The sequence below is a fragment of the Protomyctophum parallelum genome, assembly GCF_964188405.1.
Source record: "Protomyctophum parallelum genome assembly, chromosome: 6".
NCBI classification, from domain to species: domain Eukaryota; kingdom Metazoa; phylum Chordata; class Actinopteri; order Myctophiformes; family Myctophidae; genus Protomyctophum; species Protomyctophum parallelum.
Genome location: NC_139701.1, coordinates 44,021,084 through 44,146,349, shown reverse-complemented (window position 1 = coordinate 44,146,349; position 125,266 = coordinate 44,021,084). Strand labels below are relative to the sequence as shown.

The 125,266-nt window shown below is 43.0% G+C and overlaps 4 protein-coding genes across 4 annotated transcripts; all 4 read left to right on the top strand.

Annotated features, from left to right (window-relative positions):
• Positions 1–10,281: 10,281 nt before the first annotated feature.
• map1sa (microtubule-associated protein 1Sa) lies at positions 10,282–70,086 on the top strand (the record flags this gene model as incomplete). Its single annotated transcript, XM_083766773.1, has 22 exons — positions 10,282–10,438; positions 12,877–12,978; positions 15,890–15,972; positions 26,169–26,309; positions 28,105–28,215; positions 33,291–33,422; positions 34,232–34,433; positions 34,754–34,952; positions 36,610–36,875; positions 37,712–37,818; positions 38,140–38,285; positions 38,603–38,715; positions 47,453–47,677; positions 48,270–48,737; positions 50,230–50,499; positions 52,666–52,715; positions 55,010–55,408; positions 58,180–58,425; positions 60,858–61,125; positions 61,606–61,770; positions 64,709–64,929; positions 69,732–70,086. The coding sequence occupies 22 exons, from the start codon at positions 10,282–10,284 to the stop codon at positions 69,885–69,887; spliced, it is 4,227 nt and encodes a 1,408-aa protein (XP_083622899.1). The 3' UTR covers positions 69,888–70,086.
• A 6,546-nt stretch (positions 70,087–76,632) lies between these two features.
• LOC310860258 (uncharacterized protein) lies at positions 76,633–84,420 on the top strand. The gene is made up of 3 exons (XM_083767069.1): positions 76,633–76,769; positions 80,552–80,817; positions 82,257–84,420. Exons 2-3 carry the CDS (start codon positions 80,619–80,621, stop codon positions 83,579–83,581), a joined length of 1,524 nt encoding a protein of 507 aa, XP_083623195.1. The 5' UTR covers positions 76,633–76,769; positions 80,552–80,618; the 3' UTR covers positions 83,582–84,420.
• A 5,011-nt stretch (positions 84,421–89,431) lies between these two features.
• Positions 89,432–102,303, top strand: LOC310860009 (uncharacterized protein; the record flags this gene model as incomplete). The annotated part of the gene is made up of 5 exons (XM_083766772.1): positions 89,432–89,562; positions 97,714–97,739; positions 97,799–98,033; positions 99,283–100,518; positions 102,233–102,303. Exons 3-5 carry the CDS (start codon positions 97,805–97,807, stop codon positions 102,301–102,303), a joined length of 1,536 nt encoding a protein of 511 aa, XP_083622898.1. The 5' UTR covers positions 89,432–89,562; positions 97,714–97,739; positions 97,799–97,804.
• Positions 102,304–108,310: 6,007 nt separating this feature from the next.
• LOC310860402 (uncharacterized protein) lies at positions 108,311–115,383 on the top strand. Its single transcript, XM_083767283.1, has 3 exons — positions 108,311–108,431; positions 113,152–113,336; positions 114,299–115,383. Exons 2-3 carry the CDS (start codon positions 113,219–113,221, stop codon positions 115,162–115,164), a joined length of 984 nt encoding a protein of 327 aa, XP_083623409.1. The 5' UTR covers positions 108,311–108,431; positions 113,152–113,218; the 3' UTR covers positions 115,165–115,383.
• Positions 115,384–125,266: the final 9,883 nt, after the last annotated feature.

The following is a 125,266-nucleotide window of genomic DNA, read 5'->3' as shown; positions in this document are numbered from 1 at the left end:
AGCAGCGCATGTTCGAGCGCTAGTCCGGCCGTTGTTCCCACATGTCGGACTAATGCTACATCGGAATTACGTTCGGATCCCTCATTAAGAATTAAAGAAAGAAAATTCCTGGGGACTTGTTTCCATTGTGGTTCTATTTATTCAATTCATCAACATGGCATAAAAATAATCTGATGTTTTAAACATTAACCTCCCCTTGTTTTTCTTTTTCTTGTTTGTTTTTTCCACGCCAGTTTAGAAAAAAACTGTTATTCCCATTTTAGATTAATGCTGTCGGGACATTCTACATAAAATGAGAATTTATCCATGTTTTTTTCTAACTAATTGAGGCTATTCATTCAGTCTTCCGCCAGTGTTTTTGGCCCGCAATGTGTCCACGATTGCAGTGGCGGGCAGTTCAACGGTTCTTTACTCATTGGGCCGTCGGAAAAAAAGCTTGCTTTGACCAAAAACGTAATCCGGGAAAATAATCTGAGGTATTTTCTTCTATATCTGATAACGTGGAGGTGGACGGCAGGCTAAATGTTCACTTCCGGTTCATTCCCGGTTGTATCGCCCGGTCTCCTAGCAACCGAGTCATCCATACGTCGGCGAAGAGCGGCATCTATCGTTAACCACTGAAAAGACCACATGATGTGATATGATCATGCTTGGCAGTCAATGAGTTTTATTGAAATAAATAGCAGATTGCAGCTTTAATATTACGTCACAGTGATGAGGGGACCAACGTGACCGGAAGTCACGTGACCACAGACACGATCATGTGACCTGAAGTCACGTGACCACAGACACGATCATGTGACCTGAAGTCACGTGACCACAGACACGATCATGTGACATACATACAGTCGCTATTGAACATAGAAATTAATTAATGTTGTTTAATGTCATTATTATTATTACTGATTCTCCAAGTGTCCCTGGCGCTACACCAAATTCCTGTGTTGCGTTACATTGAAATCGGTGATCTATGAATGCAGTTTTGACGGAAGTAACAACTGTGCGTATTTAAAATATAGACTCGCACAGGGCCCTGCAAGCTGTGGGCCCCTGTGGTTCCATTGTTAATTAGATCCGGGGACCTCCAGGGGGGGCTGGGTCTTGGACCCTCCAGGGGTCCCTGGGGGAGGTTTCAGGGGGTCCCTGGGGGAGGTTTCAGGGGGTCCCTGGCAAAATGAGGAACATAATCCCTGTTTTATGTTTTGGCTACTCGAAAATAGCCAAGCTACAAACTATTTAAAATGACCTGATCTATACAAGCTTGTAGTTCAACAATTTCTGAAACATATTGACATGTCAAATCTCTTTTGGACAAACTCTGTTCTGATGCATATCCATTTGGAGAAAATGTAAACCGAACGCAAATTTGAGCCTTTTTATGACCGATCTGTGCATTTTATCTTACACAGCACTCTGAAGCCTTTTAAATCTATCCCATAATTAGCACTGTTGGGGGGGTTTGTCGCTAGGTTAAGTATGTCAGCTATTTTGTTTGTTTTTGTTTAGGATTTTGTTTGATCTGGTTTCTGTTTTCTTGTTTGGTTTTTAGAAGAATATAGTATATATATGAAACAAATATAAACAGACAGTGCTGTAGCATTTTTGTATTATAACTTTTTGGGGGTCAGTTTTAGTTCGGTGAGAGAATGTACTTTATGTTTGTATTTGATGGGAGTGGCTCCTTTTTTAGGTGAAAATAATAAAGTTGTGTTTGGATGTATTTAATGGGCGTGGCTCATTTTTGGTGAAAATAATAGTTTTAAACAATAAGAGGCAAAAGGCTGAAGCAGTGTTTCCTCTTTGCATTCTGTTGATCAGTGTTTTGGCGACACCTCTTCTGTTCTTAGAACTGCTTAGTGTGGTTGCCCTAACGGCAACCAGCCCGCTTTGGCAGTGCGCACTTGAGCCATATTTATGACAAATCGACCGGCTTCACCGGGAATCGTGCTTGCTTTTTTCCTAAGAGATATGTTTAATAATTGATATTAATTTATTCATGCTTGAAATTTCCCCTTTGACTTGAATTATGGAGACCGTAAGTGCTTTAGTTACAACCCATAATTATAAAAAAAATCGGAATCAATATTGTTACATTACAAGTAACATACAGTAGGTGGAATTCTTGGTTGTGCAGGCGCATCATTGCAGTTAAAAGATAGAGGGGACTAGAAAAAGTGCCCCTCGGGGCACAGGTCTCCACCAGGGCAGGTCAGGTTGTGGCCTCCTGGTGGCGCTATAATAGGACAATGTGAAAAGGGTGACATTTCTTCTTAAGCCTTGGATGGCAATTGGATGATTTGAGGCATTTTTTCCCAAAAATGTGTTTTGCAAAAATCCACCTGTTGGTGGCGCTATAACAGGCCAATGTGAAAAGGGTGGGATATATTCCTCAGCCTAGTAGGAAAGTCTGTGAAAGATTTCACGTAAATTGCACGCTCCGTTCATGATTTGAGGCTTTTTGTTCAAAACGGGCCAATCCTGTAAACTTTGAAAGCCAATGTTAGCCAAATAGGATGGAATCTGAAATATCGGACAGATCCGTCTTGAACACATGACTATAGAGATAGTGTATAAAGTTTTGCGGGGTTTTTGGACGGAATCTGGAGGAGTAATATAAAAAAAAATGTTTTTCAAAGGTCGGCCTCCTGGTGGCGCTATAACAGGCATTTCTGGAACATGTGGAGCAGAGGTTCATCGTTGGCATCCAAGGAGTGTGTTTGCAAAATTTGGCATCGACTGAGTTAATGGTGCCGGAGATTAGCTGTTCACAGACGGACACACGGACGGACGGACACACGGACGGATGGACGGAGTGCAAAACATACTCTCTCCCCATGCCTTCGGCCTGGTGGAGACAAAAAACAAAGTGCATAGTAGGCTACATGACTAATCTACATGATATAATGTGTATGCATTTAAAATAAATAGAAGTTGATGTAGCCTATGTGTGTAGTCTACTAAAACAAGTGTGCAGTGTCACCAGACCTATAGTCCGTCAGCCGGGGTTGTGGTGTGGGAAATTTTGTATAGTTTTATTTTTATTTTTTATTTTGTTTGCCTAAAATATTTTTATAGGGGTTTATAACTAAGTGTCCATAGTACCATACCATTGACAGGCAAAAATGTCAACATTTCATTATGCTTTACGTAGCATGTGACATGTCAAACTAGGGATTTTTCATGATTCTGAATCAAGTCCAAGCAGTGTTTTGCACAAAAAACACTCCTTGTTCTAAAAACAGCCATTGCAATCATCACTAATGAGATGGCATTTTGGGGAATTTGGGCACATTTGGGAAAGTGGCTCAAGTGTGCTTTGAAATGGATTCAGAATGTAGTTTGACACGTCACATGCTACATAAAGCATAATGAAAAATGTAAAATCGTATAGGCCAATAGGATGTTAATGGTATGGTCACTTATAAACCCCTATTAAAGTCAGCTGCTGGACTACTAGTTCTTAACTCATCGATTGCGCAAAACGCTCTAAAGCGTTTTATTAATCTCGAGCGCCGTCTGCGCATCACGCTCTAAAGCGTTTTATTGGTGTTTTTACTGTATACTGTACATCAACTTCTCTGACGCCCGGACAACACATAATGTAACACTGATCATCTCCAGAAAGATCCGCTGTGAGATCCGGGAGTTTAAAGCCCCCCACCTCCTGAAAAGAGGCCTGGTCTAACCACATTCCAGGCATGCCGTATCCATTACGACGTACTGGGGAGGCGGCATCGCCGTCCTGCACACGGCATAGACCAACGCAGATCAGGGGATCTAAAATGGAGCTACCCATTTTCTAGTGTGTGTGAAATTTGTGAATACACTCGATTACCCTTCCCCTCCTGTTTCTACATGGTTTCTCCCGAGGCATCTCTCCATCGCATTACAGTTTCTTCCCCCCCCCCCCCACTCATTCACACAGATCCACTCGACACAGCCCTCTCTAATTCTTTCCAACGACAACTCACCGGTCTGCCGCCTCATTCTCGGAAATATAAACCCGTATATAAACCAAGAATAATCTCCAACGGTCGATCGCCATTTCACGCACAGGTATACGCGAAACGAATGACGTATTCTCGAAGGACCGCCATAGGAGAAGCAGTATACATCTGACCAACTGTCTTTTTTTCGCCGTCGCGTCAGCCATGTTTGGACAAAGAAGCAGTATACTAGGCTAGCAGATATCACACCGTGGAACCCCCCCCACACTGCGAGTTGCGATCGATCGTTTTGCAGTTTGCAATGCTACTCTCATTCTCGGAAAAAAGATTCTCGGCAGTTGATCACCATAATCGCCATAGCGCCTTCGCCAGCCAATTGCAGTGATAAGGCGTCTGGGACGTAATCGACCCGTTTGTAATGGATAACTAATACAATCCTAAGCTGCGGAAGCCATCGTGTTGTCTGTCATTTTGTCGAAATCACAGCCAGCCGGGCTACGCTTATCGCTCCTGTGGTTCATGTCCAGACATGTCGTGGAACCCCCCCCCCCACTGCGAGTTGAGTCGCTCCTGTGGTTCATGTCCAGACATGTCAACCTCTCAAGTCACTGTTATGCTATCAAACGATCTGTTGATTTTGTTTACTGAGACAATGATCACATATGTGCATAGAATCATCATCATCATGACGTTATCATGACAGGCAGATATAAACATAAATAAATTATCATATACATACTACACACTGAATGAAAGCCCTAAATGTCTAATTTTAGGAGGAAAACAAATAAAATACACATATCCCATATACTGTTTGTCAATACTAGACTATTGAATCCATTTCATTTATAAAATTCTCTTTTTCAGAGAGAACTTTAGCCCATTCTGACCTGAGATCAGATTCATACGAGGTTTCCACTGGACACACACTGGTCTGATTAGAGAAAGCATGGACCTATAGAACTATTATTCACAAAATAAGGCATATAGCGACATGTACATACTATATACCGTATGAAACAGAAGACTCTCTGCTTTCATAAGAAAAAAACTAATACTGTAATAATAATAAAAATCACACCCATGTGAAGTGAGCAGTGCAATGTTGTGAAGTGAGCAGTGCAACATTGCACTGCTCACTTCACAGGGGTGTGATTTTCATTATTATTACAGTAGAAGTATTTTTCTTATGAAAGCAGAGAGTCTTCTGTTTCATACGGTATATAGTATGTATAGGCCTTATTTTGTGAATATTTAGTTGTCAGTTCCTTGTCTTGTCTAAAATACTCTGAGGATTTCAGAAAATGCATGGACCTGAAGAACCATTATTCACAAAATAAGGCCTATAGCGACATGTACATACTATATACCGTATGAAACAGAAGACTCTCTGCTTTCATAAAAAGAAATAAAAATCACACCCATGTGAAGTGAGCAGTGCAATGTTGTGCAACATTGCACTGCTCACTTCACAGGGGTGTGATTTGTATTATTATTACAGTAGAAGTATTTTTCTTATGAAAGCAGAGAGTCTTCTGTTTCATACGGTATATAGTATGTACATGTCGCTATAGGCCTTATTTTGTGAATAATGGTTCTTCAGGTCCATGCATTTTCTGAAATCCTCTCTGGTGGGCGCAAGCTGCATTCAACAGCCAATTACTGACAAACTATACATTGGACCATGTGTATTTGTTTTCCTCCTAAAAGTAGACATTCAGGGCTTTCATTCAGTGTGTAGTATGTATATGATATTATTTGTGTTCATTTTTATATCTGTCTGTCAATGTCTGTCAACTTCAACCTTCCATATCTCTGCTGTTTTTTCAAAAGAGCAGCGTGCAGTGAAAAGCAGGTTTTAGAAAAAGGTCAATATCTCCAGAATGGAAGATGGTAGAATCATATTTTTTTTTTAAATTGAAGTGGACTAGTTTGGCTTCCTTTTGATTTATGCAATGTGCGATGTGCTATAAGAGGCCCCTCGCTGTGGGCCCCTAAAAAGTTAAAAAGTCCAATGTTAATCGCTTAGCAGAAGCAATCCTGAGTAGAATTTCAAAAGTTAGCAATCAATGTGTTAAGTTGTCAGCAGTCTAATTGTTGACAAGTAAAAACTGTTCAAGAGACTGGTGGTGCTGCTCTTGATGCTCGTGTAACGTTTGCCCGGCCATGGGCGCAGCAGTGACTTGAACAGGCTATGGCTGGGGTGATGGATGTCCCTGATGATGTTTTCAGCCTTAGCCACACACATGTGTCTCGTGTATTTCTTGGAGCGGGGGAAGATCCCCTCCCACGATGCACTGTGCTGTTCACAGTTCACACCACTCTCTGGGGTGCTTTCCATTCTGCGGCGGTCATGGGCGGAGCTTGAGGGGGTTCAGGGGGTGCACTCACCCCCTGGCAAAAAAAATAAAAAGAATATATATATATATATATATATATATATATTATTTTTTTTAACTTAACTTCTGGCTTCTGACTGTAGTTTAGTTTGTAATCATCTCTCTTATCATGATATGATGACTCGCTGTATGGCTGTAGTGCATGTGTGTATGTGTGTGAGCTGCTGTACTACCTAAATAACTCATTTTTAGGGGTTAGGGCATTGTAAAAACGCTAAAATAATAAAATAAAAAAATCGGGTGTCGTTGGCCAAGCAGTCGCACCCCCAGGCGTTTTGATTGATTGATTGAAATATTTATTAACAGTTTGTAGAATTTACAGTACATTTTAAGCACAAACTCAATACAAAGACTGTCAACTGTGAGTGGACGACCCAATTAAGCATTACACTTGTTTACAACAGGGTCCACATTGTTCAATTCATCAAAACATTTAAAGACATACAGACATTTAGAGACATACAAATAGACATTTCTATGTAGCTAAAGTACAGAACAGGAATTCATCATATGGGAAGCAAAAAAGGGAAAAGATACAATATACAGTGAGGGAAAATGGGGGGGGGGGGGGGGGGGGATTCAGATTTTCAAGTTCAAGCTCCGCCTATGGCGCCACACGTCGCAAATGGGAAGAAGGCAATAGCGGAAGGGTGATACTCAATAATGTTGTTTGTACTGTACTCCACTGTACTGTACTGTACTGTACTGAATTGGACTGGACTGGACTGTATTCCATTGTACTGTACTGTACTCCACTGTACTGTACTGTAGTCCACTGTGCTGTACTCCGCTGTACTGCAATGTACTGTGCTGTACTGTACTCCACTGTACTGTTACTGTACTGACTGTATTGCACGGTACTGTACTGTACTGTATTCCACTGTACTGTAGTGTACTGTACTGTACTCCACTGTACTGTACTGTATTGTACTCCACTGTACTGTACTGTACTCTACCGTACTGTATTCCGCTGTACTGTATTCCGCTGTACTGTACTGTACTGTACTCTACTGTGCTGTGCTGTGCTGTACTGTATTCCACTGTGCTGTACTGTACTGTACTGTACTGTACTGTACTGTACTGTACTGTACTGTACTGTACTGTACTGTACTGTACTGTACTGTACTGTACTGTGCTGTGCTGTACTCCACTGTGCTGTACTCCTCTGTTCTGCTCTCTTCTCTTCTGTACTGTACTGTACCGTACTGTATACAGTACGTTACTGTACTGTTCCATACTGTACTGTGCTGTGCCTTACCATACTGTACTGTACCGTGCTGCTGTGCCCTGTGTATGTGTGTGCGCACATATGTGTGTGTGTGCAGTGAAAAGGGGAGGTGCCAAGGAAAGAAAAAGTTGTGATGTAATTTGCGTCACAGCGAAAGGTTGCGCAATAGCAGTGTGTTTGACAAAAGTAATATTTGTACAGTAAATATGACAGTTGCGTGGATGCAATGTAGTGCAGCTGGATTCTGGGATCGTGCAGATTTTATTTTGCATGGAGAGATGTGTGCTAACAGTGTGGTTTGGTAGGAGAAGGACCACGGATAAACAGCCATGTGCTCGTGTACCCCCTGTCTATTAGGGTAGAAGGATATTATTCTCTGGTATCTGGTATCTAAGACAGAAATTGTGGTATCGGGATCGGATCGTAAACGAAAAAAGTGTATCGGGACATCCCTAGTAGGTACCCTCACAAAAAACATGCAGTAATCCTGGTCTCTAAACAAACTGCCTCCCCTTGGCCAGCCTGATGGAGGGGAAAGGAACTGGTTGGAATAACGTGTTCCTTCCACGCGCTACGTCCAACCAGGGAAACTCCCCCCTGTCAGGTGTAAAGGGGTGACTTGGACACTCATGCATGAAGGAAGCATGGGTTCAAGTCCGTTGCTCTCCCCATGTTGGCGGAGGGTGTGTAGAGCCCAGGATCACATTAGATTAGATAATTGACACAGGGTGATGAATGGGTTACAACATTGTGGGATAAAAAATATTTAAAAATATATATATTTATTTTAATGTTGAGTTGTTGGAGCGAAACCAAATGGAGTGTTTTGTATTGATTCATCTTGTCCACGTGAGGTCGACAAAGACTGTTGAATACAAACAGATGAATGGAGTCAGGTGTTTGTAAAGTGATGTAAATAATTTAGCCTACTTATATGTTACTTATTTGATATGTTATTGTATGTTTTACTCATAACGACGTTACTAAATGCATGACATAGTGTTACGTCATCTTTGATGAATCAAATTAAAATTTCCAGATTGCATTGTAGTTTGCACCAACACACATACACACACGGGTCACGTGCACACACGGTTGTGAGTGTGGACTTCATTGACATTAAGGAAATATTTAGACAGGTACATGGGTATCTTGGTGGTGTAACAAATCTTGTAGACGGGACCCATTGCAAGATGCTCTGTCGTCAACCCTAAGCCGTTCCAGCCTATGAAAATGGGCAGGGGTGAGGTGGGTTCTGGGAGTGAGGCCAAGTAGTAGCCTGACCAGTTTGTTTTGGGAAGTCTGGAGCCTTGTTTTAAGGGCCTTTGAGGTGCTGTGGTATCATGAGGTGCATGCAAAGACACCTTGTACGAGGGCTCCTGTTATGTCAAACTCAAGGCCCGGGGGCCAAATCAGGCCCGTGAATGAATTATCTTTGGCCCGCGGGATGATATTTAATTAGTATTAGAACTGGCCCTCTGGTATATTGCACGGACCACCATAATACTACAAGTCCCACAATGCACTGCGAGTGCATTGTCACACGTGTATCGAGGGCCCGCAAGCGCAAGCATGCGTCTTCTCTTCACTATTGATCAGCAGTGAAAGTATATCACTTGAGGTCAACTTTCAGCTATCCCCCTCCCCGTGTGTTGAAACACAGTCCGGCCCTCGACTTGTACCAATTTCTTTATTTTGGCCCACTGTGTATTTGAGTTTGACATCCCTGGGGTCTTCAAGGTGTTTTTGTTGACCAGTGAGGAGATCATGACGTGCAGTAATGTCATTTGCATATATTAAGAACCGTAAAGGACCTAGGCCTCACTCACACGTAAGACACACGCGAGACACACTTTTGTGGGGGTGGGTGTGTGTGTGTGTGTGTGTGTGTGGGGGGGGTGTGTGTGTCTTCCAACCATGTGACTCCCATTGGAAATGCATTGAGGCAGCTATAACACACAGAAGACACAGGACACAAGTGTGTCTTGCGTACGTGTCTTACATGTGAGTGAGGCCCTAGTATGCTTCCTTGTGGAACGCCGCAGCTCACAGCGAGGGGGGGAGACAGTGTTCCGTTCACCTCCACCATCTGTTCTCTCCACTTCAGGCATGATTGCGTCCTCACTGATGTACTATCAAAACCAATTGCTTTTAGCTTATTAATCAGTATGGGGTGGTTTACGGGTTCAAAAGCCTTTTGGAGGTCCAGCTTGACCGTGAAATAGAGTAAAGTAAAAGTAGGCCTACCTCAAAGTTGTACTTGAGTACATAGCCTACATGAGTAAATGTACTTAGCTTCTTTCCACAATTGCCTGGTTCAGTGCAAATCTACAAGAAAGAAAGAAAAGGAATCTCTGGGAAAGTGAAAGAGTGAAAATAAATTCCATCATAATTAAGAAACAGAGAATATGAATTAATTAATTTCTTAAACATATGCGGCTCACACTGCGAGCTGTTATAGTGAAAGATGCAGTTCACTGGGGGTTGCTATTATAGAAGAAGAAGTGTGCGTGCGTGAGTTTTACTCACGCACGCACGCACACACACACACGCACGCACGCACGCACGCACGCACACACACACACACACACACACACACACACACACACACACACACTTTCCCTTACGTCATAAACCGTCGCCTCCCCAACCCTTTTTCTCGTCTCCGGTTGATGACGTCATCATTTATAGTGTGTGTGAGACCAACATGGCGGCGGCGGCGGCGGAGCAGCAGCATAATAATAACTTTAATAACTTTAAAAACTTTGACGAAAATAAGTTCAGCCTGTTGGTGCTGGTGGGTCAGTTCGACCACCTGACGACTCCAGGGCTGCTGGAACTTGTAGTCCAACAGGTCGACGCGGGTCAGTTTGTTTTTACCGACTTTTTTCATTTGTATTCATTGAGGTTGAACTTGAAGAAAGCCACGGTGAAAAAAAAAAACATAAGAACTACAAGCTCACAACGCGTCGCTGTGAGCTTGTACGTCTGATGTTTTGACGTTTTGTATCTTAAGCTCTAACTGTGTGTGTGTGTGCGCGCGCGCGTGTGTGTGCGTGCGACTCTTATTAGGGTCTGGGACATTTTGTTTCCCTGTCAAAATGTGTTTCCTCTCCAGCGTGTGTGTGACTGTGTGTGTGTGTGTGTGCGCGCGCACACTGTGCTTTGGATATAAAGATGCTCTTTCTCGAATGTATCTAAATCTGTAAATAACTTATTCATGGGGGGGGGGGGGGGGGGGGGGGTGGTGTTGTGTTGTGGCGAGGACATGTTTCCCTGTCTGAATTATGCTTCCTCTCCACTGTAAATGCATGGTGGGTGATAGACCTAGAATGCCTGTGATCATTTAATTATACTTCGTACATTTTTATGGTTAGAGACAGGGTTAGTAATTTCGGAACAATTGGCACATCATGTTTCTCTGTCAAAATGTGTTTCCTCTCCACTGCAAATGCATGATGATGGGTGGTGGTATTTGGTTCCCCTGTCAGAATATGTTCCCCCTCCGGTATAATGAAGCAATATTACACAAGAGGTCTGAGCATTGTCTCTGAGCAGAGAGACAGTGTTTAGCTTCAAAGTGTTCAGTGTTATAAATAAAACAAATGTGGGCAGATTTCAGTGCAGAACCTCAGATTGCATTGTCCATCATTATACAGCCATTAGATGGTCTTTTTTCTCCAGGCCAGGAACCCCTTATCAGAGAGAGAGAGGAAACAGGAACCTCCTTAGCTGGTAGATGAAGCAGGGACCCCTTAGCTGAGAGAGATGAAGCAGGGACCCCCTTAGCTGAGAGAGATTAAGCAGGGACCCCCTTAGCTGAGAGGGAGATAGATGAAGCAGGGACCCCTTAGCTTAGAGCACGGACCCCCTTAGCTGAGAGAGAGAGATGAAGCAGGGACCCCTTAGCTTAGAGAGAGGTATGAAGCAGGGACCCCCTTAGCTGAGAGAGAGAGATGAAGCAGGGACCCCCTGTGCTGAGAGAGAGATGAAGCAGGGACCCCCTTAGCTGAGAGAGAGAGATGAAGCAGGGACCCCCTTAGCTGAGAGAGAGATGAAGCAGGGACCCCCTTAGCTGAGAAAGATTAAGCAGGGACCCCCTTAGCTGAGAGAGAGAGATGAAGCAGGGACCCCTTAGCTTAGAGAGATGTATGAAGCAGGGACCCCCTTAGCTGAGAGAGAGATGAAGCAGGGACCCCCTGTGCTGAGAGAGAGATGAAGCAGGTACCCCCTTAGCTGAGAGAGAGAGATGAAGCAGGGACCCCCTTAGCTGAGAGAGAGATGAAGCAGGGACCCCCTTAGCTGAGAGAGATTAAGCAGGGACCCCCTTAGCTGAGAGAGAGAGATGAAGCAGGGACCCCTTAGCTTAGAGAGAGGTATGAAGCAGGGACCCCCTTAGCTGAGAGAGAGATGAAGCAGGGACCCCCTGTGCTGAGAGAGAGATGAAGCAGGTACCCCCTTAGCTGAGAGAGAGAGATGAAGCAGGGACCCCCTTAGCTGAGAGAGAGATGAAGCAGGGACCCCCTTAGCTGAGAGAGGTATGAAGCAGGTTATTGATTTGATTAATAAAACCCTTTAAACATGTACATTACACTAAATATGTAACACAAGTCGTTATTCGCCAAATGGGAGCATGATTGTAGCCTAATGTGTGACAAAAATAACAGATCTACAAGCTCACAACGTGTTGCAGCGTGCCCTAGGATAGGTGGTGTAGCAAAACATTTGGCGCAAAATGTGTTCTATAATTATAGCATTCTATATTATGTGCTGTATTGTTGCCACACTGTCTGTCTTTGTCTCTTTGAGGCTTTGCACAGTATGAAATTAATTATTGCACTGAAAGATTGTTATATAGGCCTGGAAATCGTGTTCAATAATCTGGAAAAGTTTGAAATGTTGGAGAGAGAGAGAGAGAGAGTTCCCATATCACTGAACAAAATGTGTTCCTTTGAGTTTATATAATACTGTGTGCGTGCCCATATCACTTGGCACTAGCCTCGACGACCATACAGGCGTATGTATGCAAAGGCTTATGTAATTTAGATACTGCATTTTATGTAGACATAGCAGACTCTACAGTGTTTACTCATAGCTTCACTGTCTGTACAGATATTTTACTGTTAGACGGATGTTAGGCTCTTAACTTGCGTACATGATCCTTGATGACTATTTCTATGTATTTGATGTATTACCATGTGGTGTTCTTGCTTACTGTAAATCGCTCTGGATTAAGACTGTGCTAAATGCCTACATTGTAATGTGTGTGTGTGTGTGTGTGTGTGTGCGTGCGTGCGTGCAGGTATAAGGTCGTGGGACATTGACCTCAGTGTGTGTAACTTGGACCACCAGCTCAAACAGTTTGTGTCCAGACACTCTGCTTTCTACTCTGACGAAATACAAGGTATGTTTATTATTATTATTATTATTGTCTTCACCAGGCCGAAGGTATGTTTTGTCCGTGTGTGTGTGCATCCGTCCGTCCGTCTGTGTACAGCTAATCTCCGGCACCGTTAACCCGGTCGATGCCAACCTTTGCACACACACTCCCTGGATGCCAACAACGAACCGATCTGCCCCGAATTTTCCAGAACGGCCTGTTATAGCGCCACCATGCTGCAGCTTTTCACATTTTTGTTTCCACCAGGCATGGGGAGAGAGTATGTTTTGCACTCCGTCTGTGTATGTGTGTGTGTCCGTGTGTGTGTCCGTGTGTGTGTGTCCGTCCGTCTGTGTACAGCTAATCTAATCTCCGGCAAATTTTGCGTGCACACTGTCAATTATCACCCAACGATGAACCTCTTCCCCACATTTTCCAGAATGTCCTGTTATAGCGCCACCAGGAGGCTGACTTTTGAAAAACATTTTTATTTTTATTACTCCTCCAGATTCTGTCCAAAAATCCCACAAATCGTTACACAGTATCTCTATAATCATGTGTTCATGTGTTCATGCAATAGCCTATCTAAAAATCCAAATGGAGTTTTAGATAGGCTATTGCATTATAGATTTTAGTTTTATATCTGTGATCGGCAAAATAATTCAGTGTTTTTAATGGCACCTCTGTCTTTTAAAACTGTGATCATGCTGAAAGTTGAATAAACAAACATAAACAAAAGCCTCAAATCATGAACGCAGCATGCAATTTACGTGAAATATTTCACAGACGTTCCTACTAGGCTGAGGAATATATCCCACCCTCTTGATATTGGCCTGTTATGGCGCCACCAACAGGTGGATTTTTGCTAAACACATTTTTGGAACAAAATGCCTCAAACCATTCAATTGCCATCCAAGGCGTAAGAAGAAATGGCCCGTTTTCACATTGGCCATTTATAGCGCCACCAGGAGGCCACAACCTGACCTGGCCTGGTGGACACCTGTGCCCCGAGGGGCACTTTTTCTAGTTATTATTAGAAAATAGCAGATCTACTGTAGGAGCTCAATGTGCTCGTTAATCGGAAATAGCAGATGAGCGTTGTGAACTTGTAGATCTGCTATTTTCAAAAGTAAAAGCCCAGACCACAGCAGTTGCAACTCCTTGCGACAACACCGTTTTAACCCATTCAGGACGGGACCCCCTTTTGGTGTTTTAAGCATTATGTTATACTTCAGCTGTTGAAAAATAGCAGATCTACAAGCTCTAGCTCTGCTAGATGGCTATTTTAGAAAAATCGTGAACGTGTGAGTGTGACACAAATCTTTGAATATAAATATATTCTTTCAGAGCAGACATTTTGGCTCTAATCTTTGCTTCTGGGGTGTGCCTGGAACAACATATTTTCAGATGGGGGTCCGCAGCAAAATACAGCTAATTCTGGGGGTCCTTGACATGAAAAAGGTTGAGCACCATAAATAGAATTGTCCTCAGGTCTAAATGGGTTTAAAGATGTGTGCCACAATTTTTGTATTTTTCCAGTTTGTCTGGTGTCTTATGAGGTGACGGTACTTCATTAGACACCCTGGAGTCGTTTTTATGTGCAATGATGTCTTCCCTTTGTATTTAGGTTTTCTTCCTGGAGAGTGAACCCTTGACAGTCAAACGTGCCAATGAAAAACACAGTACTATATCACATTATCAGCCCCTCCCCGCTTATCATACAACTACAACTCAGTGGCCTACCAAAGACTGTAAAAATGGGACCCAGTGCCTCCCTGCTTGACACTCAGCATCAAGGGATGGATTGGGGGTAAGTCCCTGCGACATACTAGTGTCATGTCCAGGGGGTGTACTTGTACATCAAGCTGCCTCACGCTACAGGGCCTCATGGCTCGGCAAGGCTACTTACTTACTTACAGCTGTGGGTGTGGCTTAAGTTCAGGTGGATCACCACCCATCACCACCCACCAAGCAAACCAGGCATACTTAATGAATTGGTGGGGGCGCCCACATAAAAACGACATTTTATCAAATACTGTAACCTAGGTACAGTACCCTAGGTACAGTATTTGACAATACGACCTGATGATCATGTTTTAGGGTTTTATGTTTTAGGGCTCAAAATCATGGCACTCCATCTTTAACTCCTTGAGTTGCAAGGAGTTGCATTGGTGTGGTTTGTGCTAAACCCAGTATGTGGTGTGAGTGAAGTAATGGAGCTTTTATTAACACTGTCTTCAGGGTGATGATGTCACTGTCATCTGACTGAGGGAGAGTGCACACACACACACACGCACGCACACAGCCCTGCAGTGCACACTGTACTTTTAAATCAGCAGCTGATCAGGCTCCAGGCTCTTAGTATTTTATTATTGTTGTTATTGTTAAATCGTTACATGATGCTGTAATGCTGCGTTTCCATAGCAACACACTTGACAGGGCCGTCTATTTTCAGCTATTTTTCCAGTTATTATACTGTATAGGCCTATATATTTTTAACTCATTTTTATCCCACAATTTTGTAACCCCATCTATATCGTTTACCTTTTTTAGTTGTATGTCATATACACTAAACACATGCCAACAGACTAGTGCTTTCAGAATGATCAATAGAAGTGCAAATTTGCATAATTATGCAGAGAACCGTTGTTGTTATTGTTAGCATTGCTAACACACACACACACACACACACGCACACGCACACAGGACAGAGGGCTCTTCAGTACAGTGGAGATGTTTTGTATATATGTGTATATATTTTTCAGGAAAGAGGACTCTTCAGTACAGCGGAGACGTTTTGTATATATGTGTATATATTTATCTTAGTATATCTTTGTATATATGTTTCAGGAAAGAGGACTCTTCAGTACAGCGGAGACGTTTTGTATATATGTGTATATATTTATCTTAGTATATCTTTGTATATATATTTTAGGACAGAGGACTCTTCAGTACAGCGGAGATGTTTTGGACACTCATGTGGTGGTGAACCCCACCCCCACCTACGTATGTTCTGAGGTAAGACATTTACTCCCACCCCCTGACCCCACCCTCTTTTTGGGGGGGGGGGGGGGGTACGCGGGAGGCAGTCAAAGTGTTAACAGATGGCACATCCTCTGAGAGGGTTAAAGGTCCAGCCTCCCCCCATGTGGTTAGATCTCACAGACCACTGGGCCGATCTGAACCACTTGCGGCATTTCGTTTTTTTTTTAATCAAATCAGTTTGTGTTCTGATAATGAGGAGGACACATCTGGTGGGGGACCGCCGCTGGCCCGGGGTGGTGTACAGGTTGGCTCAAATGCCGACTACATAATGGACCTTGATATGAACAAGGTTGAAAACCTTTATAGACCGACAGTATTGTTTTGGAATCAATCCTTTGACACAAAGGGAGCCAGCGTAAGCTTGGTTTAAAACCAGTCTCTGCTTCAGGTGACTGATATTGTCCTAATGAATGTTAGACTCATTGAAAACACCCGTCTCTGCTTCTGGCGACTGATGTTGTCCTTCTAATGAATGTTAGACTCATTGAAAACACCCGTCTCTGCTTCTGGCGACTGATGTTGTCCTTCTAATGAATGTTAGACTCATTGAAAACACCCGTCTCTGCTTCTGGCGACTGATGTTGTCCTTCTAATGAATGCTAGACTCATTGAAAACACCCGTGTCTGCTTCTGGCAACTGATGTTGTCCTAATGAATGTTAGACTCGTTGAATACGCATGTCTCTGCTCCTGGAGACTGACATTGTCCTTCTAATGAATATTAAGGCCTATTCATACTTCAGTTTTAGCTGACCACCGAAAACTCCCAACACGATGTCACTGACCGCGGTGATAAGAGACTCACCACTCACCCCAACACATCTATCTGTTTTTACTAAAACTACAACACAATGTCACTGACCGCGGTGATAAGAGACTCACCGCTCACCCCAACACATCTATCTGTTTTTACTAAAACTACAACACAACGTCACTGAGCCGCGGCGATAAGAGACTCACCGCTCAACCCAACACGTGTGTCTGTTTTTACTAACCAAACGGTGGTCACCTTATCACCTAAACCTGGAGTATGCATAGGCCTTCACCACTCACCCCAACACATCTCTCTGTTTTTACTAGCCACCTTATCACCTAGAACTGGAGTACGAACATAGTTAAGCTTTTAACTAGACAAGCCTAGATACAGCGTTTTGTTCCAACTAGTGTCAATTGAATGTTTTGGTACTCAGGTCAGAGTATCGGGGGCCGGTTCCGAGTACCGAGTACTTGAGGGTGGTATCGGCCCGAGTAACCGATACCACTTTCGGTATTGGGACAATTCTAATTTTAACCACTAAAGGCTCATTCATAGTCTGGATTATCGGTGGTGAGGTGACCACCGAACTACAACATGACGTTACGGAGCCGCGATGAAGAGCAAACCACCGCCCCAGCCCTTCTCTCTCTTTTTTACTCGCCACCTCTCAACGTTATTTCAGTGGTAACCTCACAACCGAAAATCCAGACTATGAATGAGCCTTAAAGGGACACCCTTTTTGCAAAAACATATATCACTCATCATTCTTGAGATGAGGGACAAAAGTGGAAAAAACATGTCCCACACATAAGAGCCTTATTTATGTTAAAAATAATTTAATTCATAAAAATAAAAGCACTTGCAAAGTTAAATGTAATACAGTTGTGTATTATTATGCCATTAATTTCATTATAATTGTTTTCATATGCCATCTGAATTAGTTTAGTACCCAAAAAGGCCTGTATTTAGCCTGTCCCCAGCAAATGGTCACAATTTCAAACTGCCAAAAAAGTGTCACAATCACATAAATATACATACTAAATGAAAGTAGATTGTCAACAACATAGCAAACAATATACACAGTTAGTCAGGTCGACAGATTTAGCCTGAAGACTCCTTTTCCAAGTCCTGTTTATTTGTTGCAACAGTGGAGCACCTGGTCTGACAAGCATTCAATTGTTTGATATTTTAAACAAACAATGTTGATATCAATGTGGTCACAGCTTTTACATGTCAACTCCGTCAGGACTAGGGGTGGGTCCCGAACCTTGGGATCAATCCGGTACCGAACCGAACATGCTCGAGTACCGGGTACCCATTACAATAATTCAATTTCGGTTCTCTCTATCGGTTCCTGGGTGACACCCTGCACGCACGCACGCACGCACATAAAACAGCTGATTATAATCAGATCATGCTACTCGGAGAGCCAGCAACAGAATGGACCGTGGTAATCGCTCTTGTCGCTCAAAAGTATGGCTTCACTATAGTAGACAATCAAAGCAGTTAGCGTCCACTGTCCAGATGCCGTGGCCGCGGTGCTCGGCTCGCACACAATACAACAACAAAGTTAACTTCCTGGAGAGAGCCCCCACAGATCTGCCCTTCATGCAACGAACGTTGGTTCTATAAACGGCAGATCGATGAGCGCATGGGGGGTTTTGCAGCCTGGCGCACTGGCACAGCTCCATGCGCGTTGTGGATCTCTCATTTTATGGAACGAACGTACCACCGGTATGCTGTTAGCTTGTTGCTAACGGGACCCTGTTAGCAACAAGTCTCTCTCTCTCTCTCTCAGACGTTCTCTCTAACACGTCTTTCTTTTTCTCTCTCTCTCTCTCTCTCTCTCTCTCTCTCTCTCTCTCTCTCTCTCCCCCTCCCGTTGAAGCACTGCAGTGTTGCACTGTTCTGATTTGATATTACCGGTATATGAAATAGCCTATCATACATTTTATTTATGTTATTATTTGCATCTGAACTTGTCAGTAGCCTAACTGTAGGCCTTTACCACAGTACTGTGGTAGTCTACTGTGGAAGAGGATGTTACACTATTTATTCATTACATGTCTTAAATTGACATTGAGCTTTTTTGTTAAACATTTGACCTCTTTTATATCATTTTGGAACCGAAATAGGGAACCGTTAAGAACCGGAATCGATAAGCAGAACCGGAATCGGTACCGGACTCGAAAAAATCCTAACAATAGGCCTACCCATCCCTAGTCAGGACATTATTATGATCTTTGTTAAGAATTCCAAAGGTTTTGTGTCTGACGGAGTTGACATGTATCTGACGGAGTTGACAAAAGTGTTCCTAAAACAATAAAATGATAAATTGATTAATGGGACGTATTCTAATTTGGCACACAGTTAGAGCATGCCTTAAGGAACATTTTTGGCTATAGGGCCATCACAGATTTGTATCGTGGTGACCATGGCAGCCATTTTCCAAATTTGCCGCCACCTGATGTTATTTTACAATAACTCAAGTTCTACACCACCTAGGATCTTGATTCTGGTGACTAAGGCCTCTTTTAGACGGGGACCATCTCCATATAACACGTCAAAGTCCCGTTGCGTTCTCATTTTTTCTTACCCTTTACACGAGAACGCACACGTTATGATATGATGTGCTATTTTGCTATACTGTCGCTAGGTGGCGATAACGGGCTGCCAAATAGACAGGTCACCCACGTACAAGAAGAAGAAACCTTCACCCAAGCCTGCGCAACACGGCTCTGGGCGCGCCACGGGATGGTATATATTGTATAATACATTAGGCTACATAAACGCTGCTGCCGCGGCTGCCGTCTATCACAAGGCTTTTTATTTACATCATGGTTTTACATTCAACATCGCTGATGAGCATCACTTTGTAGGCGAGGAGGGAGGCTTGTTCAGGAACTCCATTATATCATAATGATATGGCTCTGCATCAATGTAATAAACATATGCGCTGTGAGCCAACGTGAGCCATGATGTCATAAGTTTTGCGGATTCACCGTTTTGCCTGTTTATATGGAGACCATAGGAAACGGTGTTCTGAAAGATTTCCACTCTGGGAGGCAGTTTCACTTCGATGCGTTTTCACCTCCTGAGAACACCGTTCTCGTCTAAATGACAGCGCTAAACGGTACTTTATTTTGCCGTTTTTTATGAACACCATCCTCGTGTAAATAGCACCTAAGACTACATTTTCAAGGATGAGGGATACAGTGGTACATTTTAGATTTTCCCTGTGACCATGGCAGCCATTTTTCAAAATGGCCGCCACCTGCTGTTATTTTACAATAACTCAAGTTCTACACCACCTAGGATCTTGATTCTGGTGACTAATCATACATTTTCAAGGATGTGGGATACATTGGTACTATTTAGATTTGTCCTGTGACCATGGCAGCCATTGTTTTTCAAAATGGCCGCCACCTGCTGTTATTTACAATAACTTAAGTTTTAGACCACCTAGGATCTTGATTCTGGCGACTAATACATTTTAAAAGATGAGGAATACAGTGGTACTATTTAGATTTGTCCTGTGACCATGGCAGCCATTGTTTTTCAAAATGACCACCAACCTGCTGTTATTTTACCAATAACTCAAGTTTTAGACCACCAAGGATCTTGATTCTGGCGACTAATCATTACATTTTCAAGGATGAACTTTCTCTGGGAGGGGTCAGGGCTTATTTCAGGTGCAGGTTGAGTTGCTACTGACAGAACATTAAAAGGACGTGGTTGACTTGTCCCTTTCAGGTACAGACGCACAGTTTGACTTCACTGGCCACTGCAGTGTTTCTCCATCCTTCTCATGAGCTCTGTGTTCTGGGGCTCTGTTATAGTCAACTTACATTGTCTTGGCTGGAGATTGCTTTCCTGCAGGGCCCACCTGGAGGCCCCAACCTCACTTGTTCGGTTGGTGTGATTAGGTGGGGTGGTCTTCCCCAATCAGGATGAAGGGTTTGACCCTTTCAAACGGCAGTCTGTCCAAGTGTCTGTATTTAGTTGTGAGGCTAGATACAGGATCGCTCACCCAGCCCCAGGTGACTTGAGGTGAAGGCTCCTTTGATTTGGTAACATTGCTTTGGTTGACATGATGGGGACACAGAACGACACTGATGCCTTCAGTGTCTGCACATCCTGCCTGATAGTCCTGAAGGCAGATCTTCTGTCTTCAGTCTTTCGATCACTGTTCCAGTGATGTAAATAGGTTTTCAATGTAATGGGTCCCGGGATGCACAGGTGGTCATTCAAATGAGTCCCAAAAAATTCTTATGAGTCCCAAAAGAAATCAGTGGTGCAACTCTGTGTGGGGGTTCGCGGGGTGGGGGGGAGCCACTTGGCCTTTAGTGTGGTCAGCTTTTTGAGGGCACAAGGCCAATTGCCAGGGCATGAAGGCCATCGATTAAAACAATGATTTTAAGATCCCTTAGCTTAAAGGTTAAGGATAATTACATTTTTTTTTTTAATTTAAAGGCGAACATTGGTTCAGAATAGTGCTTCTTAAATAAATAATCACAGCTTTAAATAACAAAATATAAGTAGCTACTGTTGTAAAATATTGTAAACATGTCTGTAACATGGGGTCCCAGTGCAGAGATGAAAATCATAATGAAATGGCCTCTAGGACCCTGTCACCCTAGGCTAATTCATATACATTTAAATTGGGGGTCCTTGAAATTAAAATGGCTGAGGATCACTGGATTAAACTGTGAGTTCATTCACAGAAAATACAATGACAGACAGCCTACATTCATTTTTATATCCCTATGTTTCTGTTCTGCCTTGTTTGTTTTTGTTCTGATATTGTCACAACTGTGATATGTTCCTTGTTTTAAAATTTCTTCTTTTGTTTATACTGTGCAAATTGTTCAGCACCTTCTAACTTTGTTTTGAAAGGTGCTTTATAAATAACATTTATTTTTACTCACTTACATAACTTTTGAATGAGGGCTTGGTTTAGAAAAGCCTATATTTTGTGCTAAAGTAATATATTGAATAACATATAAATGTAGATGTTAAGGCTAGACTGGCATAGCCTATGGCATGGTGGGGCTGCAGTACTGAGGACTATAGAGATAAGTCAAGTGTAAAAAGCATTTTGTACAATTGTGTGCTTATGAACATTTACCACGTTATGTCCGCATTGATACAGAAATTAATGATTATTAAGCAAGCGACGCGTGGTGTGCTCTGGTGCTTGGCTACTATAGCATTTGCCTAGCGACGCTGGCCACGGCTAATACGGACAATTCACTCTGTCAACTAATGTAGCAGACGATAGCGTGGTAAATGGTGGAGGAGTCCTGCAGTCTATGCTGTTGCGTGGTGTTGTTTTGTGAGTTTATATCCATGAAGACGAGTCACGTTGGTCTTAACACACGGGCTCTGTGTGATAATAATCCTGAATCACCGCGCCAGCCGGGCCGAGTGTCAGTGAGTGAGAGCTGTCAGTGCGTGCATGGAGCGGAGGAGGAGGGAGGAGGCAAAATAATCAAACCATGGCAAATGGCAACACAACTACAATACAGACAATACAAGTCTGAGCGAGACGTTTGGGGAAGGTTACCGTAATGACTGGAAAATTGTGCAGAGGAAAAACGGTAAAATGAACTGCTGTGGGCCGCGCTGGTCAGAGTACAGTAGTGCATCCCATGGATGCCGAGGTTGATGGTGTAATGCGTCCCAAAACTGTAAAGTGCGTTTTGGGACGCAAAACGCACCCTAGTTACATCACTGCTGTTCACTGCTCACTCTTTACCTCAAGCAGGTCTTCAAGGTGTTTGCCTTTGCACAGGCTATATGGCCAAGACTCGTGCTTCAACCACTCAGAGAACTCCAACATGGTGTTTGTTGCTCCTGGCCCGCAGAGCATTGTGTGGCGGAATTCAGCTCTCATCTCTGGTGGCAGCTTGTTGAGGAGTCGTGCAACATGTGAGCCGCATCAAAGTTCTGTGTCTCCCTCTGGGCCTAGGGTAGACACTTGCTATTTTCCGTAACACTAATTGGTGGGGCTGTCCAAACTTGTTGTTTAGGTGTCAATCGGGTCTCTGTTGGTGAAGTCGGGTCTAGGTGGTCTAGTAGAAGATGAGTTATTTAGTCAGGGGATATTAATACAATCTGGTAATAAATTCCTTATCAAGAATTTTCTTCACCAATGTGTTAGGAAGGGTGTCTACTAACATATCCCACATTGCTTTCTATTCAACCACCCTAGGGGAACTTTTGACAGCTGCTGAAAGTTGGGGTACCTTCAACAACCTATATAAGGCAAAATGTTCATTATGCTTTAAGTAGCATGTGACATGTCAAACTAGGGAGTTTTCATGATTCTGAATGCATTCCAAGCATTAGCTATGCACGAAGAACACTCCTTGGGCTGAAAACGGCCATAGCCGTCATCACAAAATGAGGTCAGCACATTTGGGCACATTTGGGCAAGTGGATATATGGCTGAATTTAGCCCAAGGGGTTTGACCCCTAGTTTGGCCATAGACTCCCTAGTTTGACCATAGCCACTTGGTATGGTACCCAACTTTTCAGCAAAAATGCCCCTAGGGTGGTTCAATAGAAACCAATGTGGGATATGTTAGTAGACACCTTTATAAACACATTGAAGAATATTCTTGGTAAGAAATGTATTCACAGATTTTACATTATTCTGATAATATTCCCTGACTAAATTGGTAAAATAATAGCAGGTCCACCATTTTTTTAAATGGCTGCCAATGTCACAGGATAAATCTAAATAGTACAACTGTATTCCTCCTCCTTGAAAATGTAGGATTAGTCACCAGAATCAAGATCATAGGTGGTGTAGAACTTGAGTTATTGGGAAATAACAGAAAGTTGGCGGACATTTTGAAAAATGTCTACCATGGTCACAGGACAAATCTAAATAGTACCAATGTATCCCACATCCTTGAAAATGTATGATTAGTCACCAGAATCAAGATCCTAGGTGGTGTAGAACTTGAGTTATTGTAAAATAACAGCAGGTGGCGGCCATTTTGGAAATGGCTGCCATGGTCATAGGGCCAATATAAATAGTACCACTGTATTCCTCATCCTTGAAAATGTGGGATTAGTCACCAGAATCAAGATCCTAGGTGGTCTAGAACCTAAATCAGTTCAACTTGTCAACTCCGTCAGATATTCGTCAACTCCGTCAGACGTTGGTCCCGTGATGTTTTTGTTAATTTCCAAAGAAATAGACGATTCGATTTCAAATCCTTTGTGCTTATGTATTGAAACACCAACTGAAATGATACGTAATGATGATTGTGTTTAACGGTGCCGGAGATTAGCTGCTCACGGACACACACACGGCCAGACGGACACACGGACGGACGGACGGAGTGCAAAACATACTCTCCCCCCATGCCTTCGGCCTGGTGGAGACAATAAAGGTTGAAATGACGGATTTGAGAAATTGGATATTTCATAATAGTGTGATATTGGAACAAAACAATATTAAAATAATTGTATTACTTAACTTGATTACTGAAAGCCATTATAAGATAACTGAGGACTTTATATTATTGTTGAAATTATCAAATTAAAATAAAAGGGATTTTAGTGTGTCTGACGGAGTTGACATGAATCAGTTATGAAGTGCATAAATGTCCCATTTTAGAAAGAAATGTTATGCGAAAAACCTGTTCCTTCTCAAGATTGGTAGTTGAGACCTGTGTCTACAAATACATCTGTCTTAAAAATAAAAAAATCTGATTTGAAAAAAGTTTTGTTCCTTATCTCAAGAATGGGTGATATGTTAATGACGTTTAGAAGATCTAAAACACTTTCCTGGGGGTCTTTATGTGTGTAATTTGTGGTTTTAGATATTTTAGATTTTAGCAGTGAGCCCAGTGTCTGTGATGTTATGGATACTGGGCTCACTTACTTCCTGGACTACATCCCCCTATACACTGACACGAAAACGCGTATTCTGGGCGGAGTCACCACCCCCAGGGTAAGTTGTGATTTGCTCTCGTTCACTGCAATGCAATTTGCGGCATTTCCAAAACAATATTGCGCAGAGTAGCGATTATCAAACGTATTTGCAATGCCATACGTTGAAAGATCTGTGTACAAGGCACGTTAACTCCGCAAGTTAGATATTATCGGCATAGATGTTTGTCCGTATGTGATTAAGGATTGGAAAAAGTTGCATTGGCAGCCATAGAAAATTCTGCCCAGGGTAAAAAACCGGATGTGACGTTTTTGGGCGTTCCTGTCTTGTTTCGTGTCAGTGTATCCACAAGGAGGAGCAGTGCTCAAAGCTGTATGGGAATTGTAGTCCAGTGGAAGTGAGCCCAGTGTCCATGGCATCAGAGACACTGGGCTCACTGCTAAAATCTAAAATATCTAAAACCACATATTACACACATAAAGACCCCCAGGAAAGTGTTCTAAATCTTCTAAACGTCATTAACATATATATTTTTGCAAGAAGGGTGAAGTGGCCCTTTAACACAACACATGTCGTGTTTTTACTGGTGGTCGTCGCCTTATCACCTGAAAAGTGGTTCATGAATAGGCCTTTTTAGTCAGGGCGATGGGTTCCAACGAACACACTGACCTCTCTCAGTCCGTCGGTGAGCTGAGTTGAATCAAAGCTCTTTTCACCAGAGGTTAATTCGTCGCATCGCCCTGCTCATTCCTGACCTCCCACAATGCACTGCTTTTTGGTTCTGTGAGGATTCAGGAACCCTCCCGACCGCTTCGAAAACAGCAGCTCGACGGTGCGACGTGTTGTGGGGCTTGTAGAGCTGCTGTTTACGGAGTTGCGTGCGACACGTTAAAGCTGGATCTATTTCAGGCATTTAAGCGTGGTTTGTACTTGGGTGAGCTTTATTGGTGTGCGTGTGTGTGTCCGTGTGTGTGCCTGTGTGAGTTTGTCTGTGTGTGTGCGAGTTTGTCCGTGTGTGTGTTTTATTCCTTGGCATTAACGTGCTTATGTCGAGCTTATGTCTCCGGCGTGACCCCCTGGGAACCCCCACACGGTAATTATCATTTCTCAACCATTTCGGATGCGGGGTGGCTCACCGGAACTGGGCCGACACCCTGGCTGCGTTCCTGGGGTTCTGGATGTTCCGGGGACCCGCCAGGGACCCACTCGGGGACCCCTACACGGTAACTCTGTCATTTCTCGTGCGTTTCGGACATGGGACGGCTCGCCGGAACCGGGCTGGCACCCATGCCGCGTTCCTATGGGTCTGGAACGTCCGGGGACCCCCACACAGAGTTGCACCACTCACTTCACTTCACTTCTGCCCTTAATTGACGCCCACAGTAGAGCGGGAGAGAGAGAGAAAGATGCAGCAAAGGATTTGCTCAGACATCAGAGCCTTAATATAAACAATTTATTCCATGATGTGGACATTAAACGGTCGACGCCTCCTCTTCCCCCATAGGTCCATCGTCTCATCGCCGGCGCGTCTCGTCACAAACTCTTGCTGCTGGTTGGTCAGTGTGTGGAAGGTGGCGGGGACATCGTGCTGCAGAATGGCAGCTTTTCGCTCTGCGATTTCGTCCAGATCTTCGCCGACGCCGAGGTGAGTCGAGAGGACGTGCTGTAACATCATCATGTTGCTCATCAGATATCTCCATATATGGTCATATGAGACAGACAGACAGACAGACCTATTTTCTGGTTCTGGAAAACCACAATTTACAATTTGGGCATTTAGCAGAACAAGCAAGAACAAAAAGCTTTTTTTTTAAATCCGAAGAACGACTGACATAGAAACATAGCTTTTTCAGAAAACTGTCAGGATGTAGAAGACATTTTTAGAAAAAGCACCTAAAAAGCATTTATCATGAAACATGCGTAAGCCAAGAAAGTAATAGTGGAATATCTATATAATGAAACTATACATATAAACTATACATATACATATGTACATGCAATGCAATTCTAGTGCTGTCTACATAACATGCTATAAGTCTGTATCAAATGCTATGTAAGTATACAGAAATGCTATCTAAGGGGTTGGGGTAAGTGGCTAAGTGCTATGGGCCATGATGGAGTCTGACGTTTTGGAGCCAGAAGGGAGAAGAGTTTGGGACGTGTGGAGCGTTGTCCTGGCGTTTTTAGTGAGGGTACTTCCAGCTTCCCTGCGTTGACTGATCTGAGTGTGGGGGTTTGTAGGGTTCAATCATACTTGCAAGATATGGGGGAGCCATACCTTTGGTTGCTTTGAATGCCAGCATCAGAGTTTTGTATTCTGTGCGGCACTTGCCCTAGCCTCGACGACCTCATGCAAAGGCTCAACTTATATCATTTAGATAGCATTTTATGTAGACGACACTGTACCATGTATACTCGTATCAATGAATCAATCAATAGTCAAAGATATTCATTCCACTGTTGCTTACAACTCTTGGTGACTATTGCTTATGTATTTGATGTATTACCATGTGTTGTTCTTGCTTACTGTAACTCTGGATTAAAGGACCACTTCACCACTTTTCAACCTATCTTCATATGATAGGTCCTCACTAATAATCATGAAAAAAATGGCGCAATTTGTTTTCTACTCGGTCTGTAGGAGGGCTGTGGGCAGTTTAGAAACCGTCCTCCAGTGACATCATCAATGGGGAATACAAGCCAATAGAAACTGCAGGCTTTCTAGTCCTGAAAAGTTGCAATGCGAAAATGGAAGCCATCGTTCTCACGATAATAAAAATCTAAACATTTTTGTAAAAAAAAAATCTTGTTTAAACATAAATCTGCCTAATGATAATTTCACTGGAGGACGGTTTCTAAACTACCCACAGCTCTCCTATGAGACACAGACTGAGTAGCAAAAAAATAAATAAAAAGAATATCATGATTATTAGTGAGGACCTATTATATGAAGATAGGTTGAAAAGTGGTGAAGTGGTCCTTTAAGAGTGTCTCAGTCTGCTAAATGCTTACATTGTAAATTGTAATTAAATGTTAAATCAACACTGACATTGGCTTCCTACACACCAAGACATTTGTGACCAGATTTGACTGAGAGCTTTCCATCGTGCAGCCTCCAGCTTTTCACCAGAGAAAAACTGACTTTATTTATTTTTTATCCAAAATGAGTTAATTGCACAGCAGGCAGACTCTTCACATATTAAATTAGAGCATGTCTGAAATAAATGTCAGAGCTAAAATCGTAAATTGAAATGTAAATATGACATAAATGCTTAAACGTGTAGCTAGGTGTAATGTTAGAGTCCACAAAAGTGAACCTTTCAAGCCTATTTACTCTTTACTTTTTTTCAAAGAATATGTCACATATGTTGGTAAAACCCAATCCAAGCCAGGAACGTCAGGTTACGTTTTAAGCACTATAACCCCCCTGTGCCACCCAGATTGGAAATCTGCTGGGGTCATGTGACCCGTCGTTAAAAGGCATCCTGACGGTCAGCTGTCCCGACGCTGGTCTGTGGAGGAACTCTGAGCTGGCCAAACACAACCTGCAGGTAAGACTACAAATACCACAATACCACTTGCAGAACTACAAACATGGCCTTCATGTAAAGCGACTTTGGGTACCCAGAAAAGTGCTATATAAATCATATATTTTATTATTATTATTATTAATGTAGGACTACAAATCCAACCTGTAGGACTACAAACATGGCTTACAAGTAGGACTACAAATACAACCTGTATAACTACAAACATGGCCTACAGGTAGGACAACAAACCGAGGGCCCAGCAACCTCATGGGCATCCTCCCCAGTGGAGATATAATCCATCTGGTGCTTGGTCTGCCCCGGGGTCTCCTCCCAGTGGAGATATAATCCATCTGGTGCTTGGTCTGTCCCGGGGTCTCCTCCCAGTGGAGATATAATCCATCTGGTGCTTGGTCTGCCCCGGGGTCTCCTCCCAGTGGAGATATAATCCATCTGGTGCTTGGTCTGCCCCGGGGTCTCCTCCCAGTGGAGATATAATCCATCTGGTCCTTGGTCTGCCCCGGGGTCTTCTCCTAGTTGAGATATAATCCATCTGGTCCTTGGTCTGCCCCGGGGTCTCCTCCCCAGTGGAGATATAATCCATCTGGTGCTTGGTCTGCCCCGGGGTCTCCTCCCAGTGGAGATATAATCCATCTGGTCCTTGGTCTGCCCCGGGGTCTTCTCCTAGTTGAGATATAATCCATCTGGTCCTTGGTCTGCCCCGGGGTCTCCTCCCCAGTGGAGATATAATCCATCTGGTCCTTGGTCTCCTCCCAGTGGGACGTGCCTCGAGGACTCGCCTGGCTTGTCCAGCCTCATAGCATGGGGTCAATCAGGCCAATCAGTGACTGCGTTTCAACGGCTCTCCGTACAACTGTGAAAAGCAGCCTCTTGTTCATGTGTATGGCAACGTAACATTCATGCTTGCAGTACTTTCAAAACAACAATGGCTGCCTTCGGCGCAACAAGTTTAAAAGTTTCCACAGAAGCGATAAGTACAGCAGTTATTTCAGATCTAGACTCTGACATAAATCCCACATATCTCGCTCACGTAGAAAGTAGAAACTAAACGGACCTTGTTGTTTTTAGCGTGGCATCTTTCATGCATGAGTTGCAGACTAGCGCACTGTGCGGTGACGTCAGCTTTTTGTTACGCTGATTGGCTAGATGGGTGGCAGGCATCCTTTGGTTAGACATAGCATTGTTTAGAGATAAGGTTGGTGTAGGGGGGTGCATTAAGTCGACCGGAATAAGGTTGGTGAGGGGTGCGTTAACACGACCGGATTAAGGTTGGTGAGGGGTGCGTTAACACGACCGGATTAAGGTTGGTGAGGGGTTGTGTTAAAGGCCTATTCATAGTCTGGATTTTCGGTGGTGAGGTGACCACCGCTCCGGTGGTGAGCTGACCACCGGAGCTGAAATAACGTTGAGCGGTGGTGAGTAAAAACAGAGAGAAGGGCTGGAGCGGTGGCTTGCTCTTCACCGCAGCTCGTGACGTCATGTTGTAGTTCGGTGGTCACCCCACCACCGAAAATCCATACTATGTATGTATGAGCCTTTAGACGACCGGATTAAGATTGGTGAGGGGTGCGTTAACACGACCGGATTAAGGTTGGTGAGGGGTGCCTTAAAACGACCGGATTAAGGTTGGTGAGGAGTGCCTTAAAACAACCGGATTAAGGTTGGTGAGGGGTGCGTAAAAACAAATGGATTAAGGTTGGTGAGGGGTGCCTTAAAACAACCGGATTAAGGTTGGTGAGGGGTGCGTAAAAACAAATGGATTAAGGTTGGTGAGGGGTGCGTAAAAACAAATGGATTAAGGTTGGTGAGGGGTGCGTTAAGACGACCGGTTTAAGGTTGGTGAGAGGTGCAATAAGACGACCGGATTAAGGTTGGTGAGGGGATGTTAAAACGACCGGATTAAGGTTAGTGAGGGGTGCATTAAAACGACCGGATTAAGGTTAGTGAGAGGTGCATTAAAACGACCGGATTAAGGTTAGTGAGGGGTGCGTTAAAACGACCGGATTAAGGTTAGTGAGGGGTGCATTAAAACGACCAGATTAAGGTTAGTGAGGGGTGCATTAAAACGACCAGATTAAGGTTAGTGAGGGGTGCATTAAAACGACCAGATTAAGGTTAGTGAGGGGTGCATTAAAACGACCAGATTAAGGTTAGTGAGGGGTGCATTAAAACGACCAGATTAAGGTTAGTGAGGGGTGCATTAAAACGACCAGATTAAGGTTAGTGAGGGGTGCATTGAAACGACCGGATTAAGGTTAGTGAGAGGTGCATTAAAACGACCGGATTTCGTTCCTACCATGGATCCTATATGTGATCGTTGCAATCAAGATCAGGCTACCCTTGCGCATGCTTTTTGGTTTTGTCCAAAGTTACATACATTTTGGCAATCAATATTTAAAACATTTTCAGATGTATTAGAAGTGCCCATAGAACCCTCTGCCACTGTTGCAGTGTTTGGAGTTATTTCCCAAGATCTACATCTTAGCCGGCAAAACAAGAATATGATAGCCTTTGCATCTCTTTTGGCTAGGCGGCAAATACTATTTAAATGGAAGGAGAAAATACCACCAACCTTTAAATCTTGGGTTAATGATGTTTTACATCATCTGACATTGGAGAAGATTCGCTACTCCACAAGAGGGTACGCCGGTGCTTTAAAATTTTACACCATTTGGCAACCTTTTTTGACACACATTGAGAGGATGAACGCGGCTGACATCAACAATCCTTAACTTATTATACTGACCCTACTGTAATTAATTTTTATTTTTATTATTATTGTCTTTATTTATTTTTATTTTTATACATAATTTTTTTTTTTTTTTAAGATATTTTTTTGCGGCTTACGCCTTTATTGATTTTTTTAAGGGACAGACAGTAGGCTGACAGGAAACGGGAGAGAGATGGGGGGATGACATGCGGTAAAGGCCGTGTCGGGTCCGGGAGTCGAACCCGCGGCACACCGCGACTGGATCACCAGTCCGGTGCCCAGACCGTTACGCTACGGCCTGGGCCTATTTTTATACATAATTTGTTTGCATACTTCTATTAGTCTTCTATTATGTCTATGTATATTTGTATGTGCCTTTTATTTCATATGGTGCAAGCACTCTGGGGGAGGGGAGGGAAAAAAGGGGGAAAAAATGTTCGAAAAATGTTGTATAATATTTTCGTGTGAACATTAATAAAAAAACTTTGATCAAAAAAAAAAACGACCGGATTAAGGTTAGTGAGGGGTGCATTAAAACGACCGGATTAAGGTTGGTGAGGGGTGCATTAAAACGACCGGATTAAGGTTAGTGAGGGGTGCATTAAAACGACCGGATTAAGGTTGGTGAGGGGTGCGTTAAAACGACCGGATTAAGGTTGGTGAGGGGTGCGTTAAAACGACCGGATTAAGGTTGGTGAGGGGTGCGTTAAAACGACCGGATTAAGGTTAGTGAGGGGTGCGTTAACACGACCGGATTAAGGTTGGTGAGGGGTGCGATAAAACGACTGGATTAAGGTTGTTGAGGGGTGAGTTAAAACGACCGGATTAAGGTTGGTGAGGGGTGCATTAAGACGACCGGATTAAGGTTGGTGAGGGGTGCATTAAAACGACCGGATTAAGGTTAGTGAGGGGTGCGTTAACACGACCGGATTAAGGTTGGTGAGGGGTGCGATAAAACGACTGGATTAAGGTTGTTGAGGGGTGAGTTAAAACGACCGGATTAAGGTTGGTGAGGGGTGCGTTAAGACGACCGGTTTAAGCTTGGTGAGGGGTGCATTAAGACGACCGGATTAAGGTTGGTGAGGGGATGTTAAAACGACCGGATTAAGGTTGGTGAGGGGTGCGATAAAACGGCCGGATTAAGGTTGGTGAGGGGATGTTAAAACGACCGGATTAAGGTTGGTGAGGGGTGCGATAAAACGACCGGATTAAGGTTGGTGAGGGGTGCGATAAAACGACCGGATTAAGGTTGGTGAGGGGTGCGATAAAACGACCGGATTAAGGTTGGTGAGGGGTGCGATAAAACGACCAGATTAACGCACCCCTTAGGTGAGGGGTGTGTTAAGGGTTGGGAGAGGGTTAAGGTTAGGTTTAGGTGTGCTGCCCCGTGGGAGGTTAGACATAGGTTGTAGGACTAATGACTGGTCCAACCAACGACTATTCTGAACTAAGTACTGATGGGTCTGTCTGTCAAGGCCCACGAACTCTAGACTCGTATGCGGGGAGAAAGCTTCAGTGACTCCACGCTATGAGGCTGACCAAACCAGGCTACTCGAGGGCCTCCCCTAGGGAGACGCTCGAGAGGCATCCTAACCAGATGGCCCCACCAACATAAACTGGATCCTTTCCAGGAGAAGGAGCAGCGACTCTACTCCGATTCTCTCTCAAGGGAGATGCCAGCCACTCACTCTTTCTTTCTTGTCTTTCATGACTATCCGAGATGTATGATCTAAATATTTTTTAATAGAGATCATAGACATCCGTATCAACCCCCCTGCAGTGCTGCCAGATATCGAGGGTTAAAATAATACGATATACATCATCTCATTCCGGCCAATCACAATTTGCGTCCTCAGTTTTGTCTTCAATGTTTGTGTTTACACATTTTTGTCTTCAATGTTTGTGTTTACACGGACCCTCAAAGCTGGACATAGGAGGGGATAGCGGCCCTCAATAATATTTATATTTAACCCATTCTGGGCGGGAACCCCTTTTGGTGTTTTAAGCATTACTTTATACTTTAGCTATTTTTGAAAGAAAATTGTGAAAATGTGGCGCAAAACTTTCATGGCGAACGTCTTGAACTCAAAGCCTTGCCTCTGTGCGGTCCCTGGAACAACATATTTTCAGATGGGGGTCGGCGGCCAGTTACATATATTTTTGGGGGTCCTTGACATGAACATGTTTGAGAACGACCGACATCGAAATATGGGTTTTTCAGAAAACTTTGTAGAATCGTCCTCGGGGTCTAAATGGGTTAAACTTCCACAGGATTTCATACAGATCTGTAAAAAAAGAAAAAGTAAAAAAAACATACAGTGTATATAGTATAGATAATGTTATAATATTGTATTTTAACTTCCCACAGGGCTTCATAGACATCCGCGTCAACCCCCCCGCGGCGCTCGGGGAGATGGAGGGCCTCCGGGAGTTCACGGAGTACCTCAGCGAGTCCCTGGAGCCCGAGTCTCCCTTCTCGCTGCTGGCCCCGCCCTCCCAGGTGGGCTTCCTTTATTTTTTATTTTTTTTATTTTTACTAATATCTTTTATCCCACGATTTTGTAACTCATTTTTCACCCCTGTGTCAATCATCTAATGTGATCCTGGGCTCTACACACCAGTGGTGTGCACAGATAGACACTAGGGGGTGTTCTTTTCTTACTTTTTAGTGTGTGGACCATGGTGACATTGATCACATCTTGATAAAAAACGCTTCTACTATATTATTTAGGCCCCCACAATCTAAAGCTATGTTTCTATGTCAGTGGTTCTTCGATAAAAAAAAAAAATAGCAGACCTACAAGCTCGTAGCGCGCCACTCGGTGGCGCGATATGAGCTTGTAGACCTGCTATTTTTCAATAGCTAAAGCACCAAAATGGGTTCCCGCCCCAAAATGCGCAGCACAAGGTGCTCTTTTTTTCACTTGAGCACCTGCCCCTCTAAATGTCTGTGCACGCCACTGCTACACACCCTCCACCAACCTAGTCCCCGTATATGGGGGACAAGGGGAGAGCAACGGACTTGAACTCAAGCTTCCTTCATGCCTGAGTGTCCAAGTTGCTCCTTTACACCTGACAGGGGGGAGTTTCCCTGGTTGGACGTAGCGCGTGGAAGGAACACGTTATTCCAACCAGTTCCTTTCCCCTCCAGCAGGGGGGAGTTTCCCTGGTTGGACGTAGCGCGTGGAAGGAACACGTTATTCCAACCAGTTCCTTTCCCCTCCAGCAGGGGGGAGTTTCCCTGGTTGGACGTAGCGCGTGGAAGGAACACGTTATTCCAACCAGTTCCTTTTCCCCCTCCATCACCAGGTGGGCTTCCTGAAGATGCTGCGCCCGTGCTGCTACGTGTTCCCCGGCGGCCGCGGCGACTCGGCCTTCTTCGCCGTGAGCGGCTTCAACGTGCTGGTGAACGGCGGCTCGGAGCCGCGCGCGGCCTTCTGGAAGCTGGTGCGCCACCTGGACCGCGTCGACGCCCTCCTGGTCACGCACCTGGGGACCGACAACCTGCCAGGTATATATAGGTCGCTGTGACCCCCGATAGACCTAGTGTTGTTTTTTTTGGGCAGCACATTTTAGTCAGTCTACAGTTGATTTAGTCGACTAAAATGTATTTTGGCGGGCCTTGATGCCGTCGTGATGACTGATTTTACAATTGCTGAAAATAGCCGATCTACAAGCTCACAACGCGTTGCAGCGCGTCGCAAAGCATTTTCGGGGATCCCCAGCCAAAGACGTTGAGAAGTGAACCCCTGTATTATAAGTCGTTCTGGTTTCAGAGCGTCTGATAAAATGCCTACACTGTAAAAAATTAAGTTAATTGCCGACCAATAGGAGTCAACAGCCTCCTGGTGAGGAAGGCGGCCGAACAGGAAGAGGAGGAGTTTCAGTCGGCGGGACGGGGCGTGTCTTCTCAGAGCAATTTGGCTGAAGCTGATTGGCTGAAGAACCTCATCTCTCCGGACCTGGGCGTGGTCTTCCTCAACGCTCCCGATAGGCTGAAGAGCCTCGCTCCGGACCCCGCCCACATGAGGTCAGTGCACTTGACTCCTCCCCCCCTCCTCTAGATCGTGGGCCGGTCAATCTAAGGTTTGACCCAAAGGAAATTGCTATAGTAATCGTTCAAGGTTTTTGCAAAATAGCAGATCTACAAGCTCATACGCGCTACAAGCTTGTAGATCTGCTTTTTTTTTTTTTATCGTGAAAATGTGGTGCAAATCTTTGAATATATATTCTTTCACAGCTAACGTCGTTTTTAACTCAAATCTTTGCTTCTGGGGGGAAAGGGGGGTGGGGGATCCCTGGAACTAAATGTTTTCAGATGGGGGTCGGCGGCCAAATACAGATAATTCTGGGGGTCCTTGACATGAAATAGTTTGAAAACCACTTCTATAGAAAAGCAGGTTTTTCAGGAAACTGTCAGGATTTATTGTCAGCTGTCAGCATTTGTAGAATCGTTCTCGTGTCTAAATGGGTTAAAATAGAGTGTTAAATCAATAGTGGATCGTGGTAAATTCATGGGGTGAACGTCGGGGTACCATTAAAAACCTATATAAGGCAAATAATAATAATTTAATTATGCTTTAAGTAGCATGTGATGTGTCAAACTAGGGGTTTTTCATGACTCTGAATCACTCGCAAGCATTCGTTTTGCAGGAAAAACACTCGCCTAAAAATGTCCATAGCTCAAGTCGAGGTTCAAATATGATTTTTTTAGGGTGTCATGGCCTGAAACTACTACTGAGACGCTGTCTCTCTGGATTCTATGATCCTATAGTTTACTGAGACGCTACACTGTCTCTCTGCATTCTATGATCCTATAGTTTACTGAGACGCTACACTGTCTCTCTGCATTCTATGATCCTATAGTTTACTGAGACGCTACACTGTCTCTCTGCATTCTATGATCCTATAGTTTACTGTCTCTCTGCATTCTATGATCCTATAGTTTACTGAGACGCTACACTGTCTCTCTGCATTCTATGATCCTATAGTTTACTGAGACGCTACACTGTCTCTCTGGATTCTATGATCCTATAGTTTACTGAGACGCTACACTGTCTCTCTGCATTCTATGATCCTATAGTTTACTGAGACGCTACACTGTCTCTCTGCATTCTATGATCCTATAGTTTACTGAGACCCTACACTGTCTCTCTGCATTCTATGATCCTATAGTTTACTGAGACGCTACACTGTCTCTCTGCATTCTATGATCCTATAGTTTACTGAGACGCTACACTGTCTCTCTGCATTCTATGATCCTATAGTTTACTGTCTCTCTGCATTCTATGATCCTATAGTTTACTGTCTCTCTGCATTCTATGATCCTATAGTTTACTGAGACGCTACACTGTCTCTCTGCATTCTATGATCCTATAGTTTACTGAGACGCTACACTGTCTCTCTGCATTTTATGATCCTATAGTTTACTGAGACGCTACACTGTCTCTCTGCATTTAATGTGATCCTATAGTTTACTGAGACACTACACTGTCTCTTTATTTTATGATCCTATAGTTTACTGAGACACTACACTGTCTCTCTGCATTCTTTACTGAGACCCTACACTGTCTCTGCATTCTATGATCCTATAGTTTACTGAGACGCTAAACACTGTCTCTCTGCATTGTGTGCGTGTGTGTTTGTGCCCGTGTGTGCGCATGCGTGCGCGCGTGTGTAACTCTTAGGAGTTGGGACCAGGCCGCCCTCACCCTCAGACACCTGGAGAGGCTCAACATGCGCGCCGAGGCCCTGTGTCGGCCCGGCGGACCGGGCGGCATCGAACCGCTCATCCTCTTCCAGAAGATGGGCGTGGGCCGGCTGGAGATGTACACGCTGAACCCCGTGAGAGGGAGCAAAGACCTGGACGCTCTGATGACCTCCTGGCCCGAGATGTCACTATTACAATCTCATAGTAGTAATAATAACAGCAGCAGCAAAGTATCACAGCAAGGTTAGTAGCGTTTCTTTATTTAATTTCACTTTTTCAGTTTTAGTTTTTTTCTTTTAAGATTTGTTTTAGGCTTTTCTGCCTTCACTGATAGTTTCAAGTGAAGACTGACAGGAAAGAAGGAGAGACCGGAGACACCGAGGAGACAGCTGTCATACACCTATTTTACCTCTGTACTGCCGAAATTAAATAAAATAGGAGTATGAATCGTGCCTTGGGGCACCTGGGGCAGAAGACAGCCACGGAGCAAGCTTGTCTCGTCAAAACCACGTGACCTCCCATTGAAAATGAGTTGCGAGCTGCTCTGGCCCCCCCTCTCCCCCTGGGACAGCGATAGAGCACCCTGTCTTTTATGTGTGAGCGACGCCTTAGCTAACATCCCAAATACACCTGACTGATGTTTTTGTTGACACCAGTCACAACTAAGGTCCTGATTCTGGAGGTGGGCTGTATCTTTGATTTATACGTGGGCAAGGCATTCCGAGAAAAACATTTCTAAGTATCAACCATTACTTGGAATCATAGCAAACCCCAGGTATCGAACAGGGCTGGACTGAGACGAAGAATCTGGACCGGACATTTTAGAGGAATTTGGCCCAGACTGGCCCACCACAATCAGCGCGCAGATACTCTACTGTACTTTCGGGCCGAGGCCCATACAAATTCTTGAAATACAAGATGGAACCAGGGCGAAACAAGACAGAAAGAAAGAGCCTGCTGGTTAGTCAGTCAGGGACCAATCAGAAGGCTGACAAATTGTGAATTGTAATTTGTGGCATTCAAATAAAGAACTTGTGTGTGCGTGCGCGCGTGCGTGCGTGTGTGTGTGTCTCTCTCAGAGCTCTCTCTCCCCTGCATGGCGTCCGTCTGTGCGTTGCTGGTGTGGCATCCGTCCAACCCTCAGGAGAGGATTGTCAGGGTGCTGTTCCCTGGATGCTGTCCACAGGTAGGGAGGGGTTAACGATTCATCTATTAACTTATCTGTTTCATTTAAAATAATTTAAACTGTTCCCCGGATGCCGTCGTAATGTAGATCAGCTATTTTCAGCATGCAAACCAAGTGTAAAATACTGGATCTCTTGTCCACTCTAGCCTCTTCCTAACATTTTAGTCTAGTTATTATTTGTTGGCAATTGTCAATATATTTAGTCTTGGCTTCAGTCATCATATAGCTTCGTTTTCATTTAGTTTCCATCGGTGAGGTAGTCGACGAACATGTTTCTGTCACGGTATTAGTCGACATAAATCAACACTGGCTGTCCCACAGGCCAAGATCCTGGAGGGTCTGGAGAAGGTGAAACATCTGGAGTTCCTCAAGCAGCCCGTGGTTTGTCTGAAGGACCTGGAGGAAGCCTCGTCCAGCAGCAGCAGCAGACTGGCCGGCAGACGGGCAGAGAGCCAGGAGAGTCTCAGGTCTGGGATGGATGTTAACAATGCATCTATGATCGATCAATTGGCGCACGTGTGTGTGTGTGTGTGTGTGCGTGCGACTGTGCGTGTGTGTGTGTTTGTGTCCAGCTGCTGCTGTCATAACTAATCCAACCGATAGATCCAGTGGACATGTACACACGTCATAGCGGGTTTTTTTATCGATATCAAACAAAAAAATAAAATTAGTTTTTTTTCTTTCAGAGTAAAAGCTGCCATATCTGCCCGGCACCCCGAGCTCCTATTTTTTTTTTTTAAGAAATCCCAGCGCTCATTGTGATAATTTGCATGTCCTGTCTCAGGTCCTTGCCTAAAGAGCCCAAGAGTCAGGAGAGCGTCAGGCCCAAAGACGTGCCGTCCAGACCAGGAAGCTCCCTGACCAAAGACAAGCTGCTCGCTGCGCGTGGCACAACGGGTAGGCCGCTGTAATGGAATCTGTGGACATATGCTCAAAACCAAATCACAATAATGAATAATGAGGCAACACAAGAATCCGGAGCTATAGAGTATAGAGATTTTACTCGAGCAAGGAGACAAGACTTACATGAATGAACCTGTAACATGTATGGAAACCCAGTCTGACTCCCGGAGTGACAACAACCGACAGCCTTTTATAGCTCCCACACAGACAACCCCCAACCTACAGCCACAAGGCATTCACCACATGGGACAGTAACGTCATAAAGCAACAGGCCACACCAAACCGTAACATGGAGTATTATTACAATGTTTATCCCTAAATTTCCACGACATTACCCCACTTTTAAACATTTAAAAACTCATAAACACCATTAATCAGTACATTGCAGATGCAGGCAAAAAACCTGGAACACAAAATCTCAATCATCCAGGGAAATTCCTACATGGCCCCCATTTTTCACAGAGCGACCGCTTATAGCCTACAATATACAGTGACACAATGGTTTTATAACAACAAACAAATAAGGCAACGCCAAATTAAACATACAATAACCATTGTCGACATTGGATCCAAGAAAACATCTCAGCACCATAGAGTCCATTCAGAATTGTCCACCAGCACACTTTGAGGAGCAAGCCAAGTCTTTTTAGTTCTTTCACAATGTGCAGGGCCCAGACATGTTGCGAATTTGCAGATTGGCCATTTTCAACAGAACAGCACACGTCCCGGCTTCCCAAAAGACCAGAAATTGTCACCCCACAGGTGACATTCCTGGGGCACATGACCGCACATGATCTCCGGATTCAGAGTTCAGAGTGCTAACAGCACTCTCATTTAGGACCCTCAGTGTCATAGTAGCAGACATGATCGCACATCATCATCCTCATCATCATCATCATCATCATCATCATTCATGTTGTCGTCTTCATAGGATCATATGGAGCTGATCATATGGAGCTGGAAAAAAACATACTACAAACCAATTTTTTAAAAACCCCTACTCTATCTAGTCTATCTAGAGTGTTTGTCACTTTGTAATATGACGGGAATATGATAATACTTTTAACATGAACACATATATATACCAGTCAGCTGTTACTTTATAGACTGTTGGTTCCTTACTTACAGATGGTGTAAGTAACACCTTTACTTATTCAGCCTGTGGAAACGGTGGGGGTGCAATTAAACCCTAGGGGGTCTCACAGCTGACTACCAGCTGACACTATAACCATCTCATTTACTGTCAGTCCACCACCTTCCAACGTCTCTACACGCATTTGTATAACTACTGCCTAAAAATACATTCTCATGTCTCACTAGTATGGCATAATTCAAACAATACCGCTGTTCAACACTATAAATTGTATAACTACAGTAAAACATTCTGAACATCAATATGTTGCATTTTACTCACGTAATACTCACAGATTTGATTTCCAAAATCCAATGATACTTCTCCTCTGTAAACACAGCGAGATAACCATTTTCGGCGCACATGCACACACATGCAAAGATTAGTCATTTCATTAGTAAATCACTCCATAAACATATGAATCTGGACCGCCTCCACCTTGAACCTAAAAAGAAACCTGGATCAGAACATTCATACATTTATACAGGAAACACATTGTATTTTAATACTTTGTCTTTATTTCCGGGGCGTCCCCCGGAACAATGACTTGCCAGACATCAGAATCTTACTCCATCACGACCGTGATCCACCATTATCCCCTGTTTTTATTATTTTCCCGGATATTTCCCTATGATGACACAAAACAGCTTACAGAGCATCAACCATTACTTAAAAAATGTTCACACCGGCCACATGTGGTCAGACCAATATGTAATGCTAAAACACTTTCCTAACTTAGGTCTATCTAATCTGTGGTATACAGCCCCTTATCGGACTTCTTGAATAATCGAACAATGTATAACTCATCAATATAAGCCTAGCCTATCTTTAATAAGGCTAGCTTATTCCGGCTTGATCATATTCTGACCATGTAAACAGGTTATCCTAGTACAGTATGTTTTTAAATTTAACTCACACAATAGTAGTCATTTAATCACTATTATTTTCCTGCCCTGATGTCAGTGTCTTTCTTGGCCTGATGTCAGCTCATTGCTCTTACTAATGAGCATTTGCGCCTGTCATAGACATGCACAGAGCAAGTTCAGTCAGGGAACCTCAGTCAGCGCTCTGGCCGTTAATCGGACCACTGCAGCATCAGGCTCTCATCCACATGATTCACTCAGCCAATCACAACTCACCCAATCTCTCATACCGGCTACTTTAACCGAAGGTTTTGCATTCATAGGGTTGGGCTAGTGTAGTGAATCTAGTAGTGCCTCTTGTTCAGTCAGATATGACCGTGTCCTCCTTACTAATATGCCAACACTATTGGTGAGATGTGAAAAATACTTTCCGCTTCTGTGACACACGTTACACTAATACTATTCAAATCACTTGTTATTTAACAAAACTATGCCTCTATATACTGTACTACAATACAATGTAGAGATTTGACTGATTTTACACTGTTGCATGACCTATACGACTGCAGTATTCTTATTTGAATGAGTATATTACTACATAATGATCTATAATTTTATCTAATACTGTACTATTAAACTCCACTAATTTACATTAGTATTTTCGGTATCCGAACCTCTGAGCACCTGATCATATTATGTCCTTACATTCAGCCCATGGAAATAACCTGCAGTAAATTCTGTGTACAGAAGTACATGGGGTTTGTTGCCCTGACCGTCGTTATGTCATAAACATTCTAAATAGCACTAGGCCAGCTGTTCTTCCTATCCTTGACCAAGTCACAATAAGGTCAAAATAATGTCAGATCTTGAGCACAACCATTTTAAAGTTTACCAGACCAACCACCCATTTCCTTTCATAGCAGCCATAATTGACAACCCCTCCTTACTATTTTATCAATATGCATCTGTCATTCTTCCCACACCTCTCACCATCACCACAGAGAGAGTAAACACAGTTCCTGCTAGCCACAAAATCAGCAGATGACGTGGAGAGAGAACACAGCCATAGTTCCCAAGGTCTCACAAAATCAGATGTCGAAAACATATCCTCCATTGTTGTCGCAGAAGTCAGCTCTGCCTTGCATTTGAACCCATCCTTTGCCAGTTGCATAGGGTGCCCAAACCCTTCACACAGTGTGTTTCAGTACAGTTCAGTGTCAATCAGTGTCTCAAGTTCAGTGCAACGATCACACCTCCCACAGTGTGATCTGAAAAATCAAGTAAGCGGCAGTGTCTCAAAGTTCAGTGCAACGATCACACCTCCCACAGTGTGATCTGAGAAATCAAGTAAGCGGCAGTGTCCTGTATCTCTCCCTCTCCATGGTAACAGGTCCAGAGCAGGCTTACTCTGACAGATGCATACCTTTTGCCTAACTGCAAATTACTATATTTTAAATGATCACAATTACAGCTGCTATATCCCTAATAATCATATTCCATGTATGTGATCTAATTGCCATATTCTTTGTTCTTACCTAATGTAAATCGCTCTGGATTTAAGACTTTAGCTCTCTGAATTTCCAAAAAGATGTCACCAAATCAATCATCGTCACAACATTCTTATTTGCCAATCAGTGACTAGTTGTTAGCCTTGTTATCCTTGATAAATGCAATCTCCTGTATCAGCCAGATGTATACACAGTGTTCGGGCAACTTCTTCATTTTTCTCTTTTACGTGCACATACGTACATGATCAGGTCTCTGGCTCAAATACCACAAAACTAACTTTTTCCCTTACTTGCGGACTCTATCGGTGGGGCCTTGATTCCGAATTGAATTTTAATTCACACATTAATCATGTTACCAAGATTGCCTTTTTTCACCTTAGAAATATTGCACGAATCAGAGCCTATGTGTCCTTGGACGATGCAAAAAACGCTCATCCACGCCTTTGTTTTCTCTCGGCTTAATTACTGCAATGCACTTTTCCAGGACTGCCTAAGAAAACAACTGACAGATTACAACTTGTCCAAAATGCGGCAACCAGAGTTTTAACTAGAACTAAGATGTGAGAACATATTACTCCAGTTTTGGCATCACTGCACTGGCTCCCGGTTGTTTTTAGGATTGATTTTAAAATTCTTTTACTTGTCTAAAAAGTCCTCAATGGTCTCGCACCTTCCTACCTACATGACTGCTTGCCTAAATATGTTCCAAACCGCCCGCTAAGGTCTTCCACTGCTGGCCTGCTCGCTTTGCCTGTCAGGCAGCCTCTGTAGACATTTTTAAAGCTCAGCTCAAAACCCACTTCTACAACATTGCCTTTAAGTGATCTTATATTTTTTTTATTCATGTCCTCACTGTATTGCATTACTGCTTGCTTTTTTAATGTCGTTGCCTTGCTTTCCTTTTACGCTTTGCTTTTATTTTATTCTTCATTGTTCTGTAAAGCACTTTGAGCTGCATTTGATGTCATGAAAGGTGCTATACAAATAAAGTTTTGCTATTATTACTTTATTATTATGACACACTAGCGTCATGACCAGGGGCGTAGGGGTTAGGCTCCTGCCCTGTGACCCTCATGGCTTCAGCAAGGCTACTTACATACTCCCTATAATCTCACTGTAAACCCTTGTTCTTGACTACGGTAATTGCTTCCGGCATATTTTAACATTCCTAATAACAAATGACAGTTTACAAAAGTAACTATCCTGGGAAGCAATCCTTTACACTCATAATAGGGAACCACCTAGCTTTGGTCAATTTCTATAAATGACATCTATGACAAATGGCTTCATATAACATGAGCCGTCACACAGAGCCTGAGGAGCCTCGGAAGAGCAAATAAACAATAAACTAATTACAGGGGGTAATTATCTCACAGCATGACCCCAGGCTAGCATCAACACTACTTCTCACCTTTTCATTACTACTCTGACTACATTTCAAACAACATGCTTGTAGAACCGCTATCTTTATACTCTTTCCAGCATGCACTATCAAATGTATCATCTTAGAATCGTACTTCACTATTCACTGTCCTAACAAGTTCCTTAAAATATAGGCTATGTGCTATTTTACTCAAACCACATCAGGAAGAATGCTCCATTTTTACTGCTTGGGGACATGCAACTTTACCAATTAACAAGAATGTTAGACCATGAGCTGATCAGAATGAGGCAATACACTATTCTAACAATAGTGATTATAACTACCATTTTCATAAGGTTTAACCCCACACTATGATTTACATAGTGAAGTTAATAGACGAGGCTATCGTGATTACCATTTTACCTAATTACTTTTAGCTCCACATTCTGACACAGACATTATCTACAATGCATTTAACGATTAAGAACAATGGCCACTTCATGCTTAAGGGGATCTGTAGACTTAAGCTCCTCCAACAGCTATCTGTCTAACATGTCGCACCATGGTGTCTCAAAACATTCCACTGAGCAGCACCTTAACTTATTTCTAGATAACAGGCAACATGGCTCCAAAGAAACACAAATACCTATAGTAGTATTCTTTTCGATCACTCCTCAGACATATAGTATGTGTTTTAGCACAACTTCCTACCCTCAAAATATCCTTGCATGAAACTGAATATTTCTCTTGGACAATGTCCACTGGGATTATCCCTGTGTCCATCATATCCACTAATAGTAAATAATTAGACACTAAACTTTCACACAGTCACACTGTGACACACTCATGCTGTGTCTCCTCTCAGTCACAGACATGCATACTCATTTGCATACTGTCCCCACAGAATGAGTATAAACTCACTTCAAGGACAACATTCAATACTGTCTCTCTCACACCATCCACACAGGAAAGTGTAAAATAAAGAAATTAGAAAACTATTGACAGTATCAAGCTGTAACTCAAAAAACAAACAAACATAATAAATGCCTCTATTTTATTTTTTAGACTAGCAAGTTTAGACTAGCACGTCAAGTCACTGACTTCCTGCATACACTCCACAGGTGTCAAATGTACTCAATCACTCCCTAATTTACATTTAAGCAACTGTTTTGTCACAAAATCAAATTACCCATGCAGCTATATTGTTTTTGACTAAGATAAACCCTGTAGGCTTAACAATTCCAAATTAACCTATACCTTATTTACAAAGGATATGAAATGTTCTAAATGTGATCATTTACAATGAGAAATATATCTCATTTAGCTTGGACCTTCTAATTTTACCTTGGTCCCCAAATAAAAGCCAATTCAATTTTAAACCTCCCCTGAGGCTCTACCACATATGCTCTCCGGAGCGATTTACAAGAATATCCATGGCATACTCATAGAACACGTCACGTATTTTCTCTTAAACTAACTTACAATATTACTCAGGGCATGGCCTGCCTGGGGAATTTGGATTACATTCTGTTTTTCTACATAAAACAATCCTAAACTTTGTGACAACTTGCCATTATGCCATGTTAAGGAGGAAGAAAAATAAGTAGTCCTACTTCAGACATTCCACTGCTTCATATGAGGTATTTCCGTAGTTCTATTTCCATCAAAAATACTTTGACCCCACATATAAAATGTAGTTGATAGATCGAACTACCATAGGCTCACTTTTTCATTCCGATGTACTTAACTCCACAAATTACACAGTAACAATATCTAAAATAGAATATCTTATAATTTCAACACACCAAATACAATATACCAGGATGAAAAGTGAAACCATACCACTCTCACACTCTCCTTAGTTTCACATCCTTACTTTCATCCATATTATGGAACTATTTCCGTTTTCTCGACTCGAGAATTATGTATCTCCATTTTAGATCATTCCACATATTCTCTCCCTGCCATCCTGACACCTTGCCTCACTCACTCACACACACACAGGCAGATAGGCAAACACACTCAAACATCGTAGGCCTACATTCACACGCTGGCTAGCCAATTTTCGTTGTTTCTTAAACCAACAGGATACCCTAGGCAGGATCTCTTGTCCCCCTATTAGACAGCAGGCAACTTAATGAATGATTTATTGAATAGACTATTTTTTAGCCATTCAACCAACCAAACACTATTCCTCCGTCTCTCATATGCACATATGAAAGGCAAAACTTCACAGTTTCCCTCTTTAATATAGGCCAACCAAAAAAACAATTTGTGATCACAACCAAATTCATCACTATACTTTAAAACCCAGAATAAAAGTAATACCTCATTTTCTGAACATCCAAACAGATCCATTATACTCACTTGCGCGACGTCGGCCCAGCCGAAAGACAGAACTTTACCCCACCAGGCCGACATCGCCAAGCCCAGCACATCTCGGTAGGACCTCCAAATATGTAATGGAATCTGTGGACATATGCTCAAAACCAAATCACAATAATGAATAATGAGGCAACACAAGAATCCGGAGCTATAGAGTATAGAGATTTTACTCGAGCAAGGAGACAAGACTTACATGAATGAACCTGTAACATGTATGGAAACCCAGTCTGACTCCCGGAGTGACAACAACCGACAGCCTTTTATAGCTCCCACACAGACAACCCCCAACCTACAGCCACAAGGCATTCACCACATGGGACAGTAACGTCATAAAGCAACAGGCCACACCAAACCGTAACATGGAGTATTATTACAATGTTTATCCCTAAATTTCCACGACACCGCTCACAATCATTACATCATCGCCCTAATCGCCATAATTACATGATCGCATTAAAAATAAATAAGAAAATGCACAAGGGTCAATCGTTTCCGTGTTAACCCATTCAGGGCGGGAACCCCTTTTGGTGTTTTAAGCATTCTGTTACACTTTAGCTATTGAGAAATAGCAGATCTACAAGCTTGTAGATCTGCTATTTCTCAATAGCTAAAGTGTTTAGCTAAAGTGTTTTTGAAAAATCGTGAAAATGTGGCCCAAATCTTTGAATAATTATACATTCTTTCAGAGTGAATGTTTTTTGCTTCTGGGGGGGGGTCCCTGGAACAACATATTTTCAGATGGGTGTCGGCGGCCAATATTACATATATTTTTTGGGGGTAATTTACATGAAAATGTTTGAACGACTGACAGAGAAACATGGGTTTTACAGAAAACTGTCATACATTTTCAAACAGAAATAGCAGATCTACAAGCTTACAACACGTCACTTTGTGACGTGTTGTCAGTGATTTCTTTGTATATTTCAGTTATTTGTCATATCATGCCCTGTGCAATGTGCCCTAAAAGGCAAACAGAAATGCAAATCGTCTCTATACTGCCTCCCCCTGGCCAGCCTGATGGAGGGGAAATTAACTGGTCGGAATAACGTTTCCCTTCCACGCGCTACGTCCGGCCGGGGAAATTCCCCTCTGTCAGGTGAAAAGAAGCAGCTTGGACTCCTCATGCATAAAAGGAGGCATGATGTCAGTTAGGTCTGCTGTTTTTGAAAGATCTTGAAAATGTGGCGCAAATCTTTGAATATATTATATTCTTTCAGAGCGAATGTTTTTAACTCAAATCTTTGCTTCTGGGGGGGGGGGTCCCTGGAACAACATATTTTCAGACGGGGGTCGGTGGCCAATTACATATTATCTTGGGGGTCCTTGACATGAAAATGTTTGAGCACCACTGACATAGAAACATAGGGTTTTTCCCGAAAACTGTCAGGATTTAGAAGACATTTGTAGAATCGTCCTTGTAGAATCATCTAAATGGGTTAAATCGCAATTAATCGTCAACTTCAATTTGTAACGGCGACAGGCCCAGTGGCGGGAGGAGACGCCAGGAAACAGGTGGACGGCAACAAGGCCAAGTCCAAGACGCAGGTGGCGGCGGCGGCGGCGACGACGGGGGCCGACGCGGCCGCCAGAGAGGGGAAAACCGCCGACGCCAAGGCCAAGGACGGTGGGGACGCCAAGCCGAGACCCTCGAAGGCCGCCGAAAAACAACAACCGAAGAAAGAACCAACCAGGGGTGGGCGCTATGGTGCTGAATATCGTGATACATATCGTATTGTGATAGGATATTCAGAGATATATATTTATATTGTGATACAGTGAATGATGATTTGCAGTTCTATACCTATAATTTATGCTTTTGTATAACGACTGTTTATAATATATATTTTAATATATTAACATAAATTAGTGTTTTGGTCTGAAAGTTCTGTTACGGTACTCCTTTTTCTGCTGTTGAGCAACTTGAAAAATATCCCTAAAAACTGCCTGAAAGAATATCGTAATAATATCATGTATCGTGATACAGCTTGAATAAATATTGTGATAATCAGTCAGTCCGTAAACAGCTGCTACCTTTAATCTGAGCTTTTTTTTATACTATTTAAATAGTCTTTTATTTGTCTAAAATGCTGCTATTTGGTTCAAAAAAGCTTTGTAACATGTATATAACGATGCAATGTGACATAGCTCTGTTTACCTAATGCTGTACCCTCCTCCAAATGTATATACTTTCCCCATTTTCAACTTTTTTGAATTGTATTTTGACACTTGCTTTGGCAATGTAAACATGTTTTCTCATGCCAATAAAGCTGAATTTTTCCCATATCGCCCACCGCTAGAACCGACATCGAAGGAGGAGATGAAGGAGGCGAGAAAAAAGGAGGACAAGCCGCTGCAGGTCGCCACATCCGCCGCTACCGCTGCAGCGGGAGACCGAAAGCGAGACGCGACCAAGAGGGAACCTCCGGGGAGCGCCGCCAAACCGAAGAGAGACGCCGTCAAACCCGCCGACCCGCCGAAAAAGCCGTCGGACGCGAGCAAGAAGGACGCGAAGGCGGACGAGAAGAAAGGCACGACGCCGGCGAAAAGCGCCGGGCTCGTTGGTAAGAGAGCGGTTCGGAGTGCTATGCCCGCTGCGTCGTCGTCTACGGCAAACGCTGCGGAAAACGCCCAAAAAGCTTTGGCGAAGAACGCAGCGGCGAATAAAGACGCCGCGGGCAACAGAGGGACCAAACGGAAGGGCGGACCGAAGGACGGCGGAAAACCTCCCAACGACACGACGGAGCGGCTAGACAACCACAGCGCTGGTACGTTTGCTAGGAGGTGTAACATTTAAAAAAATATGTAGTGCTGTGATTTTTTTTATTTTCTTCCAGTTTTGCATGCGTTTATGAGGTGACAGTACTTCATTAGAGCCCTTGGTGTGGTTGTTATGTCATGTGTTTATGAGGTGACAGTACTTCATTAGAGCCCTTGGTGTGGTTATGTCATGTGTTTATGAGGTGACAGTACTTCATTAGACCCCTTGGTGTGGTTGTTATGTCATGTGTTTATGAGGTGACAGTACTTCATTAGAGCCCTTGGTGGGGTTGTTATGTCATGTGTTTATGAGGTGACAGTACTTCATTAGAGCCCTTGGTGTGGTTGTTATGTCATGTGTTTGAGGTGACAGTACTTCATTAGACCCCTTGGTGTGGTTGTTATGTCATGTGTTTATGAGGTGACAGTACTTCATTAGAGCCCTTGGTGGGGTTGTCATGTCATGTGTTTATGAGGTGACAGTACTTCATTAGAGCCCTTGGTGTGGTTGTTATGTCATGTGTTTATGAGGTGACATTACTTCATTAGAGCCCTTGGTGTGGTTGTTATGTCATGTGTTTATGAGGTGACAGTACTTCATTAGAGCCCTTGGTGTGGTTATGTCATGTGTTTATGAGGTGACAGTACTTCATTGTTATGTCATGTGTTTATGAGGTGACAGTACTTCATTAGACCCCTTGGTGTGGTTGTTATGTCATGTGTTTATGAGGTGACAGTACTTAATTAGAGCCCTTGGTGTGGTTGTTATGTCATGTGTTTATGAGGTGACAGTACTTCATTGTTATGTCATGTGTTTATGAGGTGACAGTACTTCATTAGACCCCTTGGTGTGGTTGTTATGTCATGTGTTTATGAGGTGACAGTACTTCATTGTTATTTCATGTGTTTATGAGGTGACAGTACTTCATTAGAGCCCTTGGTGTGGTTGTTATGTCATGTGTTTATGAGGTGACAGTACTTCATTAGAGCCCTTGGTGTGGTTGTTATGAATATTGATAGGCGATTAAAATGTGATTAATCGAGATTTAATAGAGTCCCAGCTCTAATGAGACATTTATTATTATGGATATCAAGTATAAACAGTGATTAAACAAATAAATATACAGTGATTCTCTGGCAAATGGTGGACAATTGGACATTACCGTATATTTGAACACATCCAGACAAACCCGTACCTTGATGTGAACACAGATTACACACATTTATCCATAGACAAAGTGTAGCGATATGGAATGGAAAAGTAATTAAACCACTCTTCTAATTAACCCATTCTGACCTGAGATCAGATTCTAAAAATGTTTTCTACATCGTGACAGTTTTCTGAAAAAGCTATGTTTCTATGTCAGTCGTTCTTAGATTTTTCAAAAATAGCAGACCTACAAGCTTGTATTTTTTAATAGCTAAAGCATAACATAATGCTAACACCAAAAGGGGTTCCCGCCCAAAATGTGTTAATACGTTATGATCATGTGATTACAGCCCTGAACGGCGTCCAGAACTCCAAAATGGCCGCCGTAGACGCCAACCACAACAACGACGCCATCGCCGACGACCAACCCATCGCCACGGAGACGACGATGCCTCCTCCTCCTCCCGCCAGAACGCCAAAAAAGGGCGAGCGCAAGCGCAGCGTGAACTTTGACCTCACGCCCACGGAGTTCCACCTCCTGGACGGAGCGTTGTTGCGGAACGGACGGGAAGAGGAAGAGGAGGCGGGTCCCCCTGCTAGCTCCACCCACAACGGCGCAGGTAAACACTGATGATGCGTACAGATGGAGATGTCCTATATATTTTTTTGTTGCCGATATCCGATGTTGTACAACTCCTAATTTCCGATACCGATATCTACCGATACTTTATTTACTAAACTTACTAACTAAACTAGTGATTAGTGACTAGTGATACCGATACTGGTAAAGGGTACTCAGTCGATACTAGCCTAAAGTACTCTTACTCGGTATCGGAACCGGGCCCCGATACTTTGAGACGAGTACTACAACATTCAATTGACACTGGCTGAACGCTCAATGCAACGGGAGTAAGTCTGACCCAACAAGGCAGCAAAATGAGCAAAGCGCCCAAAACAGCTGCTCTACAAGCATAAATGTGTTGAAGTGTAGAACGGAGATCCATCGGCATCTATGTTTATATTCGGCGGGCGACACTATCAGATGAATGAATTAACATTTTAATAGTTATCCTTTCTACTTGTAGCAGGAGCACATTAAAAGTATTTATTTCATTTATATCAGACCATGAAGTGTAGATTTGTGTCTGTGTATATTCAGCGGGCAGCATCATTAGATTAATAAATGAGCATTAATTAACCTACGTTGTGACTCAGTGACTCTGCACTTGTCTCGATGCAGCCGCAGGTCATTAAAAGTTATTTCCATCAGACGAGTTCCAACAAAGTAATCCATGACTGTATAGGCTACAGATAGGGAATCTTCTTGTAGTTATAAGCACTACGTCCTTAAAATCCTTATAAAGATATAAAATCCGCAGCAAGTTTATTTTGCCATAAAGAAAACTGGCATGTGTTTTTCTTTGCGACAGCACCCCCACCCCTCCCCCGCACATGTGCAGGGAGTCGCAAGTTATCTATATAACTATGGTTCTATGAATACCGGATGACCGCCAGAGGGGCGGTGTTTTCAACACCTGGATATACATCGCGCGAGCGCGTGATGTATATCCAGGTGTTGAAAACACCGCCCCTCTGGCGGTCAGTAGGTATGAAATAGAACAGGGACCATAGGTGATTTTTTTTGCCTCGAGCATAATGAAAGAAACACACCTTTACAAGATCAAAATTTTTCTTTCAAAACGATGATAATAGTGTGTTTGAATAGAACAAAATGTTTCATTGCTAATGAAAAATAAATAACATTTTGGATTTTTTTTCTAAATCATTTCAGGCTATTATTATTGTGGTAATTCAACATTATAGTATCATTAGAAGTACAAGGCATGACAATGAAATTAAATAGGAGAAAAAAGGGGGTAAAATTAGTGGTTTCTCAACTAAAATAAAAAGTACTCGTATCGGTACTCGGTATCGGCGAGTACTCGTAAGAAAGTACTCGTACTCTGTCTGAAAAAAATGGTATCGGGACATCTCTTAACTAAACTACCTTTTTTAATATATATATATATATATATATATATATATATATATATATATAAAAAATAGTTTTTTTTTTTTACTGACATTTTCCGATATTACTTTTTCAGTTGTCCCTCACAGAGCTGTGGGTGGCTGGGTGGGTGGGTGGGTGCGTCTGATCACAAAAACAGCATGGTTGTTTTTTCACCACCTGTGCACAACCTAACGCACACATTAACTGTATATATGGTGATTTTGGGTGTACCAGTACAGTGACAGTACAGTACAGGAGTAGAGGGTACAGTAGAGGGACCCCCACACGTTAACTGTCATTTCTCAACCGTTTCGGAGGCGGCTCGCTGGAATCGGGCCGGCACCCTGGGTGCGTTCCTGTGGGTCTGGAACAACATGCAACGATTTGAGTTTAAAAAGTTTGCTCTGAAAGAATATATATTCAAAGATTTGCGCCACATTTTCACGATTTTTAAAAAATAGCAAGTGCCGCGCTACGATCTTGTAGGTCTGCTATTTTTCAATAGCTTAAACACCAACATGGGTTCCCGCCCAGAATGATCAATGATCTGACTTTCTAGTATAGTCAGTTCAGTGTAGTGGCCCTACGGCCAATGGGACACTAAGCCCCATGGCCAATGGGACACTATGCCCGCTCTCCCCTCCCCCAGCCAAACCGTACCATGACTAGAGACTGCAAAAATGTGACTATAGAAAGCGAAAGCCCCACTAAGATACATTATCTCTGCTGTCGGGAGGAAACCTCATAACTCAACAAAATGTTCATTTTTCAGGAAATGAAAAATGCGGACACAGTCTCCCCGTGACATCCGTGCCTGCCGAGGTGAGGTTTTCTTTAAAGATGGAGTGTCGTGATTATAATTTTTTTTCTGTTTTGTATGTGTCAATGGAGTTAACATTACTCTAATAGACCCCCAGGTGTGTTGTATGTGTCAATGGAGTTAACATTACTCTAATAGACCCCCAGGTGTGTTGTATGTGTCTATGGAATTAACATTACTCTAATAGACCCCCAGGTGTGTTGTATGTGTCTATGGAATTAACATTACCCTAATAGACCCCCAGGTGTGTTGTATGTGTCAATGGAGTTAACATTACTCTAATAGACCCCCAGGTGTTTTGTATGTGTCAATGGAGTTAACATTACTCTAATAGACCCCCAGGTGTGTTGTATGTGTCTATGGAATTAACATTACCCTAATAGACCCCCAGGTGTTTTGTAGGTGTCAATGGAGTTAACATTACTCTAATAGACCCCCAGGTGTGTTGTATGTGTCAATGGAGTTAACATTACTCTAATAGACCCCCAGGTGTGTTGTATGTGTCAATGGAGTTAACATTACTCTAATAGACCCCCAGGTGTGTTGTATGTGTCTATGGAGTTAACATTACTCTAATAGACCCCCAGGTGTGTTGTATGTGTCAATGGAGTTAACATTACTCTAATAGACCCCCAGGTGTGTTGTATGTGTCAATGGAGTTAACATTACTCTAATAGACCCCCAGGTGTGTTGTATGTGTCTATGGAATTAACATTACCCTAATAGACCCCCAGGTGTGTTGTATGTGTCTATGGAATTAACATTACTCTAATAGACCCCCAGGTGTGTTGTATGTGTCTATGGAATTAACATTACCCTAATAGACCCCCAGGTGTGTTGTATGTGTCAATGGAGTTAACATTACTCTAATAGACCCCCAGGTGTTTTGTATGTGTCAATGGAGTTAACATTACTCTAATAGACCCCCAGGTGTGTTGTATGTGTCTATGGAATTAACATTACCCTAATAGACCCCCAGGTGTTTTGTATGTGTCAATGGAGTTAACATTACTCTAATAGACCCCCAGGTGTTTTGTATGTGTCAATGGAGTTAACATTACTCTAATAGACCCCCAGGTGTGTTGTATGTGTCTATGGAATTAACATTACTCTAATAGACCCCCAGGTGTGTTGTATGTGTCTATGGAGTTAACATTACTCTAATAGACCCCCAGGTATTTTTAATATGTCTACAGAGTTAGTGCAGCCGCGCCCGGCAGCCGGCGAAAACTAGAGCTCTCAACAGGCCCGAAAATTAAGGCCCACCCCATATCAAACCCTGTACACTCAAGAATGTCCCCGCTACCACCACTAGATCTCCATATATGGAGCCGACCTGTTCTGACATTCCATGTTGATCTGACCCCCAACCCCTGGCTGTGTAGAGTCTGGACCCTGCTGATGCATGGCTGGCTGTGTGGAGTCTGGACCCTGCTGATGCATGGTTGGCTGTGTGGAGTCTGGACCCTGCTAATGCATGGTTGGCTGTGTGGAGTCTGGACCCTGCTAATATTAGCATGGTTGGCTGTGTGGAGTCTGGACCCTGCTGATGCATGGTTGGCTGTGTGGAGTCTGGACCCTGCTAATATTAGCATGGTTGGCTGTGTGGAGTATGGACCCTGCTGATGCATGGTTGGCTGTGTGGAGTCTGGACCCTGCTAATATTAGCATGGTTGGCTGTGTGGAGTCTGGACCCTGCTGATGCATGGTTGGCTGTGTGGAGTCTGGACCCTGCTAATATTAGCATGGTTGGCTGTGTGGAGTCTGGACCCTGCTGATGCATGGTTGGCTGTGTGGAGTCTGGACCCTGCTAATATTAGCATGGTTGGCTGTGTGGAGTCTGGACCCTGCTAATGCATGGTTGGCTGCGGGAGTGCAGCGTTGACAGACAACCCCTTCAGTCATTCAGTGTAACAAAAAAGATGACGTCCTCTCCAGTCACCAACAAGCTGCTTGCAGCTATATTTTATACTTTTTATTATTTAGTATGTTGTTTGTTCGCTTGCTTTGCCAGTTCCCACCTTATGTTGTGTGGGAGTTCATACTGCCGAGACCTTACTGGATAACTGCTAGCTTACATAATGTCTTGATGCTAGGACTGAAGTCTAGCACTTATTAGCCTGCGGACACCCATTTGAAGATATATGCCAGGGACCCCTCCCATAAAAGAAGATTCGTATGGCTCTAGCGGTGATTCTCAACCCGTTTAATGTCAAGGACTCCCAGTTTGACCTGCATTCGTCTACAGACCCGTATGTAACTACAAGCGGTGTTCTTAATCGTCATGTCTGTTCAGGTGGGTTCTCCTCTCTCCACGGAGGTCGAAGATTCGCAGTCGGCGGTGTCCTTCGAGCTGGTCCCACCTCCCGAGCAATTGCAGACCAACGGACACACCGGGGGCGACTCGACGACCACGACAGACTCCAACCTGGGAGAGAGTTTACCCTTAAACTCCGCCCCCGACAGCGTGCGTCCGCCAGGAGACGGCTCGGAGGACCAGGCGATGCTCCTTCGAGCCGGGTTGCAGGTCCTGCACCTGGACGTGCCTCACGACGTCGATTTGTGTCTGGTGTCACCCTGCGAGTTCCAGCACCCGAAGTCACCCGACGCCAATCAGCTACAAGCCCTGGAGTCATTGGGCCTAGAGTGCAATGCTAGCCTTCAAGACGTATCTGGAGATAGCGACTGCTCGCAGGTATAATTACATCATCTACAACTCTACGGCTGCATTCACACATATAAAACACAGGTATTGTGTCTGTACAATTTACAATGTAGGCTTTCATCAGACGCTCTTAATCCAGAGGGATTTACACATGGTCATGAAAAATCATACGTAAGCTAAGAACCTAACAGTGGAATACTGTATGTATACAAAACTATGCGTAATTGCGTATACACACTATAGAGTGCAATGTCTACATAAAATGCCAAGTTACATAAGTTGAGCCTTTGCATACGCCTGTGAGGTGGTCGAGGCTGGTGTCTTGTCCGTGATTAATGGATGCTTCGATTAATTTCCAATGGAAGTCACTGGACAAGCTTGTTTTGCGGCTCCCAAATTGACACTAATCAGCCCACAGGCTAAAAAGATATGCCAGTGACTCCCATAAGAGAAGATCTTTATGGCTCTAGCAGTGATTCTCAACACGTTTAATTTCAAGGATCACCAGTTTGAAAGCAATAAGGTACACCTGCACACTGTGTATCTGCTCGGCACAAGAGTAGTGTCTTATTTAATGAAGCAACGTTTCGGTCATTCCGGACCTTCCTCAGGCATAACACATCATTTTAACAGAGTTACTTATATACAAACATTTGAAAAATAATCAACCAATCACAATAGTCTAATTAGAGGAAGAGCTTACAGGTACAGCTTGTGATGATCCTCAATTTGCTGACATCATTTAAAGGCACAAGGACCCCAAATAACCCCAAGTACATACTTTCAGTTACATTCTAAAAATCACACCAGTGTGAACCAAGTGGTGCAACTCCCATCTATTGGTTCTCTGTATCGTTCCAATTTGTATCATTCCAATTTCTTCTCTGTATCATTCCAATTTCTTCTCTGTATCGTTTGCGTCCAGCAGGTGGCAGCCATGTCACATACTTCTCTCGTTCCAATTTCACGCATGCGCACACCACTCCTGCTCACACAGGTGCACACACACACAAACACGTACAGGGCATTGCATGCTGGATGTAGAAGTGGTTGCACCACTTAAAAATCATTATACGCGAAAAGAATACATTAGGAAATCAACATAGTCAACAATAAGAGACACTAGGTCCTGCTCTCATGACATACAGACAATGAGAGTGGAATAATACATAGAATATATATATATATATATATATATATATATATATATATATATATATATATACATACACAAACCAAATTCACTCAACGAGTCAAGACGTTCTGAATTAAAGTGCTTATATATTTGACGTATTAGTAAATGGCGTTGGGGGGGGGGGGGGGTTGTAGAGCCAAATAAGGCCCTTAAGGGTGATGAGACACTCAACAAACTTATAACAGGACGTTTGGTAACAGTTCATCATTGAGCCCCTTTGGGTTAAGGGTTTGAAGGGTATGGATCCAATATGTTTCACGTTGTTTGAGTAACAGGTCATGGTTACCGCATTCATTCATTTAAAATGGACAGCAATAGGGTAATCACGGTCGTTTCTCCGAATGGAGCTCTTATGTTCACTAATTTGTTGCTTGAGCTGTCTAGTGGTTTTGCCCACATAGGCCAATCCACATGAGCAACGGATCATATAGACCATGTGTGGAAATACAAGTGATTATACTCTGAATTTTGAACTTCTTGCCTGTATGTGGATGAGTGAAAAAAGCAGCCTTAAAAGTATTGCTGTTCTGAGCACAATTGCCACAGGGATAGTTTCCCTTGGTCAAGGGGACGTCAGGGGTCTGTATTTGAGTGACCCTGGGAGAATGAAAGTCTCAAGTTTTTCCCTCGCCTGGATGATAATAAGGGGGGTGTTTGAATAGAGGTGCCAATAGAGCGTCATGACAACAAACCAAAAAAATGGGCCGAACAAATAATTAGAAAGAAGAAAAAAAACGGCAGGTTACAACCCTTTTGTGTTATTTTTCTTCTTTGTAAATATTTGTTTGGTCCAAAATATTGTTTGTTGTCATGAGTTGTCACATCTCGAGTTGACTTTGTCCGCGGCGTAACCGTCTTTAAACCGCCATTGTATCTCTAACTGAGAGATTCCCATAATTTAGCGGGGACCCCCTGGAACTCCCTCAAGGACCCCTGTGGGTCCCGGGACCCCACTTTGGGAACCACTGAACTAAACGATATTATTACAAAATGTATGTTTTGGTTGAATTAAATTACATAGCGGTTATTCACTTCCTGATTCTCCGTTTTCCGAGAGAAACGCCGTTCAAAATAAGACTCAGCCGTGGCTAATCTGCGAGTAGGACAGATTCAGCCACCAGATGGCGGAGAATGAGTCTAAAGGCAAGCGGAAATGGAAATTCTTCTCAAATTATTTGCGTCAATTAACCCATTTTGGGCGGGAAACCCTTCGGTGTTTAAAACATTGTTATAAATTAGCTATTGAAGAATAGCAGATCTACAAACTCATAGCGCGCCACCGAGTGGCTCGCTACGAGCTTGTAGGTCTGCTATTTTTGAAAAAACGTGAAAATGTGCCTGAAATCTTTGAATATATATATTGTTACAGAGCGAGTTTTTAACTCAAATCTTTGCTACTGGGAGGGTCCCTGGAACAACATATCTTTAGATGGGGGTCGGCGGCCAATGTCATATATATTTGGGGGTCCTTGACATGAATATGTTTGAGAACCACTGACATAGAAACGTGGGTTTTTCAGAAAACTGTCAGGATTTAGAAGACATTTTTTTAAATTTCGACGTCGGGCCTAAATGGGTTAAAATACCACCGTCCCGACGTCCTCAGGAGCCGTCCCGACCGCACCACCTCGATCCCTGCAGCGACGATGGCGACCGCCACTCGCCCCAGGGCCAGGAGGAAACCCCGCCCACGTCGTCGGCAAGCCAATCGATGCCGAGTGCCACAGACTCTGAGGACGTCCCCGCCAATACGACGGAGGAGGAGTGTCCGTCCGTCACGCTGGGCAGCCAATCGGAGGACTCCGAGGAGGAGGAGTCCAGCGGTGGCGAGTTCCCCCTCCACCCCGACCACGTAAGCCCGTCACAATCATTACATCATCGCCTGATCGCAATATTTTCTAAATCTTCTAAATCTTTAGTTTTCTGAAATCCCTATGTTTCTATGTCCGTGGTGCTCAACCTTTTTCACAACAACGACCCCCATAATTATCTGTATTTGGCTGCGGACCCCCACCTGAAATTATGTAGACTTCCAGAAGCAAAGATTTTAGTTAAAACGTTCACTTATTTGAGATAACATCTTTCAACTAGAAAAAGTGCCCTTCTGGGCACAGGTCTCCACCAGGAGGATAGGAATGTTTAGGAGTAATATAAACATGTTTTTTGTTTGTTTGTTCCAATCTTTGCCAATCAGGATGGAATATGGGAAATGGTGCAGATCCGTGTTGATCGCACGCATGCACAATCCACCTGTTGGTGGCGCTATAACAGGCCAATGTGAAATGGGTGGGCTATATTCCTCAGCCTAGTAGGAAAGTGCGTGAAAGATTTCACGTCAAATTGCACTCTGCGTTCATGATTTGAGGCTTTTTGTTCAAAACAGGCCAATCCTGCAAAATTTGAAAGCCAATGTTAGCCAATTAGGATGGAATATGAAATATCAGACACATCCGTCTTGAGCACATGACTATGGAGATACTGTGTAACGATTTGCGGGATTTTTGGACAAAATCCGGAGGAGTAATATCCAAAAATGTGTTTTACAAAAGTCGGCCTCCTGGTGGCGCTCTAAAAGCCAGATGTGAACTAGAGAGACTGTGTACCAATTTGCGCGATGTTTGGACAAAATCTGTAGGTGTACTGTGCAAAAACTTGTTTTGCACAAAGCGGCCTCCTGGTGGCGCTATAACAGGCCGTTCTGGAAATTTTGGGGCAGAGGTTCATCGTTGGCATCCAGGGAGTGTGTGTGCAAAATTTGGCATCGACCGGGTTAACGGTGCCGGAGATTAGCTGCTCACGGACACACGGACGGACGGACGGACGGACGGACGGACGGACGGAGTGCAAAACATACTCTCCCCCCATGCCTTCGGCCTGGTGGAGACAAAAATAGCATAAATAGCAGATCTACAACACATGTGACGATTGTGACGTATTGTAAGCTTGTAGTACATTTTGTCATTTTTTTGGAAAGAGAAAAATATATAAAAAGTTATTAAATGTTACATTTCTTTGTATATTTAAGTTATTTGTCATGTCACAGAGAGAAAGAGAGAAGTGTGTGTGTGTGTGTACGGGTGTGCGTGTGTGCGTCAATTTAACAAAGGTGCAGACGATCAGAAATCAGCAGAGAGCGATCGACGTTTGCGCTACTCTATGCCAAATTGAAGTGGACTTTTTTTTCCTCCCTGGAAATAAAAACATCTGGGTTTCCGAGGCTACTCCCCCCCACCCCCCATCTCTCTCCCCATTTCCTGTCAGCCTACTGTATACCTATCCATCTATAAAATACAATTGTAACAATCGCCCTTTATATCTAATTATTAACTAAGTTATTTATATAGAGATGCAGCAAAAGTGTATTGTCAAACAAACGGTGTTCAATTAAACCAATGCACGTGGTAAAGTGCGTCTGTCCCTGTCGCTCTCCCTATAACATAAAATAAATAAACAGGCAGACAAACTTCTCTTCGGCTGCAGATACTAAGTTTAAACTTTTACTTTAATTAATTAAACTATGTCTGGCGCCCGGAGCTCCTCTCTCCTGTGTAGGCCTACAGTACCTCTAATTGCCGTTTTCCCCATAGAGTATTAAAAGGATAGAGACTGAACTGGCGCGAAGCTCCGCCCCTTCCACTATTCATGTCAGTGGAAGTTGCTCAGTGGCGTTTTGAAGCACCCGGAAGGCTCCCGGAAGGACCGTCTATTTCCGCATTATTTCGCTGATCAGCATTTGGGCACCAAATTTTGGTGCCCAAATGCGGAAGTGCAGCTGGGCTTTAACATTGAGCGCTCGGTTGCACGGGGTTTCCTCGTCAAGAATCCACGGGTCCGCCTGCAGTCCTTCCTCTTACCACTAGGGCCCAGCACTTCAACATTGGAGTGCCTAGCTGGCCCCTTGGTTTTCCCCCCTGTTCCCTGTGTGTCACTTCCTCCATATGAAACCTTGTGTGTGGGTGGTGACATCAGTCTCTGACAGCTGTCAATCACCCCTGTACGAGGCCCAAATTACCCTTCTTGTGAATAGGAGATAATACTATTTGATAAATAGTCAGCATCACATGTTACATTTCACTTCATAAAAATTATAACACGTATAGGGAAAATAAAGCACAATGAAATGTGCTTCGTCACAAAATAAATAAAGGTTAAAGCTACAAATAAATATCTTAAAAAAAAAGAAAAATACAAATTGTAATGTTCCAATGTTCAATGCAAAAAAAAAAAATGTAATCATTTGTTGTGTGACAATTAATCGTCCGCTTAAATTTGTAACGCCGACAGCCCTACCGCCACGACGCCACTCCCCACTTCTCACTCCAGGGGGCGCCATCGTCCAACATGATGGACCCGCCTCCCGCGCCCATGAAGGACCTCCCGCCGCTGCCCCCGCAGCCCGGCGCCTGTATGGCCGACCCAGAACTTAACCCCGCCCCCACGGAGGGCGTGGACTCGGGGAAGAATACCAAGATGGCCGACCCTAACCCCGCCTCAGGGAACAATACCAAGACCGGAGCCAACGCTGCTTCTGCTGCGAAGAGCAAGAAAGCAGGTATAAATGGTAAATGGTGCGCTTGCATAGCCTTTACATAGATTGTGCATTACGTTCACCCATTCACATACACATTCACACCCCAATAACGGCGGAAATTCTGCAAGGCACCAATCTGCACATCGTGAGCGATTAAGGGTTCAGCGTCGACACTAACTCTGGGGGTGCCCACGGGGATTGAACTGGTGTGATTTTGATTAGTAGTAGTATTAACTATTATTGTGTAATTGCCCTAACCACACCAAAGGGTCAAGAAAGACGGTTTTAGCGTTGTCTCTGCGGTGTGATATGTCTTGTTGCACGTTGACCCACGTTGACCCTAGTGATTCAACGCATGGAATTCAGTGGCCCAAACCACACCAAAGGTTTTAGCGTTAACTCCTTGCAACCGTTTTGGACCCAAGGAGTTTGCATGGTGACCCTTTGGTGTGGTTAGGGCTTAAGGTGTGGGTATTAACTATAGTATACTACTGTCTCTAGGTGTGGTCAGTCAGAAGGCGACTGGCACACTGACGTCCAACCAGAAGCTCCAGAAGGTCCAGAGCCGTGGCGTGAAGAGCTGCTCCAGTCTGGACACCAGGCCAGCATCCAGAACCTCTGCTTCTGCTTCCAGACCAGGGTCCTCCAAACCACCACCGAGCTCAGGTTGGGGAACTCATAGCTCCGGTCCATAGCGTCAGAAGGACTTCTCCTAACACTATGGTAGTCCCGCCCCCTCGAGAGACCCGGAAAAGAAATCCCTGTTCTTTTTCCTCATAGACTTTTCAGAAAGTATTTATTTAAAGACGTTTACGCCGCGGACAAAGCCAACTCTTGTCGTGACAAATCATGACAATAAGCACAATGTTTTTGGCCAAACAAAGAATTGGAAAGATATTATAAAGGGCGATTGTTACAGGTGGTGGCCCATACGGGGATCTAGGGTTGTGCATTTAGTTACACTTTTTTTTTTTTTTTTTCTTCTTTGTAATTATTTGTTTGGTCCAAAATATATTAGTTTGTTGTCATGATTTGTCACGACTCGAGTTGGCTTCGTACGACGCTTAAAAGGTCTATAAATAAAAACTTTTTGAAATGTCTATGGGGAAAATGCATTGGGATTCATTTCCTGGGCCTGGCGTCGTCATGAAAGGGGGCGGGACTGCGACGCTCTATAGCTCCGGTCCATAGTGTCAGAAGGGCTTCTCCTTAACTCTGGTACTTATAGGGGCCATCCAGACGAGGACGTATTTTGAGTTACGTGGGCAAGTATTTAGCTGATCTGCCCTTTTTGCCACACAGAGACGGCGTTTTGGGGGACTTGGGGCCGATTCATACTCCTATTTTAGAGCCGAATAAAAGTCGGTTCGGCGCTGTAGAGCCTACAATGTGACGTCATTTGAGGTTCGGGGGGGCAGGTACCGTGCTAAAGTCGGCTCTTCGGTGATACTGACAATTTCTGACGAGCCGAAATCATTTCGGCACTACAGCGCACACAATTTTCGGCCATTTAGTGCCGGAAGTGCATCAAAATAGAAGCTCCGGGGTGCCATAGTTGTCTGATCGCTTTTACTCTGAAAGCCATGTACCGGAAACACTTTCCTAAAAAAGTTGACTTCACAAAGTGACCTCACATCCCCGATCATCTTAATTTATTTTTTTACGCTCCAAAAAGCGTTCATATTTTGCGGGAGAGACGGATGAGGAGCAGAAATGAAGCGCCAGCATATCGATCCATTCATCACCACGGAGAGCGCCCTGGATTAAGAGATACGAGACATTCTTTCCGCCGCGCTAACATGGGAGTCAATGACAAGCTAATAGTTGCACAGAGCGTTAGTGTACGGAAAGCGAAAAGCGAAATGCCAAAAAAAAAAATAGGAAAAATTCTGAATATTCTTATCTCGCCCCGTGTCACTAGGACGTCGCTAGGACGTCCACAGATGTCGTAGGCACTCATTTTTCGGAATCCTTATGACGGCCTCATGCGTCGTATGAACCGTGTTTATAGCAAATGCCGCCTAATTTGCTGAAACGGTGATGTCATAATCCCCTCACCCCCTCCAAACTAACCAGTGTTAATGGTTTATTTCACCATAACCACTTACATATAAGTATCACAGCTATTTTATATTTGCACATAATGTCTATAAATCTCTTCTCCAAAAATAGCCGATCTGCAGCCCACATGCATGAGCTTGTAGTGCTTTAGTGCTGGTCCATAGCAATGGAAGGGCTTCTCTTAACGCTATGTTACTTATAGCCAGTGTTGTTTTTGGCAGCAAAGTTAGTTTAGTCTAAACTAAATTTAGTTTAGTCATAGTCTTTGGATTGAAATTTAATTTAGTTTGTCACATTTTAGTCACCTGGAATGTTTTAGTGCTAGTCTAGTTTTAGTCGACTAAATGTCATAAGATTTTAGTCGACTAAATATGCAGTTCATTTAGTCGACTAAAATGTATTTTGGTGGGCCTTGATGCCGTTTTGAGCTTGTAGATCTGCTATTTTCAGCATGCAACAAAGTGTAAAATAACTTATACTGGATCTCTTGTCCACTAGTCCCTTCCTAACATTTTATTCTAGTTTCTATCTGTTGACGAAATTGGCAATACATTTGGCTTAGTTTTAGTCATCATAGCTTCGCTTTCATTTAGTTTCCATTTAGTTTCCGTCAGTGGAAAAAGGTAGTCGACGGACATTTTGTTTCAGTCGACAAAAACAACACTGCTTATAGCTCTATAGCAATCGAAGGGCTTCTCCTTAACAATTACAATTTAGGCATTTAGCAGACACTCTTAATCCAGAGCGATTTACATTAAGCAAGAACAAAAAGCATGGCAATACATCACATATATAAAAAGTATTTATCATGAAACATGTGTAAGCTAAGAACGGAACAGTGGAATATCTATATAATGAAACTATAATATATATTATACTGTGCTATACATATGTACTATGAAGTGCTATGACTACATATAATGCAATTCTAGTGCCGTCTACATAACATGCTATAGTAACATAGCTAGTCTGTATAAAATGCTAAGGGCCATGATGGAGTCTGAAAAGGTGGGTTTTCAGACTAAGTGCTATGTTACTTTAGTGCTATGTACATAAGTGCTATGTTACGTTAGAAGGACTTCTAGGTTAGAAGGTTCTAACTAGGGCTGTCCCGATCCGATCACGTGATCGGAAATTGGGGCCAATCCCGTCATTTTCAAATGATGATCGGAATCGGATCCGGAGCAAAAGAAAAAACGTTATCGGGACATCCCTAGTATCAATATTATATCCATATCATGATATTAGACTGGATATCGTCTGTGATTTATGACGTGATATGGAATAAGCGTGTTCTATGAAAATATACATTTTTAATCGGTGAAAAAACTGTATCAGCAGATACTCAAAATCGAATGATTGAAATCAGATCGGGAACAAAAAAAAAACCTTGATCGTCCCGATAGCGGGGTTTTTTTGTGTGTTTGTTTTTGCTGCCGATCCGATTCCGATCATTTGAAAATGACGCAATCGGCCCCTAACAACCCTAGTTCTAACCTCTCTCTTGTTTGTCTCCTCCTCCTACTCGGCCTGGACCAATCAGGTACCACCAGGTCTTCTTCTAGCTCCTCCCCCACCACGGTGTACGTGGACCTGGCCTACCTGCCGTCTGGCCCCGCCCTCTGCACGGTGGAGGCGGAGCTCTTCAGGCGCCTGCGCTCGTCGCACTATGTGCTCAGCGGAGACGATCACCACAAGATGGCGCTGGTGAGACGTGTCCTGGACGCTCTGCTGGAGGGGAAGAGCTGCTGGCCCGACATACAGGTTACTATAATAATTATAATAATATTCCATTCAGGACGGGAACCCCTTTTAGTGTTTTAAAGGGATTGTGACATAAAAAAAAAGGTTTTGGAATTGTTCTTGTTTTTTTTAGGTTTTCTAATCTCAATTGCACCCAAAAAACATGAACTTTTAACATTCAGTAGATTTTTTGTGATCTGGGGTTTTCTGGCTCAAACAGGTGCTCTGATTTGCCGGCAGTAAGTGACATCACTTACTGCAAATCACATATATGTCAATGGGATTTGCCAGCAGATGTCACTGTTTCACTGTGTTGCCTGTTTTCATTGTAGCTCAAAAGGCCCAAAAAACCCCAAAGAAAACTTCAGACCACAGAAAATCCACTGAATGTTCAAAGTTCAGGTTTCTTGGGTGTAATTGAGGTCATAAAACCTAAAAGAAAAAAGAAAAATAAATGAAAATGAATGTCATAAAACCTTTAAGCATTATGTTATACTTTAGCTATTGAAAAATAGCTAATTTTGAAAAATCGAGAAAATGTGGTGCAAATCATTGAATATATATTCTTTCAAAGCGAAGGTTTTTAACTCAAATCTTTGCTTCTGTGTGTGTGTGTGTGTGTGTGTGTGTGGGGGGGGGGGTCTCTAGAACAACATCTTTTTAGATCGGGTTCAGTGTCCAATTATAGATATTTTTGGGGGTCCTTGACATGAAAATGTTTGAGAACCACTGGCATAGAAACATGGGGTTTTTCATAAAACTGTCAGGATTTAGAAGGCATTTGGAGAATCGTCCTCAGGTGGTCAATAATAACACCATATCTACACAAGGGGTGTGAGCGAGCGAACGATGAAATGTCATTCAAATACATGTTTTGTCAATGTGACTGTCCTGACGTACCGCGAGCGACAATGCACCGTGCTTTCACGTTGCGACGCATTGTGAGCTTGTAGATCGGCTATTTTCAGCAAGTGTAAAATCTGTCATTTCGACGGCATCAAGGCCCGCCAAAATACATTTTAGTCGACTAAATCAACTGTACTAAAATCTCATGATGTTTAGTCAACTAAAACTAGACTAACACTAGAACATTCCAGGTGACTAAAATATGACTTAAACTAAATGAAGTTTCATTCCAAAGACTATGACTAAACTAAAATAGAAATTTGCTGCCAAAAACAACACTGCTCTGAATGCTGCAGCAACGTGAAGCCTTATTGGCTTTGAGTCATGTATTGCAGAGATAAAGTTTGACCCACTAGTTTGGAAGACATGATGCAGCGGTGGGGGTCTGAGGGGGGCCAGATAAACTCCCCAATGTATCCCATAATGCTTTGTTCTGAAATGGGGGACATGATGTTGGAGCTTTGCTTGACAGCACTCGGATCAATTACCTCTCTAGGCCGCTTCAGGACTTCCCTGTATTCACATCTCCAATAAATACTGCTTGCACACATGTTTACTTCTAACTTTGACACAGGTTATAGTACTGCTTTCTCCATTATTTCCATATGTAAATGATTCAAGGGTCAGGGGTGGGAGAAGGGCAGCAAGCTAACTGTACCTGTATGTGTATGTCCTGTGCATTTGTACTGTATGTTGCACCTATGTGTCTTAAGTACTGTGTACTTGCACTAAAATTAAATTTGTCGCACAGGTGCGACTACAGGATTTGACCATTGATAAAGACAAGTCTCTGTCTACAGCAAGTGCACATTCTATAGTCGCGGTTCTATACCTACATTTATATTTCTGAACGGCGGTGTCATTCGCCAAAAAGAGAAGAGCTACAAGCTAACAACGTGTCGAGGCTCAATGCGGTGTTCAAACTGTTCATTTGAAGATCTGTCCCCTTTGCTCCCACCGCCCCTCCCCTCACTGTGTTGCTGCTCCACGGAGCGGAGCACGGACTTCACTGTCACTGCTTTCTGTCTGTCAGCAGCGGCAGTCAGAAAATAAGTCAGAGCGGGATAGCATTAGCATGATAGCACAGAGTCAGAAGGAATTTCTTGGACCCCGACACGGCGACACGTTATTTGCAAAGTCTGTTTGTAATGCTCAAAGTTCAAACGTAACTTACTTTTAACCAGGGCTGCCATATTTCAGAAAATGTCAAGAGTGAGACTCTAGTGTCTTAATGTGTTCGACGCCGTCCGAAGGGCGGCGGCGAAAAATTTGCTTTTTTTATGTCGATTTGGCCCGTTTTAACGTTGATATTTAACCTTAACACTGATGTCTTCACCTCCATGCCAGCTGCTCTCCCTGCACTGACAGCCTCCTCATGCTTAAAGTAGAAATTAAAAAGATATCTATCTATCTATCTATGCTCCTCAGACCCAGCCAGCCAGCCAGCAAGCCACACACATAGTACTCAGACCCAGCCAGCCAGCCAGCCAGCCAGCCACACACATAGTGCTCAGACCCAGCAAGCCAGCAAGCCACACACATAGTGCTCAGACCCAGCCAGCCAGCAAGCCACACACATAGTGCTCAGACCCAGCCAGCCAGCCAGCCAGCCACACACATAGTGCTCAGACCCAGCCAGCCAGCAAGCCACACACATAGTGCTCAGACCCAGCCAGCCAGCAAGCCACACACATAGTGCTCAGACCCAGCCAGCCAGCAAGCCACACACATATGTAGTGCTCAGACCCAGCCAGCCACACACATAGCTCCGTAAGGGAGTGGTTGCACCACTCAAAAAATCTTCAAAAAACTGAAGAGGCTATACTGGAGATTGGAGAACCTGATTTGGACATGATCTGATGCAGGACAATGTCACTATGACAGAAAGAGAAGATGGGTCTGGCCACATTCATTCACCCCATAATCTCAGTGGAAATTGGGGAATATGTCAGAAAACTGGAATGTGGGAAAATTCCTTATTTTTACATTTTCTTAGTTCAAACACATCTGTGGGCTCTCTCTCTCTCTATGAACAGAAACAAGTCGTGATGCGGCCCCTCCCCCTTCACTTCACTTCACACACACACACACACACACACACACACGACTTTGTCCCTATAATGTGCACGGGCTATGGCACCGTTCCACTTCCTCATATCACGCAAGAGACGCCACACACCAGTATAGAAGAGAGATAGTCACAGGTCACTTACTCACTTGTTGTAACTTGTGGGGGCTATATTGTCTTCCATGAAAAATATTTCGAAGCGATGTTAAACTCCGCATGGCTCATTTCCATGCGTCACACAGTCGCACACAGACGATTTTGTCCACTGTTTACCCTCCTGCATATATCAGCGCTGCATGCAGATCGGCTATTTTACCGTTTGTGAGGAGCGTGCGTTATTACGCGGCGGAGCCGCAGAGAAAATTGTTATTTATCATTATAATGCGTGTGAAATGGCATGTGTGGCGTGGTGCGTGGTAAAGGGTTAAATTGCGTGACTGTCACACTCAAAGGGTGAGACATGGCAGCTCTGTTTTAACCAAACGCGGGTGAAACAGCGTGCAGCCGTGCACGCACGCGCGCACGCACGCACACACACACACACACACACACACACACACACACACACATGGAGTGGACGGATTGATTATCAAAAACAACCCTTGCTTAGCGTTTGCTTACAAAAGCGTGTGCCCAGCATAAATGATAATGCGAATGACCGAACTGGCTGGATTACCGTATTAATATCAGTCAGTCAGTCAAAGCCAAGGAGAATGTTACAATACTAATTCACCATCGAGCAGCCTCTGCACTGTCTGAATGTCACACTAACATGATAGAAAACAGAAGGATAAAAACGGATAGCCTGTCTATCCATCCATCCATGAGCAACATATTATCTATCTAGCTCTGGTCCAAAGCTCTAATGTGTTGCACGTATTAGAGGTATGGAACAGAGCTACTATCGATCTATCTACAAAGTATTAGCATAAAACAAATTGATTATATAGATTATATGAAAACAAACATAACAATGATATCATGATGAATATCACTATTTTGTGATAATTGCTGAAAAGATAGTGATATAATATTTTGACATATTATTTTCCACGCCTACCTCATATCACTTCATTAAAGAAACATCACACCCATGTTAAGTGATCATCATACATCATCAGATATCATCTCATACTGGCCAATCAGAATGCCTGTTGCCTGTGATTGGTTAGCTGATTTGCTCGTTTACATATGACATACATTTTCCCTTAAATGTCAATGGCGTTTAATTTATGTCATATTTAGCAGACTTTTGACGTAATTTCTCTGTTGATTGTCAATGGCTCATTTTGAGATGTGTGGGGACAAAGGCTGTATATAGGAGGGGCTAGCGCCCCTTAAAAATACATCATTTTTCATCGTGCTCCCAAAATAATTTGTGTGCTACTAGATTTTTCAACTTAGGCGCACACGTGCTACTTGGAAAAATGCTAAGCGTCGAGCCCTGCTTGCACTGCTGTAATGTTGTAGTTGTATGTATCTCTAAAACAAGATGCTGCGTCTCAAGGGGCCATCCTCTCAATAGAATTCTAGCTTGCAGGCTGTTGGTGACTCTGCTGAATAGTTAGTGGCTCCGCGATGGCATCGTCACATTTTGATCAAAAAGCATAACAGATAAGCAATGCAATACTGTCCCTGAATGAACCTCGAACCCCTCTGTCACAGCTGACCCTGAATGAACGTTGACCCCCGTGTGTGTGTGTGTGTGTGTGTGTGTGTGTGTGTGTGTGTGTGTGTGTGTGTGTGTGTGTGTGTGTGTGTGTGTGTGTGTGTGTGTGTGTGTGTGTGTGTGTGTGTGTGTGTGTGTGTGTGTGTGTGTGTGTGTGTGTGTGTGTGTGCGACTCGACAGGTGACCCTGATTCCAACCTTTGAGTCGGTGGCGATGCATGAGTGGTACCAGGACACTCTGGATAGGCAGAGGGAGCTGTCAATCAACGTTCTGGGCAGCAACAGCACCGTGGTCATGCAGGAGGAGACCTTCCCCGCCTGCAAGGTGGAGTTCTGACCCCTGCCTCCACTAGGGGGCACCACCACCACCCACCCACCCTGCAAGGTGGAGTTCTGACCCCTGCCTCCACTAGGGGACACCACCACCACCCACCCACCCTGCAAGGTGGAGTTCTGACCCCTGCCTCCACTAGGGGGCACCACCACCACCACCCACCCTGCAAGGTGGAGTTCTGACCCCTGCCTCCACTAGGGGGCACCACCACCACCCGCCCTGCAAGGTGGAGTTCTGACCCCTGCCTCTACTAGGGGTCACCACCACCACCCACCCTGCAAGGTGGAGTTCTGACCCCTGCCTCCACTAGGGGGCACCACCACCACCACCCACCCTGCAAGGTGGAGTTCTGACCCCTGCCTCTACTAGGGGTCACCACCACCACCCACCCACCCTGCAAGGTGGAGTTCTGACCCCTGCCTCCACTAGGGGGCACCACCACCACCACCCACCCTGCAAGGTGGAGTTCTGACCCCTGCCTCCACTAGGGGGCACCACCACCACCCACCCACCCTGCAAGGTGGAGTTTTTACCCCTGCCTCCACTAGGGGGCACCACTGAGCAGTAGAACTAAACTATAATAATGGACTACAAATTGTTCCCTCCCTCCCCACACACACATGCGTGTGCACACGCGCACACACACACACACATTTTTTCCGGTGGAATAAGGAAGTTGTGGTGAACTTTAACCTTTAGCGTTGCTAAGGTACGTTGGAGCCGGAGGATAGTTCAAAGTTCATCAAATGGGGGAAGAGAGAGAGAGAGAGAGAGAGAGAGAGAGAGAATATGTTTGAAGGTTTCGAAAGATGTCAAATTGTAGTGTCACTTAAAATGTCATCTTGAATTCTTAAACATGTGTGTTTTGTAAGCATTGCATTGACATCAGTGACATCATTGCAGTGACATCATCAGCATGGTAGCAACAGTTAATCAGTCAAATTGAACATTATTAATAAAAACAATATATTATTGCAGCCCTATTGATAGTTTTATCAGTATCACACTGCTGAACCTAACGAGCACTAATTATTTAATTGGCCATTATCTCATTAATTATTTCCCATGTCTGACCTATTTGCACATTTAATTTGATGCAATTCATCAGAATTACAAAATTGAATTATGATTAAGAACAATTACAATTGTTTTCTATCAATTACGCACCAAATTCATGTAGTGTTCCCTTTTTATTTGTTTTTTGCGCCAATGAGCCAATAATTTGTAATATTTGCTGATGACCCAGTCAATAAATGATTGGCTTAGGAATGTGACAAAACCAAAACAGTCGTGAATTCTAGGCTTCATGGGGTGTGTTGATTGATATAAAATAAGTCAGTTCTTGGGTGAAACACTCCTTTAATTGTTGAAAGCCACCAGGCAAGCTAGCTTAGGCTCACCTCGCTGTCAATGAATGCTGCCGTGGACGCTCCAATCGCGCATGTGATTTATTTATTTTTACCATCCGTTTTTCCACACACATTATCTTTGAAACACATTGACATGTTGAATGCCAACATGATCCTTACAGATGCTAACACAAGCCTTATAAACGCTAAAACAAGCCTTAGAAATCCTAACGCAAGCCTCAGGAATGCTAACACATGCCTTAGAAATGCTAGCACACGCCTTAGTAATGCTAGCACACGCCTTCAGAATGCTAACACACGCCTTAGTAACGCTAGCACACGCCTTCAGAATGCTAACACATGCCTTAGGAACGCTAGCACATGCCTTCACAATGCTATCACAAGCCTTAAAATTAATTGGTTGTCTAGTGAGTCTACATGCTGCCTCGATGGGGCCAAATGTCGAAAGCACTATCCAAACGTATGCATTAATTTCAGCCTTGCACGGTTAAACCATATTATGTTTGCTCTTCATTTCGATTTTGCACAGTTGCACAAGTTTGATTCCAATTCTTGGTTAAGTCCAGGCAGTTACATCTTAATTGTCTGTAAGTCATTACATTGTCTGCATTGACGTTGTTATTCGTTCGAGTACCACATGACGACACCAAAGAATAATTTGACAGCATATCGTGGTTTTCTGTCCGCTCAAGTGTTTTCGGACGGCCTCTGTAAAGCCTAATTTATGCTGTCTCACCAGGCTGTTGAGAACGGCCGACGATGGCAGACTAAGTCTGCTTTTCTAGGTGTGCGACAATGCTACGTGGCACTGCTAGACGACCGAGTACGAGATGGGCTTAAAGGTCATTAGAACGGGGACTCTTGGAGAACTTATCGTAAGTTTAATTCGAAAGGCTTAATGTTCGGTCTGTAATATGTTTCATTAGAAGGACTCTTGGGGAGCTTCCGTCCAAATCTTTACGTTACGAGCCTTTAGATGTGTGGTTCTCTTGATATGGACGGTTGTTATGGTTCTTTGTAGGACAGAGGAAAGCGACGGTTTAAGAGGCGTTTGTTAGGATTTATTCTCACCTTTTAGTGCCTCGTTTATCAAAATGGAAAGAAAAAAAATTAGACCCGTCTGAACTGAGTGGTGCTTAGCCTGGCATGGCCAGACTAATATCACTGCGTAGATATTTGTCTGGAACTTCTGTGTGTAAGATTTATTTCCAAGGTCTCAATTTGAATAGTGGGCTCTGATTGGTCACTCACAACTCTTGGGTGAGCAAAAAGTAATTCAAACTGAGGATTGCCAGACCAATCTTCACAGGGACTTTTTTAATTCTTTTCCTGTGGCAGATTTGTCTGGTTTCCAGGCTAAGTGGTGCTGTGTGTGTGTGTGTGTGTGTGTGTGTGTGTGTGTGTGTGTGTGTGTGTGTGTGTGTGTGTGTGTACTACTACACACACACACACACACACACACAGATAGACAGGCAGACCTACACACATAGACTATAGTCACGTATAGGAGTGGCTAGCACCACTCAGAAATCACGTTATGCTGTAGTGGGGTGTGTAGTTGTATAACGGTTAATACACTTAGTGGAGTTTATAGATCCACAGCTTTAACGCATCAGATATAAAAAACACGTTAAAAAGGTTATAAAACAGGGTCCAACTGTATGACGGCCTGCTTGCACTACCGATACACACATTTAAGTGGACGATTAACACATTGTGTGCCCAGGACGTCTCCAGCCGTCTTTATAATAATCCCCTAGGGTGCCCAAAGACGTCCAAAACAGGCTGGGTACTGAACTCTACTGAATAAATCTATGGGTATATTTTGTGTTAAAAAATCATCCAAATAACATGGGGCACTCCACGTCGCTATTCTGAAAGAACACAAGGGCACACAATGTGAAATTTCACGCAAATAATTGCGATCAGCAATGTCATTGTTTGTTTGTTTTTTGCATTGAACATTGGAACGTTACAATTTGGATTTCTGTTTTACCTTTTAGGCCCAAACCACACCGGCTGCAACCTTGCAACTACTCGCAACTCCTTGCAACAAAACAAACCACACCAATGCAACTCCTTGATATTGGTTGCAAGGAGTTGTATGGGGACCCTCTGGTGTGGTTAGGGCCTTAGGCTTCACAATTGCACAGGGAAGGATATGACAAATGACTGAAATATACAAAGAAATCAACTGTCACATTTAATCAGTTTTAATATTCTTTACATATAAGAAATGTACACAAAATAGTGGAAATAGTTGATCTACAATGTGTTGGCTTGTAGATCAACTACTTCCGCAATTTTTGAAATGTATGGACATGTTTCAACATGGACACGATTAACATTTTACGCAAAACAATATTTGCGAATAGGCGATGTATGTAATGATTGTGACAGGCCTAGTGACAACCTTGCTTGCACTACCTGGTAGATGTCACCTGTCTCCTAGCTCAGGGGTTCTCAAAGTTTTAGGCTTGGGACCCCCGGAAATGCTTTGGCCATGTCTCGCGACCCCTGCCCTGCCCCCCACCCCCAATACAAATTGACCACTACAGTAACCTTAATAATAGAGAAAATACATTCTAAATAAATACTGAAACCAGACATATAATCATTAAAGAAAGTTTAGAAATGCATTGTACTGTGTACCCTTTAAATTTTCCAGCATATATTATTTTTTAATGTACGCTCGCTAATGATACTGCAGTGTATAGGAAAGATATTCTCTCATGTTTTGGTGGCCCACCAGCATATCTTTTCAAACAGGGGTCCGTGGGCTAAATGTGTATCAATGTTGGGGGTCCCAAGTTAAACGTGGCGACGTCTGAGAACCACCAAAGCATGTGCTAGAACATTTAGATCGGAGATTGAACAGCTAATACGTTATGTAGATCAGTGATTGAAGGAAGCTCTTTTTCCAAGAAGGATGATACAATACATGTTTTTCTACTGGCCTGCTCTTCACTCAGAAGACATTGCATTTTGTTATTATTATTATTATTATTATTATTATTATTATTATTTACAGTATTGTGGTTTATTGTCTTTGCATGAGTTTAGTTTACATGTTTTCTTTTCTTTTTTTGTGGTTTATTGTTTTGAGTTTAGTTTACGTTTTTTTTTTGTGGTTTATTGTCTTTGCATGAGTTTTGTTGTTTCATGTTAGTTTTGTGTGATTCTGAAATTTAACGTTCCACTTCCGAGTCCCGGTCCGATCAGTGTCATTGGTACAGAGGTAGATGTTTGGACCATTCTGATTGGTCGACGAGATCTGCTGGTTTAATGGACCATTTTGATTGGTCCACGAGTTCTGCTGGTTTAATGGACAATGCCTATACTGTTGGCTTCCTGCTACATTCAACAATAATAGACGGCTCCTCCAACCAATCAAATTGTGTGTTTAGTTTTCTTTTTTGTTTTTGTTTTTACATTTTGGTTTAAAACACTTTGGCCTCAATAATTCCAATATTTCAATACTGCAATATATCAATACTAGGCTACTCCAATATTTCAATACTCTAATATTTTAATACATACATGAAAATAAATTCAAGTGGTTAATAAACCAATTTTTTTTATGACAAACCTAAAACGGTCCATCATTTCACAGCAGTGCAGTCCATGATATTTCTACAAATTTAACAGCCAGTTCTCAGATTTTTGTTTGTTTTATTTATTTTTGATTTATTGTGTGATTCATTTAACCAAACACGCTTAAAGAACCAATGTTTTGAGCATTTTGTTAATGGGTGCATGCTGTTGGCATATTTTCACTTATTAAAAAAGGTTGAAGACAATAACTGCTCAGTTTCATTCATTCAGCTTAAACCTTGCTTTATGCTTTGTCGTAGGGGTGCAACGATATACTAACTGTCAAATTATCAATTTTAATTTAAGAAAGAATCAAAGTATATCGTTATGTAAACGGCAACATATCGTATCGTTTAACTTTGTATCGTATCGTTTAGCAAGGCAAATAATCAATTTGATCAATATTATACATTATAAATACTTGTGCATTGTATTTAGAAATTTTAACTCATTAATGCGGAGACATGGTATCAGGCAAACGGCACCACCACGTAACAGTACAAATATTAAATATTTTAACATTGATGCCGTCTGCCGTTACCGTCACCGGTTCTGGCTGCTGTGCCGTCCTGGTCCCGTCCACTAAAATTACTTCCGTTTTGCCATCTGCCGTCTGCCTGATCCCATGTGAATGCAGCATTATCACCAAAATCACCTTTGACAATCCACAGTGGTGCGATTTCACAACAAACTCCATCTCAACATTAATGAATGATCAACAGTAAAGTAACGAATGAATGGATGTCTATTTTAGCGAAATTGTGGCGGTCACTTAATCACGTTTGATGATCAACATAATTATGGAATGTCAGAACAGCTCAGCTCCATATATGGAGATCTAAGGGTGGCAGCGGGGGCAGTGTCTTGAGTGTACAGGGTTTGATGAGGGCCCAGGTAGGGCCAGGCCTTAATTTTCGGGACTGTTGAGAATTTGTTTTCGCCGGCTGCCGGGCTCGGCTGCACTAATGACTTTGGGGCGGCCCGTCTAGAATTAGAATGGACCGGTATCAGTCAGACCTAGAGGAAGGACGGGTGGGGGGGTATCAACATATGGAACAGGTGGCTCCATTTATGGAGATCTAAGGGTTTGAGGTCAGATGTAGAGTTGCTGCAGGCCGGCTCCATATATTCAGATTAGGTGATGATCCTGTCTTCTCAATGTATGCCTATTAGGGGTGTAATGATATAGTAACTATCAAAATATCGATTTGAATTAAAAAAAAAAAGTATATCTATTTGCAATAATTGGTATCAAATCGTTTTACAATGGAAATAATCAATTTAATTAATACTAAGTACTTGTACATTGTTAGCAATTTTATGCATCCACGGTTCTGTGCGCTGTCAGCTGTGCACATTTGCTTGATACTTGATTGTTTGATAGAAAGTCCAGACAATAAAATCCTTCCTTCTAAAGTCCTTCTGTTGGCACAATTATGGACCGAGCAAATTGCACCATTAAAGTAGTGTAATAACATGGAAAAGTCACTGTTTAAACTTTTCAAGCTTGTCATGTCACTCTAGCAAAGTGATGCGGGCTGGAAGCAACACATGTTACGCCCCTTTTGGGATATTTTATAAGGTTAATCTCACCTCATTTAACAACAAAAAAACAATTACGTCGTAAAACATCAAACATAAATCATTTGAACAGTGTAATACAGCTGTTCCACTGTATCACACTGTACCATGGCTCCCTCTAGTGACCGTTTATTGTACGTGCACCGAGCACGCTCCAGGCTCCCGCAGCGCTAGTGCGCATGTGCACAATCCTTGTGCGTGTTCTGCCGCTGGACTGTTGACGCTTTAATAATAAAAGTAACACTAAACGGTGTGGTTTGAAAACAGTGTGGTCGTTAAGCAGCAGGAGGACGGAGTGACGCTTGTTTGTTAGCAGCTCAACCACTGAAAGAAACTACAGGTAAAAAGATGATTCACCACGTTGTGTTTTTACTACATATATAGACTTATATTATTGACTCATCTTTTAACATGGAAAACGAGTAGGCTATTTCTCTCATATCTGCTTGTTTGTTATACATGTGATCATATTTCCTTCTCTGCTATTTCTGTTAGCCAGTTAGTACCATAGCCTACTAGTATTATCTTCTAAAACGATCGGGTAGGCTACAATTAACAGATTTGATCGCAAATTTGGTTTAGCAAATTACTTTACTAGCATGTAAGCTGTAGTTAGCATTGGTAGCAGAGTGTGGTGTGGGTCCCCCCACACCAAACAGACACATTAGCTGCCTGCACACAACACAAATAGTATTGTTGTTGTTGCATTAGATTAGCCTACTTAATTTACAAGTCTACTAGAGAATGTAGAACCATTGTTATTTTTGATCGTTTGCCTGCTATCTCTCCTTTAAAAAAAATAGGCTACTGTATTTTTTTGGCATTTTTGTATGAAAAAACAACACTATATAAATGCACAATATAAATAAAATTTGTGTTGTTAAATGCTTGCTACTTTCGCTTATTTTGGGCTTGAAGTTGTTTTCACAACTGGTTGCTTATTTCTCAAGCAGAAACTGGCAACATCCTTTGTTACGGCAGCTCTGTAAGCTAGATTGATTGATTGATTGATTGATTGAAATATTTATTAACAGTTTGTAGAATTTACAGTACATTTTAAGCACAAACTCAATACAAAGACTGTCAACTGTGAGTGGACGACCCAATTAAGCATTACACTTGTTTACAAGAGGGTCCACATTGTTCAATTCATCAAAACAATTAAAGACATACAAACATTTAGAGACATACAAATAGACATTTCTATGTAGCTAAATTCATCATAAAGGCGGACCAAGACACTTTTCTTTTACAAAATATCATTGTTAATATTTCCTTCTCTGCTATTTCTGTTAGCCAGTTAGTAGCTAGTATTATCTTCAAAAAAGATTGGGTACAATTAACGGATTTTATCGTGAATTTGGTTTAGCAAATTACTTTACTAGCATGGAAGCTGTAGTTAGCATTGGTAGCAAATTACTTTTACTGGTCCCCCTATGCCCTAGTGGGGGGGGGGGGGGTACTTTTACTAATTACTTTAGCAGGGGACCTTCACTTACTCAGTTACTCTGTGATGTCTGACGAGGGTGTCCCCCTTAGAGTATATACTCTAAGGTGTCCCCCCATGCCCTAGCGTGGAGGGACCCACTCCAAGCAATAGCAATAGCGTGTTTACAGTCAAGGGCCCTTTCTGAAACCAGTCCCTTGACTTTAAGTGCTGAATCAAGTTCCCTTGATTAGGGTGCTGGGTATAAAAAACTGTTTGGAAATACACTCGCCCTCCTGACACATGACACTGACACATGCCTCCTCTATTTGAGCGACCACATCAAACACGAGGTGGATGCTGGAAAATACTGCGGCATGGTCATGCTGGACCTCCAAAAGGCTTTTGACACCGTGAACCACTCCATACTGGTTAACAAGCTTAAAGCTATTGGTTTTGATAGCACATCAGTGAGCTGGATGCAATCCTACCTGGAGGGAGAGAACAGATGGTGGAGGTGAACGGAACACTGTCCCCCCCCCCCCCTCCCAGTGAGCTGTGGCGTCCCACAAGGAAGCATACTAGGGCCTTTACTGTTCCTAATATATGTAAACGACATGACTTCAGCTTGTGACTGCAACTTGTTCCTGTTCGCAGATGACTCAGCACTGCTGGTCTCGGACAGAAACAAACTGCAGGTTGAAAAGACCCTCAGCTCTGAACTCGGTAGAATCTGCACCTGGCTCGCCGATAACAAACTATCCTTACACCTGGGAAAAACTGAATCCATTCTCTTAGGATCAAATAGTAATCTCAGCAAGGCAGATGGCTTCTTGGTTAGAGTGGGTGACAATATTATCACACGAAAGGATAAAATTACCTACCTAGGTTCCATCCTGGAGGCCAATCTTTCCGGTGATAAAATGGCCACCAACGTAATCAAAAAAGTCAATCAAAGAACAAGATTCCTTTACAGGATCTCCTCACTGGTCAACAAAAACACCTTGAAAACCTTAACAGGAGCCCTCGTACAAGGTTTCTTTGACTATGCATCCACCTCTTGGTACCACAGCACCTCAAAGGCCCTTAAAACAAGGCTCCAGACCTCCCAAAACAAACTGGTCAGGCTCCTACTTGGCCTCACCCCCCTCACCCCTGCCCACTTTGACAGGCTGGGATGGCTTAGGGTCGACGACAGAGTACAGCATCTTGCAATGGGTCTGGTCCATTTTTGCTTCCTATATGATGATTTCCTTTTCTGTTCTTTAACTATATAGAAGTGTCTATTTGTATGTCTCTAAATGTTTTGATGAAGTGAACAATGTGGACCCTGTTGTAAACAAGTGTAAGGCTTAATTGGGTCGTCCACTCACAGTTAACAGTCTTTGTATTGAGTTTATGCTTGAAATGTACTGTAGTTCTGCAAACTGTTAATAAATATTTCAATCAATCAATCAATCAATCCTTGTGCAGAAACAGGAAACAGACACCATTCATTGCTATGGTTACCATCATGCAATTGTGTTACCTGTTATTTTGTTTGTACAGTTATATTGCATTGCATCGTGTATGTTTGTGTGACATGTGGATTTCATTAACATGGAAAAAGGAAATACAGCATGACTGTCAAAATGCCTATACAGTTAGCCAAAAGTTATACTAAGTTGGGATGACAAGATCTTATGCATGTCATTGCAGGCTGACCATGCCATAACCTTCCTAGTTGGGTGGGCGGCGGTGGCTCATGGTTAGAGTGGCTGGATGGTAACCCCAAGGTTACCAGCTCGAACCCATAGTTGTCCAAAAAATCAATTTAATGTTTTTCAAAATCTTGTGTCTACAAGACATAAGATTTCCACGATGTCCACGATACAAAATATGAGTCATGAAGTTCATGTGAGGTGGATAAGGGAAGGGCTGCAGAGATTGGTTATACAGTTGTTAGCCCTGCTCTGCAATCGCCTGATAAAGTTGAGTTTTGATTCTTTGAACAGTCATAAACAAGGCATAAAATTATCACAGGCAAAAGAGGGCAAGATAGATGGAGTAAGGTGGAATACAAACACAACAGCAGCAGCTCCATCCACATGCACTGGAGGTGAGTGAAGTCGCATGAAAGGAATACCAAGACAACAACAGTAGCCTAATCATACAGATGGACGGACATGCCCACGTGAACTTTATCACTTGAATTGAAACATTAAGAGACTATTTAATCAACTTTCCCGAATCCTGAAGCTATCCCATTCATCACAGCCATGTACAGACGGCAGGCACAAGTGAGTAGCAGCCCTACACCCTCCAGTATTTGATTACCTCCGTCAGGAATGAATGGTTATGGACATTTCAACATGTAACGTGATTTTCAATATGCAACCTGTGTATTCATTGCCGGTCTGCTGCAACTGAGCCACGTTTAGCCAGGGGTTTAGGCCGAAGTGGTATTTACGGTCCCGTTCGGCGTTCGGTGGTGGCGCGGGGGGGTGGGGGGTGTAGGGCCCGGGCTGTCAATCTCGCCTCGGGGCCCGTGGGACCTTCCAACCGCCACTGCATTGTTCCTTGTGTAAACTTAAGTTAAGTGTGATTTCTTCCCTAATGTATGAATCCCATAATCTCCAGATTCACATGTTGGAGAGTTGGGCTAACACCACTAGCTCTCCAGTTATTAAAGTGCTTCCTTATTCACTTGATTTCAGACCAGTGTGTGGAGTCCAGACTGAAGGTGAAGATGAACTCTCCAGACGCATAAGAACTAAAATACCCATGATGCATCACTCCCAGTTGAAGATGAACTCTCCAGACTCAGCCAGGGATGTTTCTATTAAACAGGAACCTGAAGACATTTCTATTAAACAGGAAGCTGAAGACATTTCTATTAAACAGGAAGCTGAAGAGATTTATATTAAACGGGAAGCTGAAGACATGTATATTAAACAGGAAGCTGAAGACAAGCCACACCTCAGTAAGTTTCATGTGCTTTTCTTTTCTTTAATATTTTCTGTTCTGTAGTGCTGACACTGAGGGCTGTATTTTGCGTGTCTTAAATACCAGGTCTTATTCCCTAACTTGAGTAAACTAAAGACCTGGAGGCGTGATCAATGCCATTTGGCTATTCTGAGTGGCCAAAGAGCATTGATCACGCCTCCAGGTCTTTAGTTTACTCAAGTTAGGGAATAAGACCTGGTACTTAAGACACGCAAAATACAGCCCAATGTCTTATTTGCAAAATGGCAAAAAATACCAGGACACTCATAATATAGTCCAGTATAACATATTTTGTAGACATATATATATATATATGGACAAATATCACGATATGTAAATCCATCATTGAAATATCTGTCAAATTTCATTTAGAAAGATATTCTCTATTTAATTTCTTATTACCATTAACAAAAGCACATGGAATTTTGCACCAATGCACAAAATGTGATTTTCTTTGCCATATGGATGTATTAGGTCTAAAACAGGTTTTTATGGTGTGTCTCTGTTTAGAAATGTCTCAGCGAGTCTGAACTGTGTGAGATAACACAAATTAATGGCTTTTTCTCAGTTTCTTGATTTGAGGTTTAACCATTTGAACCCCATCATCCCTAAATTATGGGGCCTGAAATATCCAATTAACAAGCTCACAGGTGCATATATTTTGGTCCGACGTACTGACAGTCCGACACGCAATAGACCAACACCCTACCCCAAACCCTAAGCTAACCCTAACCGCACGTGGAAGCCATGGGCGAGCTTTAACCGGCCACGCATGTGTCTTAACCGGCCAGGTATGGGTCTTAACCGGTCACACATGTCTTACTCTTAACCAGCCATGTATGAGTCTTAATCGGCCACACATGTGTCTTAACCGGCCACGCATGTCGGACTGTTAGTATGCCGGACGTATGGCCACGCCCCTAAGCAAGAGATTTGGTGGAAAAAAGGAAAGTAGGAAACCAGATCAACTAAGTATTTGTTCATGAAGTACAGTTCACTAAGTGGAGTGTTTAAGTGGTTAATAACTTTCAAACTTTTCAAAACTTAAACATTACCATTATGTGAGACGCAATTTCAGGTGTGGAAAATACTTGCTCGGCTGACTGGCAGCGTGAACAAGATATTTGGCGTTGATCGCTAAAGTAGTTTCTGAGATTTTTCCCAGACACACAGACAGATTCACAGACCCATTTACGACTTTGCTGGCCCAAATTGATTAGCATTTTGCTCACACTTACATTATTTTGCTGTAGGTTAATATTATTTTGCAGTAAAAATAATTGATTAGATTCGTATCGTCACCCAACCCTAGAACCGCAATAAACCTTAGTAACTAACGGGTTTGTACATGGAAGAAGAATAGATTTACATTTTAGGAATCCAGTGTTGACCATCATGTTATGTTTCTGCTCCTAGACACCCAGCACATGGTTGTGTGTAAAGAGGAAGTTTCTCCTGAACAGGAGAGGAGCCCCAGTCTGCTCCAAGAGGAACCAGAGCCTCCACTCATTAAAGATGAACAGGAGGAGCTTAAAGAGGAACAGGAGGAACTACTTCAAAGACCGGAGGAACCTGTTGGGTCAACGTTGACATTACTAGCAGTGAAAGGTGAAAAAGAAAATGATGATGATGATGACATATCTTCCCACTGCTGTGAAGTTGAAGTTGAACTTGAATCTGACACTGAAGTCACTAAAGACAGTGATTATTGGGACGGGACCAGTGGAGGTCAGTTCTTCTCCTGTTCAGAGTGTTCAAACTCCTTCACATCTCAGGTCTTCCTCCATAGACACATCAGGAGGAGTCACAATGGCCTCTCCTACCAAATGCTGAGTAATGGACAGATCACCTCAGCAGCTCTATCTGCTCTATCTGATCACCTCTACTGCCAAACGCTGAGGAATGGACTGGTCACATCAGCAGCCTGTCAGCAAATGAGCAACTCTGTAACCAGCCTGAAACAAGGAGACACTGACAAACCGAGACCTTACAGTCATCAATGGTTTACCAAGACTTTACCTGAACTAGAAGAAGTACAGACACATCAGCTGACTTTCACAGGTACTAAAAAACACATCTGTAAACACTGTGGCAAGAGTTTCAGGGGGTCATCTCCCCTGAAGAGACACCAGCGTCTCCATACTGGAGTAAAACCTTTCCACTGTAAACTTTGTAACAAGAGTTTCATTCAGTCAAGTGAACTGAAAACACACCAGTATGTCCACACTGGAGAAAAACCTTTCCACTGTGAATATTGTAACAAGACTTTCATTCAGTCATCTCACCTGAAGACACATCAGCGTGTCCACACTGGAGAAAAACCTTTCCAATGTAAAGACTGTGACAAGAGTTTCGGTAATTCATCTCAACTGAACAGACACAAGCGTATCCACACTGGAGAAAAACCTTTCCACTGTAAACATTGTAACAAGAATTTCAATGTTTCAAGTAATCTGAAGACACACCAGCGTATCCACACTGGAGAAAAACCTTTCCACTGTAAATATTGTGGAAAGAGTTTCAGTAAGTCAGGTAATCTGAAGTTACACCTTCGTGTCCACACTGGAGAAAAACCTTACCAATGTAAACATTGTAACAAGAGTTTCAGTCAGTCATCTCACCTGAAGACACACCTACGTGTCCACCTAGGAGAAAAACTATTCCAATGTAAACATTGTGAAAGGAGTTTCAGTAAATCAGGTAATCTGAAGTTACACCTTCGTGTCCACAATCCAACATAAATGTTGTCCACTGTAAACAGTTTGACCAAAGTTTAAAATACTCGGGTCACTTGCTAAGACACCATTGCATTCACACCATGGGGTAAAAGAAAGAAAGTTTCCACTATAAATGAGCTCACTGTGAGGATCAAATTAAAATGTTTGTAGGGAGGATCAAATTAAACAGCTGTATGTCCATAGGGAGGTCGATAGTCAAGGAAAATATTATATTATGGATTATTATACTGCTCTTAGTAGTGCTGCACGATTCTTGCTGGAATTCAAATCTCAATTTCCTCCACAAGAATTGAGATCACGATTCTCACACAATTGTATATTTTTCCGTGAATCAAAAAAAAACATGAGTAACTAAAATTAATTGGACTGCCAACTAGTGCTGCATATTATGATTCTTCACAAAATGAGATTGCATAGATGTCTGAAACTCACTAGCTCCTATATTTCAAAACAAATATGGGTAAATTCTCCTCCTACAGCACGGCCACCCAGGCGTGGAATGCCCTGACCCCCTCCCTAAAAAAATGCAGATCACTTACATATTTTAAAACGGGCCTGAAATCCATCTTTCAGCAGGCCCAAGGGAGAGGAAATGATCACTTCTCCCTTAAACAGGTGATCACCCCCTTCCCCCCGCTCTGTACTGTATTAGTGCTTTATTATTAGTTTTTCCTGGAATTATATGGATTTTTGGTTATTGATGATATAGATTTGTTGAGGGGCGCTAGGGGCTCCTATTCCCAGCTTTGTCTGTTTGTGTGAACACAAACACAATTATTTGATTGCCTGTTCACCCCATAGCGATGACTTGATTTGATTAAAAGTGAGGGCAGAAAAGTGAAGACGCCAAATGTGATTGGCCAGAATGACATTTGTGTATTTGAGTATTTGATTGGCTGAGCATGGCATATTGATAGAGGGATGTATGATGATCACACAAGTGGGATTTTTGTTATTCTTCATGTCATATATATATGTGTTTATTACACGCCAAATGGGAGGCACTACCACAATTATCTATTCTAAATTCAAGAACAGTTGTCTGTCTTTATACTTCCTTAGCATAGAGCAAGACAGCTGCTCGCTTCGAGCGCCTCCTCACAATGCCACGACGCACGGACAGCCTCACGGGACCTAGCACCGCGCAGCCCTGTCCTCCCTTACATTAATTTGCGTCACAAACAATGTGTCAGTGAAATGCATGTTGGGACGGACACAGATTAATACTTTCGCTTGCATTCTCCAACGCACCTCCCCTTTTTCACACCGCCCCGCCCCCCAGGCAGACATCAGACCTATACATCAGACCCACACGGGGAAAACTCTTGCCTCAGTCGACATAACTTCTTCTTTGGGGAAGCATCGCGGCCAACGCGGGGGTTGCGTGGCACAGGCACCTGAAAGCCAGCTCTGGCAGTTGGACGGGAGCATGTTCACGTGAACACACGCGGTGTTTCGAGACCACACTGTCTGCCCCTCCTCAACCACCTCCTTTGCCGTGCCATACACTTGGGCTACATGCACGCTGAAAGCCTGGACACTGACAACGACAGGTTACAGCCCTGCGTGCACCCAGCATGGCTGCGTGACACACTGCAGCTCGATCACAACGGAATGCTTATCTGTCGTGGACTCGGAGTGGCTAAAAGGAGACGTTTTATTAACCTACTGTTAGCACGCAACAACAACAGGGTTTAAGTCCGCCCGGGCGGGGAATTGCCTTCGCAACAGTTACATTATTGTGCACTTTTATATCTGTTGGATCATAACATATGAATATTATAATCCAACCCCTCGATCTCGATGGAAGGGGAAAACGGATCCTGTGCCGTCGGAACAACACAATGACAGCACACATACAGACAGATGCGATGACCAACGCTGCTCAATAGCTCAGGAACGACACATTCTTAAATCAAACAAAACATCTCATTTTTAACCTGATTATATAAAGAACAAATTACTACTTGCTTTGAAGCTCAAGTCAACCTCCGCGTTCACCGTTTAATAGCTTAGGCTATATATCCATGGGCAGCACACGGTGAGCGGTTAGGGACCGTCTACAAAGTGCAACACCGAACATGAAAATATTCAATAACTTCCATTTATAGGCAGAATATCACCACCAAATTTACATCACACAGCAATGGTGTAGGCCTACTTATGATTGTACTACAGCATTCACTAAACTAGCCTTCTAATTAGACTACTTTTGTGCCCAACCCAACTTCCCAAGACCATCTGTAATCATATTACCCACACTGAACATAAGGCTAAAAATAAATGTGGCCCATCTTAGCTGATCAGGTGGCTCATTTTGCATGAAAATGTGAAATTGAAAAAAATATGTGACAGCTTATGTTTCAAAAGCTGTAGGGCCGAAAACAAAATACATACTGTACATGGATGCACCTGGGACGTATCCTCGGTGATGTATCCCAAGGTCATCGGGGTTTCGGGTCTCCCAACATCATACCCCTCACTCGGGTCACCCAGCTGGGGTGATCAAGTCCCGACTTACGTCCCAGTAGCTACCCTCGATCAGTCCCATTAGGGAAAAACCAGGGCCACACAATCCGTTCCTCCTGAACTACTCTGCCGGGACTGGGAGGTACCATTCTGGCGCGTGGAAGGACTAGGCTTTGTGGGTTGACTCCTGTCCGGGCCCCTCCTACGGCTCACCAGGTCCCCTCCTGCTCTCACCAGGTCAGGCCCTGTGCGTTGCACCAGACTCCCGGCACCAGGCACTTTATTCAGGAATGGTGGATTCTCGAGCCGCAACGGTTCCGCAGGCTCCACCTTGCCCTTGGTGGTGCCGCAGGCTCCGCTTGAGGCCCTCCTAAAGGCCTCACCGTGGGTTTGTTGGGCTTCTTCCTCACGGAAGACACAGGCTGGGGCGCCAACCCATACTGCCCCCGGGTGCCGTCTACTTTCCCGCTGCCCTATTATAATAAATGTAACTCAAAGATATTGAAAACAGTCAATGTTAATCATATGAACCCAATTTAGTGTCATGTGTCGCTTTTTCTTAGATTCCCAGGCTAATTACCAAATTAGCTCACATCATCCTATGTAAACAAAGAAGAACTACATTGACACGAAGGTAGACAGGAACGCCCACAAACGTCCCCCGAGCTAAAGAAAATGGTCTTGCCCATAGAGTTATATACCGTACGATGCTTTGGATCACTTTCAGAGCGATTTGTTGGATGATAGAAATATTGACAACCAAGAAAAATCATTGTTCACATGGCACTTGTCTGTCATGGCGGGACTTCAACCTGTTTTACTGACTTTCTCATTTACAACGTTAACGTCTACATCATACATGTTCAGTTTCAAATATAAAGTGCTCGCCCAAGAGCCACGGATGTTACAATCCTCCTTGGGTGGGTAGAAGTACCCGTAGCTTCCACATTGTTCAATACAATCGTTTTAATCCGATCGGTGGCCATTTTAGAGTTATAATGCACCAAACGATAGGGGTGCATAGTTGAAAGCGCATGGTCAAAAACTGATTAAACATTGCTTTTTATTGAACCATTCAGAAGATACCGGTACTTATTCCCGCCCTAGCAGAATTGTAACATCCATGACCCTGGGGTTAGCACTTTATATTTGTAATCTGAACATTTGTGTAGGCGTAAGCCGCGGTAAGGAGTAAGGACTGTAAATGGAGAATGTGCGTAAAACACTTCAGTCCAGGCCAGGACTACCATTTTTGGTTCATGATGGGGACCTGGGAGTCAAAGTGGTTCATAGTCAGAGTATCCTTATCTCTTTATACTTTATTGCATGCGTCAAGTTGCGCTTGGAATTCACTAAAACTTGTTCTATAAACACTGATCATCATTGATGAATAATGGCTTTTTAAAATGTATATTATAAGTATCATTGATCATATCTATAGAAAAGTGTCTCTTACCATGTGAATATATCAGGCCATTGTGTTGTGTTGAATCATGTCCAGCAGTCAAGGAAAACATTCCAATCGAACTCTAGCTTGTTAAGTTGTTTCATTTTCTAAAGTAGCGTTCCTTGTCGAGTGGCAACAAGGATCTGTGCCTGTCCTTCTACCGCTGTTGGCTGTTCCATCGAGTCAGTGTGGACCTACGCCATCTCTCTGTGGTTTTCCTGCTGCACGGTGGCAGAAAGAAAATCACTTCAGGGGGTCATAAACACGGCCCAGAGGATCAGGGCATGTCCTCTTCCATCTCTGGAGGACCTCTACAAGAGACAGCAGAGCCAACAGCATCCTCAAGGATTCATCACACCCAGGTCATCACCTGCTGCAACTTATGCCCTCAGGGAGGGATATATAAGGTAATCAATTTTACCCCAGAGCAGTCATAGCTCTAAACACTGACACTTTATGGGACTAAAGGGACTTACTGTGCAATATATCTTAATATATAGAGTATTATGTATTTTGTTTTAAATGCACTTGAGCTGGATTGCAAATCAATTTAGTTGTCTTCTACAATGACAATAAAGATATTCTGATTCTGATTCTGATCAGAATCAGAACTTTTAAATTAGTAGTATTTGAAAACCCAACACGCCACTGTTTATTCCAGTTGGGAAGAAACCAGCTATATTGACGCCCCTGATGACACAAGTCTGTGTGAATGAACATCACCAAAACACATAGGCTACTGTTTTTTCTTTAATAAAAATGTTAACTTTCTGTTGATTTTACTATTTGAAGATCTGATCCGGATCCGTTCCGGGTTTTCTTCCTAATAAAAATGGCAAAATCAAGGGAATTTAAAGGGGATAAAGGGAATATTGGCGTAATCAAATAGATTTGCTATAATACAATTCCTATGCTGCATTACACAATCGTACAACGTATTGCAGTGTTGGAATGTGAATTTTGTATAGGTGATAAATTCACCAATCCTGGGCAGTACGGCATTATAGAAAAGGGAAATGTCCTATTACACTGTTATAACCTTATAACCAATTGCTTTAATATATCATTGTACTTGTAATTGCTTGACTATATATATATATATATTATATATACATATATATAATGTATGTATATAGATAGGCCTATACACCGTATGGTGTGCCCCGAGATTTTTAGGCTATGAAAAGTGTGCCCTGGAGCAAAAAAGGTTGGGAAACACTGCTATAAGGTACGTTAATCTCACCTCATTTAACAACAAAAAAACAAAAAAATCATAAAACATCAAACATAAATCATTTGGCAACATAAATAAAACAATGGATACACAGTAGGTATGAATGAAAAAGTAAAAACACACATCCGTTGAAAAGAAAAGTGTATGTGTGCCGGTGTGTGTAAGAGTGGAAGACATTGAATTGTTAGATTTGATTCATCAAATGGTTTCTATAAGTTTATATTTAAAATGATTTTGGTGAAGTTAGACTTTGATGATATCACAATATAGAGCATAGCAGTAGGCCGTGGTTTTTGCGACGTCATGTTGGGAAAATTGACCATTTATTTTTCACATAGAGATTCACGACAATAATTATAAATGTAGGCTATTTAAAAATATTGATAGTCATATCAATCATTTTATGCCTAGAATCAAACCATCCAGCATACTGGTGAATCATATGGGGGAAATGAATTGGAGAGTTTTCAGTGGGTCCAGAACCCACTGCTATGCTCTAAAGCTGTTCCACTGTATTACACTGTACCATGGCTCCCTCTAGTGACCATTTATGGTACGTGCTCCGTGCACGCTCCAGGCTCCCGCAGCGCTAGTGCGCATGTGCACAACCCTTGTGCGTGTGTGTGTGTAACCTCGCCTCACCGTCACCAGGCTTTCCAGTTCCACCACCTCGGAGTGTGTGTGTGTGTGTGTGTTCGGCCGCTGGACTGTTGACCTAATAATATATAATAAAAGTAACACTAAAAGGTATGGTTTGAAAACAGTGTGGTCGTTAAGCAGCAGGAGGACATGTGTTTGTTAGCAGCTCAGCCAATGAAAGAAGCACAGCTACAGGTAAAAAGATGTTTTACCTTTATAGACTTATATCTTTTAACACGGAACACGACGAGTATTTCTCTCATATCTGCTTGTTTGTTATACATGTGATCATAAACAAGCAGTAAACTAGCAGCACTGCAGCAGTAATAATATTGTAGGCCTAATTTGTTTGTTATAAGTGTATCCTAAAAAAGCAGTAGCTATAGCAGCAGTAATAATGTTGTAAGTCGCGGACTCCAAAGGGAGTGAGCTAGCTCTCTTGGCTACGTGGCTTGTTGTCTGCCTGCTCTGCTGAGTTGGAGATCGGGGTTCGATTCCAGCTCAGGGTGCTAAATGTTACAATATATAGCCTACAATCCTACATTGTTTGGTTGCAGTTGCATCATTACTATTATTAATGTTAAATCAGTGTGTTGTACTATTGCGAGAGGGGGAGGGGGAGAGAGAGAGGCAGAGAGAGAGAGAGAGAGAGACACACACACACATAGGGTGGGGGGGGGGGGGGGAGAGTTATCTTGAAAAGGTTCACCCCTGTGGTCTTTAACAATACAACTAGCAGCTAACCACATGCAGCTAGGACCTAGCTACATGTTTAAGCATGTATTTCATATGTCGATTTCAGCTCTGACACTTATTTCAGACATGCTCTAGTATGTGAAAAGCTGGAATTTGCGCGATGGCAGGCTCTCAGTCAAATCTGGTCATATATGATACTACTGGGGGTCACAAACATTATTTTTATTTATTTATTTCAAATAAAAAATAAATTCCATAAATTAGAAAACAAATATTTACGAAGTAGTGAAAATAGACATATGCAAGCTCACAACGTGATGCGTGCTTGTAAATCTGCTATTTTCACTTGCTTGGGTCATTGGGGCCTGGGTAGCCGCAATTTGCAACTCTAGATTTTTTTACAATCTGTTGAATCTAGAGTTGCAATACCCTCCATCCACTTCCTATTCATGATTTTCGGTTTCTGATCTGCTGGTCTTAAATGACGTTAAACTCACCAACATTGCAGCTGTAGTCCAAGCTTGAATTATCCTCTTTCAATCTGCCGAGCTTGTTTTTCATAAAAATCCCCCGTAGACATGTTATGAGTTACTTTCTGTCCAAAATATTCCAAGAGTGACATTTCCGAGCCGCCATTTGTATTTTTGCAACGTGCCGTAAAACAAGATGTGAGGGGGAGCGCTTGTTTAATAGAATCTTACCTGCGCAGGTAAGACACCCAAAGAAGAGGCAGACACAGTGCGACGCCCGGGCCATCACACACAGCCTTCTATTAAACAAGCGCTCCCCCTCACATCTTGTTTTACGGCACGTTGCAAAAATACAAATGGCGGCTCGGAAATGTCACTCTTGGAATATTTTGGACAGAAAGTAACTCATAACATGTCTACGGGGGATTTTTATGAAAAACAAGCTCGGCAGATTGAAAGAGGATAATTCAAGCTTGGACTACAGCTGCAATGTTGGTGAGTTTAACGTCATTTAAGACCAGCAGATCAGAAACCGAAAATCATGAATAGGAAGTGGATGGAGGGTATAGCAACTCTAGATTCAACAGATTGTAAAAAAATCTAGAGTTGCAAATTGCGGCTAGGGCCTGGGCAAACGTATCATTTCTTGTATGGGTTTTGAGCCAATTTTATTTTTTGGGAATCAGTGGTCTGTTTTCTGAAGGCTCATACATAGTCTGGAGTTTCGGTGGTTAGGTGACCACCGAACTACAACATGACGTCACGAGCCGCGGTTATTTCAGCTCCGGTGGTCACCTCACCACCGGAGCGGTGGTCACCCCACCACCGAAAATACAGACTATGAATGAGCCTTTACTGCAAGAACAATTTACAATTTAGGCATTTAGCAGACGCTCTTAATCCAGAGCGACTTACAATAATCAAGAACAAAAGCATGGGAATACATCACAAAAGCATTTATCATAAAACATGCGTAAGCTAAGAAAGTAACAGTGGAATATCTATATTATGAGACTATACATATAAACTATATATATATATACTACTATGCTATACATATGTACTATGGCGTGCTAAGACTATATACAATGCAATTATAGTGCCGTCTACATAACATGCTATAAGTCTGTATCAGATGCTATCTAAGTCTACAGAAATGCTATCTAAGGGGGTAGGGTAAGTGCTATGGGCCATGATGGAGTCTAAAAAGGTGGGTTTTCAGACTACGGCGGAAGATTGGGAGTGATGCTGCAGTTCTGATTGCAATGGGAAGTGCATTCCACAGTTTTGGAGCCAGAAGGGAGAAGAGTTTGGGACGTGTGGAGCGTTGTCCCGGCGTTTTTAGTGAGGGTACTTCCAGCTTCCCTGCGTTGGCTGATCTGAGTGAGCGGGAGGGTTTGTAGGGTTCAATCATACTTGCAAGATATGGGGGAGCCATACCTTTGGTTGCCTTGAATGCCAGCATCAGAGTTTTGTATTCTGTGCGGGCAGCGACCGGGAGCCAGTGGAGGGAGCGGAGCAGGGGGGAGACATGTGAGAATTTTGGCTGGTTGAAGACCAAGCGAGCTGCGGCATTTTGGATCAGCTGGAGAGGCTTAAGTGCACATGCTGGTAGGCCAGTAAGGAGGGAGTTACAATAGTCGAGTTTTGACAAGACTGTTGTCTGGATTAGGAGCTGGGCTGATTCCTGGGTGAGGAACGGTCTAATTCATACCATGTTGGACTTGTAGCTCTATTATCCTGTTAGGGTCAGAACCATGTTGGACTTGTAGATCTATTATCCTGTTTCACTTTGAAATGCAGTTGAGATCTAACTTTGATTAATTACCTTTTCATATTTTAGACTCATTAAGTATTTAACACTATAGTTTAGTACATCAGTGTTTTGTAGCATGATTAGAGAGTACAGAAGATAATCGTTCTATATAAGGTTTGATTGATTGAACATTTTATTTACAGTAGGCTATGTAGAATGGGTACATTTCAAACGAAAGCACACCTATGTTACGAGGATACATTTCAGGGTCGTCCATTTTCAATTCATCAGAACATTTAAAAACATAGGCCTACACATATACACTTATGACAATAAAAGTAAATCATCATATACAGTACCTACAGTTAAAGGCCTCCGTGAAGTTGGCATGCCATAATATAATTGGTGTCATTCTTTAGTGCTGGATATGTGACATAAATTGCATCACTTGTCCTGGTATCATTTTTGAGATATTTTAAGTTTGCTGAGCATTTGCCCCTATCTTTAGGTCAAATTGAACAAAGAATGTCCTTTTTGTGCTCTAATTTGTGCCGTTGAAATAAACAATTGTGCTATTTTGATAATTTTATATAAAGTGTTATGTTGTGTGTTACTTACATTAGGCAAGTTAATAACTGTCATTACAGGGTTTGGCCAAGAGGGGGCACCAGTACACCTGACTAGGACAGGGTGGTATAGACAGTAGGAAACACATAACTTAAAATATCTCAAAAGTGTGTGTGTGTGTGTGTGTGTGTGTGTGTGTGTGTGTGCTTGCGCACGTGCGTGCATGCGGCTAATCTCCGGCACCACTGGCCTGGCCGATGCCAAACTGTGCACACACACACTCCCTGGATGCCAACGACCAACCCTCTGCCCACATTCTTCCACAAGGCCGACTTTTCCAAAACACATTACTCGTACACATTTTATCCATCACACAGCTCGGTATACACTATCTCCATAGTCATGCGATGAGATGATGAGATTTATTTACTTTATTGTCCCACGAGGGGAAATATGTCTTGGGCAAAAGTGCATTAGTACATCAACGCTTTTTAAAACAGACAGACAATACACAAAAGACAATACACAGTAGCAGCAAAGTACAAGTCACAAGAGTATCACGAGAGAAGTGCAAATTGCAATAAGAGAAGGTATATAATATAAATAAGTGCTAGAGTATTCACAGTTTATAGTATCACAATCACAGTAAAGTGCAATAAATAACTGATGAAGGTCAAGAAGTCCCTTCCCCACTAAGAACTATGAACTATGTGGCGGTTGTTTAGTAGAACAATTGAAGTGGGGAGAAAAGAAAGTTTGAAGTGGTTGCTCTTGCAACGACATGCTCTGTAGTGTCTACCAGAGGGTAACAGCTCATACTCTGAAGATAATATATGTGAAGGATCAGACAACACTCTATTTGACAGACTGAGCACCATTTTCTCAAAGATTGTCTGAAGAGATGGAGAATCTTTCCTACCAATTACCTTCATGGCTGCTTTTTCCATTTTAGCTATTCTAGATTTGAGCTGGACAGAGAGTGTCCCAAACCAAGCTACCTAGCACTGCATCATAGAAGGTTGACATGACTCCCTTGCTCACACCAAAGAGCCTGAGCCTGCGGAGAAAGTGAAAGCGTTGTGCCAATTTGGCACACAGATAGTCCACATGGACATTCCATTTGAGCTGGTTGTCCATTTGGATCCCCAGGTACTTGTATGATACAACCTGCTCAATTTGCGTGCCCCCCATGACCACTGGGTCATGGATGTGGACACCTTTTGGATCGAAGATCATCTCTTTGGTTTTTGTGGTGTTTAACATAACGTGGCTATTATCACACCAGTCTTTAAAGTTATTGATCTCACTGATATAACTCACCGGGTGTTCAACACCCCTCAACAGGTTGACTATTACAGTGTCATCAGAAAATTTCAAGATGAAATTGTTTGGCTGACTGCTTCTGCAGTCATTTGTGTAGGCAGTGAAAATAAATGGTGAACTCACCCCCCCCTTGTGGCACACCTGTGCTACACAATTTAGAGCTTGAGAGTACAGAGTTCACCTTTACCTGTTGAGATCTGTTTGTTAACATGGAGTGGAACCATCTAATGATGAATGGATTTACATTCATGTTATTTAGCTTTTGGACAAGTAACAGAGGGCTTACAGTATCAAAAGCAGAACTGAAGTCTGCAAAAAGGACACGAGCATACGCCTTTGGCTCCTCCAAGTGCTTGCTAATTAAATGGGTTATACTGACTACAGCATCCTCCGTGCTGCGCCCAGCCCTGTAAGCGAATTGTAAAGGATCCATAAAGGAAGCCACCTGAGACTTCACGATAATTCTCTCAAAACATTTCATAACCCCACATGTTAAAGCAATTGGTCTATAATCTTTGTTCACAGAGGGACAAGATACTTTGGGAACGGAATTATTAGTGACTTTTTCCAGATATCAGGAACCATGTGTTTGTCTACAGACTGTTGGAAAATATGGCACCAGGCAGTTGTAAGCTCTACAGAGCACTTTTTCAACAACAAGGAAGGCAAACCTAACCTGACGCTGCCAGATCCAAGAAGCTTGCTAAACAAATTTGTTTCACAGCTTATTGGGATCTGGGATCTCGGAAGCAAATTCGATGACGGGGCTGTTCCTTTTTTTCCAAGATACTTGGTAGATGATTGGATGGGACCGTCTGTCTATCACCGTGTGAGCGTGCAAACACAACCAATCATATTGACGTGTCTATATAGCTTCACATCCGGTTTCGCACATATCCCGCCCTTAGCTCACGCTGATTGGTTCGAACCACGGAGCAGTTCGGTGTTAGATCAACTCCCTGAGAGATCCCAGATGGTTGCTGTGTTGGGGAACATGGTTACCCAATACCGCCCCCATCTGGCAGAGTCAGGTTAAGGCAAACCATCAGGCCCCATTGATTTTTTTTGTTGCATACCCTGCTAAAGACACTCTGTACCTGTTTAGGATCAGTCATGTCATCAACACTGACCTGTCTTCCCCATATTCAATCCCCATTGGCTAAGATTGCCTTCCAAAGTTTGCAAAATTGGTCTGTTATGAACAAAATGCCTCAAATCATGAATGCAGAGTGCATTTTGAGAAAAATTGTGCATGCACTCCCATTATGCAGAGGAAGAAATGCCACTTGAAAGTCTTCACATCAGCCTCATGGTGGCGATATAACTGGCCCATTCGTCTTTTTAACTGCACCGATTTGTGTAAAACTTTGTATGCACACTCTCTAGAGGACAAGGAAAAACCTTTGACCTGCATTTTTCACAGCTGCTCTTTATAGCGCCACCAGGAGGGCAACTTAGGTAAAAAAAAAATATATATATTACACCTTCAGATTTGACCCAAATCTCATAGTTTGTAAATACATCAAAGATGCGATTATAAACCATATATGATGGATAAAGCCTTGGTCTGGAAGAGCAGTCATCAGGTGGTCTCTGACCTGCAGCAAGGGCAGAATCCATTTGTGCCGGCCCGTCGGCCAGTGCGATGGGTCGGCCGGTCCGTGGGTGGGTCGGCCGTCCGATATATTTCTTTTATTATTATTTTTTTTTGGCACCGGCCAATGGGCCGGCCGGTGCGATAGGTCGGCCGGTCCGTGGATAGGTCGGCCGGTCGTTTGATATGTCGGCCGGTCCGTGGATACTGTAGGTCGGCCGGTCCGTGTATAGGTCGGCCGGTCCGTGGGTGGGCCGGCCGGCCGGAAAAAAAAGAAAAGAGATTTTTTTTTTTTTTTTTTTTTCATTTCTCTACCGTTTTGGACGGGGGTGGGCTCATTTGAATCGTGTCGCCCCCCTGGGGGCGTCTTTGGGGGTCTCAAGGTTCGGGGACCCCCAGGGACCCCCAAATGGTAACTGTCATTCCTCTGCGTTTTGGACAGGGTTGGGCTCATTTGAATCGTGTCGCCCCCCCTGGGGGCGTCTTTGGGGTCTCAAGATTCAGGTACCATCAAGGACCTCCAGGGACCCCCAAATGGTAACTCTATCATTCCTCTACCGTTTTAGACGGGGGTGGGCTCATTTGAATCGTGTCGCCCCCCTGGGGGCGTCTTTGGGGTCTCAAGGTTCAGGGACCCCCAGGAACCCCCAAATGGTAACTATCAATTCTCAACCGTTTTGGACAGGGGTTGGTTGGAATCGTGTTGCCTCTCTGGGCGCATTATCGGGGTTTAGGAGGTTCGGGGACCCCCACATGGTAACTCTTGACATTTTCATGATAGATCTTTATTGATGGGAGGGAGGGAGAACCATTTATATTGATCTGCATATTCTTCTTACTATAGCTCTCTCACACACACTTTTCAGATATCACTTGATATGGACATTTAACCAAGCTATTTCCCGATTCACACAATTCAAATGAGCCCACCCCTGTCCAAAACGGTAGAGGAATGACAGAGTTACCATTTGGGGGTCCCTGGGGGACCCCGAACCTTGAGACCCCCAAAGACGCCCCCAGGGGGCGACACGATTCAAATGAGCCCACCCCCGTCCAAAACGGTAGAGGACTGACAGAGTTACCATTTATTTGGGGGTCCCTGGGGGTCCCCGAACCTTGAGACCCCCAAAGACGCCCCCAGGGGGGCGACACGATTCAAATGAGCCCACCCCCGTCCAAAACGGTAGAGAAATGACAGAGTTACCATTTCGGTACAAAAAATATATATATATATATTTTTTCTTTTTTTCTCTCGGCCGGCCGACTCATCCACGGACCGGCCGACCTATCCACGGACCGGCCGACCTATCGCACCGGCCAGCCCATGGACCGGTACCAAAAAAAAAAGAAAAATGTTTATTTATTTATTTTTCGTCCGGCCTACCCACTTACGGACCGGCCGACCTATCCACGGACCGGCAGACCTATTGCACCGGCCGGCCCATCGGCCGGCCGACCCACCCACGGACCGGCTGGCCTATCCACGGACCGGCCGGCCTATCCACGGACCGGCCGACATATCCCCAACCTGAAGAGGTCATCAGGTGGTCCCCCCCCAACACTGATCATCTCTATAGTCATGTGATCAAGACGGATCTGTTTTATTTCTCATAGTCCATCCTAATTGGCTAAGATTGGCCTCCTTAAGTTTACAGGAGTGGCCCGTTTTGTACAAAATGCTGCAATCATTAACACTAGTGTTCGATTGTGGTGAAACTGTGCATGCATATTACCACTAGTTCATGTTTTCATCATGTGGGGTGCCAACTTCACGGAGGTCAGTTAAAGAAAGTAAAAAAGGGAAAAACATGTACAGTATTGGGGGGGGGGGGGGGGGGGTTGAATCGCAGCCACCCGTAAGTGCTGTTGGTAAATTATGCTTACTTTTGAACACTTACAATTTACGCTCACACAGTGCTTCCTTATTCACTTGATTTCAGAGCAGTGTGTGGAGTCCAGACTGCAGGTGAAGATTAACTCTCCAGACTCATAAGAACTACAATACCCATGATACATCACTCCCAGGTGAAGATGAACTCTCCAGACTCAGCCAGGGATATTTCTATTAAACAGGAACCTGAAGACATTTCTATTAAACAGGAAGCTGAAGACCTTTCTATTAAACAGGAAGCTGAAGACATTTCTATTAAACAGGAAGCTGAAGACATTTCTATTAAACAGGAAGCTGAAGACGTTTCTATTAAACAGGAAGCTGAAGATGTTTCTATTAAACGGGAAGCTGAAGACCAGCCACACCTCAGTAAGTTTCATGTGCTCTTCATGTCTTTAACATTTTCTGTTCTGTAGTGCTGACACAATGTCTTATTGTCACTATAATAACAAAATGGCAAAAAATACCAGGACACTCATAATATAGTCCGGTAGTTGTGTCATTTCAAACCATATTGGATTCTGTGCAAAAATGTATAATTCTCCTAAACTTCTGACATTATTAACGGACCTTATTTTGTAGAGATATTTAACTGGACTAATATCACGATATGTAAATCCATCATTGGAATATCTGTCAAATTTCATTTAGAAAGATATTCTCTATTCTATTTAATTTCTTATTACCATTAACAAAAGCACATGGAATTTTGCACAAATGCAATGTGAAAGACAACCGGACCGTATCAATTCACCTTGTGATTTTCTTTGCCATATGGATGTAGGTGGTCTAAAACAGGTTTTTATGTTGTGTCTCTGTTTAGAAATGTCTCAGCGAGTCTGAACTGTGTGAGATAACACTAATGAATGGCTTTTTCTCAGTTTCTTGATTTGAGGTTTAACCATTTGAACCCCAGCATCCCTAAATTATGGGGCCTGAAATATCCAATTAACAAGCTCAAGGGTGCATATATTTTGGTCCGACGTACTGACAGTCCGACACGCAATAGACCAACACCCTACCCCAAACCCTAAGCTAACCCTAACCGCACGTGGAAGCCATGGGCGAGTTTTAACCGGCCACGCATGCGTCTTAACCGACCACACACGTGTCTTAACCGGCCACACATGTGTCTTAACCGGCCACGCATGTGTCTTAACCGCCCACAAATGTCGGACTGTTAGTATGCCGGACATACGGCCACGGCCCCAAGCAAGAGATTTGGTACAGTTCACTAAGTAGAGTGTTTAAGTGGTTAATAACTTTCAAAGAGTGTTTGAAAGCTTAGCATCTGCACTTTCTTACTCTTTACAAAACTTAAAAATTACCATTATGTGAGACGCAATTTCAGGTGTGGAAAATACTTGCTCGGCCGACTAGCATCGAGAACAAGACATTTGTCACTGATCACTACAGTAGTTTCTGAGATTTTCCCCAAACTCACAGGCAGATAGATTCACAGACTCACAAAACAGCTAAAACTTTCAGAACAGCAATAACCTTAGTAACTAAAAGTTTTGTCAATCTTCTTGTAGGTATTTCTTTTTTACATGAAAGAAGAATGGATTTACATTTTAGGAATCCAGTGTTGACCTTCATGTTATGTTTCTGCTCCTAGACACCCAGCACATGGTTGTGTGTAAAGAGGACGTTTCTCTTAAACAGGAGAGGAGCCCCAGTCTGCTCCAGGAGGAACCAGAGCCTCCACACATTAAAGATGAATTGGAGGTACTACTTCAAAGACCAGAGGAACCTGTTGGGTCAACGTTGACATTACTAGCAGTGAAAGGTGAAGAAGAAAATGATGATGATGATGATGATGATGACATATCTTCCCACTGCTGTGAAGTTGAACTTGAACTTGAATCTGACACTGAAGTCACCACTGGAGGTCAGTTCTTCTCCTGTTCAGAGTGTTCAAACTCCTTCACATCTCAGGTCTTCCTCCATAGACACATCAGGAGGAGTCACAATGGCCTCTGCTGCCAAATGCTGAGTAATGGACAGATCACCTCAGCAGCTCTATCTGCTCTATCTGATCACCTCTACTGTCAAACGCTGAGGAATGGACTGGTCACATCAGCAGCCTGTCGGCAAATGACCAACTCTGTAACCAGCCTGAAACAAGGAGACACTGACGAACCGAGACCTTACAGTCATCAACGGTTTACCAAGACTTTACCTGAACTAGAAGAAGTACAGACACATCAGCTGACTTTCACAGGCAATAAAAAACACATCTGTAAACACTGTGGCAAGAGTTTCAGGGAGTCATCTCTCCTGAAGAGACACCAGCGTGTCCATACTGGAGAAAAACCTTTCCACTGTAAACATTGTAACAAGAGTTTCAGTCAGTCCGGTGAACTGAAAATACACCAGTATGTCCACACTGGAGAAAAACCTTTCCACTGTAAACATTGTAACAAGAGTTTCATTCAGTCATCTCACCTGAAGACACATCAGCGTGTCCACACTGGAGAAAAACCTTTCCACTGTAAACACTGTGACAAGACTTTCGGTAATTCAAATCAACTGAACAGACACCAGCGTATCCACACTGGAGAAAAACCTTTCCACTGTAAACATTGTAACAAGAGTTTCAATGTTTCAAGTAATCTGAAGACACACCTGCGTGTCCATACTGGAGAAAAACCTTTCCACTGTAAACATTGTGACAAGAGTTTCAGTGACTCAGGTAATCTGAAGTTACACCTTCGTGTCCACACTGGAGAAAAACCTTACCAATGTAAACATTGTAACAAGAGTTTCACTCAGTCATCTCACCTGAAGACACATCAGCGTGTCCACACTGGAGAAAAACCTTTCCACTGTAAACACTGTGACAAGACTTTCGGTAATTCAAATCAACTGAACAGACACCAGCGTATCCACACTGGAGAAAAACCTTTCCACTGTAAACATTGTAACAAGAGTTTCAATGTTTCAAGTAATCTGAAGTTACACCTTCGTGTCCACACTGGAGAAAAACCTTACCAATGTAAACATTGTAACAAGAGTTTCAGTGACTCAGGTCATCTGAAGAGACACCTTAGTGTCCACAGTTCTCACAGGACAACATAAACGTTGTGTACTGTAAACAGTTTGACCAAAGTTTAAATAACTCAGATCACTTGCTAAGACACCATTGCATTCACACCATGGGGTAAAAGAAAAAGTTTCCACTATAAATGAGCTCACTGGGAGGATCAAATTAAATAGATACAGCATGTTCGTAGGGAGGATCAAATTAAACAGCTGTATGTTCGTAGGGAGGTCGATAGACAAGGACAATATTATATTATGGATTATTATACTGCTCTTATTAGTGCTGCACAATTCTTGCTGGAATGTGAATCTCAATTTCCTCAAGAATTGCACAAGAATTGAGATCACGATTCTCACACAATTGTATTTTCTTCCGTGAAAATATTTATTAAGAAAAACACGAGTAACTAAAATTAATTGGGACAGCCAACTAGTGCTGCATATTATGATTCTTCACAAAATGAGATTGCATAGATGTCTGAAACTAGATCTCAATATTTTTTCGATGAATTGTGCGTCACTAGCTCCTATATTTCAAAACAAATACGGGTAAATTATCCTACAGCACAGCCCCCTCCCTTTTAAAACAGGCCTTAAAATCCACCTTTCAGCAGGCCCAAGGGAGAAGGAATGATCACTTCTCCCTTAAACAGGTGATCACCCCCTTCCTTTCCCCCACTCTGTACATGTAGGCTAGTGCTTTATTATTATTTTTCCTGGAATGATATGGAGTTTTTTGTTGTTATTGATGATATTGATTTTTTTGTTTTTGTTTGTGTGAACACAAAAAATGATTTGATTGGCTGGTCACACCATAGTGATGATTTCATTGGCTGAGCACGGAATGTTGATGTATGATGATCACACAAGTGTGATTTTTGTTATTCTTCATGTCATGTCTATGAATTGATTGCATAGGGCCTAAATGGAAACAAGACCCCAATGCATTATTGTTTGGTGCTTTCCCTTTTGGAATTAGTGTTTGACTGTACTCTATGTCTAATAAACTATTCAATCAATCCTGTCAATAGAGGCCTCCATTCTCCCCCTCATTTTAAACCCTTTTAATTCATTTTTACATATAAGCATTTATGTTGACTGTATAATTATGTTTTGCTAGAGTATGACATTACAGTGATGTATTGCTAATTATTTGGTGTTTTATAGAATTTTACTGTTTTGATTTGAATGTAATCTTGTGTTTTATTACACGCCAAAGAGGCACTGTGACAAATGCACATATTATTGTTCATCTGCTTATTATTTTACATGTGAAGTGACTTTTCCAGGTAATTCGAACATTTCTAGTTCACATGAGAGGTAACGGGTCTGATGCAGGGGGTAATTGGATGATTGATGTTGTCGCACAACTTTATTTATAGAGGAAGTGACACGGGGGAAGGGGATCAAATGGACAAACTAACCTAGGTGCCTGGGTGCACATTTTGACAGAGAGGAGCTCTGGCGCCAGATAGGCCCACCGTTTAAACCACTTTAAAGGTCTGAACGTGTAGTGTCTGCAGCCAAGATGAAGGACAGTCGAGCCGACGGGAACAGTCAGGAACGCACTGTTGCTGCCGTTGGATACTATTGATCGCTTGGAATCACAGTTGCCGGCGTGCGTGGAGTCGGTAACCGCCTCCCTTTCTGACATACCGCCATTCCGACATTGACTTCTAATTGTCGGAATGGCGGTACTTTACATTTCTTTCAAGAGTCCCGCCCGGTACTTTACATTTCTTTCAAGAGTCCCGCCATTCCGACACGGGACATCGCAGCACAGATTGGTATAGGCCTCCATATTCGACAGACCCTCCCCCATAAATACACTGAATTGATCATTCAATCCAATAATCGTCCAATAATAAAAATAAACCAATTATCTCTGTATGCTTTTATAATGAACTGTCGGGGCCTGCACGGCACGGCACACTTCTCTCTCTCTCTCTCTCTCTCTCTCTCTGCACACAACACGCACATCTGAATATATGATTTAATTCAGACCCCCCCCCCCCCCCCTCCCCATTTGTCAACACCACCTTAATAAATAAACTGAACTGATAATTCAAACCAATAATAAACCAATATTATTTATTACAATTGTGTATATATATAATATAATATCCATATAATATCCACAATTGTAAATAGTCAGATCAAACAATCAAATCAAACAAACGGTGGATAAATGGAATATAAGCTAAAATTATTCATACTTTCGTTCGAAAATAGAAAAGAAAAATACACAAATAAATTCCATAACGATATGAGGTAGGGTGACTAGATGTCCCCCTTTGCGTGGGACATTCCATCATTCCCACAAGTCCCACAAATTAAGACCATGTCCGACATTATTACTGGCAGGCATCAGTGTTCAAATGCCCTATATAGTTAGGTCACATTCCCACCTAATACTTCGGTAGACTCAATGCGAATGGGCGGAGAAATTGGGATTCTTGCATATTTCATTTCCTGCGGTTTGTCTTCACACTGTCATCCGCAGCAATTGGAAACGCAGCAGGGGGGACCTTTATCAATGTGTTCCATTCATAAACTAGCCTACACAGTGAAATCTATGGTGATAAAATTATACTCATAACGTGCATGTGTCCTGCCATCTGGGACTGCCCCCCCCCTCTCTCTCTCTCCGCACGCAGCCACGCACTGTTCTTTTGGGCATGGAGGCACAGCGCTGAGCACACTGATATAACAGACAGCAGCGCTAAATGTTTACAAGTTTATCGAGATGAAAGTCCCTACTCCCCAGTCCCCACACAGTGACAGCACTCCATGTTTACAGCACGCACAGACAGACAGACAGACTATTCTGTAGGCTATAGGACTACACTGCAGTGTTTTTATGTGTTTCCTTAAGCAATTGATTAATGTACAAGTTCGTCCTCATTTCTATCAGGGCTAAAGTCTCCTCATTTGAAAATATGCCTTCTCCGTCTCCAACTGTGTTCAGCTCCTCACCCGCCACATCGTTTGCATAATTTCCTTTATTTGCTGCGGATTGCATTCACACCTGCACCAAATTGAAATCAAGTGCGATTGGAAGCGAAACCCCTGTTTTTGGGAGGAGTAGAATGCGGTTCTTTGCTGCGCATTAGGATTCGAACCTGCCAAACGAAGCAAACTTTCGGACAATGCGCAGCAGGATTCGTTTAAATCGCAGTAAAGCTTTCTGGTGTGAATGTCACCTATTGGTTTTAAGCCCATTAAAAGAACACCCCCTAGCCTAGACTGCAGGACTAAGTCAGCCATATACCACCCATGACCAAAATGAGCATTTTAAAACAAAATGTGGGGTTTAATAAAAAATGCAATATTAGGCTTAGGCCCATGGTCGAATATGACATCAAAACAGCAACTTAAATAATAATTTAACCCCACTTGTCTGTCCCTCAAATGAACAGTTTGGATCTGGCCTACTCGAAACTAACAATGAGGTACTGCACTGCCTCCCAATAGAGCGTCGCAGTCCCGCCCCCTCGAGAGACCCAGAAAAGAAATCGCCGTTCATTTTCCTCATAGGCATTTCTTAAAGTATTTATTTAAAGACGGTTACGCCGCGGACAAAGCCAACTCTGATCGTGACAAATCATGACAATGAACACAATATTTTGGGCCGATCAAATCATTAGAAAAAAGAAAATAAAGGCAGGAGACAACACTATTTGTTTTGTTTTTCTTCTTATAAATTATTTGATCGGCCCAAAACATTGTGTTCATTGTCATGATTCGACACGATCCGAGTTGGTTTTGTCCGTGGCGTAACCGTCTTTAAATAAATACTTTAAGAAATGCCTATGGGAAAAATGCATTGCGATTCATTTCCTGGGCCACTCGTTGTTCTGAAAGGGGGAGGGACTGTGACGCTCTATACTGCTCCAGTGTCCTCTCATCCCTCCGGAACTGCCTCTTCAGCCTCTCCTATTGCCATTTGCCCCCACTGTCCCCACATACGTGCGCTCCAGGTACTGGATGAAATCGTCCAGTTCTGGGTGGACACGCCTCAGCCGCCTGGTCTGTCGCAATAACTTCTGTAGTGAAGTTATTGCGAACAACCGCAAGCGGAAGGAAACCACTTCTTAAGCTGACGGTTGAGCCGGTATGGACCTGCAAAAGATGTGAAGAAATATGAAATAACGCCCTGAAAATTGACTGAGATCAAAGTACTAAATTGCATGTTATAACCACCGTACAATACATTCTTTGTTTCTTAGTAACTTTCATGTGAAATGTAACCATTCTGCAAACTGTTAATACATACTTCAATCAATCAATCAAACAAACAAACAAACTAAATACCTTTACGTAGTTTGTAGACACAAGTTTGTACTGAGACAAGTTGATATAGGCTTTCATAAAGAACACATAACACAACAGTCTATGCCTGCATGGTGCAGGATCATGTTTTATATAGAAATAGAATGGAACATTCAAATTATCAAAAGGGTCTCCCACATCAACCAAAGGACTCGTTAACTTGTTGTGTGCTGTTTTGTTAATACACTGCCACTGACCTGACAACCCAAGCTCCTGAACCTTGCGCCATAAGCTCTGGCAAAAATGGAAGTAACATCCAGGTACGGACTCCTGGCAGCTCAGCGTTAATAGCGTTCACTGCTGCTATCTCAAAGTCTGTGACGTGTCCATGTCCGTGTCGCTTGATGTGCCGTAGAACACTGCAATACATGGCTTCCGTCTTTCCGCTCATGAGGACCATGCAGAAAGGCACGGCCCTCCACATGTACAGGCCATGGATTGTGTAGAACTGGTAAAACGGCCTAGGGCACATTTTAAAAATCCTGTCCATATAGATCTAAAACAAAATTAAAATGTTTAATTCATATACATGCAAGACTGTGCAGAAAATAGTATATATATATATATATATATATATATATATGGTTTGAGTTGATTTCAGTTGTTTCCCAGAGTGAACCGTGTTTATTGCTTTGTCATTTTTGTTTTGTCAATTTCAGTTTGTGGCTTCTATAAATACCACAGAGTTAACCCCTTTTTTCTTTTTTGCAATTGAGGTCCGAAAACAAATATTGTCACCAGACCTTTAAGAAATGTATTCCTTAACAGTTTGACTGTTTTTTACGATTAACCCGCATTTTAATCAACCCCCCTTCACTGCCGAGATTGTTGTATTACCTTTAGAGCATACGCTGAATTATTTGGGCTTTTAATCCGCGAAAATCCATCAAAAAAAGCTCCCGTGGTTTGTTATGATCTGTGTGTAGCATCCACCATCTTGGTGCACGCGGAAGACGCACACAAGATTGGTTTCAATGAGGCGTTGCACCCAATGCATTTCCATTGGCCTCAATTTCCCAGAAGCCCTAGCAGCCCACAGCATGTGACGATTTCCGGTTTCGTCATCACAGCGAAGGCATCCGGTCTCATACTCCGCGACGAAGACGGATTTTCTTTTGATTCATTACATTACGGCGGATTAAACACATAAAACAAAAGGCGGGTATGTCCGATCCGGCAGCGACATTAACCTGGAGTAATCCATTCAAGGCACGGAAACTGTTAAAGGGCAAGACCACTATGGTAGAGGTTTTGGGTTGTGTAGTTTCCTTGCCATGATGTAACTCCAAATGTGGACACGAAATCTAAAATAATTGTTCCAGTGATTAGAAATTGATAATTCAAAATATGCTCCTCATTGACTTACATTGTACGCTGAAACAGCTCTCAGAGTAACTCATTTAGTGTGGTGTCATATAAAGTGGGGGTAAAATGAGCCAGCTAAGGTTTCAGCCTCCTAGCTACTGTGTCTTTAAATTTGTACAGCCAATTGTTAGTGGCCCAATTTAACCTGTCTTTCAGGTTAAATGAGCCACCCATTTCAGCTAAAATGGGCCACCCATTTGATCTGTAATGAGCCCCTCAATTGTAATTTCTGCATGTCTGTGATGCAAATAGGTTGCATCTATGTGATTGGGGCTGTTTTTGCATGCACATAGACTATATTTCTTCCAAAACAGACTTCAATTGACTTAAAGTTGAACAAACTAATATGGTAATGTTCATTGTTATCATTAAATGTAATTCTACACTGTATGTTGCATGCAATGTATTTTTTGGTTATAAAATGTAGGCCTAGTGACATTATTTTATCAGAAATTACTCTGTTTTGCTTTTGCATTGTAGATGATAGAGTGGCTCATTTTAGCTGAACACCTTTAAAATTGCTTAGTTTTACCTGGCATTTGCCCTGAGCAGTCATCACATGACTGATGTGTTTGCACCTCATCAGATGTGATGCATTGCATATCCCACCATAACAACCATAGACCAATCGAAGCAACTGTTTTATGTCAAGTACAACTGTGGCGAGAATTATTTATGTGCATCCATGGCTGTTCAAGTATCTAATAGACACAAGGGGACTACACATTTCATGCCCCCAAATGAGAAAGCGTTCCCACTTCTGGTCCGTTAGTACGGTGTGCTGCAGGCCAGCCTGTTAAGATTTGATGGGATATATGTCCTCACTTGTATGTAATACTGTACTGTTCTATATGATGTGCAATGTTATGCTTGTGCCACTGTGAGGCGTCAAAACGCAAGGTAGGCTATAGGATGCATGTATTGTTTGGCAGAGCTTTATTCACCAGCATGCACACACACATTGCTGTTCTTTGGAGTGGTTGCACCAAAAATACATATCCGTAGAAGTGTATGTGTGTGTAAGAGTGGATGACATTGAATTGGTAGATTTGATTCATCAAATGGTTTCTATAAATGTTTATATATTTAAAATTATTTTAGTGAAGTTAGACTTCAGTTTGTTAGACTACTGATGAGATGCACAGTAGCCTAGCAGTAGGCCTAGGTGTGGTTTTCTGAACTGTCGTAGATTATTTTTAGACTCATAATCAAAGTCATTAAGAAATACACAGGGCAATGAGTGGACTGAAACAATGATACATTTATTACGAAGACTGGTCTGTACCAGCCTAAGGAGGGGCACGAATGCAAGCCCTCCTGAGCCCTCCATTGCTCTCTCTTATACACACATGAGAGTAGAAAATACATTGAAGGTGTGGTCAGTGTGGTCAAACATGGTGAGACATAGGCCTCATGTAAGAATAGGTTCTTTGACAGACAACCAACAGGTGGATAGTATTCTCATGTAAAAACTTCTCTTACAGAACCCACTGAAAAATCGCCCATACATTTTTCCCATAGAGATTCACTAAAATATATATAATGTATTTTAAAATATTTATATTTAAATGTATTAAAAATATGTAGCCTATCAATTATTTTAAGCATAGAATCAATTCCAGTATACTGGTGAATCATGGCCATAAAGTCTTTGGTTATGTGAATACATTAAAATGAAAACATATTTTAGTAAATCTCTATGGGAACAATGAATTGGAGAGTTATCAGTGGGTCGAGAACCCACTGGCACTGCTATGCTCTATAGCTGTTCCACTGTATTACACTGTACCATGGCTCCCCCTCGTGATCGTTTATGGTACGTGCACCGTGCACGCTCCAGGCTCCAGCAGCGCTAGTGCGCATGTGTACAACCCCTGTGTGTGTGTTCGCCCGCATAGGACTATGTTGGCACTTTATTACCTAATACAAGTAACACTAAAAGGTGTGGTTTGAAAACAGTGTGGTCGTTAAGCAGCAGGAGAACGTTTGTTAGCAGCTCAACCACTGAAAGAAACACAGCTACAGGTAAAACGATGAACTGATTAACCACATTGTGACTTAGTTTTTACTACATTTATCTATTGATTCATCTTTTAACATGGAACACGACGAGTATTTCTCTCATCTGTTTGTTTGTTATACATGTATCCCAAACAAGCAGTAGTTAATACTAGCAGCAGTAATATTTTAACTTGTTTGTTATAAATGCATCCTAAACAAGCAGTTAATACTAGCAGCAGCAGTAATAATGTTTTAAGTCGCAGTCGCTCCTCCAAAGGGAGCTATAGCTCTCTTGGCTACGTACGTGGCTTAATTGTTGCCTGCTTGCTCTGCTGAGTTGGAGATCGCGGTTCGATTCCAGTTCAGGGTGCTAAACGGTACAATAGCCTATACATTGTTTGGTTGCATCATCACTATTATTAGTGTAACCATAACGTTACATCAGTGTGGATGGAGTAGAGAGAGAGAGAGAGAGAGAGGGGGAGAGAGGGGGGGGGGGGTCTGGCTTCCACACAAGACTTCCTTGTATGTGTGGTGTCTGCAATGATACAGAAATAAAATTGCAGTAAACAATAACACATCTGACAAAGGCATCATGCCTGCACACTGGACATAATGAGAGAGAGAGAGAGAATTGCATTAACTGTTATAATGGACTGTTCTATACTGGTAACTGGTTGGTCTGGCTTCCACACAAGACTTCCTTGTATGTGTGGTGTCTGCAATGATACAGAAATAAAATTGCAGTAAACAATAACACATCTGACAAAGGCATCATGCCTGCACACTGGACATAATGAATTACTGTATATGAGCTACATATTTTATAATGATTAAAAACATATCACATTGACAATGCTGGCCATTAATCAGTATGCATACAACATGATGCCCATTGTTCAATTACACATGTAATGTCTTATAACTGTGGAACATAACCCTTGCATTGTGTTAGGGTAATTTTGTACACGTTTTGAAGTTTAAATAGGTAAAAAAAAACCTTTACATTTGATTTTTGGAACAAGGCTTCATGATATCCTCAGAAACAGCTATTTTGACGCAACTAAATTGATTCTCACCATTTTTAGTTAATTATAGTGCATGGTCTCCATAAAAAAGTGACACCTGTGGTGTTACAGGTCAAAATTGACCCATAGGCTATACTCTGGGAAGGATGTTTTGATGATTGATTTGACCTCTATGGACCCTTTTATAAAAGATTTAGCCCCCAGTTCCCTCACAAAAATCCCGGCATTCTTTGCTAGAGGGCCAAATTCAAAATGGCGTCCGGCGCCATAGCCAAAAATGAACTTTTGATCTAGATGACCTAGAATCATGTATGAAGACACTTTTCCATGCAAGTCAACCATGAGGATTTTAAGCATAAGACCTCGTTTTGGCCCTGAAATTCAATATGGCCGCCATCCAGTAGAGTGAAAACATTACTTTTGAATAGGAAAGCAATCTATTTGGGGGTTGTGTCAGATAGCATTCTGTGTCACTGGTTTCTGAATCATCAGATTCAGATGACTCCACCCTCCTCCTCTGTATCATCCTCCTCCTCACTCTCAACTTCCTCGTCCTCTTCAAATGGTGCAGGTAGGTGTGGGAGAGCAGGCCGCATGTGGCAGATAGGACGACAGCGACCACCCACCAACTCCCAATCTGTCCGAGTGAGAGGTGGTGCTCCAGTGTGGGGTGGAGCACTAGATACGCCAAGTAGTTGGTGTGTAGGCAGTGTTGGCGTAGGCCGTAGGCTATCTGCATCTGGAGGGAGACGGATTCATTTTCTTTCTTCTACTTGGCAGCACAGGCTTCTTGTCTCCATAGATTACCTGTCCCGTATATGCAAAGAACTATTGTTCTACCTCCTTCTCAAGGTCAAGGCTATCTCCACACCGTGAGAGCTGCTGATGTGCCACAGAGCTCTTTGCCACGTTGTCATACACTGATGGTTTTCCTTTGCCATAGAAGCCTGAGTTGGCATCACAGCCTGCATAAACATTGAAGAGGATGTTTTTAGCTTCAGGCTGCTGTGTTGACAAGTTGATGCAATGTGGGCCATAGAGTTGACAATCGCTGCATTCACATTCTCTGCCAGGTCTGTGAAGTAGCTGCATATTCATTTTTGCAACCACTCATTGTTACTGACACTACACAGTAGCGTTTTGAATGCCTTCAGAGGTCAAGGTGTCATTCAATTTCATGTACGTGTTGGTACATGTGCCTTGCCCTGTACACGCAGGTCTCGCTCATCATCTTAAGTTATACATCAAGTACATGCAATCCACATGTCCTAGGCCATGTTGGAATAGTGGTTACCGGTGGTGGACTGAGTGAAATTAGTACGAAGGAAGACAACCTGTTCAGCAGGAAGCATCATCCCAGAAGTCAAGCAGCCACCTCCAATACTTGTTGTATGCTACCATCCACGGCTGCATAGCACGCAGAGAGCTGACATACTCTTCCCAGTTGCATATATGGACTGCATGCACATTCTGCATTAGCTGTCCTGGACATGAAGTCCCTACAGAGGTCTGCCATCTCACTGACCTCTAGTTGGGAGAAAAGGTTGCTGATTTCTTGAGATCTGCATCATCCTCCAGTGCTGCATGAGCAGCAGCAAGGGTTTCCTGGGAGAGACTTGTATTCCTCAGAATATCAAGACTCTCGTCTCCTCTGTTAGATTGGATATCAGCCTCTCCTTGGCCAGCTGACTCATAAGTGCCTCATACATCAGCATCAAGCAACTTATAATGCTTGCCTTTCAGCGCACAACCAACAGATCCCTGAGCAATGACTCCTCCCGCGACAAGTATATCTCCTAGCTCACAGCAATGAGACACAGTGCTGACAGCTGCCGGGGTAGGTGGATGGATTATGACAGGTCCGTTCTGCTGCACTGTCGGTACATTCAGCAGCCGTGCTCCAGACGCCGCAACTGCTGGTAACAGCCACGGCGCTGCCGGGGGGAGAGGCGGCATCTACTGGGGGATTATGTCACTCCACTGCCGCTCCATCTCGTGGCTGATGCTCCACGCCGCAACTGCCGGTTAATGCCCCTTTTGACTGGAAAACTGGGGGGGGATTATGACACTCAACTGCCGCCGCTTCCGCGGCAGCGCGTTGGTCCAACATGTGTTGCGTCATGCTTGCGGTTAGGGTAAGGGTTTGGGGTAGAGTGTTGGACTGATGCCGCAGAGAAACGCCGTGGCCTGCCGCGGGTGCTCACAGATTTGGAACTGGAACACTATATTGCTATATGGTCTATATGGTTGTTCAATTTAAAATGTGTATTTTCAATACTGAATGTTTACAAACTTGTCCTCAATTTGCATTTGCTGTTAGTTTGTATTTAGTAAAAATAAATGACATAAGTGTATACGGGTCAAATTTGACCCGTAACACAGTTACGTGTCATTATTGTTAATAATATTAAATTAAAAAAAACAAAAGTGTGTGTTTTTTTTTTTTGGAAGTGTGTTCTAATATTAGTCTAATATTGCCAGAAAACGTCATAATGTCTTCATTATAGGTAATGTAATGAGTGTATTTACTTTTGCTATAATGAGTGTTATAATGAAAGATGAATCCCTAACCCTAACACAAATTAATATTTTAACTGGTGTTTACATGGTTGTCAATGCGTCCTCTGTCTTCCTATTGACTGGCCTTTACACAGCTATAACTTGTATTTGCAGCATGCTACAGTCCCGATATTTCATGTATGGACTTAGACCACCAATAGGAACAAGCTGTTCTTGCTTAATTGCTTAAGCCCTGCCTCCTCTGTCTTCCTATTGGCTGGCATTTACACAGCTATAACTTTGTTTGCAGCATGCTACACTCCCGATATTTTGTGTATGGACATAGACCACCAATAGGAATGAGCTGTACTTGCTTAATTGCTTAAGCCCCGCCTCCCCTGTCTTCCTATTGGCTGGCTTTTACACAGCTATTGATTAAGCCCCACTTCCTCTGTCTTCCTATCGGCTGGCCTTTGCACAGCTATAACTTGTTTGCAGCATGCTACAGTTCCGATATTTCGTGTATGGACTTAGACCACCAATAGGAATGAGCTGTACTTGCTTAATTGCTTAAGCCACATCCCCTCTGTCTTCCTATTGGCTGGCCTTTACACAGCTATAAGTTTTGTTTGCAGCATGCTACAGTCCCGATATTTTGTGTATAGACTTAAACCACCAATAGGAATGAGCTGTCACTCACAGCGGAAAAAAAATATTTCATTCGACTTTTACTTAGATAGATAGCGATAGAGAAATTTGTTCGGACATACGTTCTCTCATTGAGACACATTGCAAGTGTGCTTTTTAACTTTCAATACTGGTTACATTTGCATAGAGTAGCCCAGGTGAAAATGATACATTGTTAATGATTCAAGGTCAACTTGACCACCTCTCACACAAACTCACATACACACACATGCATGTGATCAAATATGATCTCCCTACTTGTGAACAGTTGCAATTTACACTCACAGAAATGGTTTCACTGTAAGCTCCCTGCTGCTTGAACTGAGGCACAACATTAAACACACATTGGTTACTTTCACTTTATTCACTTTACACCATTGTTCCTTGTGTAAACTTAAGTTAAGTGTGATTTCTTCCCTAATGCATGAATCCCATAATCTCCAGATCCACATGTTAGAGAGTTGGGCTAACAGTGCTAACACCACTAAGTCTCCTGTTATTAAAGTCCTTCCTTATTCACTTGATTTCAGACCAGTGTGTGGAGTCCAGACTGCAGGTGAAGATCAACTCTCCAGATGCATAAGAACTATAATACCCATGATGCATCACTCGCAGGTGAAAATGTACTCTCCAGACTCAACCAGGGACGTTTCTATTAAACAGGAAGTTGAAGACATTTCTATTAAACAGGAAGCGGAAGACCAGCCACACCTCAGTAAGTTTCATGTGCTCTTCCTTTCTCTAATATGTTCTGTTCTGTAGGGCTGACACAATGTACAATAACAAAGACACATAATATAGTCCGGTCGCTTGTGTCATTTCAAACCATTTTGTATTCTGTGCGAATGGAATCATAGATTTTCAGATTTGTCATTCTCTGAAGTATTTGAAAGCTTAGCGTCTGCACTTTCTTACTCTTTACAAATCTGAAACATTACCATTTTGTTGAAAAATAGCAGCGTGAACAAGACATTTGGCACTGATCGCTACAGTAGTTTGTGATATTTGCCCCAGACACACACGCAGACAGATTCACAGACTCACTCCCATTTACAGACGTACAGAGCTACGGCATTGAAATATTTTACATAAATTGTTAAGCTACCATCGGTTCCACATTTCAGGCTTTCATTGTCAGAACTGCTTCTGTTTCATAACGTCATGCACTGAGTGGCATGACTAATTTACTACGAAATCAGAGTTCAGCTGTGAAGTATCATGTTTTAAAATAGTTTCAGAATTGAATGATTAAAACATTTGCTAAATGTTTAAAACTAAATGGGCCGGTGGTCCAGGCGCATGCCACATAGTGCTGCCAGGACAGACTCTGGTCTGGCAGCATGTCATGTGTTCGAGTCCTGTTCATGATGACATTTGCTGCATGTCTCTCCCCTTCTCTCTCCCTCTGTCCTGTCTATCTTCACTTGAAGAAAAAAAAAATACTATCTTTAAGGGCCAACAACAACTATAAAAAAAAGTAACTAAATACATGACTTAAATGATTTTTGCGGAAATCTTGCTAAAACGTTGAGAACAGTAATAACCTGTAGCTAGTAGCGGTTTAGTCAATCTTATCTTGGTAGGTAATAGCTCATTTTGTACATGGAACATGGAAGAAGAATGGATTTACATTTTAGGAATCCAGTGTTGACCATCATGTTATGTTTCTGCCCCTAGACATCCTGCAAGGCATATCTTTCCACTGCTCTGAAGTTGAAGTTGAACTTGAATCTGACACTGAGGTCACTGAAGACAGTGATGATTGGGAGGAGACCAGTAAAGACAATGATGACGAACGACGTGACTCAGGTTCCCTGAAGAAGCACCAGCGTGTCCACACTGGAGAAAAACCTTTCCACTGTAAACATTGTAACAAGAGTTTCAGATATCCAAGTGACCTGAACAGACACCAGCGTGTTCACACTGGAGAAAAACCTTTCCAATGTAAACATTGTAACAAGAGTTTCAGAGACCCAAGTTCCCTGAAGAAGCATCAGCGTCTCCACACTGGAGCAAAACCTTTCCACTGTAAATATTGTGACAAGAGTTTCAGACAGTCAAATGAACTGAAAACACACCGGCGGGTCCACACCGGAGAAAAACGTTTCCACTGTAAACATTGTAACAAGAGATTCAAACAGTCATCCCACCTGAAGAAACACCAGTATATCCACACTGGAGAAAAACCTTTCCAGTGTAAACATTGTAACAAGAGTTTCACTGAGTCAGGTTCTCTGAAGAGACACCAGCGTGTCCACACTGGAGAAAAACCTTTCAAATGTAAACACTGTAACAAGAGTTTCAGACAGTCAAGTAACCTGAAGTCACACCTTCGTGTCCACACTGGAGAAAAACCGTTTCACTGTAAACATTGTAACAAGAGTTTCAGTAGGTCAGGTTCCCTAACGAAACACCAGCCAGTCCACACTGGAGAAAAACCTTTCCAATGTAAACATTGTAACAAGAGTTTCACTCAAGAGTTTTCACTGAAAAGACACCCTTGTGTCCACAGTTCTCACAGGACAAATACAAGATGTCTGTAAATGATGTGACAAAAGTTTAAATAACTCATGTCATTTGCAAAGACACCATTGCATTCACTCCATAGGGTAAACAAAATAAAGTTTCCACTATAAATGAGCTCACTGGGAGGATCAAATTAAACAACTGTATGTTCGTAGGGAGGTCGATATACAAGGAAAATATTATGGATTATATTATACTGTTTTCTTCTGTGAGACTATAACAACTGTAGACTCGAGGGATCCTGCCCTCTCTCTCCATCAATTTGTGGGCGTTCCCGCCAGGAAAGAACCGATCCAGATCTGTGTTCTGTGTGTAACTATGCTTTTAGCGTCAGAGCGCATTCTCCACTGGTGTTATGGAACTATTGATGATGCTTTTAGCATCCATCCTCCACTGGTGTTATGGAATTATTGATAATGCTATTAGCGTCCATCCTCCACTGGTGTTATGGAACTGTTGATGATGCTTTTAGCGTCCGAGCACATCATCCACTGGGAGGCTCGGATAACAACACAGTGCTTCTGCTTCCGCACTACAAACTGGAGCTGACGCGGTCCAAACCGCAGTCCTACTGCACCCAGTGTACGGAAGACGCAATTACACAGCTGCAGGGCTCACTGGCATGCACGGACTGGGACGTCTTTGAAGGTGACCTGGAAAAAACCCGACCGCGAGTATTTACCACAGCGCCTGCTGTCGGCCGTTGAATAACACGCCATTCATTGCGCCGATTTGGAGTTGCAGGCATTTGAACGTGGACCATTGAATGCAAGTGCATATGCCCACATCTTCAAAATGGCCGCAGCCACTGTCCCACTTGGACTGTTGTGCTAACGAACGGTGGCCAACGATACGATCGGATCAAAACATGGATTAAAGAATATAAACCCCCGGATAGCGTAGCTACGTTTCTGGCAGGCTAGACGATCAATTTAACATGTTTTCTGCGGTTTTGGCGGGCTGCGTGTTAAACATAGTCTCAGTGAAAAGCAGAATTTTCAATGCCAGGATTGGGCCGCCCTCAAAATAATTTATGGGCAAATTAATAATTCAATTCTTAAAGCCAAACTCGAATAGCTGCAAGCAGCGATAAGGCGGGACCAAGAAAGAAGACAATACGCAATAAGAACAATATGCACAAATAAGACTGACAAGCTGAGTTGGATTTGAACACACAACCTTGTGGACTGAAGGCAAGAGCTCTACTGACTGAGCTACATGGAGACAATCAGTTACTACATTTTAAACAGTAACATCATTCAGTGTTTTGGTAACAATTATGTGTGTCCTCATTTTGGGCATGTCATTATCCATTTCGACAGTGTGTTCGCTGTTCATATTTTCACGTACAAACTTCTCTTCAACTGGGATTTCAGTTAATGGTCCATAGATTGTGTGTACAACGTTTTATGCACATTGCTCAAATATCCAGGCCAAGTGAGGCATGAGTTAAGCCTGTTCAAAGGTTTCATTAAAAAATAATTGCTATTGTGCCCCCTTTTGGCCAATTGGAGTAAGACTGCTTGCAGTGCTTTTTGGCATGACCCTCTACTATACTGTAAAGTGACATAAGCATATAATGATGCATGTATGTATTAGAGGCAGAAGACGGATTTTCACAAACCAGCAATTTTCATTCGATCATAAAAACTTCATTTTTTCACTTAAAAAAAACGTACTACGATTATTTTTGTCCGTATAGGTCCAAAGTTCATGTGTAGAAGTTTTCGTGCATTTTGATGCTGGGAGGAGATACATTTGAACCCCCCATTTGAATTACCGTATATTATACATTTGGAGATACTTTGTGACTTCTTGGTCTCTATGAATTTATGAATTATGAGTTTATAAACATGAAGCCTTCAATAAAGTACAAAAATAACTGTACAACTCTGGATCCTACCACCTTTGCAAATACTGTGAAGACTTTTTACAAACAGCAATGAAACTTCGATACACATGCGTCTCCTCATGCCGACACATATGTTTCGAAGTTTCATTGCCGACGGTCAAACGGTTCATGAGCTATGCGAGTTCAAAGTTCGCATTTTCAATTGAATGCTATAGCGCCACCCTTTGGTAAATTTTCATGTTCTTTCTTACTTTTTGATCACAGGCCATTTTGAATTACCGTATATTACCAAATAGTAGCCCGGGCTGTTAATATGCAAAATCGATTCGTTATTTGCCATAGGCTGTTATTTATTTTTGCACCGGCCTGCACAAGGCCATTATTTGGTTTCAGTATATACATACAGTAACATACAGTAACATGCAGTGCAAATATTGTCTGGAACCGGTATTACCGTAATAAAAAAAACAAACAAAGCTACAGTACATACAGTAAAGCGTTTACAAGTATACTGTACAAAACAACATATAATAATACTGTACAGGGTTCCTACCGCCATGACATTCAGTGAATTATTTTTAATAATTAAAATACAGGCCTAGAAAAGCTAATTTAGAATTAAAATGTTTGGATATTTCATTTCATAAATAACAACCTAACAACATAGTGTTAGTTACTTCTGTTATTTTTTCCATGTTGTCTTGCTTGGGGGGATTGATAGCATACAATATCCTCATTAATGCATAGGCCTGGAAATCGGGTAAAAATACATTTGGAAATGTTGTAGAATATGAATTGTTACAAAAAATATTGGGACAACTAACAATATTGTACAAGACCTATAAGCTCACAACGTGCCGAGGCTCGACGCATTGTGAGCTTGTAGATCTGCTATTTCTATGCACACCAGCCAGAGCTTTTTGCACCGGTCTGCACCTGGCCATCATTTGGTGCATACAGTTCCATGCAGTCATCTTTTTTTAGTATGGTAAACAATAGACATTGCAGGCAATGCATTTTGATTTAATTGTAAGAGGGAGCGTATCAACACACAGGTGTAACCACTACATTCTGATTGAGCAAGGGGAAGCAGCGGACAAATAAATTATTTCATTATAAATGTACCGGTAGATTGCAATTGAATAAACCCATAATTTATTGGCCTACACTACACATAGCCTACTGTAGTACTGTGTGTAGTCAAGTGGCTAAACCCCACAGGTTAGGTTACAGGCGATAGAAAATGTAATGTCAAGCAGAGCCATGCGGTGCACGTGAACTATATGCAGATAGCATCTCACTCCATATAATTTAATGAAAGCATATACAAAACATGAATTATACACCCAATGAAAATTTACACTTCACGGATTATAGGCCATTTGGAATTAGAACAATCGGTTGAAGACCGATTAGCAAATTAAATATCAACATTTTTATTGCGCTATGAGGACTTCATGGCGGCGGTGTTTTATAGTAGCCTACTATACTTGTGAGGGTAGATCCATGATCCATGCCAAAACCACCAATCCTATCCGTATGAACAACACTGCCCTAGAGGAGGTAGAAGCTTTTACCTACCTAGGCAGTGTTGTGGACACCACCGGAGGGACAGATGCTGACATAAAAAGCAGAACCAACAAGGCTAGAGTGGTGTTCAACATGCTCAGGAGGATCTGGAGCTCAAAGAACATCTCCATCAACACCAAAATGCGCATCTTCAACTCCAGTGTGAAACAGGTGCTTCTTTATGGAGCCGAGACCTGGAGGACAACAACACTTACAACACACAGGCTGCAAACATTTACAAACACATGCCTCAGGAGAATCCTCCACATCTGGTGGAGGGACAAAGTAAGCAATGTGGACCTGTGGAAAAGAACAAGCCAGGACCCCATTGACTTACAGATCCGAAAAAGAAAGTGGAGTTGGATTGGCCACACCCTCAGAAAACCTGCGACAAACATCACCAGACAAGCCCTGAAATGGAACCCCCAAGGAAAAAGGAAACGAGGTCGCCCCAGGAACAGCTGGAGAAGAAGTATCGAGGCAGAAATGGCAGAGAGAGGCCTTAACTGGGGAGATCTCGAAAGAACGGCTAAAAACCGAGTGAAATGGAGGACATTTGTCAACGGCCTATGCACCCTAGAGGAGCAACGGGCTTAAGTAAGTAAGTAAGAATACTTGTGAGGACCTGGCTGGCGCACGCCGCGCACCGAAAATGGATGATCTACAAGCTCACAAAGCGCTGTCATGCAACACTTGTAGATACACGGATGACAAACATTTCACAGAATATATACCACTTTGCATTAAAACAATTGGTTGTGCATAGGCTACATAGGCACTTGTGAAACTACATTATAGCCTAGATTTATTTTATGGATGTGGAGGACTGGTGTTGCGCTGTTGTGAGGTGAGTGTCGTGTGGAGATCTGCAAACTCAACACGGTGAACACGCATATAATAATATAAATGAGGGCTGAGGCTGATTAAGTTTGCAAATAACGGCCCATAACTCTTGGGCAACATTCAGTTTCGAGTAGGCCTAGACCTAGATGATCATTAAAATAATTCTGATTCTGATTGATTGAGAGTCCTAAACGTATAGCCAGCAAGTAGCTCCAGCAAACGTATGCACCTCTCTCTTTCTCTCTCTCTCTCTCTCTCTCTCTCTCTCTCTCTCTCTCATATATACAGCAAAGCCGTACACTTTCAACAGTGCACGTTAAAACATTATTCACATAGCCTAACTGTTCTCTAGCCTGCGGTGGGTCCTCGGCTCAAAGCATGTATAGGCTAACGGGATGTCATAATAAAATGATATAATTTAGCTTTATAGTTCAGCTTGTTGGAACGCAGTTGCGGACTGACGATGGTGTGTGTGTGTGTGTGTGTGTGTGTGTGTGTGTGTGTGTGTGTGTGTGTGCGTGTGTGTGTGCGCACGCTTGTGGTTTACGCACATTACGCATTGTGGCTTTGTGTGTTTAAACACAAATAAAGCTTTTGTTTGTAGAGCTGGACTTGTTGGTTAATATAATTGATATTGATTGATATAATTATGGTATGTATGGATCATCATTGCATGGTTCCTTTTGTGTCCCGTTCGGTGAAGAAGAAAAAAGCGGCAAATACATATAGGCCTAGCCTTTATATCTTCACTTTTTTATTTGAAAATAAAGTGGGGAAAGGGAAAAGTAAAAATATCAATACTGCAATGTAGAAATAAGTCCAGAATTCAAAAAAGTATTGGCATAACAATGTACTTAAAGTACAAGCAAAATTGTACTTAAAAATTACACCACTGATTCTGGCTGATCACATAAAATCGGGCACAGAATTCCGCACAGCATCCCAATATTCATCCAGATCGCGATCCCCTGTTGTAGTCCCGCTTGAGGCGACGAATCCTCTTCTCCAGGTCCCTCCATTTGTTCTTCTGGGGTGGTCGGGCGGCACCTCGCTCAGCAGCTCTGGTGGTGACCTCCATCAGACGCTGTTCGTCTTTCAGCTGCCTGAGGAAGATCCAAAGTGACGGATGACGCCGATCCAGCCTCTGGTTCCACCTTTTATGAAAGGCTAAAACATTTAATAAAAACCATATGCATACAAACTTTTACATGTTTTTGTGTGCAAGAAAGATATAGTTACCTGCGAGGCCCTCCGCCTGGACGTTCCTCCACAAGCTCTGCGTAAAGTGGAAATAACATCCCGACCTCTGGCTGTTGGGCATCTCCGTCTCGACACACAGTAGGCCTATAATGAAAGTCAAAATATGTGTAGGAAAAAAGGAAGTGTGTGTGTGTGTGTGTGTGCGTGTGTGCGTGCGTGCGTGCGTGTTTGTTCAACAAAATAATGGCTTCTAAACTTCTATTTAAAATAAAATTACGTTAAAGTTAGACTTTGATGAGATCACACTGTTCCATAGATGCTCCCCACTGTATTACATTATACCATGGCTCCCCCTAGTGACGGTTTATGTGCATCGTATGCTCCAGCAGCGCTAGTGCGCATGTGCACAACCTATGTATGTTCGTCTGACTGTTGACACTTGAATTATATACAAAGAAAACTAAAACGTGTCGTTTGAAAACAGTGTCGTCGGTTAAGTAGCTCGACCCCTGTAACACTGTAACACAGCAGGTAAGATGAGCTGATTCACTACGTGTTATTACTCTATTTACCTTTTATACTATATACTCATATTTTAAGATGTATTTCTCTCATATCTGCTTGTTTGTTATATGTGATCCTAAACAACCAGTAGCCTAGTTAATACTAGCAGCAGTAATACTAATATTGCAACTTGCTCCTCCAAGGGAGCTATAGCTCTCTTGGCTACGTGGCTGTTGCCTGCCTGCTCTGTTGATTTAGAGATCGTGTTCGATCCAGCTCAGGGTATCAGTGTGTTGTAGTCTTAGAGTATAATACTCTATGGTTGTAGTATTGCAGTGGATAGACAGATAGTACAATAGAGGAAAATGTACACAGTAGGCTATGTAGAAAAGCACTGTAAGTCAATACAAAAACTACTACTTTGAGGACGAAACCATGAAAAGCACTGAGACTTGTTTACATCAGGGTCCTCCATTTTTAATTCATCAGAACATTTAAAGACATAGCCTACAGATAAATTATACACAGTAGGCTACTCTTATGCAAAAAAAAAGGAAATCATCATAAATGTATACAGTTAAAGAAAGTAAAAAGGGAAAAAATCTACAGTATCAAAAAGAGGGGGGGGGGGGGTGACTTAGATTTTTTTTACGGGGGCCAGTTTCGAATTGCAGCTGCCCGTATAAAGTGCTCTTTGAGAGCGGTTTTAAAGGAGTCTATAGGGATTTGCATGTCTTAATGGCTGTTGGTAGGGCGTTCCTCATTTTAGTGGCATATATGATCGAAATTAATTTAATCCCTGTTTGTGCCGAATCTGGGTTGCATGTGGTTTGCTGTACTCACTGTTGTGATTGTGGACTTTGTTGACATTAAGGAAGTATTTAGACAGGTACATGGTATCTTAACAGTTTCCGTGCTTTGAATGGATTACTCCAGGTTAATGTCGCTGCCATATCGGACATACGCGACTTTTGTTTTATGTGTTTAATCCGCCGCAATGTACAAAATAAATAGAAAATCCTTCTTCGCCGCGGAGAAAGAGAGTAGATGCATCTGTTTGGATGATGAAAACGGAAATCGTCACATGCTGTGGGCTGCTAGGGCTTCTGGGAAATTGAGGCCAATGCAAATGAATGGGGTTCAACGCCTCATGGAGGAGGCTCCTGTGCTGCGTCTTCCGGGTGTACCAAGATGGCGGGTGGTCCGGCCGTTCATAACAAACGGGGGAAGCTTTTTTCGCTCGATTTTCGCGGATTAAAAGCCCAAATAATTCAGCGTATGCTCTAAAGGTAATACAACAATCTCGGCAGTGAAGGGGGGTTGATTAAAAGTCTGGTAAATCGTTTTCCGCAGTCAAACTGTTAAGGTGTAGTGAATCTTGTAGACCAGGCCCATTGCAAGTTGCTGTACTGGGCAGGGGTGAGGTGGGTTCTGGGAGTGAGGCCAAGTAGTAGCCTGACCAGTTTGTTTTGGGAAGTCTGGAGCCTTGTTTTAAGAGCCTTTGAGGTACTGTGGTACCTAGCCCCTTTTGGGAACCACGGTTACCTTTTCTGAATTTTGGACGGCGGTACCCTAGTGTCCCTTGAAAGTTATTCCACTCTCCATAGGATGCAGATTCACCACTGTCTGTTCAAGGAGACCTGCACGGTCGCTTGAGTGTTGGTGAGATGTTTCAAATATGCATACAGCAGCAGTAGGAGACAGCAGGAACGTGTGCGACGCGGCATTTATCGGCGTTGCCGTGAAGTATTTTTAATCTTCTCTAAAATTCTCTCTTCCTCACTTCCCATGTCCTGCCTCCCAAGACACAACAGCATTAAAATCATCCAGCCTGTACGCGGTCGGCCAATCAGAGGCGGTAACTAGGACGTGCAGCTAGCCAGTCGTGGTGCGGGAGGCGGAAATTTCAGAAAAGGTAACCGAGGTCCCGAAAGGGGGTATGTGGTACCAAGAGCAGTCTGCAAGAGACCATGCAGTCTGATAGGCAATTCACACTGAGACGGACTGAATCCGTTTCATTGGAACCGTTTCCGAATACGGTTGCCTGGTCCCCGATGGCCATGATTCACATTGCCCGAGATTCAACAGTGCACCCGGGTACACTTGCATAACACACTTTAATCCTCCAGATGGCGGTGTGCTTGAAGGCTGGCACGCCCGGACACTGACCATCAAATCTGCACAAATAAATCCAGACACACTGCATTGCATTGCCTCTTTGCCGTTATACTACTTCACTGTCAGCCTGCCTGCTATTCACTGTGTCAGTCAGTTCTGTGCTCCAGTGTCGTGTTTGATATTAGTTTGCTATGGATTCTACTTTAGCATTATTTTATTTTTTTTACTTTGGAAACTATGCCAAGCAAAGCCCAAGAGCCACGTGTAGTCCGCAGAATAAGATCAGCTCGTACTGCGGTGCTGCGAGTATACGCAGATTCAACCACCCGAAGTCTCTCGTGAGGCGTGCCTCTGTCAGTTCGCTGCTGCTGCGCTCAGAGCGAGAGCGGCTTTTATACTCGGCCTGATGTCGCGCGGCTGGCGGCGATTGCTCGCTGCATCATTTCCTTCTGGCCTAGTATGAGATTCGGCAAATACACCTGGCCTATCACCTGCCCGAGTGGGCGTCTCACGCTCTGAGGTGCGTTGCGACAGACAGCATGGCTGGTCACCATGGCAAAATCAAATTATATTATGCACGCATGTTCAATCAAAGTTTGCCTCTTCTACAAAAATAAAACTTATAGTTATCTTGTATCATACCCTACTTGTATTATTTTCCCCCACGGAGTAACCTCGCATCAGACTATCCAGCATAGCTATATCCACCTCAGTGGACACTGGACAGTCAAGACGGGCAGTGTCAGTAGGCCAATCAGAGGCAGGGCGGGGCGTTAAGCGTCAAGCTGTTTTTCCAAAACACGCAACATCTCTTCTCCCACCAACGTCATGTGTTCATTTATGGACAGCCGTACAGACTCCATTTGACTCATTTTACCTCCTCTATGAGATATTTTCCACCAAGCTCTCTGTTCCCAGGCTGGGACCGAGTGGCTACTCTATTCTGTTCCTACTGTCTTCGAGCGACTGCTGCTGGCTCCTCAAAATAAATACTTGTCAACGTGTCATACGGGTCAACGTGTGCTCAATGTCCAATCAATTATTACATCAAAGCAAACGGCATACTGTCCAGCATACTGTAGCTATATCCAGGCGGGGCGTGTTACCATGTCTATGTTCTGACGCAAAATAGATTCACACGCACCGCCAACGTGCATTGTCGCGCACACGCATACATACAGCTCCTTTGAATAGTATTTGGGGGGCGTTGCGGGCAGCTTCAGAACTAGTGCAGCCCTACTGCTGCTAATAAGGTAATTTGATCTTTTTGTCTTTTTTTCAGTAAAAGTTCACTAGAATCCGTGGAGACAGGTGAGCCTAGCTTCCTCAGTCTCCTCAGGAAATAGAGACGCTACTGCGCCTTCTTGTACAGGATGAGAGGTCCTCAGAGAAGTGGACACCCAGGAACTTAAAGCTGGACACGCACTCACCACCGCCCCGTTGATGTAGATGGGGGTGTGGTCACAGCGGTTGGCTCTCCTGTAATCCACAATGGGCAGTTCCATTCACCTCTCCCTTTGACCTAACCTGACTCCGCCAGATGGGGCAGCAGAGAGTACACTGGGTTCCCCCTCCTGCTCCCATCTGGAAACTCTCAGGCAGATTTGATGCTCCGGCCACCAAATGGCCTGGCCAATCAGCGGCAGCTAGAGGCGGGATCAAGGCATACACAGTCCTGGCGTCGTCATGAAAGGGGGTGGGGCTGCGACACTATTGTGTTGTGGTACACACCATTCTAACAATGGTTAATGCCCTATTGTGTTGTGGTACACGCACCATTCTAACAATGGTTAGTGCCCTATTGTGTTGTGGGGCACACACCATTGAAATGGAACACTAACACAGTAAACACACACCATTGTAACAAATCTTAACACAGTATTGGTTTGTTGTTCCTCACCAGACTCCTTGAACTTTTCTTGTTTACCAAAGGGTGGCTCTCTTTCAATCATCTGGCCTAGATCTGAACTAAACATCTCACTGAGTGCAAAGCACCAACGAGCTGGCCAGATGTATAGAGAGAGACAGAGAGC

What these genes read in the sequence shown, in the direction of transcription:
- LOC310860258 (XM_083767069.1), top strand. Translation starts at nt 80,619, where the DNA reads ATGATGCATCACTCCCAGTTGAAGATGAACTCTCCAGACTCAGCCAGG. An exon ending in TGAAGACAAGCCACACCTCA is followed by an intron (nt 80,818 to 82,256) that starts GTAAGTTTCATG and finishes TTCTGCTCCTAG; the next exon opens with ACACCCAGCACATGGTTGTG.
- LOC310860402 (XM_083767283.1), top strand. Translation starts at nt 113,219, where the DNA reads ATGATGCATCACTCGCAGGTGAAAATGTACTCTCCAGACTCAACCAGG. An exon ending in GGAAGACCAGCCACACCTCA is followed by an intron (nt 113,337 to 114,298) that starts GTAAGTTTCATG and finishes TTCTGCCCCTAG; the next exon opens with ACATCCTGCAAGGCATATCT.